Source organism: Calypte anna, chromosome 6 (genome assembly GCF_003957555.1).
Source record: "Calypte anna isolate BGI_N300 chromosome 6, bCalAnn1_v1.p, whole genome shotgun sequence".
Classification (NCBI taxonomy): domain Eukaryota; kingdom Metazoa; phylum Chordata; class Aves; order Apodiformes; family Trochilidae; genus Calypte; species Calypte anna.
In genome coordinates, this window is record NC_044252.1 from 4,828,736 (window position 1) to 4,970,199 (window position 141,464).

At 42.0% G+C, this 141,464-nt stretch overlaps 5 protein-coding genes across 8 annotated transcripts; 3 read left to right on the forward strand and 2 right to left on the reverse strand.

The window, feature by feature from the left end:
• The first annotated feature begins 453 nt into the window (after nt 1-453).
• ANXA11 (annexin A11) lies at nt 454-26,293 on the forward strand. Its single transcript, XM_030453089.1, has 15 exons — nt 454-771; nt 11,819-11,879; nt 12,675-12,799; nt 14,164-14,541; nt 15,056-15,143; nt 15,984-16,078; nt 16,515-16,628; nt 17,745-17,835; nt 17,954-18,033; nt 18,139-18,195; nt 19,102-19,195; nt 19,877-19,972; nt 22,259-22,317; nt 23,031-23,153; nt 25,566-26,293. The coding sequence occupies exons 2-15, from the start codon at nt 11,828-11,830 to the stop codon at nt 25,623-25,625; spliced, it is 1,512 nt and encodes a 503-aa protein (XP_030308949.1). The 5' UTR covers nt 454-771; nt 11,819-11,827; the 3' UTR covers nt 25,626-26,293.
• Nucleotides 26,294-26,995: 702 nt separating this feature from the next.
• Nucleotides 26,996-38,231, reverse strand: PLAC9 (placenta associated 9). Its single transcript, XM_008505472.2, has 4 exons — nt 38,020-38,231; nt 29,654-29,754; nt 28,605-28,725; nt 26,996-27,183 (listed from the first exon to the last, which is right to left on the reverse strand). Exons 1-4 carry the CDS (start codon nt 38,075-38,077, stop codon nt 27,173-27,175), a joined length of 291 nt encoding a protein of 96 aa, XP_008503694.2. The 5' UTR covers nt 38,078-38,231; the 3' UTR covers nt 26,996-27,172.
• Nucleotides 38,232-51,888: 13,657 nt separating this feature from the next.
• On the forward strand, nt 51,889-81,643 carry LOC103539022 (putative threonine dehydratase). Of its 4 annotated transcripts, none has more exons than XM_030453229.1 (12): nt 51,889-52,118; nt 56,456-56,482; nt 59,530-59,872; nt 63,889-64,005; nt 64,904-65,145; nt 68,435-68,600; nt 69,220-69,316; nt 70,175-70,250; nt 70,773-70,898; nt 72,026-72,193; nt 72,503-72,560; nt 78,383-81,643. In XM_030453229.1, exons 1-12 carry the CDS (start codon nt 52,018-52,020, stop codon nt 78,479-78,481), a joined length of 1,620 nt encoding a protein of 539 aa, XP_030309089.1. In that variant the 5' UTR covers nt 51,889-52,017; the 3' UTR covers nt 78,482-81,643. The 4 variants fall into 4 exon arrangements, with proteins under 4 accessions (XP_030309089.1, XP_008503700.2, XP_030309087.1 ...); XM_030453227.1 differs by having other exon boundaries at nt 52,030-52,312; XM_008505478.2 differs by lacking the exon at nt 56,456-56,482.
• A 5,121-nt stretch (nt 81,644-86,764) lies between these two features.
• On the reverse strand, nt 86,765-92,668 carry TMEM254 (transmembrane protein 254). The gene is made up of 4 exons (XM_030453671.1): nt 92,371-92,668; nt 91,065-91,168; nt 89,808-89,867; nt 86,765-87,638 (listed from the first exon to the last, which is right to left on the reverse strand). The coding sequence occupies exons 1-4, from the start codon at nt 92,470-92,472 to the stop codon at nt 87,521-87,523; spliced, it is 384 nt and encodes a 127-aa protein (XP_030309531.1). The 5' UTR covers nt 92,473-92,668; the 3' UTR covers nt 86,765-87,520.
• A 15,633-nt stretch (nt 92,669-108,301) lies between these two features.
• BMS1 (BMS1 ribosome biogenesis factor) lies at nt 108,302-134,150 on the forward strand. Its single transcript, XM_030453408.1, has 23 exons — nt 108,302-108,368; nt 109,512-109,734; nt 110,189-110,379; nt 112,637-112,716; nt 114,351-114,539; nt 115,744-115,886; nt 117,216-117,337; nt 117,980-118,173; nt 118,816-118,952; nt 119,491-120,290; nt 121,149-121,250; nt 122,375-122,532; nt 122,958-123,039; nt 124,057-124,133; nt 125,151-125,336; nt 127,028-127,216; nt 127,781-127,961; nt 128,487-128,545; nt 129,529-129,651; nt 130,665-130,812; nt 132,041-132,216; nt 132,791-132,952; nt 133,646-134,150. Exons 2-23 carry the CDS (start codon nt 109,559-109,561, stop codon nt 133,880-133,882), a joined length of 3,912 nt encoding a protein of 1,303 aa, XP_030309268.1. The 5' UTR covers nt 108,302-108,368; nt 109,512-109,558; the 3' UTR covers nt 133,883-134,150.
• The last annotated feature ends 7,314 nt before the right edge of the window (nt 134,151-141,464 follow it).

The window sequence follows — 141,464 nt, forward strand, 5'->3', positions numbered from 1 at the left end:
GTACTGCTTGTACAGACTGAAAAAATACTTTTCTCTACAAATTCTGTGTTCTATTGAAGAAAATGTGCGTTACATACAACAAAATGGGGATTTCTGTCCCACCTTCTTGGGACAACACGTTGTCTGTAACGTCTTTATGAATTTCGGGGGAAAGCAATGGGTTTTGGGGGTTAAATCCGATGTTAGGGTGAGCTATTAGAACCTTGATTCGGCTTCGTTGTATCCCTATCAGCCGTGCCCCAGGGGAAACCCCCGCGGGCCGGGCTGGTGGGTGCGGTCACTTTCTTCCTGGTTGGTTTAGTTTTATGTCACGCACTTCCCTCTGGAAATCGTTTTTGTTTGTTTTTTTTGTTTTTGTCAAACCTGTTTTGTGGAACTCAACAACTTCTTCTCGCCCTTTGGCCGCCCAACCCCGGGCCTCCCCCATTCCCGATCCGCTCCCCGCAGGCACCGCCGAGGCGGTCACCGAGGAACGCGGTTTCCCTCACGGCCCCGAGCCCCGTCTGCCTTCCCTCTTGCCCGGGACAGCTGCTCCATAGGGCGGGACGGTTTCCCCGGCTGGGACGGCTTCCCCGGGCCCCGTCAGCTTTTCCACAGCCTGGGCTCGGCCGGTATTTCCCCGCCCCGGCCCTCCCTAGCGTTGAGGCGGGCGGAAGGAGCGGCGGCCGGAGCGGCTCCTCCTTCTCCTTCTCCTCCTCCCATCTTGCCACCCCTTCCTAGAGCGACCGAGCTGTCAGGAGGGGCGGCGGCTGCGGCTCCTGAGGATCCTCGGTAGGACGGGGCTGGGGGAGAAGGGGAAGGGGAGAGGGAATGTGGGCCGAGATGGTGTCCCCGGGAATCAGGCGGCTGCCGGGACGAGGCAGCAGCAGCAGCCGGGGCGTCCTCGGGGGTGTGGGGGGCGGGGAGAAGGCACCGTCCCTGGGTGACAGACGCGGTCCCGGGGTGACAGACACGATCCCAGGGTAACAGGCAGGGTCCTGGGGTGACAGACACGGTCCCGGGGTGACAGGCATCGTACCAGCCCCGGTCCCTGGGGCTGTTTCCAGGGGAGATGTTGTCCCGCGGTAGCTCCGCAGTTGACCATGAGCCGCGTCTCTTTCTGAGGTGGTTTCTGAGGAAAATGAGTGTTTTGTTCTTCCAGTTGCCCTTGGGTGTTGCGCCTCTGCCCGCAGTTTCTTCTGAACTTGTACTTTTGGTGTGTGTGGTTAACGAGAGAAAGCCGAAAACGACAGTCTCGTCAGAGCTGTCGCACGACGCTTTTTTATTACCAAACTTGGCCTTCCTTCAAGCTGCTTATAGTGTATTTTACTTCTGCTTATGCTACGCGTACTTTAAAGTGTTTTAAACCCGGCAGTTTTAAAATTCTTGCTATGCTTTTGCCACAAAAGACAGAAAACAGCAAACCCTTCAGTGTTCAGCAAGGCGAAGCCCTTCCCTGTAACCAGCCTCTTCCTGGGGAAGCACTGGGGAGTATTTTCTTAGAAGAGTTTTTCCTCGACGATCAGATAAACAGCAGTTCCTGCAAGCTTCTGACTGACAGGGAGGAGTGGTTGAGGGAGAAATCTTCTGAAGGGAGAGGCAGAAGCTCGACCAAAAATTGAAGCAGATGCACTGAGGCTGGAAGACTGAGGTGAAGATGTGGAAGCAGGCTGCCAGGAAGGAAAAGTGCTGGTGTTCTGATTAAGGAGTTGATAATAGGGTTTTATGCATCTAAAGGGCTGGCTGCTGTGGGATCTGGGGGGGGTTTATTCCCTGATACCCCCCCAGCACACAGTGTTTTCTGCTGAGTGAGTCTACTGGAGCAGGTAGAGGAACAACAGCAGCAGTGTATGGCTGCTGTACAGCTGGAGCTCAGGAAAGGTTTCCCTAAGCTTGGCTATTTCTATAATTTCCTGTTTTTAGAGCTGCTGTAAGAGTCACGCGGACCACTTCTCCTCCCACTGATGCAGCAGATAGGTTGTACTGCTTTCAGCTCTGCCTGGGGCCTGGTCCCTGCTGTATTTCTGCTGAATATTGTCATCCTAGAGTTCTTCCCCCCTCCCCTCCAGCTTCCAAAGTACCATATTATAATATGGTGTGCTATATATAACAAAAATTGAGCAGGATTTTTTTAAGGGCCTGATGATTTTATGTCTATGTCAAATGTCGTACTTACATAGCTTCCTCTTGCCTGACCTCAGCATGAAGTTGGAAGCCAAAAAATCTCTCTGAATCTGGGGAATAGTTTCTGGGGTAGTCATCATGTTCATATGCTGCATGACTTCTTTTGCTTGTCCTTTATATTTGTGTTGTCAGACTGGAAATTCTGTGAAATGGCAGAAGTCACTAAAAGATATAATGAAACCGCAGTAGCCTGGAGATCTTTCCTGGAGATATGTGTTCAATATAGTATACTAAAGGAAAAAAAATATAGACTGTAGTGTTAGATAAAAGCTTAAAATACATAATCTGATCTACTACAAAAAGTTAAGTCAAGAAGTCTGCCTGGTTTGAAGGCTACAGGAAATGCTGTTTCGTAGACTTCTAGAAAGTTTCATAAGATGGAGCATCCAGAGGGTCTGTTCAATAACATTACATTAATCAGGAGTAAGATAGAAACTATCTTAGTTCTGTGATAGTGATGTAGGGTTAAAAAAGGCTATAATTAAAGCAGGGATGTAATAAAAATAAGCCAGGTCGTTTAATGATGGCTACAGAAATCGCAGGGTTCTTTGCAAACCAAAAATTTCCTTTATTTTTAGCCAAGGCTCTATTTAGTCATCCATGGAAACTTCTCTGTCAGCCTCAAATCGCAGTTAGTGGCTTACCCTGAATTAAGTATACAACAGAGTAACAGCACTAATCTAATTTATTGTGTTTATTTTGTAGGTTTATGTCTGCTACCTCAAAGCATGCGTTTCTTCTTGGGGTATATTTTAAATTGTAAACTGTTGGAATAAAAGGAGGGATTCTTGTTTTTGTTTTGAGTTGCTTTTGAAAAAGGTAGCAAAAGCTTTGAGGCTGCATGATTATGGTCCTGTGATGGCAACACAGAAGCTGAGGTGGTCCCTTTGCTTTTGCTGTTGGAAGTTCATTTGAAAGCAGCTGTGTTTAATGTAAATGCTGAGTTTCCTCAAGCAGGGAAGAGTGCCAGGCAGTGCAATGCAGCAATAAATATTCAGAGTGTATTACCTCTATTGTTGCACCATGTTTATTCCAGATTTTTATCAGCCCTCACTACAAAATCTTGATAGGAAGTTACCTCCCAGATGGGGCAAGCCTGGAGGGCAGTTACAGGTCAGAGTGAGGGCTTGATGATGTGCCTCCAAGAGACTGTAACCAGTGTTTTGAAAATACACAGTTTTCCATTAGCTAGGAGATTAAATGTCTTTTACAAATGTTAGGACTCAAGGGGGAAAATATTTCTGTTTCAGTAATAAGCTTCAAGGGCACAAGTTTGCTGGTCCCACATGAAGACTAAATGTGAAGGTCATAGTTTTGCTTTCATTTAACTTCGCTTTTTTCCAGTTCTCACGGAATACCTGGCTCTCTGGTTTACTGGGTTAAATTGGTTCTGTCTTGAATAAGTCAATTCCTGTAAAGAATTAATTAACCCACTGAAAAGCAGTGTATCTTTATGCAGTCAGGAATGAACAAAGCACCCTTTGCTCACTGACAAGTAACAACCTCCCCAGTGTTGTTGGGCAGCTGTGTGGGGGTCTAGCAAGCCTCAAAGCTCTCAGCTTTAAGAGAAAGTTACCATCACTTGCAAGCTCACACTTTCAACCTGTTTTCCAGCAGGGGAATCCCAAAGCTGTCAGCCTGGTGTAGGGCACAGTGGGTTTGTGCACAACGTAGGGAGGTCTGGACAGTTTTTAACTACAGTCCCATGGAGGTGCCACCAGTGTGCTTGTCTTTGTGGAGCTGTCACTGTGACAGCCTGGTGTTATTTGGCTCCAAACAGTGCAGATGTAGCAGGCAGAGGACCTCATGGAAAACCTTTGTTGTCCTTTTATTCTCCTTGCCTCCCAGGGCTGGGCAATGCTGGAGCCTTCCTGCAGGGCTGCTCCCTGGCTCTGCCCTTCAGGCACAGCCTGATTACAGCTTGATGGTGTGAAATGAACAATTAGGTATTTTTCTAGTAACTGTTTTTGAGTACTGAACGTGTCAGTGCTGCTTTAATCCTATAGGATTTCCCACACAGAGTGCCCTTGGTGAAATGGGGTAATTAGTATCTGCTTCCCCTGACTTGTACTGATAATGTCAAAATTTGTTCTTGCATGGTAGAACTTAAAATAGATGAGTATAAATTCCTTGAAGCATTACTCAGTTGAGAGCATAATTCAGACTATTTATAACATGACTGTTTTTTGCAACAAATTATGTGACAAATCATGAGTTTGAAATAGAACAACCTCATTCCACTATTATTTCTTCAAACATTTTCAAGTTTTTCTTGTTTGCTGTGTTGTTAGGAAAGTATTTATCTGTTTTTGCCGTACATGTTTTGACTCTTTGTATTGTAAATATCCTGAAGAGAACATTACAGGAGTGTGTGCTACAAAAAGAAACACTTGAACCAGAGCAGAGTCAAAGTGAAACTGACCTCTGGGAATTAACCCGTGGTTTTGCTGCACATGGATCTCAAGAGCCCAAGCAATTCTTTGGGGTTTTCTGCCTTGAGACACCAATATGTAAACCCAAAGAGATCTGTGATCTTCCCAGAAAAGTCACTGATGTTGAATGAGACTGAATGCTCTCCCCCAGCTGCTGTTTGGACTCCTAAGACAAAGGGCCATAAAACCAAGTACAGAAATATATTTATTTCTCTCTGTTCAGCCACTGGTTGGTTATTGGAGCTTTTGGTCCCAGTTTGCTCCTGTGGCATGGCAGGTGCTGGTTACTGTTACTAGGTGTTAAAAGAACCTTTGTCATCCTTTTTGTCATCCCTCAGAATTACCTCTGCTGGCTTCCCAGGTCTCAGCTGAATGTGGTGTCATTTTTGGTTTGTTCTCTCACTAATCAGTAAAAGCAACAGAAGGCAGTAGTTGTAGATCAGAGGGGGTCATCTGGGAAATTTCTTGTGAACGAGATGATCTAAGGGATCCATTATAACCAAAATTATTCTATGAAATGCCAAACCTGAGCTAGTGCAGGTGCCATCAAAGCAATTGTTTCACCATCTTGGAGAATGTCACCTTGCTCATATACTCTCACACATTTCTGGAGTGTTTCTAATGCTGTTCAAACAACACTTTAAGTAGTGTTCAACAGCATAAAATATTTGAAGTGGGCTAATATTCCATGTAATTTAAATTGTGGGGGTTTAAATTTTAACTTTGCATTGCTTAAAGTCTGCAGATTGCAGTGTGATTATTTGCCCTTTTGTCTAGAACCCACGACACGATCACCTCGTGTTAGCATCTCCTTCAAGGTGTGGCTTTAAAATTGTGGTTTATGCTTCTGTCATGGAAAATTATCAATTATATGAATGTTCTAATTTAACAGTCATACAGCTGGGTTGTGGCTCATGAGTCCATCTTCTCTTTCAGCCATTCTCTGTTGGACGTAGCATCTCTCTTATACTCTGCTTTTTTTTTTTTTTTTACTGAGGCTTGTCAGTGCTACCTTGCTGATGTTCTCCCCACAACCCCCCAGTCTGGTTAAACAAAACAACTAAAAAGCTGAATTATCTTTCAATAAAATATTTAAGTATTAATAATAATAATTATTATATTATCAAATTACAAGGATCATAAAAAAGGGCAGTGTCCTGAATTATAATGCTAGCAAGCAGTTGAAGTTGATAGTTTTGTATAAAAAAAAGAACCCAAACATTTTTGCTCTCTGTTATGAATTGTGGATATTTTTTCATTTATTTTGTTTAGAGTAAACATCTTTTGGTAGGAAATGGATGTTTTACTGCTCTTAAAATACGCATTTTGGATGAAGGTGAGAAAAGGTTCCTAAAGGCAAATTATGAGTGAGAAGTTCAGTGTAAAAGAGGCTTCCTGAATTTTGGCTGATACAAACTCAGCTACTTGAAGCCTTGTTGAAAACGGAATCTACTAATCCATTCTATTAAATGAGGTGGTTTTGTTTTTTTTTGTAGTGAAAGGAAGGCTAGGCAGGGAGTTATGTGCACAGAAAGCTTAATGCAAAGCCAAACTTCAGGGCTTTTTTTCTGTCAGAATTAAAAATATATGTGTGTATATGGTACATATATATATATATGTATATGGTACAGAGCAGAACAACTTCTGTGCTGCCATGCATAAGTCAAAGCTAAATCTGGCTCAGGCAGGTAAAATACCAGTTAGCTGGTGTGCTGCTGGCTGTGGCTCATCCTTGTCTTTCATGGAGATGATGTCCCAATTAACTCCTGCAAACTTTACAGTGATAGATTCTATTCTGCTGGTTTCATCATCAGGGATCAGTCTTGGAGCAGGTTTTACAATTTATAGCTTTAGGCTGCCTTTTGTACTACATCCTGGTAATTAACCTGAAGGAAGAGTGCAGGCCAAGGGTTTAACTTTCCTCGGTGTTCCCTGGGCATAATTAAACAAATGATTTTGAACAAGTACAGGTCATGGTGTTTTCCTATTTTTTTGCCCTCGAGTTATTGGACCTTGGCTTGAACAGAAGCCACTAAATAAATTCCAGGAATGGGTGTGAATGCAGTTGCTGGATTATTTCTATTGCACCTTGAAACACAAGTTTTTTAGCAGGCTTAAAACGTTGCCCTTTACTTCTGCTGTAATTTCTATTTTTGTTTTAAATATCTCCAGCTCTGGTGCTTTTGTGTTATGCTGTGGCTTAGAGGAATGTTTTCAATTCCTGTTGAATTTATGTCATGGATTTAATCTCTTATGAACAGCTCTCTTCACTCTTAGCTTGTCCAGAGCAATGGGAAATTGCTCCAGAGCCTGAGCAGTTCATGGCTTGCACTGCTCAGCGAGATAGCAGTGTCCATTGCACGAGGAAAACCTTAGATATTTATTTAGAGTTTTGAGGTCGACCTCCAGGGTGAACGTTGAGAATGGGGAGAGGATCTTAACAGCATTTGCTCTGTGGTTTTTCCAAGGCACTCCTTTTTTTCCATGTGTGGTTTTGTTGCCCTTTTTTTTTTTTTTCCTCCTTTTACACGCTTCTTTGATGAGCAAACACAGACTTTGCTGTTCCTGTATCCTCCCACACGGTGTTTGCACAGCAGGGTGGACTTCTGTTCCCTCCTCTGTGTCACCTGTGTCACCATTTTATTGTCAGCAGGTGTCAGGCAGCAGGTGCCGGGCACTGGCCCGGCAATTAAACTGAGTAACAGGTGCTCTCTATTAATCTCTCTCTCCTCCTTGATAAAGAAAGGAGAGAGAATAAGGGAGAGAGACTGATGGGTTGGAAACTAAACTACACAACTTTAATGAAACAGTAATGATAAATAGGAAAAATTACTAAATATATACAAATATACAGGAAAATGGAAACCACATTCCTCCCTCCTTTCCCCCAATAACTCTCACGTCACCACCGAGGCTGCAGGGCAGCCCTGGGAAAGTCCAGGCTGGACTCCTGGAGTCAGCAGCAGTCGGGAACCGGAGGCAGGAACACACAGATATGGGCTGGCACGGATCAGGAGCACAGGCAGAGGAAAGGATGGAATCCTTCCAGGATGCCAGGTGAAGGAAGAGAACCAGGAAGGGCAGGCAGCTGGAAGCTGGAAGCATGGCTTGGCCCTTGTGTTCCCTCAAATTTATACTGAGTATGAGGTGTATGGGATGGAATCCTCTGTTTGGTCAATTCTGGCATCTGTCTTGTCCATTCCTCCCCAAAGCAGGGCTGCAGGTGGGACCTCTTTATTCCTTCTGGAGGGTAAAAGTTTTCCTCAGAGCTGAGCAGTGTCCTTGGCTCTGCACACCAGTCTCTAGCAGTAACTATAAACATCAAGTGTTATCAATCCTAGAAGCACACACTGTCTGAGAAACTTGCTGTTAATTTCAGCAAGTGCAACTACTTACAAGAGACTGAGCTAAAAGCGAAAGTACAAGACATAAAATCACCTTTATCCTGGCCCAAACCAGGACAGCAGGCAAGTGCCTTTCATCAGTCACAATTTTAGTAAGGTGTTGTAGATGGAGCAGGAGAGATTTGGGAAGAAGGTGAAGACGAAGTTGGGAGAATAGTTGGGAAAGTTAACTTAAACATATTTGCCAAGATAGAGAAATGGCAAACAGAGACTTGGTTGAAGTGTGGAAAAGATGGTAATCAGGGAAGTATTTGGTCGTGTGGATCTAGTTTTCCTGGAATCTAACCACTATGGGAAAAATTCCCTTTGGACAAGCCCTGTGGAAATGCAGTGTTTGAAAGAACCAAGTAGAACATTTTTATATGTATAGTAATATATTTTTTTTGTGAGATTGGTGATGAAGTTAGCCATTATTCTCAAATTTAGCTTTAATTGCCAGAAAGCTCACTTAATTAATTTTTTTTTTTAATTTGAAAGGAACACTCTACATAAGATTAAAAGCAAGCAAACAGCTCCACTAAGAAAAATGCCTGTCCTACTGGTCCCCATCCTCCAGCACAAAATACTCCCCCCCAAACCTTTGTGCCTTGAAGCTTTGTTGAAAAATGCATCTTAAGTTTTTTTTTTAGCAATTCCTCTCAGTATTGCATTTACACATAAAGCTAAAATAAAATCTATAAAGAAATAAAAAGTATTATGGTTGGACATGAAGAAGAAAATAATTCCTGTGCTGGAACAATTTGTATGTAAAAATGTCCATTTTGACTAATAAGTATTATCCATGCTAAGAATCTGACTTGTGGTGGTTTCATTGGCTTATTTAGTGATGAGTAATTTGGTTTTGTTTAGTTTGCTTCTTGGTTATTGTTGTTTTTTGGTTTTTTTTTTTAATACCATGGCTATGTTTTATTAGGGAAAGCCAATTACTTGTTAGCAATGTTTTAAAGTACCAGGCTGCTTTCTCTTGATTTTTTTCTGGCAACTTTCCCCTCCCCTGCACCCGTACCTGCCTGGAGGTGCCAGTGGAGCTGGCAGCCTGGGCATGAGCTCTGCCACTTGTATCCCTTCCCAGATTGGAGCCAGGACCTGGCACCTCCTTTCAGCAAACCAGCATCCCCGTGTGCCCACTGCTAGGAGCATGGAAAGGGCCAGGGAAGGAGGGAGCTGCCTGGTCCTTTTCTAGCAGGGGAGAAGGATCTGTGTTTTGCTTTCAGCTCTCATCAAAAATGTTAAGTTTGGGCTTTTTGGTCTCATGAGCCTCGGGTGTTAAGTTCTTGTTTGGTAACAGCAGGCAGTATCTTGCCAGTGCAATTTGGATGGGATTTATAACTTTAATTTGCATCTACTTTATTAGTGTGCTTGGCTCTTTTATATTCTGTAAAGTTGCAGTGAAGTCTGGTGGTTTATTCCTGCTGGGACATTGTATCTCTAGAGCACAGGGAAAGACCCCATCCATCTCCTGCCTTACCTTTATGCTCTATATGTTAGTACTTAGCATCAGTGAACAGTCAAAAGTAAAAATCCATTATTTTTCTAAACTGCAGGGATGACCATCTGAGACTTCTTCCCAAGATTTATCTTAGCATAGCAAAGGACCACAGATAAGAGGAAATCTTAACCTAAAATATGCATCGGGCATGCCCAGAAAAATACATTTGCTCTCTCTGGTGACTGCTGAGTGTAGAGTTTATGCTGCCTCATGTTTATTGCACAGGAATTTTCTTGTATGTTGGGTTTGGTGCTGAGGGTCTCAGGCACTGTGTTTGCATATGAAACAAAAAATTACAGAAAGCTCAATCACGTGGAAGGGTGCTTGTGTAACCCAAAACTGGTTGTTTCTGTAGCAGCTGGTCTGATACAGGGTGCTGTAAGAAGAGTCTTCTCTCTCCAGAAGGAGAATGAGTGTTAATAGTAGTGGTGTTGTCACAGTTGTTAATAGTGCTGTTGTTTAGAACTTCAGGGACCACTCTGGAACCTGTTTGAACATTTAGGTTTGTCTTAACGTGGTCCTGAATGCCATTTGATCTGTGTGGAGGTGGTAAAATAAATGCCATCAGCAGCCTTGATATTTAAGCTATTTTAAAACTCCTAGACAGCCCTGTGGAAGATCTCACTGGAAACCAAGGATAAACAAAAGGCAAAGGGAATGCAGTAAAAACATTTCCCATGTTATGGAAAGCATCTTGCAAGCATCTGGGACAAAATTTTCAGTGAGCCTCTGCCCTTCAGGTACAATGTGGTTATAAACAGACTGAGGTTAGCTAAACTATAGTCTGTTCTTACAATTAAATATGCACAGTTGGTCTGTGATGGTTGTGTTATTAATTTCATGCCTGATTCTGTTGAATTTTAGCAAGTTTCCCAGCTGAACATCAAGTGTGGAGCTGAGTGGATTGTGAACTCCATTAAAAAACAGAAGAGGAAAGGGAGAACCTCACACTTGTGTTTGTAGGGGAGGTAGGGAATGAACAAATGGTACAAAAGGAAAGATTGTACTTAAATTTGCTTGCATGGAAAAAGTATTCCAGTAAAAGGCACCTCTTACAGACTTATTGGTAAAGACACCTTTGCTAGTTCTGAAAAACTTTTTTCACTTAAATACTGGAGTGAAAGTAAGGTAGGGTTACAACATCTGATCTGCTCTGTTCATTGCACTTTGTTCAAATCTCCCTTTTTTAGATATAAATGCGTACTTTCAGCATGAATTCCAAACAATTTTTAAATAAAATGAAGATTTTATAATTGGGAGGTTTTTTTGTTTATTTTTTGGTGTTGTGGTTTGGTTTGGTTTGGTTTTCTTTGAGCGTTTTTCCATTCCACTGTTGCTATGCAAAAAGCCATGCAAACCAAAAAGGGAACTTAAGATGATTATGCAAAATGAAAACAATCATGTAAAAAGAGCTCTTCTCACCCCAAACCCAGCCCAAAACTCTGCAGCTGAAATCCAAAACAGCAAAACAAGCCAGGTGCAAAAGGCAGTGCTTGAGGGGAAAGAAAGGAAAGGGATACTGTTTGTTCAGCAGTTTAAAAATAGACTGGGAATTGTCACTAAAAATAACCTTGAAAAAGTTAAGGCTGATAGTGGATGGCTTCTTCATCTAGAACAAGCTCCTTAAATTACCTTTACCATTCTTCCTGAGAGTTGTTCTGTGTAAAATGAGGCTTTCTGTATTCTGGAACCTAAGTTTTGGGTTGTCATTCATTTAGTTGTCCTTCCTTTCCATCCTCCACTTCTATTTTTGACAGCTGATGACTTTGTGCACTTCTGTGCTGACAGAGGAACTACCAGCTGTGAGAGATCTGGTTTGGTTTTTTATAAACCCTTCCTATTTTATGGTGCTGCTGTAAGCATGAAGTGCATCCCTTTCACTGCTTACTCTGACCTTGTACTTGTGCAAGGTGTGCATTAAATGCCTCCTAGCACATCTCCTGGGATTATTCACTTCAAGGTGGGGCTTGTCTGTCAGATATTTTTCTACTTGTGATTAATAAGACTTCTGTGTAGGTTGTGAACTTCCTGAGACTTTAATAGAGCAATAAAGTGAGCATTTTCAAGTGATACATCCCTGACAACATAGTAGGCAAATTAAACAGTAACAGAAATGAATAATAGCCTGAGGAGTGACTACAACTTAGTTACCTTACCCTGTTTATTGGTTCAGCAAAAGGCAATGGGAAGAGGTTTTGCAAAGAGGAGGAGCCTTTGTAACTTGTGCAGTTCCTCTCCAAAATTTGGCTGCTGCCTGTTAATACCTGTTAATATTATGTGGTGTAATTAGTGAAACATTACAGGTAGTAACTGTCACACATCTTTTTCAGCTCTTTGCAATGAATTATCCTGGCTACCCCCCAGCAGGTGGATATCCCCCAGCAGCCCCAGGTAAGTTGTCTTGTAAACATTAAATTGCAGTGGTGGTGTTGTCTGGAGTGGAAAGATGGTGTGGACGAAGAACAAGACTGTGGAGGGTTTTCTTGACCCACTGAAGCTTTCTGTGCTCTCTTGTTAAGTCCTATTTTATCTTGTCTGGGGTTGCTGATCTGTATAATATGGGTGCTGTAGCATGTGCTCATATAAGGTCCATTTTCCTTCATCTCCAGTGAAGCACACAGTACTAGGAGATGGTCATAATTTGACCAAAATCAATAAATGTCAAGGAACAGTGTCCTGTCAGCACTGAGCCTTAAAGGCACCTGGTGAGAAAATGAGTGCAGGGAGAAATCAGTTACACAGTTTAAAAACATATCCCACAGAAGATTAGGGCTTTAATTATGACATAAACCCTAATAAGTGACATAAACTCAGCCGATTCTATGATTCTAATTCACTGTTCAAATGATATTTATTGATTATAATAGCAAAGCTGATAAAATATGTAACTGCTGCTTGTATTAGTGGGGTTGTTGGTAATGAACTTGATAGTTTTTAGTATTCATTGGCAGAAAAAAAGGTCTGGAGTGATAAGGGTTTGGTGAAGTGTGGAGGTAGGCAGGCAGGCTAACTTGGGAAATGAGAAATTTTAGAGTCTCTTTATATCATAATTGCACTGCTCCCAATTTATTTTCCTTCTCCCAAACAGCTAGTGCTGAACAGACATTACATTAGAAATGTAAGAAGTAAGGAATAAGTTTAAAAATGTTTAGTTCCTTGTTACAGCAGAGCTGTGTTTGATTTCAGGTGGCAATCCTTGGGGTGGTGCTGCCTATCCACCCTCAAATCCACCTTCAAATCCACCTCCAATTGGTCTGGAAAATGTGGCTGGCTATGCCAGTCAGTTCAATCCCAACCAGATGGCTGGAATGGTGAGTTTGCTTTCATTTAATGTGTTTCACTGTGACTTTCTGAAGTGCAAAGATATATTTCTGGCATTGCCACTGTGACATTTATCACTTGAGTTCTGTGCCCTTATGTCTTGTCTGGTTTTGTGTTGAGCTTTCAATATTACCTCTTGAAAAAAAAATGCTTACTGCAAGCTTTTCCTTCTTTTAAAAAAGCAGACCCCTAATTTAATATTGATTTAGGAGCCTAACTTCATGGACATAAAAGTAAGATAACTTGGATTTTCCTGTGCAGAAGAATAGAGCAACAGACAAGTAACACTGAGTATCCTGTGTTAATGTATTCAGGTTGACAAACACAGTGCAGATTTTGCCTTTTTCCTGGATTTTGGCTACTTTGAAAAAGGAAGCAGACTGTGTGGTATCAATGACTTGTCCCTGAAAAGAATATGGGTTCAGCTGTCACTTGTAAGGACAGGTGCTTAACACATGGAAGTAAAACCTTTTATACTGCATGAAGAAAATGCAGAGGTTTCCCATATTAATCTTTCTTTGCACAAGGTGGAAGTGAGTGACACTTCCTGAACAATTTAGCCTTCAGAACTCTGTTACACTGCATAATGAGTGCAGAGTTTGTAGGGAGACATTTACATTCCATCTGCCTTTCTGGGGCAACAATTAAAGGAAGTGATTTATTTGGCAGCCAGCAGTCAAAATGAGCCACAGATTATTCAGGTTGCACATAACAATACCCACAGCCAGGAGCTTCTGGGACATCAAATGTCAGCTCTGGCTTCTCTGCCTGAGTGTGTCCTGTGGGAAGATGATACTGCATGTGGAGCAGAGCATCTCTCTGGCACTTTCTGCAGATGTCTTCCCAAATGTTGTCCAGGAACTCCCACTAGTTCTTAACTACCAGTGCTTCATAGAACAGCCAGGTGCTCCTCATAGTTAATTCCCTGCCCTCAGATGATGCTGTGGCCATGTAAAGGCAGCCGTGGATGGAGAAAGGATAAAGCAGAGTTTTATGTTGCTGCCATGAAGTGGCATAAGATTTGTGAATAAGAGATGTGTGGCTCTTGGCACTCTTGACATGAGTGGTGTGTACTGCTGGATGCAGGGGATGGATGTGTGTCTTGGTTCTGCTTCTTGATGAGTGGCAGCTGATTATTATAGTAAAGCAAGAGTCAAGTGGATAAATTCATATTTTTCTTTTTCCCATCTTGCTCACTAGTAATACATGTTATCACCAAGTTCTTTTGCAAAAAACACTTATCTGGGTTGGTAGGGAGGGAGGTTGTATCATGTTAAACACATGATTAAAGCATTGAAATTCACAGTATTCAAACCATTTGTCCTCTCTCTTGTTTTATTGGCTGTCCTTGCAGGCATCCAACCTGGCAGGGACCTTTGGAGGGACAAATGCACCACAAGGCATGTATCCTTCAACACCTGGGGGTTATCCTCCAATCCCTCCAGGTGGCTTTGGGCAACCTCCACCAGGACAACAGCCCTCTTATGGAGGATATCTTCCACCTGGAGGAAATCCACCATCAGGAATGCCAGCTTACTCAGGATATGGAGGCAGCCCTGTGCCAGGCCAGCCCACCCCACTGCCTGGTCAGCAGCCTATGGGCTATGCAGGACAACCACCAGCACCTTTCCCAGGGCAGCAGCCTCTGCCAAGTTTTCCACCAGGCCCAGCTGTGAATCCATCTGTGCCCCCTTACTCAGGACCTACAGGGCCTACAGTCCCTCCTGTAACAGTAAGAGCATTCAGTGCTTTGATTTAGAGGTGTGACCATGTGTGTGTTTCTCTGAAGTTTTCGTTGTGCATATTAAAAATGAAAAGGAATTAATGAGAAGAAGCTTAACTGAAGGGAGGGATGGATCCTTTCCAGATGCAAGCAATGTTGTCTCTAGTGACAGGGAGCAAATGCTGTTTTACTGCATTATCCAAGAAGAAAGATCTGATGTGAGCTCAGATTTAATGAAGTTGCTTTTCCTAACTTAACATTTTAGCAGTTGTGTATGCAATTTCCTCAAACCTCAACTAATTAGACAACAGTCTTAATATCAATGAACCTTACTGACCTTGCATTTTCTCATAATTTAAGTCTAGAAAAGAACAAATTGTTTAAGATGGAGGTTTTTTGAGTTCTCTCTGATAATTTAATAGCAAAAAAAGAAAAATGGTGACAGTGGTAATCTTTCTTAAGAAGTAAAAGAGTCTTCTACTGACTAACACTACTATGCAACTCAACTTGGTCTGATTTTTAGCATGGCAACCGAGGCACAATCACAGATGCACCAGGATTTGACCCTCTGAAGGATGCAGAAGTCTTAAGGAAGGCCATGAAGGGATTTGGTGAGCAGTCTGTGGGTTTACACTGCAGATAAAAGTAGAATTGCAGCTTTTAATCACTGCCTTGCTCCACTGTGACACATGGGCTGAGTTCACATGCAGTTGTCCTTGGTTATCAGAATAATGATTGGAAATGCACATGGGCATAAAAAGTGGGATGGGTTTGGTATTTGGTTTTGGGGTTATTTGGGGCTTTTTAGTGTTCTTGTGATAGGAAATAGTGCCTTAAATTGTGGTCAGATACAAGAGGAGACACCATAGGTGAATTTAAGGCATACCTGTCGTGTTGCTTGGGTTTGGAAGAGTCAAGATCAAATTACTGCATCCAGTTCTGGGCTCCACAGTTCAAGAAAGACAGGGAGGGGACTACTGGAGAGAGTCCAGCAGAGGGCAACAGAGGTGATGAGCAGATTGGAGCATCCCTTTTATGAGGAATTGCTGAGAGAGCTGGGGACAGGGCTGAGGGGAGACCTTGTTAATGGCTACAAGTATCCAAAGGGTGGGTGCAAGGAAGATGGAGCTGGCCTCTTCTCAGTAGTTCCCAGTGACAGGATGAAGGGCAGCAGGCACAAGCTGGAACATGAGAAGTTCCATTTAAACATCAGAAAAAAACTTCTTTACTCTGAGGGTGACAGAACACTGGCCCAGGCTGCCCAGGGAGGCTGTGGAGTCTCCTTCTCCAGAGATATTCCAAACCCTCCTGTTTGTAATGATCCTGTTTAAGTGGGAGAATTGGTGATCTCCAGAGGTCCCTTCCAACCCTGATGGTTTTGTGAAATGGAAAGAGGAAGCTGAGTCCTGCTGCTGTGCCTGTTCACCCTCTGCTCTCTGTCTGCTTCTCAGGAACTGACGAGCAGGCGATTATCGACTGCCTGGGGAGCCGCTCAAACAAACAAAGGCAACAGATCCTCCTCTCCTTCAAAACAGCTTATGGAAAGGTAAAATACCTGATGAGAACAGAAGGAAGAAGAATTATGAGCCAGCATTTCTTCACTGGAAGTCAGTGTTTGGGGAAAAAAAGATAGGAAGTTACTCAAGGGGAAGATGGTTCACAAGGCGTTGCCTGGTCAGGGCTCTGCTTTGGTGCTCCCTGGGGTTCTTCATGCAGTGGTTCAGATGAAATGTAAAAAGCTGTTTCTCTGCTCAGTGGTTACAGTGACTCTGGTCTGTGCAGTCAGTATTTAATTGGACCTTAATTACCTAGATACACTACATTATGCAGGTTTTAGTGTTTAGTGGAATAACTTTACTTGAAGATACAATATTGATGCTTGCCCATAAAGAATTCTAATTAAATTCACCAATTTTGGTGCTTACATTTGTCAGCTTTAAATGGTATGCATTTTTTTTTTCCTTTTTTTTACTTCTCATTAGGATTTGATCAAGGATCTCAAGTCTGAGCTGTCAGGTAACTTTGAGAAGACTATCTTAGCAATGATGAAGACACCTGTCATGTTTGATGCTTATGAAATCAAGGAAGCTATAAAGGTTTGTGTAGGAGATAAAAATATGTAAGATAGAGAAAATATTTGAGCTGATGGATTTTTTTATAGTAATTTAAAAGTAATTTAGAAGTATAGTAATTTAAAAGCTTGATCTTAGATTTCCTGCTCTCTGTCCAGATATTCAACCCACTGATCTGTACCCCATCTCTTGGAGATATAGGGTAGTGAAGTTGAGAAATGTTGTTCCATAGGTTAAAAACTCATGAATAGGTTTGTGTTGTAATAGAAGTATATTAATAAATGCACACAAAAAGGTGGAAACTGAGTTCTAACTGTCTCTGCAGTTCATGTATGACATAGTCTTTGGTAAGCCACTGAGACAGCTCTCTGCTAAGGCAGCCACTGCATGGGGCATCTTTGTTGCTGGGTTTTTGCTTTGATGGAACTGATCATAGAACATCTCAGCTTAGAGCTTCCAGTGACTTTAACACTCAGTGCTAAATAATAGTTCAGAAAATAAGATTCATAAAGATTTTGGGCAGAGTGTACCTTTGTATCTTTCCCCCCATCTCAAAAGTGTATTTTCTAGCCCATGTTGAACGTTTTCTAAAATGCTATAGAAATATTGTCTGCTTTCTCTTTAAGCAAACTCTATAAACATGTGGGTATTTAGAGTAAAAACAGGTCAGACATTTGCATTTCAAGGCAATGTTTAAATGAAGGTGAAATAAATGTTTCCATTAGTGAATCAGTATGTTCATTTACACATTCTTTGGCTACAATTTGAAAGTAGATGGGAAGATGAAATTATATTAGCTGTATTGTAATTGCAGCTGCCATCTATTAAATAGTGAAAGTTCCCTAAAAGAATTAATACGTTCATCTTTTGTGGTAGAAAAAAAAATAGATTATTAAAATGCCTTTAATCTGGGGTGAAGTATGACATTTTAAAATTAAATGTTATCTTCATAAGTGATCTGTTCCATTTCTATCTTTAATATATATCTGTGTCTTGGAAATGTGTCATAAGTAGCATTTAAACTATTGACTTTGCTATATTCTGAATTTTATTCTGTGGTATTATTTTGTTATATTTCTTCCAGGTTGTAGAATTAGGATAAGAATCTGAAATGTGTTTTCTTCTTGTGCTTTATTTTAGGGCATTGGAACTGATGAAAATTGCCTCATTGAAATCTTAGCTTCTCGCAGTAATGAGCATATTCAGGAACTCAACAGGGTCTATAAAACAGGTTGGATTTGTTACAGTTCCATCAAACTTTTCATTCTTCTTTTAACCCCTGATTGGCAATATGAATTTCTGAAGTGAGCAGGTGTGTATGATGATTCATGACTCTGTTTCTCTTCCAGAATTTAAGAAAACTCTGGAGGAAGCAATAAAAAGTGACACATCTGGACACTTCCAGAGGCTTTTAATTTCACTTGCTCAGGTACTTAACGTGTCAAAGTTTTGGGTGTGTGTGGTTTTAATAATAAAGCAAAATTAATTTTATAAGGCTCCCCAGTAACACTTTTGTATCTTCAAATTCTTTCAGGGCAACAGAGATGAAAGTAATAATGTTGACATGGCTCTTGTCCAAAAAGATGTGCAGGTCAGTAGAAGTTCTTCATCACTTCTAGATGTGGCAACTCAATATACTGAAATTTGACTCTGCAAATTCTGCTTACTCCTACTTTTGATCACATTGTACCTTCACCTGATACAATGTGATATTTCACTGGATGAATTGATATGAAAAGCCCTAACAAAGTCTTAGAGCCATGTAGCTCCATGACAGAGATGAAGCTTTTGGGAGCAGAATCCATAAGCTTGGGTTTTTTTTAAAAATCTCATTCTGTCAGCTGTCTGGCTTTTCCAGGTGTTGGATGACTCCATTATGCTGCTTCTTAGGGGAATGGTCCAAATTAATTTGAGGTGTTATTTATGTAAACTGAATTATACTTATTCAAAAGCTGCATTAACCTGTGTATTTTATAAGGAACTCTAAATTTTTGCAGGAAACAAGGCACTAGGACCTTGCAACTCTTGCCCCAAGAGTTTTTTTGTGTGTGTGTTCTATTTTACCACATAGCAAAGAGAAAACCCTGGATTGTTTGGACACGTTCCTGTCACATCAAAAGCTGTGTAATTAGCTTTCTATGTAGTATGTGGTAGCTGGAAGACAAGAATGTCCTAGAATATACCTAGAGGCACAGAAAAAAAGCTAGATGTAAGCCCTGTTGGAAAGAACAGTTTTCAGGTACTTTAAAAAGCTTTTTTTCCCTTCTTTAGTCAGCTAGAACTCTTGTATTTGAGCACTTATACATCAGTAAGCATAGCACGTTGTAGGAAGGCCAGAACTAGTTGCTATTTATTGCTTGCTCCTCTTTCCCAGCAGTAAATAGACTAAAAAATAAGTGCAAGAGGAGGAGAGACTGTAAGGAAGCAGGTTTGTAACTCAGTTCTTCATCTCAACTGCTTTTCTGAGTAATGAGATGTGGATTCCCTCTGTTTTCAGGACCTTTATGCAGCTGGAGAGAACCGTTTGGGAACTGATGAATCCAAATTCAATGCCATTCTGTGTGCAAGGAGCAGGGCTCACCTCACAGCAGGTAATGGCATCCTCTGCCTAAACAGAACCTTGCTTCTGGTGCATGTGATGATAAAAATGTGCAACACCACTCTCTGCCTGGATTGCCTTTGTCTGCAAAATGTCTGTGATGATACCTCAAAGAAAAGCTGGGTGAATTCTGCTGAGGGAAAGGGGACACAAGAGCTGCATGTTATGAGAATCTTTCTTGATTATCAGAACAGATAGAGGTCAAATGTTCAAATATTTCTCTGATAAAAGAAATGAGAACCTGAAATTGTTTCAGTTGGAGTTCTTTCCTTCCCCTTTTTACTCATTAGGGGTTACATCAGTGGAAACGTGGAAATGTTTTAGGAACTGCATAGAACTAATGGAGAGGAAAGGGGGATGGGTGTGTGGGGGAATGTGAATGTTTTTTTTCTTAATTTTATTGACACTGAAATCTTTCCTAGAAGACTTTTCAGTATTTCCCTTACAGTGGTTTCTAGGTTTTTAATAGTAAGGACAGACTTGGGCAAGCTGGAAGGAGTGTGGTGCCATGTAAACGGAATAAAAAGGTCGATAACACAGGACAAAAAACTTGCCTGAATGTCCTGTAGTGTCAAGTTGAGAAGTGAGATTGAAGTGAAGCCATCCAGTGTGCACCAGTGCCACCTCTTTTTGTGAGGCTGACTCCTGAAATCTCTCTCTCTCCCCCTCACAGTCTTCAGTGAGTACCAGAGGATGTGCAACCGGGACATAGAGAAAAGCATTTGCCGGGAAATGTCTGGAGACCTGGAAAAGGGCATGCTGGCAGTGGGTATGTTGTTGTCTTAGCACCTTCATTCCTAGTTTTCCAGTCCCAAGTGGCTGAGGTGGTGACATCTCTGACTCCAGCTAAGGGTGTTATTAGCAATAATTCCAGTTTTTCTGCTTTTTGTGTTGAGCTTTCTGTGGTAACTCGTGGTTAGGAATGCAGGGCACTTGATTCACCTCAAAATGACAGATGAGGCTTTTACTTCAGGTGCTGCAAAGTTTCAATTTTACAAGTTCAAGTGGGAAGAGAATTATTACCTGCTTTTGGCATTGTTGAAGAAGTGATGAAAACTTGTTCAAACTTGCAGAGTGAGTGAGAATATGGAATTTTTGGGACAGCTTTGGAAATCAAGCAAAAAGCAGCATTAACTCTCTAATTAATTACCTCTGCCTCTTTTGAGGAGAAAGAAAACTTAAATTTATTGCAACGGGGTTATTTTTTCCACATTTCCTGTTGTCACAGCTTTATTAAATCTCTGAGTGCCCTCAGTACTTCCAGAAAGTAAAGACTCTCACCTCAACTCTGATCCTTGGGACATAGCCATAATTTTCCATGAGATTGGCACAAGGCCTCAAGTTGTGAAGTAGTTCTACTTGGGATGTTGTATTCTAGATGAATTTGTGGATTTCTTTATAGCTCTTTTGGCTCTCAACTATTAGATAAGAGTGCTTTTTTACACCTCCATTTCATTTTCTGTTTATTACACAGAATTTCTTCACTCCTGTCTTGTGCATCTGTGAACTCTGTAACTATTGTTGTTGCTCCACTTGGCCAAGCTGTACCATAGTGGTATTTTAATGACCCAAACTACATCCAGCTCTGTTGCAGACTTTTTTTTTTTTAGGATTCAGAATTTTTCACCCCAAAAAGTGTTGTTAGAAAACAAAACTTAATGAAGTATTTCCCACTGTGGGCTTTGCAGTCACTTGACAGGACCCATGTAGATACAGGTTCAGAATTGGGACCTTAGCTTGAAAACAGGTCAGCAGCCTTTTGAGAATTATTAATGTTCACAGAGTAACTCCTATATTGAATTTGGTTTGGGTTTTTTGCTTTTGATTTGATTTTTTTTTTAATTTTTCTGTATATGGCAATATATTCACCAGTATATTGAGTATATTGGTGTATATTCACCAGTCAATGAACATCATTTGTTCTGTGAACCTTGTTTTCAGGATAAAAGAAAAGGTTTTCTAATGGAAAATATTTCATTTTGCTTTCTTTAAAGCTTTCTGGATTGTACAACTGGTAACTTACAATAACATCTTCAAACATCCAAAAGTGCAAGTGTGTTGTTTTAGCTGAAGTGAGTGATAAGGCAACAAACATTTCATTTGCCATTTGTTTTTGAAGTGTATGATTTGCATCAATGACAACTGTGTGTGGTGAACTCCTCTTTCATCTGCATTTTCCTGTGCAGAAAAGTACTTTTTCCAGTAGAGAAACTTGTGTTGCCTTGAAATCCCTATTTAGGTTTACTTCTTTTGTTCTGTGTTGATTTGCCTTTTTTGTGCTATGCTATATGTCAGGTGTGGTTTGTTTTCTCTGTAGTTTGCCATAGACTGCATGATTTTTTACTTGGGACATTCAGTGTAGGATTGATGTATATATTTTAATTCTGATGAGTGTTGGAGCATTCTTTCACTATCATAATTAACATGACCATAATTTGATTTAGATTTTTGTCTTCCAGATTGCTAATGAATAAAATAAATAAAAAGTGCAGTCATTATCAAATAGACATGTCAAGAATTTTTTAAGAGTCCTGGTAGACTTTGTGACTAAAAAAACCCAGAATTAACTTTAAAGTCAGGGTGAGTTTTCTATCACAGGGAGTTTCCCAGCTTCTGTTAGGGCAGGACTTGAATTTTTCATACCTTGCAGATGCATGGCCAAACAGTTCTTAAATCAGGAGAATTCCAGGAGCACCACTGTGTGTTCCCCCAAGCCTTCTGCCTCTTCCCCATCCTCTCTTCTGCCTTTTTAAGCAAATCTGGTCATTAGACTTTAAAGATTCCTGAGGAGTGCTTCATGCTGAATGGTTTCTAGTGATGGTAATGTTTGTTTTGAGCTGCAAAGTGAAGTAAATTCTTTAATTTTATTGCAGCTACTTTTCGGATTAAAACCAATTTCAGTGACTAACTGAAGGAGCGGAAGCTGCATTGTATCAAGTGTTTGTTTATGTAAAATTAGAGCATGTTACTGTCTAGGGTAAGCTCAAAAAAACCTGACTGTGAGCTGTAATTGAGGGTGAATATCTGATTTCTGTAACACTGTTTCTTTTTGCAGTTAAGTGCCTCAAGAATACACCGGCCTTTTTTGCAGAGAGATTGCAGAAGGCAATGAAGGTATGGCCTATGAGAAAATGCATAAATTTATACTGTAGTTTGTCTCTTTTTTTTTTTTTTTTTTTGTGGGGTTTGTTTTGTTTTATTTTTTTAAATGCCTTTACAGAGACTTGGAATGAAGTAATCAGCTGAAGGGATTACATTTTACAGTGGGCAGATGACTGACAGGATTCAGTCATTATTACAAAAGGCTGGGAAAACCTAGGTAATTTGAATCACTAAACAAATAGTTGTATACAGCCATAGGTTAAAGGAAGGTCTCCACTTGGTAAAAAAATAAATATGCTTAAGTCTCATTGAAATTGATATCTTTTTAAGTATGGAGGTCTAGCTGAAATAAATAAAGAAATAGGCCATTAAACTCACCAAACTTGCCTGTCCCTCTGGCAGTTCCCCTGTATTTTTTTCAGACTTTTCTTCTGCAGAGAACTCACTGTTAGTGTCCTACCAGTAAATTTAATTTATTTAACCACAATAGCCCAAACTCTGTCCAAATTTACTGGAATCAGTGGGGTTATGCTAGTAAAGAGTTGGTCATTTCTGGGGTGATGGTTGATTTGATTTTGTTTCTTTCCTCGTGCCGTATCATCCAGCATTTCCACACATTATTAACATATTAATATTATACTATATTTATATTAACATTAATTATTATTATTATATTGTTGTAGTATATTGTTGTATATATTATATTGCTGTTTTGTTTGTTCCAGGGGGCAGGAACAAAAGACAGAACTCTGATCAGAATCATGGTGTCCCGCAGTGAGGTTGACCTCCTGGACATACGTGCAGAGTACAAGAGGATGTATGGCAGATCCCTCTACTCAGATATCACTGTAAGGCACTCAGAGTTTACCTTCCCTGCCATGGCATCCTTCCTGCTGGGAGAACATGGAGCCTGAAGCTGGATAGCTCTTAAGTGCATTGGGGATATCTGGCTGTGCTTGCTTTGCTGCAGTTCAGCAGGAGGGTGGAGGCTGAAAAGCCTAAGAACAGGCAGCACTGGCTTTTGTGGGAGGGCTGGATGAGCTAGGGATGAGAACAAAGACAACCAACCAACTTTATATTTATGTTTAATTTATATTTAATTTATATTTAATGTATATTTATTTTTATTTTTTATTTTTATACTTATATTTATACTTTATATTTATACTTACATTTATATTGATACTTACATTTCTATTTCTATTTCTATTTATACTTACATTTATATTTATATTGATACTTACATTTATACTTACATATATAAAGTGCCTATCACCATATTGATAACCATTCTTTGGAACCACTCTGACAGCAGAGGTAAGAACAGGAGTCAGCCTGTTAGTACCTCAGCACTTCTGTTCCCAACCAGTTTTAAAAAAAAAAACAACAAAACCACAAGACTTTGCTGCCAGCCTGCCTGGCTGGTGTTTAATATTGCTACTCCATCAGGGTTGGAGTAGCCCAGTGGGAAACTGGGCCAGAGAGGCTTCAGAGAGCTTGGTTTTAAGTTTGGTCTCTGCCCCAGTCTCTGCAGATGATTTTGTAGGAAACACTTCAGCCCTCCAAATGGGTAACCATGGTGCTCTGCCTCATGTGTGCTGAGAGTTTAAAGCTCCTAATACACTTTTAAGAGATGGCCTCCTCTTTGTCTTGAAAAAACAAGATTTTAGACCCATTCTGTAGCATGGATCCATCCTACTACTGCTGTGAGCAGCTGTAGCAATGGTCAAGAGGGTGCCAGGCCCATGAGAAGGGCAGTAAGAGCTGGAGGAGGGTGAGTGGTGCCATCTGATGAAGGTGCCATCTCTTAAGTCCCTATTTATTTATTCCTTCTGCTGTTGACACTGAGGGGCTGCCACTTGTCGATGTTTGGAAGGGATCCTGCAAAGGTAGTAAAGGGTGGTGTGTGCCAAAAGGTCTTGATGTGAGCCTTCCACCAGAAACTATATAATCCTTATGTTCTTTCTGCCACAGAGGATCACCAAGCAGAATCTTTTTGAGGTTGTAACTCTGGAGTGAAGATGTGCTTCTGCCACAGTAGTTACAGAGTTACATGGCCTGTGATCACCAGTGTGTTAGTAAAACACAATGACACCTTGGTGGAAAGCTGCATTGTGTCACTATTACTCTTTTTTTCTTGTTTTTGTTTTTGATCTGGCATTAAAGTAATTTTACTGTTTAAAAGCAGGCCATTTAATGGGCTGAACTTACTCAAAACTTGGTTTAAATAAATATGAGGCATGCATGTGCACAGTTATGTGCACAGTTATGTGCACAGTTATGTGTACAGTTATGTGCACAGAGTGCATGTACACTCTACTTCTGTAAAAGTAGGGTAAAAAATATCTTCAGACTTTGGAAAGAAAGTTCTTAATTTTCTTCTCCTTCCCCTTCCCCCTTTTTTTTTCCCTCCATGGACAGCAGTTCTTTCCTTTCAGTATAAACTGGAGTATGTTTTCCACTTGTCCACCTACACAGGAATTACCCTGATCTTTCAGGAGTGTCACTTTGTCACTATTGTAATAATTTTGATCTGGACAGAAGTTTTCAGTCATGCCTGAAGGTGAAGGATGGGATAAATGCACTGGCCAAACTTGTTCTGTGGGAAGGGTTTGCAAACCTTATCAACCAAAACTTGTTAATAATGAGCAATTAGTAGGGAATGGTTGTCATTCAGCTTTGTGATTTCATATTTATGAGATCTTTCAGTCATTTCAGTGCCTGTTTGTGTATGCACTGCCCACAGTGTGAAAGAAATGTTCTCTAAATTGTGGAAGTAAACACAGCTTAGAACTTTAGATATCAGGGCAATTTGAACATAATAAAGAGCAAACTTCCACTTGTTGCCCCTGGAAAATTATCCATGTTGACTGCAAGAAAGAGGAGTTCTGTATGAATTTTTCCATATTTCCATAGCTTTTGCTGGGAGACAGCTTTTCAGTGTGAGTTTTTTTACTGAAGTGTTCTCAGGTAGGTAGTTGAAGTGGTCTGTCAAATTCAGTTTCCCAGAAGACTCTCCAGAAACACTTCCAGTTCTGGTTATAGAAGGAGACATTTTTACTGTCTGTGTATTACAGTGGTTTCCAATCAGCAGACTTTTTAATTTTATAATTTTTTAAGAAGTTAACACCTGCTTTCTTTCAGCCCTGGCTTTATCTCTCAGGTTGTTAATACAGTGTGTAGGATGCTTAAGTGTTTTCTTCTTCTCTGTTTCCAAGCACAGGTCTTCATCTTGTCTTTTTTTCTGGGTTTCTTTCCAGGATGACACTTCAGGAGACTACAGGAAAATCCTACTCAAATTGTGTGGTGGAAATGACTAAATGGAGCATTGAGCTTTTCTTTAGAAAGCTGCTATTTTCATGGTTTTTCTTTAAAGCTTCTTTTTATTTTTTATTTTTTCCTCCAAAAGTAAATACATAATGACCTGTTTCTCCTAAAGCAATTAAATTTTTTAAAGATAGTCTTGCATGTATCTTCCCTTCAGGTCAAAAATAGTAGGTAATAAATGCCCCAAAATTGGAAATGTCAAGCTCATGTGCCATCTGCTGAGGATTTTGTATTGTATTCTTAGAAATCCATGAATGACAGGTCATTATTTTTCTTCTGCTTATCTTATGCTGTTATAATATGTTTGGTTTATGGAACAAAAATCACAGTTGTTGATTAAAGGCTTTATTTTGTGTAAACATTATGGGCCATTTTAAATCAAGTTTTATGTATGTTGTGTGCAGAGTTGGTAGCAAACTCCATGGTATGTGGAGAGAAGAGCCCTGAGTTTTCATGTCTAGTTAAGACTGTTCTCAGGGAGCTTTGACAAGTTCTGTTTCCTTTCCTTGGTTGTTCTGAAGGAAGATAGGTTCCACATTTCATTCTCACCAGGGTGACTGTCACAAGGCAGTGCTTGAGTGAAGATTCTATAGTTATGGATTGTGCCTTAAATAGATGTATCTAAGAAGAAAGTATGAAATTAAAGCTGTTTATCTTGTAACTCTTTGCAAACTGTGCTTTTTGGTGTTCATGTTGATTTACATGTGAGTGATGACTCTTAATGTAACTTAGTTTTTCCATAAAAGCTCTCTTCTGGAACCCACAGGATTACACAGAAGTATTTGTGTTGACAAGAGTTTGGGATTTGTGTATTGATGAGAAGCTGTCTCTACATGATCTAGAATCTGTAGCTATTCTGCAGTATTTTCATGTTGCCTGTTGCAAGTTCTCTGACTCTTGGAGCTCTGAATTTTTATTCTCTGCTAACATGAATGACCTCTCTTCAGATGACAGTTCTCAAAATCAAAATATATAAAGACAAACTGTGCAAGAGGAGGGAAGAGTTTTGAGTTAGATCAGTAAAAATAGACGACTTGTTAATCAAGAATGTGCAAGCTCCTCTTGCTTCACACACGTGTGCTCTCTCCATCCTGTAAAGGTCAGGCAGATCCCTTTACCTAGAAATTGTGTTGCTTTTTTCATGAAATAAAATGGGGGTGTGGTGGAGATGGATGTTGGAATTAGTTCTGGTTTGCATCGTCACTTCTTCAAGGAAGAAATGTGTAAAGATATCAGAATAAGGGGGATGTGCATCCAAAGGACAAATGCTGACTTGTCCCACTTGGCTTACTGGAAGGGCTGTGTTTGAAATGCAGTTTTGATTGAGTAGGGCTGCTGAAAGATTTAAAAGCAAGCTTTGGAGTAGTGTCAGAAGGCAACACCTGTTTATTAGAAAGCATGGGAACACAGAAGGCAAAACTACAGGTGAGGGTTGTTCACCCCTGCTCAGACTGTGGCAACACAAGCTTAGTAAATGAACAAAGGTGCAATGGTTTATGACAACACTGGTGCATTCAGCTGTCTTCTGTCTTCACAGTGCTCAGCTGATGTCTGTACAGAGAAGAGATGATTTATTATTTATTTTTTTAATTATTATTTTATTATTTATTATTTTTGGTTATAAGATGAGGATCGATCTTTGTAGATAAACATTTTTTAAAATGTGAATCCTATCACTTTAAAGTGAGGAATTGTCTCTGATTTACTGAAACACAGAAAGAAGGTCCTGGAACTCTGTAATTCTTGAGCAGTTGATTCAAGCTCCATCTGAGAAGCACTTGCTATAGATGTGCTGCAAGTATGGCAAGGTTGTCATAGGATTTCCAGTTTAAATTCACTGTAACACTTTTCTAGAACACTTTTCTTTTTAAAAGAAATTATCATTGTAAGGGAATAACTTAATTGTTACCTATTAATTGCCTCTCACAGAAGAATGGAAATTCTGATGAGTAACACAGTTGGTGAGGACACATCACTCATGGCCAACTTCAAAAACTAAAATCCAACCTGAACTCTCCTGCTGCCTGCTTTGGGCCTGCCTGCTCTCATGGAAGTGTGCTACAGTCTGTATGTGTGTATGGACAAACAGAACACCCAACACAGACAAAACTTGCTCCATAAACATGTCTGTGGATGCTCATACCTTTCCATGAGAGGTTTATTTTCCACAGGAGTGTCTCTCCCCTTGTTAAGTGCACTATTGGTAGTTGGCACTGACTGAAGAGGACAGAGCATTCTAAGAACAGGTGTAGAATTGGTGGTCTCACACAAACAATTGCTGTTGTGTTTAAATTTATTGCAAAAAACATTGATCCAGGAGGTTGTTTCCTGTGAGTGTGTCAAAATTGGATTTAAGATACCAAAATAGTAATACTTATAATAATATATTTAATATTTTGTTGCCCTCCTTTGGTTTGTTTGTTACACATGAAACTAAAGAATCACAGGATTTTAAAACAGGGTCCATCCTGCTGTTCTAAGGTGTGATGCTTGTTCAACATTTCCAGTGCTGGGGAACATGCAGTCACTGTCCTTGTAAGAAAGCTTTGTGTTGTGTTTGAGTCATTCCAGATGCATTATTTCTTTTTTTTACTCATTTTTGCAATGAGAAAGAAAACAGTTTTCATCTTAGTGTCATGCTTTCTTGTTCTGGTGGCCTACTTAGAAATTCTTTTGGGACTAAACCCAACCCCCAATTGATCAACCTTTATGCATAGTTCATGTATGTAACTCCTTAGCTTGTTTTTGTTTATTTGGTGAGGTTTTTTTTTTCCTTTTCTTCCTCTGCTTTATTAAGTGGTTGTTGAAACCTGGTGTTCAAAACTGGATCCACCATTTCAGCTGAGGCCTTGGCTGCACTGAATTAAATGAAGGGATTACTGCATGGCTTGGAGGGAGAAAAGGTGGTGGACTTCAGTAATAACACATGCAGCACTGTTTTCAAGTGAGGCTTTATCCCACTTGATACTTACCATCAAAAATATCTGTCAGTGAGGTTCCAGGAGTGATGGGGATATTTGATGTGGTCTTATTGAGGATATTGAGGAGAGATTTGACTTCTGATTCTAGGTGCTCCACTGTTTTTATCACTGTCTAATAAAACAAGGGAGACAAATGGAGAAAAGGGGTTGTCAAAGTGTGAAGTGGAAGAAATTATACCAAATGTGCTATTAGAAGTGCAAATTTAATGTCCCATAATGCTGACACCTAATTAAATTTACATTGTGCAGTGCAGATTTAATTATTTCTTGTGTTGTGCTGGCCTCTAGTGGCAGGGAGTATTTAAAATGTCAGCATCTCTCTAGACTAAAATCACCCCGAATTTGACTTCTTGGAGGGAGTTTTGCATTAATTTGTTTTTAATTTTCTCTCGTTCCTGTGTCACCATCATATCCAAGAAAAGAACCTGCATGGGAGGTAAGAGGAGCTGATGGGGTGAAAACAAGAGGGCTGGGACTAGAGCAGGAGAGAGGTAAAGTTGCCATTTGAGAACTGACAGCATGCAGCTGTGTGGCAGCTGGGAATAGTTAGCACAGAACACATATTGTGGGAGTGCTTACACCCCCAGAGAAAAAAAAAATTAAAACTTTGCAGCTTTTCTAGGCTCCCAGAGCACATTTAGGTCTTGAGGGTCTGCAGGAGCAAGCAGAAGTTCCTCCTTCATCAGTCTTGAGTCAGCTGCAAAATTCACATCTAGCCATGAGCAGATGTGAAACTTTTAAAGTATCAGTCCTGAGACTGTTCTGAGAAAGGCAAAGTTCTAAGCATTTTAGAAAAGGCTGATTTGTAATATTCCCTGATTGATGAAGTTGTTGGGAATTCATCAGGATGTTATGTTTCCAGCAATGATGACTTGATGGAGAGTTACAAACCACTCCATCAGGAAAAATAGCCAGACTTTGACTGGAATAAACTCAAGAAGGGACAGTGTCTAGAAAAATCATTCTTTTTTCCTTTCTTTTGGTCCAAAGGATGGGCCAGAGGTCTGGTTAGGTCCAGGAGCCAGTGCAGCAGCTCTTACCTCTTCAATAATATCGAGGCGCTTGTGGATCGTTTCATGTTCATTACACCAGCTTCCTCCTCCCAGGCTTCCAGGAAACACCCTGACAGGGTCTGCAGCAGCTGCAAAACAGCCACAGTTAATTAACAGGAGCTTTTTAATAGCAGCCCTTACCTTTCTGACTGCTGAAGTGGTGTTTGGCATGCTGAACAGCTTTATGAACCCAAGTACAGGAGTCCCAGGTAGAATTGGAGCCTCTCTCAGCAACTACAGCTGAACCCCAGTGCTGGGAATGTCTCCTTGCCTGTACATCTTGTCACAGCTTATTGGAACAGTGTTTTCTCTTGCCACGGGTATTTTTTTGGTTTGTCTGTGTGTGTGTCTGTTTTACACAAGGTGTTTTTCCCTAGGGTAAGTTTACAGACTGTAGCTCTGTCTCTAGAAGTCTAAAATCTAAGCACTGGGGAGAGCTGCCTTCCACATCAGTTCCTTTTAGACTTTCTTCAGAAGCAGCTAGTATGGTAAAACTGAGAGTAGCTCAGTTTGTCCACTTCCACCCTGAGTGGATACAAGCTGGTGATTCCACTGTCCCAGAAACTCACCCATAGCAGCCTGATGTTGCAGAGGGAAGGGAAATAATAAAATTGTGTGTTCATCTGATGCCATTTGCTGACCGTACATGGTCACATACAAGTCTCTTATCTCTGTCAGTTTACTGTGTTTACCTCTCAGTACTCTTTGAACATTGCATTCTGCTGGAATCTGTGCTTTAACCAGAGCCAATTTCCTTTTCCTAACTTTTGTGCAGCATTCAGTAACATTTAGATTTAAATACGTGTGCATAGTGAGTTTAAACCTCACCAAAGTGATAACATATCTTATTCCATGTGGGTAAAATTAGGTCTTGTTCTTGTTTGAGCCCTGATCAAGCTGTGGTGATGAGAAAGCAGCAGAATCTCCTCCTCCTGGTGTTTGTAACAAAGAGGAACCTGTGAGGCTGTGTTATAATAAACTGTGAGAAACACAAGAAGAGCAACCAGGTCTGTCTGCAGTGCAAGATTTGGAACTGGAGTGTAGGTATCCAGGTGATGCAAACATGTCAGTAAGGACTCAGTCTGGGTTTGTAGCCATTGCAGTTTGATGGTAGCAGAGTTTTGCACTCTGGTTTGGGATGGTATCCTTGAAATTAGATGGTGTAGGGTGGGGAGGAGGAGATGAATAAAACGTGATCTGGTGTACTAGATGGAATTTAGAAATTGGTTTGGCAGAGCTTAAGGGAGAATTGTTTATTTGTTAACAAGATTTTGATTTGGGGTTATTTTGCGCCTTCACCAGGAGGTGGTGCTGTTAGGACAGAATCCCAAAGATCGGTTCCTCCTGTTTCCTGAAGACTGCTGAAATCTGGCAGGTACTTTTTTCCCTCTTTGTTGCTGCTAGTGGTGTTTTGGGAGTGTTGTTACCTTAGTGGTCAAATGAAGTGTGCCAATTTTCAGTTTTTGCTTCTTTAAATTTATTTTTTTTTCCATCACGACTGGAACACTATGGAGATACTAAAATGATGATAGCAAGGTAAGCTCTGTTTTACTGTCAGAGGTGAATAAAATGTCCACCTTTCCAACATTCCCAGCTCTCAGCATCAAGCTGTCTGCTGAACTGCAACCCATCACCTTGGAGAGAAGATGAAGGGGAAGCAGAAGGCACAGTGGGGAGGTAACTGCAGATCTGTTGTCAACTACTGAGAACATTCCCAGATGTAACTACAACCAAACTGTAGAATGGCAGCAGAAATCATTACGTGGACTAAGAGCAAATGGAAGAATTTGAAAATCTCCCAGGAAGTTCTTTTTTATTTTAGTAATCTAGCTGAAGATGGCTGGACCACAAGGCTGGATGGAAAGTCTGGCTGAAAAGCAGCACCAGTTGTATGAGGTTGTTAAAGGAGCTTTTAGGTTGCTGTCAGGTGTGTGCCAGGCTTGTTTAGTTTTGTTCCTCCCCTAGAGATGGAAAATTGAAGGTGGTTAATGTTGGTTGGCTCAAATTTGGGTAGGCAACTTCTCTTTCATAGAATCATAGAATCATAGAATTGGCTGGGTTGGAAGGGACCTCAGAGATCATCAAGTCCAACCCTTGAACCACCGCTGCGGTTCCCAGCCCATGGCACTGAGTGCCACATCCAGGCTCTTTTGAAATATCTCCAGGGATGGAGAATCCACTACTTCCCTGGGCAGCCCATTCCAATGCCTGATCACCCTCTCCGTAAAGAAATTCTTTCTAATCTCCAACCTAAACCTCCCCTGGCACAACTTGAGACCCTGCCCTCTTGTCTTGCTGAGAGTTGCCTGGGAAAAGAGCCCAACCCCCCCCTGGCTCCTACAACAGGGAGTTGTAGAGAGTGATGAGGTCTCCCCTGAGCCTCCTCTTCTCCAGCCTCAACACCCCCAGCTCCCTCAGCCCTTCCTCACAGGACTTGTGCTGGATCCCTTCACAGCCTCCTTGCTCTTCTCTGGACCTGCTCCAGCACCTCAATCTCCTTCCTGAACTGAGCGGCCCAGAACTGGACACAGGACTCAAGCTGTGGCCTCACCAGGGCTGAGTACAGGGGCAGAATCCCTTCCCTGGACCTGCTGGCCACGCTGTTCCTGATCCAGGCCAGGATGCCATTGGCCTTCTTGGCCACCTGGGCACACTGCTGGCTCATGTTCAGCTTCCTTTCTTTCTCTGAAGATGCAGGAAGGACTGAGTTGGGTTCTTGGGTCTGAGTAATGGGGAAGGTCAAACTGAGCTACCATAATGTTCCCTTTTGCTTTTCAAGTCTATAAAATTCCTTTTGCATCATTCTGTGACCCGTGTGGTTTTGAAAGTTAACTGAGAGTTCATGTTGTGCTTGGGAGGAAGGGAGGGGTGAAACAAAGCAGGCCACAAGCCAAGTGAAAGACAAGTGAGATGGAAATAGGAACCAGATGGGGAATATGGAAGCCTGAAATCATGTGACTGACCAAGGGGAATAATGAAAAAAGAAAATCTCTTCAAGAAAACATGCTGTGCTGCATGTTCTTGTTTGCCCTGCCTTATCTTTACAATATCTTTTTATTCATGGAAAATATAGTATAAAGTGATCCAATGGCATTTACTAAGAATTATTGTTATATATTATTATTTATCAAGAATTATATTAATAAGAATTATATGATGATGATGATGAAGGGGGTAGTAATGGGTTTATGTTCCAACAGGAACAAGGTCATGAACTTGAGTATCAACCCCCTAACCAGTTTGGGGAGAATGCAGCAGACTTCCAAAGGCATTTGCTGTTCCTTAAATTATTCCTTGGCTAAATCTGTGTTGAACTCCTCTTCAGCATGCCTAGAACTTGGAAATCTTAGCCTAAGAAATTACATGGTTTGCAAAAGTGGTTGGTCAATTGTAGGCTCAATTGCTTTGAACCTGAACCAACACCAATACTATCACTCTTTGTGCTTTCAGACCTGAGACTGTGTTAAGCCAACACTGCCAGTCAGATCGAATTTGGGAAGCTGTTCTTCAAGTTCTGAGTTTCTCAGCTATATCAACCCTTAATTTTATTGGAATCCCTAGATATGGAAAAACTGGACTAACTTTGGATACTGCTACTGGTCTAATTACCACCAGTGTGCACCAATTAATTTTAAGCTGTATTATACATAACTTAATCCTTATCATATTTTATTGTTAGGACACCACAGATAATGGGTTTAAATAGAATGTGTTGTCTTGGAAGTGCTTTTTAATGAGCAGATTGTCTTCAAATCCTTATCTGCTCAGGAACATATCTTTAATTGGACATAGAGCATCTTCCAGGCCATAATCCATAAAAAAATTCTGAATGCTGTGATTTAGGCACCTCTGAACCTCTTTCTAGAGTTTAGAGTTGTGGGACTTTTGCTAAATCAGTCCAAGGAGTTACATTGTAAATCTTTAATGCCAGGTTAGGGATTAATCTGTGATCTGTATGTTCACTTTATACTTAAACTGGTACCTGAATGGCAAATCTTGGAAAGATTTTAAACAGGAAATAAAATTCAAGGAATTCATCTGGTATTCAAGAATCTCATGATAATAATGAAAACATCCCATAATATCTTTTTTCCATGGAATCAATTATTTTAAATATTCATTTTAGAAGTTAAAGAAAGTCAACTTCCAGCTTTGCAGACCTGCTTCATACTCTGTTCATCAAGATATAGAATATTATACTATGACTGATATTTCAGATCCATGATCAGTTAAGATTAAACTTACCTTAATTCTTTTTTCCCCCTGAAAGAAGAGGAAATCTCCTGCTTTGTGGGATGCATTGCATTAGTGAAAGGGGTCAGAATATCATGAACTGCCAGCTCTCACTTCCCTACCTTGTCTACACATCAGCTTACAGGTGAGTTGCCATGATGTGATCTGTTCTCTTCTTGTGAAATGTGGAAAATGGGACTTGGTACAAATGGCTCCCAACTAGGAGATGGCTGCCATGGATTTCAGAAGCAGAATGACCACTTGAAAAACACACTTTTCTTTTTCTGCTGTGATTGTAAGAAGCACTTAGGTTTGGCGTGTTTTTCAAAGGAAGGAAGATAACAAAATATTGTCTTAAGGCAGCTGTTGGCTTGAACCATGTTTCCAGCATGCTTCTGAAATAGTAGACAGGGAATCTCCTCTCAAGTTTGCTGCTGCAACAGGAAATGACTACAGGGAATTGGACTGATCTGAGGCATGAGCTGTCTAATTTGCAGGTAAGTTACTCTAATTTGCAGGTAAGTTATTCTAATTCATGTTGTAATGCTGTGGGATTTAAGCAGAATTTTCCCTTTGTTTTGTATTTATCTGTGCAAATCTGTATTTGCTTTGGAAACCTGGGTGAAGTGTTAGGAAGGCTGGAGCCAGCAGCTGAATGGGACTTGTGTGTGGGCAGAGGGATATATTTTAGGAATCTGTGTTGTAGGAGATCTAAAGAATGGAAGTTGTGCAGAACAAGTGAGGTTAAGGCTGGTTTGAGAATGGGGGAGGTGAGATACGTGAGCGTTTGATGCCACCACCAATCTGAGGGTGACCACTGGTAGCTGTGAGGACAAAGAGTTTTTCCATGTTATGAGGACATAACTTTTGGTCTGTGTTTAGCAACAGGAGCTTTGGTCATGGGGTGAGGTGAGTCTGTGACTTGTTTGTCAGCTCTTGTGTAGTATGCACATGAGCAAGTGATGGCAGTAGAAAGAAATAAGATAGAACAAAGAAAGAATATCCTTGTAGTTGTTTTTTTTTTCCTTAACACTTGAACTTTAAGGATTTTCTTGATGATCTGTTTTCCTCTGGCAGACAGTTCATATGTTCTGCAACAACTCCAGAAGTAGAATAGCAAGGTTTACATGTGCACAGACACAGATACTGGATGTGTGCACTCACAACTGCTTCACCTGGGGCACATCAGCTGCTCTTAGAAATAGTTGCACCCTGCAGATGAACAGCAGGAGTCTTCTATTTCTAAACCCCTGATTTCTTTGGAGTTTGGGGCTAACCTTTGCTTTACACATGGAGATTACAAACTCCACAGAACTTAATGAATTCCTTTTAAACTACATAACAAAACACAGGGTTTTACAGGTGCATAAAAGCTGTAAGAAGGCTCACTACAGAACCCCTATCTTGAGATTGCCTTAAGAAACATTCCTGCACCTGGATACACTGTGTTGGGACAAGCTTTCTTCTTTCTTGTTGCATCTCAGAAGTATTTGCAAAGACTGAAATCCTTGCACTGGAGACAATAATGCCAGCAGTTTTCTGCAAGGACACAAAATACCTCTGACAAATGGGGTGTGGGTTAAGCCACTGCTAGTTCATTGGGAGAGAAATATCAGTCCAAGTCTGGGTTAGGATGGGATATCTCTCATCAGCTTTTATTGTGGATTTAATTCTAAATTGCAATAGTTTTATCTCCCAGAGGCAAAATGCTGTTCTGTGAGAATGCAAGTGGTCAGTTTGGGGCATAAGTAGGCTGTTTTGAAGGGATTTTTTTTTTTTTCTCTCTAGTTTCCAGACAATGGTCTAGCTAACAGTTCTCAGCTTTGATATTGCATGTGGAGATCAGAGAATCCAAAATCTTCTGAGAAGTCATAATAAGTTAGCTGACTGAAGCAAAACATTCTTACACTTGGCTTACTCTAACTTGTCATTAAAACCCAAAAAAACTTGTGCTGTTTAAAAACAAAACCATGCCACAGAGTGGAGTATTGAGCATCAATGCTTCTACTGGAGCTCTCCCTAGTGGCATGCTCAGTATTTGGTTTTCTCAGCCAAACAGAGCATCTCATTGGTTCTGTGAATGTGAAATTGTTCATATTAATGTCTAAAGTTCATATTAATGTCTTAATGTACTCGAGCGCTGGTTAGGCCACACCTCGAGTACTGTGTCCAGTTCTGGGCCCCTCAGTTTAAGAAGGATGTAGAGGTCCTGGAGCAGGTCCAAAGGAGGGCAACCAGGCTGGTGAAGGGACTCGAGCACAGACCCTATGAGGAGAGGCTGAGAGAGCTGGGGCTGTTCAGCCTGAAGAAGAGGAGGCTCAGGGGAGACCTCATTGCTGTCTACCTGAAAGGAGGCTGTAGCGAGGTGGGAACTGGACTCTTTTCACAGACGACCTTCAACAAGACAAGAGGGCATGGTCTTAAGTTGTGCCAGGGGAGGTTTAGGTTGGATATTAGAAAGAATTTCTTCACGGAGAGGGTGATTAGGCTATGGAATGGACTGCCCGGTGAGGTGGTAGATTCTCCGTCCCTGGAGACATTTAAAAAAAGACTGGATGTGGCACTCAGTGCCATGGTCTAGCAACTGCTCCGGTGGGTCAAGGGTTGGACTAGATGATCTCTGAGGTCCCTTCCAACCCGGCTAATTCTATGATTCTATGATTCTAAATTAAAAAAAATTCTACTTTGGCCAACCACAACCATTTTTAAGAGGAACCCATGGGAATCAGGAGGGAAAATAAGCAAAGAAATCAAAATTGAGATTCCCTGACTCAAGGTAGCAAAGTGGGAAAATAGGGATGACTTTTTTAAGCCTGTCAGCCAGCCAGGACACATAATATCTCATCTTACATAAAGTTACTCATTGAGACAGTGAAAATGATTCCTTGAGTAACAGGGAATTAGCTGAGAAGTTCCCAGCCAACTCCTGGCATGATAACGAGTTGTAGTCTCTGCTGCAGTTGCTATTCAAGTACTATTCTATTCAGCTGGACTTTATCTGAGTGCACTGATGATCTTAGTTTTACACCATACTTTTGGGGGACTAAAATAAAAAACCAAACCACCAGCATTCTTCCAGCCAATTTTTTTTTTCACTTTCACACAGTTTGCATGATGCTTGCAAAACTTGCAAGAAGGTTGTGAGTGCTGGTAGAGTTGAGAACAAGTTAGAGAGCCCTCGCTGAGGTATTGATATTTCTGTTCATCCCTGATAGACAGCACAAAGCCAGTTGTTTGGGAGGGATACAGGGCCAGGAAGGGTGACTGGGACTTGAGGGCAGAAGGGAGTAACAGTTTTTCAGGAAATGGTTGGGTTATAATGGCAACTTCTGACTCCACCATGAAATACAAACACTGTGTTGTTGTCAAGAAGTAAAAGCAAAAGGAAAATAAGGCTGGGCCTCAGAAAACACATAATAGAAACAGTCTGGGAAGCCAGGTTTGTGGTTACACAGGGACTATAAACCCTTCAGCTAGCCCAGCTGAATAGCTTTCAGTCACACCATCAGGTACAATGTGATTGCAGCTCATACCAGCACTAATATGTTGGTTATGAAAGCAAAATTCAGATGCAAGCTGATCAGAGGTTCTGTGTCTATTCTCTGTACTCCCAAGGCATTTGGAGAAGACATTGTGTGCCTTAAAATCTAAGGAATAAGTAATGCAAAGCAGAGGAGAAAAAAATGCTGTGCTGTTACCAGCAACTCTAACAAGAAGGGTTTGAATAGAATAAAACATTTTTCCCTTCACCTTAAACTTCTATCTCATTTCTGAGTGGATTAGTGTGCATGTAACTAAGACTGCCAGAACAGTAATTATGGAAATGAAGGGCAGTGGCTGCAGCACCTGAATGAGGTTCTTAATTTCTGAAAATCCAGTGGTAGTATCACCCATGAGAAGTGAAAAATCTCTACCAAAGCAATATGCCTGCAGCATGGACTTGAGCAGCACATAAATTGACTTTTTCCTATTAAAAACACCATTCCCACAGCCTTTGGGCACATATCTGTTTCACCTTCATAGAAACCCCACAGAGTAAGAAATCCTTTACCTCCCCCTCCCATCCTCTGCAAAGGCTTTAACCATGCTACGGGCGACCAGAGTTCCTCGGGATCACTTACCTGAGGGTTCTTGCTCCTGCAGGACTGATATAAACACCAGTGTCCAAAGGAAAAGCATGGTTCCAGCTTCTCCAGGCTCTGCTGCAGTCCTGGTAGAAAGCCCTGCAGCCTCTCTCCCCAGCTTTGCATCCACTGCTCCGTCCAGCCCCTCGTGCTGAGGTTTAGCCAGAGTTAGGAGGAAATATGCCCAGGCTGAGCCAAGATTCTTGAGCTGTTCTCTGCTGCTTCACTCCTTTTAAAAAACACCCTTCCAGCTCCACACAAAGTCCAGTTACCAGGGCAAGCTGGCATTGGTTCAAACTTCCCACAGGTTTTTTTTTTTTTGGGGGTTTTTTTTTTCCCTTCTATTTTTTTTCCTTTTTTTTTTTTCCTTCTATTTATTTACACAGATTACAACTGGAATGTGCTGAAGAGCTCTGAATCCTGCAGACAGGGCAAGTGGGGCAGGAAAATGAAGGGAGAGGATGAAGGGGTGCTGGGCATTTCTTTCCCTTTAGGGTTTCAACTCGGGCTGGGAAAGCAGGAGCACTGAACAACACAGTATTTTTAGATGTTGTCATTTTACAAGGTTTTTTTTCCATGACTTGTTCATTTTTAAGACTGCAGAAGAATGTTTTGGGGCAGGTTGAGGACAAGGCAGCTCTTTTCAGTTTGGAAGGTGTTTGGAACGGGTTGTTAGACTTGGTAACATCACGTATAAAAATAGCCCAGCTGATGGTATTCTCTGTGTGTGTTTTAGCAGGATCTTACATGTTAACTGTTTGTCTGCAGGGTTCATGAGTACTGATGGATAAATGTCAGTCTTTGACCCCACAAGACCAGTGTTCAAAGGCTTAAAATGTCTCCTTCCTGGTATTGTTCCTCCTCTCCATTTGAGTGGAGTTATCATTTTTTCAAACAAGGAAAAGATAAAAGGCCATTAAGATGTCCTACTAAATTCTTAAGGTTATTGTCCAGGATAAACAGTTTTCTAACTATGAAAATAAAAGCCTAGAGACAAGAGCAGATTTTCTTAGATTTTTCCCTCTCTCTAGAAGTCAGAAAATGGAGTTATTTGAATAAGATAACTGAAAGGAACCCTGTAGGGATGCTGTCATGGAGTTCAAAGTATAATCATCCTTAGTGACTTCCAGATCAAGTTGGGTTGTAAGCTCAATTACAAGGCAAATTATCCTCGGTAATAAAGATTCAGTATTTGGATAACTTTGAGCAAAACAGGGCACAGAGCAACCTTGGTGTGTATTGAGCCTTCAGGCCTGGTGCTAGTAAGCTAACATTTTTATACAATGAAAATTAAATTGGCTCTGAGAATTAGAGTGCTGGTGGGTTTCCTGGTGTTTTAGTCACAGTTACAGATTTTTGTTTTGAGAATAAACCTGATCATTCCTGCTGAAAAACTACATACCTTTAAATTTTGTTATAAAAAGGTCTTTGAAGATAAGCCACAGCTGGTAATGGTGAGTCCACTCTGTTTTATTCTGTGAGCATAGGAGATGCTGCCAGGGTAGGCTATGATTTTTGAAGTGAGAGATTCTCTCTGTGTTTTGTCTGAGCTTTAGAGAGAGGAGGCAGGGGCAGAGAAAAAATCTTTATGACTTGCTGGCTGCTGTCTTCTGGATGCGTTTGTCCTTTACCTTTGTCCTTTCTTCATCAGAATCACTCCATATTGCAAAGGGGGCCTCTCTGTGGATGTTTTTCTGCATGCTCTTTGCTGTTCTCTGCACTATACTATTTAAGAGTACTGCACATTCATTTCCCTTCCAACACACTATAAAAAATAACACAATTTCCATCCCAGACCACCTCTGCTGAGGTCCCCTTTACAGCATATTGCTTCAAGGTTCCTCCTTAGTTGCTCTGAAGGCTCCTGGAAGAGTTTAGTCCCTCCAAGGCACTTGTTTCTTAATTTTACATATTGTGAAGTACAAAACAATCCAGGAGGTGTGATAGAAATCCTTAAATTGCAAGGTAGATTTCTCAGTGCAAGACAAAAGATCGGAGAGGAGCAGAAAGGTTTGTGATACAAACCTATTTGTATTCTGATTCCCTTACTGATTACCATCAGAGAAAACATTCCTCAGCACACTCAACTTGGAAATGTCCATTTATGAGAATATAATGAGATCATATTAATATAGGTTTGCACAAAATCCAGCTGTTGAGATGTTCCCAAGATACAAGCAGCCAAAACAAGCATACCAGTGAACAGAGATGGGAATTTTTGCCAGCAAGCAGTCTGGTGAAAGGGAGAGCAAAAACAAGAATTAGGTCTATTTTGGGAGTGGGTTTCTTTTTTTTTTTTTTTTTTTTTGTACAGCCTTTCTGTATCTCTTTGTTAAATGCTTGGCAAAAGCAATATGTAACATTTGGGAGTTTTTTTGTAAATGCACAATGATCCCACTGAGTATATAGGGAGAAGCAATAGGATACTCAAAGGGCATGTGCTGGCAGGGGACATATGTCCCATATGAACAAAATCAAATTGTTCTGGGCATCAAATCCTATGGCATGTGCTGACAGGATACAGCTGAGCAGACACTCAGAAAACCAACAAACTCACAAAAAATGGAGTGCACTGTACTGCAGTCCCTTGGGACTTCAAGTGAGACGGAAAGAAAATTAAGTGGAGATTACTTCAGAGAGCAAAAATATGGTATAATATTCATCTTTGTAGGAAGAGGAAAGCAACTTACAGTAAAGAGAAGGAAATGAAAGAGAATAGTTACTCTCCTGGATTTAACACTGGTGGATTATGAACTCTGAAAGGCTGGTGTGTCCTCCCTACCCACACCTGGGAGAGCATTTGTGTCCAGTCAGGACTGTGGACATTCCCTGGGCTTTTGTCACAAGCTCAGTACCTGCCAGCTGCTCAGGACCAGAGGTTCTTGCTACTTGGAGGCTGATGAACGCCTTATGTAAAATGAACTTTCATTTGTGAGACTTTTAGAAAAGGAGAATTATTTTCAGACTCTTCATTTACTCAGATTCTGGCAGCTGGGTTGAAACAGTTGGATAGGTGTGGAAGCAGAATTTTATTACCTGGAAAGGTTGATTTCCACAGAGCAGGTATGCAGCTTGTGCACTGCTTCCGAGTGAAGCAGAAACTTGTTCTGCAACCAGTGCATCCGTGTGGTGAACAGAGGAAAAGCTTCTTGCTATGGGGTGTTAAAGCTTCTGATAGTGGTGACTGTTTGACACTGTCACCCACAGCATTCTCCTGGAAAAGTTGTCAGCCCATGGGTTAGCCAGGAGCACTCTGTGCTGAGTTAGGAACTGCTGGAGGCCACCAGAGAGTGGTGCTGAACGGGGTTGCATCAAAATGGTGGCCGCGGTGTCCCTCAGGGATCAGTGTTGGGCCCAGTGCTGTTCAATATCTTCACTGATGATTTAGATGAGGGGATTGAGTCCATAATTAGCAAATTCACACAGATGACACTAAGCTGGGGGGAGTGTGGATCAGCTGGAAGGCAGGAGGGCTCTGCAGAGGGACCTGGACAGACTGGAGAGTTGGGATGATTCCAACAGGATGAGGTTCAACACGGCCAAGTGCCGGGTCCTGCACTTTGGCCACAACAACCCCATGGGGAGCTCCAGGCTGGGCACAGAGTGGCAGAAAGGGGCCTGGGAGTCTGGATTGACAGGAAGCTGAACATGAGCCAGCAGTGTGCCCAGGTGGCCAAGAAGGCCAATGGCATCTTGGCCTGGCTCAGGAACAGTGTGGCCAGCAGGTCCAGGGAAGGGATTCTGCCCCTGTACTCAGCTCTGGTGAGGCCACAGCTTGAGTCCTGTGTCCAGTTCTGGGCCCCTCAGCTCAGGAAGGAGATTGAGGTGCTGGAGCAGGTCCAGAGAAGAGCAAGGAGGCTGTGAAGGGATCCAGCACAAGTCCTGTGAGGAAGGGCTGAGGGAGCTGGGGGTGTTCAGCCTGGAGAAGAGGAGGCTCAGAGGAGACCTCATCGCTCTCTAGAACTCCCTGAAAGGAGGTTGGAGCCAAGGGGGGTCGGGCTCTTCTCCCAGTAAGACAAGAGGCCATGGCCTTAAGCTCTGCCAGGGGAGGGTTAGGTTGGATATCAGGAAAAAATTCTTCAGGCACTGGAATGGGCTGCCCATGGAGGGGGTGGATTCTCCATCCCTGGAGGTTTTTAAGAAGAGACTGGATGTGGCACTCAGTGCCATGGGCTGGGAACCACAGGGGGAGTGGATCAAGGGTTGGACTTGATGATCTCAGAGGTCCCTTCCAACCCCAATGGTTCTCCGATTCTGTGACTCCACATGTGAGTCCACATCCCTTGAGTCTCCATTGAGCCTCCAGGTCCCTAATGTTCATGGATCAGCCACAGCTGCAGTTACAGATCTTGTGGGCTGCAGTCTTCAATGTGTGAATACCTCCAGAATCACTGCAATCCCCTCTCCAGTGTGTTATGTATCAAATCAGTGATTGTTACCTTGATTTTCAAAGTTCATAAACAGTGTTAAATTCTTCTACTATTGTCACTAAATTATAACCTTTGGCACTGTTAAAAAAACCCATATCACATGGTCAGTGGTGTGAGGTACTGTCAGAATCAGCTCTATCTCTAATTGTACCCTCCCTGGGGAAGTGAGCAAACCTGTGTGTCATGGAGCAGACAGCTCTGACCAAGCCTTCTTCAAAACAATTCATTTTGTGCTATGCCTAAAGCCAGCAGTGAGTCAACTACAGGAATTGCCTCTCTGGTGTCATCTTTTTGCCAGGACATGAGGCTGAATTCTGCTTGCCAGCATTAGGTAAGCATCCCGTGGCTTCAGGCTGCTTTGCATCTGTGGCTTCAGCCTCCTGGGTGATTATCTGGGAGGAAACTGAATCAGGAAGCTTGAAGGGAAAAATTGATCCCATGGAATACTGGTGAATGATGTTGTTTGTTTTGTATTTTTTTTACCAGTTCTTACATCAGAGATTTGAGAGATTCCATGTGTTTTATGAACACTGGCTGTGCCTCAGAACACCCTATGAAACATGGCATGTGGTGTCCCTGAAGAGAAAGGGAAACTTTGCCTTGTCAAAGTTGGATTAACTGTATTCCTAGCTAAAATAGTGACCCAGGAATAGTTTTGATTCCCAGTCTTGTCTTGCAGACTTGATCTGCTTCTATGTGTTGTGTTTTCTGTTCCAGAAGGCAACATCTCTTTGCTGTTGCAACTTCAAGGCCACCCACCTGAGTCACAGAAAAATGTCAGATGGATCTGTGAGTCCATGGCAGATAATATTCCAGAAAATAATATTCATGAGGGAGGTACTTGATTATTCCCAAATCAGAATTATTCAGCTAGTTGTCCTGAGCAGTTCAGGATTGCAAACCACACTGATTGAATGAGAGAATTACTTGAAACTGGCCCGACATTTTCATTCTGTGAAGGAGCAGCTAATATCTGAGAAGCTGTTCATCTGTTGAACAGAAACTTGCTGAACATGAGTCATAATGAGCAGCAGGAAAGGAGAGGTCTGTGGTCCTTAACATCTCTGTACCTTTCTCCCTTAGGCAATGCATCAGCCAGGTATATGAAGCCTTTGAATATAGGTAATATTTACCATCTGAGGGACTTGTGGAGATATCTAATGAAACCAGAAGCAGCTGGAAAGAAATTCCATTTTGGATTAGTAGTCAGCCTATTCTCCTTTCTTTTTAATTACCACAAGGTCACTGAGAGATGGAAAGGAAAGAAGGATTTGCTGGAGAGAGAAGCCAAGCTAATCACTCCACTGCCATTCCTCTGAAAACTTACAGTCCAGGTATTATTTTACAGCCTATGTAGTAAAAGTCCCAGGTTAAGACTCCTTTCAAAATATGTGTGTCAGAGGAAATACAATACTGCAGCAGGGTGGTAGGAGTTCCTCACATCTTTAGCTGCAATTTTGCTTCAAACATGCTTCTGACAGGGGCTGAACAAGAATATATGAATTTTTTCATCCTGCTCTCTGTGTAGTTAATCACAAGGTGGATCCTGTCCAACAAGATTCCCCAGCAGTACAGCTGGCTATTACTGTGTGGTACCAGCCTTTTACCTCTCATTCCAGCTGCAAAACTGTATTAAAAGACAACATAAATGCTTTCATAATGCCCCTATTTAATAGAATTTGTGGTACTTGCCATAGGGAAATTGTTTAATCATGAATGGGAAGAGAAGTTGCCCATGAACCTATTCCTATTAAAGGTTCATCCAAGACATGAAAAACCTTGTGAGAGTGTGAACAAATTAGTAGATTAACAAGGTTAGCATTCACCACAAGCTCTGGAGGCAGAGCTTTAATTCAGATTGTTTCAAACCAGATGGGGATTCTGGATTCTTGTCCTCCCCCCATTATTTTGAATTTTTTTCTAATGAAATCCTTGAAATGGGATCAGTTCCATGTGTGTGTAGGAGGGAGACTGCTGATGGCTACATCTAATGTTAGATTGCTGCATCTGCATGGATCTTCTAGTTAGTGTTATGGATGAAACAAACAAATAAGAGCAAGAATTATAGAATCATAGAATTGGCTGGGTTGGAAGGGACCTCAGAGATCATCAAGTCCAACCCTTGAACCACCGTTGCGGTTGCTAGACCATGGCACTGAGTGCCACATCCAGTCTCTTTTGAAATATCTCCAGGGAAGGAGAATCCACTACTTCCCTGGGCAGCCCATTCCAATGCTTGATCACTCTCTCTGTAAAGAAATTCTTTCTAATATCCAACCTAAACCTCCCCTGGCACAACTTAAGACCCTGCCCTCTTGTCTTGTTGAAATTCGTCTGGGAAAAGAGCCCAACCCCCCCCTGGCTCCAACCTCCTTTCAGGGAGTTGTAGAGAGTGATGAGGTCTCCCCTGAGCCTCCTCTTCTTCAGGCTGAACACCCCCAGCTCCCTCAGCCTCTCCTCATAGGGTCTGTGCTCGAGTCCCTTCACCAGCCTGGTTGCCCTCCTTTGGACCTGCTCCAGGACCTCAATCTCCTTCCTAAACTGAGGGGCCCAGAACTGGACACAGGACTCGAGGTGTGGCCTCACCAGGGCTGAGTACAGGGGCAGAATCACTTCCTGTCACAGAAGACAAAAAGTTCTTGCAGGAAATCAGGATAGCACAGGTGCTGTTTCTAATGCCAGATTTTAGGACTTACTTTGCTATAGAAGTCCATTAGGCTCTAAGTATATTAAAATATCCATTACAGGACTCTCTCCAGATGTAGTAAAATGCTTTAAATTATCTGTCCCTTCCATTCTTTAGTTCAGACCCATCCCTGGAAGTCATTGTGAGAAATACTGTTTCTTCATTCAGATGTTAATCTATGTGATTTTGTATTTTTATTTCTCGAAGTGTTTTCCTTTTATTCTTTCTTGGCTGCTGCTTTTCATCATCTACACAATAATGAAGGGATAATTTTCTCTTTCAGAGCAATGACTGTCTAAGCTCTCTACTAATTAACATTGAGAAAAGAGGGAATAGAAGGTGAGAGGATATAAAACATGAAAGAAGAACAGAGAGGGCTCACTGGATGTGCTCAAGGTGTCAGAAGCATTGGAAGTGAGGGGAGAGGAGCTGTGTGTATCATCAGGGTGCTATAAATAATTCTGGGGTGGTATCTTCTCTTTAAACTATTGTCAGGAAAGTGAATTGTCAGCTGGTGGGATGAGAGCCTCTTGTTTGAATTTAGAAGAAGAAATCAGAGCAGTTCTGGGTGCAGCAAGTGTTCTTGCTGGTGCTAGGTAATGAAATCAGAAAACTTGGTTGAGCAGCCTTGATGGAAAGAGAGTGGACAAAGGAGGGGGAAGGAGTCCAGAGAAGAGGGCAGGGAAGTGGTTAAAGCAGGTAAACATCACCTGGCAGTGAGGGAGCTGCCTCTCAGGTGGCGAGTGAGGTGATTTATTTCTGTCTGCATGGCCACCAGCAGCAGCTCCATCTCCCACCCAGTGTCTGGCTCAGGCACCTCCTTCATTTTGCTCTTCTGGCACTGGGCAGAGCCAAGGGAGAGGCTGGGGAGCTGAGCTGAGCTTCAGCCCAGCATGAACTGCAACTGAGAGTTCAGTGTTTTAATTAGACACAGCAGGAGGGGAGGGAAGAGGATTTAGATCAATGAGAGTCTAGTCCAAAGCAGCAGCAGCCCATGAACTGTTATGTACTTGACCTTGAGTGTGCTTAGGCTGGTGGGGAAGCAGAGGAGGTGACTGAAGAGCTGATGCTGAGAGGGGCTGGTGCTTATTTACATAGTTTATGTATTATGTACATAAATGTAAATTTATTATTTATAAACATTTATTTACATTCGGTAGAAACAATCATCTCTTCTTCACTGCGGTTGGATAGCTAAGCAGGGACATGTCAAACCTCTTTGAAGGCTTAAAAAGCCTCTGGAAGCATCATGAAGTAATCTACAGCCTGCAGCAAGTCAGAAGCTCTTTGAGACTCTGTTTAAAAAAAAAAAAAAAAAAAGAAAACCAACCAACCAAACCCCAAAAGAACCCACAAAACCCAACAAAGACCCAAAACCTAACTCATTGTTCCAGTTCATGTTCCCTTGCTATTTAAATGCTTGGTGATCTTTGTTAGTGAAACTAAAGTTAATTATTATATTAGTGGTTTGAAATGCTATGGTCTCCCTGTGATGTTCTAATGTCACTTGCAAGAGTGGGTGGTGAAGGTGCCAGTCCTGGTTGCTGGGCTCTGTGCAGACCTTCTCCCACGAGCTTTCAGGAATTCAATGTATGGGCTTCAAGCAGTGCACTTGTCCTCTGATGTGAGCACATGGCATGACCAAAGCTTTAAACTCAGAAGGACAAAAAGGTCAGAGTCAGTGAGAACAGAATGTCTGTCCTGTGTTAGCCAAAGATATCCAGGTTCAGTCTTGGCTCATTAGTGTAATTGTGAGACAAATTCAAATAGGTTATCCAATGCTTCCATGCATCTGCAGTGTTAAGTGGGTATTAAAAATATTATCCCACAACTTGAAATTGAGATGGGCAGGAACTAAAAATCCCAAAGAGCAATGCAAAGTGTTTTGCTGGTTCCCATCAGTTATTTAGTCTCAAGAGGGAGGGAGTGTGCATTTTTTTCTGTAGCAAGCTTTGTGCTGGAGTTCCCAGTTTTTGCTCAGCTGTAGAAATATTCTGGCTCAGCACCTTAGATATAAATTTATGGATATAAATACTACATTGAGAAGACAATTTTTGGACAAAATGAAAAATTTTGCCCTTTGTCTTTTAGAAGCATCTCATCCTTTTTGTAATATCTTTATTTGATAAGCAGATACAGCCTGTCCCACATAGGAACTTCACACAAAGCACACCCAGGCTTCCCTCTGGCCTTCTGTGCCAGCATCTCTGCTCTTGGAACTGATTCCTGTTCTTTTTCTCAGCCACTACAAAACATAGCTTGAGGAAGGTGGATCTGTTCTCGTTGATCTCATTCTACCATATCAGTCTCTTCTCTCTCCCTAATGATAACAAATGGGAACGTGGCATTTCCCTGCTGTGCTTCACCTGCTGTCTAACAACCAGAAACACTGGGGGCTGTAAATCAGGTCTACATTATTAATTTATGCTGAAACTGAGATGGAAATTAAATTAGTGTGCTAATTTAGAAGAAAATGTGAAACTTTTTGGTGTTTGTTCCCTGTATTTCTTTTTCTTCTTCTTTTTTTCAATGGTGATTCTGCTTGAATTATCCTGTATTTATTTATCCATACTGATCATTGCAGTGGTTTACCACCACATTTGCATTGATAAATTGCATAAGCCTATATTATAATTTTGGGGGTTTATATTGCTACACTCTGAACAACTTCTCCTGTTTTTCTTGGCTTAACTGCAGACCATCCCCACCCTCTTCACTTCTGCAACTCATCAAAATCTGCAAGGAATTCTTTTGGACAGACTATCATTTCCCACCCGTGCTGTTCTCACTGAGGTTGGATATGTTTCTAGTTTGATTTAGTGTGGGGAAAAACTTGGCTAACCCTTCAAAACCAGCTTTCAAGTCCTGTAATTCAATGAAGTTTTCATTTGCAGTGGTAATTACCTTTTTTCCCAGTGCTGTCCCTACCGAGTTCCCTCTGGTTGCAAGAGAATGAAGCAGGGTTTTCCGTTTTCTCAGCAAAATGGTCCTATTTTATTTATAAGTTTTGGGAAAAAGAGCCTAACCTTGTTTAGAAGATCTTCCAAAAAAAGAGAAAAAGCTGTTACTTTCTGCATTATGCTCTCCTGTAAGGGTTTGTGGGAACTGAGGGAGGGAGGAAGGCAGGCAGGCAGGCAGATATACAACCCCAGGAGTGTAAAACTGCTCTTCTGCAACTTGGATTTTCCACTTCTTTCTAGTCCTAATTTTTGATTCTTGCCTACTAGCACGTGAGCACTGAATTTCAATTCAGTTCCTTAATTAAAGTCTTTGGGTTTGTTTTGGTTTTTTTTTCCTTTGGAGTCAAATGACCGAAATACAAGATAATATTTTATGACATAGATAAAATCACTGCTGAAGACTTGCCATTTCAGAAGCCCCTGAGAGAGCCTGGTTTTACTGAGGCCTCAGGTAGACTTAAAACTGTCTAGATGTAAATGATGACCATGGAATCACAGAACCATAGAATGGTTTGGGTTGAAAGCGATCATCATCCAGTTCCATCCCCCTGCATGGGCAGGAACATCTCCCACCAGCCCAGGTTGCTCCAAGCCCCATCCAACCTGGCCTTGAACATTTCCAGAGTGTGGGCAGCCACAGCTTCCTTGGACAACCTGTGCCAGGGTCTCACCACCCTTGGTTTCCTTGCACAGACATAAAAATTGCAAGTTGCAGCAGTATGGAAGATATAAATGAAATAATTAAACATTTTAGAAGCTATACAGCACTGAGGCCCTGGCTTGCTTCCCTTAGGACCTGCCAAAAAGCTGCTGGGAGGAGGTAAGAAACTGTAGATTTAAAAAGAAATGTGATCTGGGGAAGATCTGAAACTTAGCATTGTCCTTGAGAGTTTCATGGCAATAGTGTTGGGTTTGACTTGGCCATACTGGAAATGTAATTACATCTGACCTATAACATCCCCTCCCCACCATATAAAAGAAGTAAAAGTCAAAGCCAAAAGGGAGTTTTTCCTTCCTGCACTACTTGAGGTGTTTTTCAAAGTACTGTGAAGAGGTTTGGAAGTGGTTAGACAAATTATTTGAGATCATGGCTTTCCAGAAGTTGAAAAATGGTTATTTCAAGAGTTTGGTTTATTTAGAAGTTGAGTAGTGTGTTCATTCTCCATATGTCTTGGTTTGCTGGTGATGACTGGCTTGATCCTCTAGAAAGTGAATAAATAAAATGAAATCAATGTATTTCAGTCCATTAGCTAAGAGGTATTTGACTTTTTCAAAGTGAAGGGCCAAGAGTGGGAGTATAAGTGAAAGGTTTGCAGAGCTGCTTACTAAAAGGTGATAGTAGAGAAGCTAGAGGGGTTCTGGTTGCTAAAAGATTATATTAGAGAAGTTCTTTGGTGAGTGAAGTGCAAAAGCAGAGAGAAATGAGGGCATCCTGGGATTTTCCAGGCCAGCAGACAACAACCCCTTGCTGCCAGTTGATTCAGAGGTGCACAGTCTGAAAAAGGAATTAACAGAAGACATCTAGTTCAGATGCATAAGGGGTCTACTCTGCTCTTTGATGGAAATGGAGGAGAAAGCACTGACAGCCTCCCCACACCTGATGAGGTGCTCTTGGTGGCAGTGTGACACCAAGCTGCTGTGCCTGGTGTTTGGTGGGTTAATGTAGTATTCAATCCTGCATGGACAAGCATAAAACACATGCTTAAGTTTCATCCCAAGCATATTTTGAGACATTTTCAGGTGAGACTGCCCCTAAAAAAAAAAAAAATAATTTATGGGGGGTATTGCCTTCTGCTGCAGAGCTCTGGTTCTTGGGCAGCAGGAGCAGATTTGCCAACTCCTCCTAATAATTGCATTAGTAAAGACAAAGGAGGTAAATTGGTATTTCCTGGAGAAGGATATTAGGAAGAAGTAGGAGAACAGATTAACTTCCCAGAGGAAGGGAGCAGGGTTATTTAAAGGATTCCATTAACAACAAAGGGAGATGTCTTAGAGAAGACACAAGGATACTAAAAAAACCCCAGTGCCTGTGAAAGGTGACAAAATCCAATTGCTGTAGCAGGGCTGCTGTGACCCCATCCTCTTTGTGCTCAGAGAGTGAAGGTGGCTCTGTGAAGTAGCAGACAAAGCATAAGAAGCTTGTAAGGACAATGAAGTTTGACAGGCAAGAATGAAAGGAAGACACATCTAATAATAGTGTGTGTTTAACTGTTTATCTCTCATTAAGGAAATAAGCAGCTCAGAAAATGGTCATGGTAAGTTTACAGCAATGAGCAGCGATGCAGTACCTTCTGCACAGTCAGCATTTCCAGCACACACCCAGGGAAAGGCTCTGAATGAATGGTTGATGTGGGCCAAAAACTACAGCAGAAATTTCCAAATATCTTTTTTTATTTATTTTTTTCCCTGGTGGGCTGCTTCTTTGGGGGGTGCTTTGGAAGGACAGCAATTCAATGCTCCGTCTGTTCCTGACACAGCTTGGGGGATTTTTTTTCCAACTGCTTGGCCCAGTGCTCCCAAAAATCCTTTTTCCTGGTTTTGCATGGTCTGCAAGTGCTGATCACAGCTTAGGGCCCCATTTTGTGGGGAGCTGGATTCATGCCAAGACTTGGATGCCTCAGCCTGGGCTCCCAGACCCCCGAAAGCTCAGCAGTGGAATTTTCAGTGCTTTTGAACTGCCTTTCCTGCCCAGTGTTGCATTTTTATGAGCAAATCACTCCACCCTCCTTCTCCCTCTGCTTTAAGGCACTGGTGAAGGTGGCCTGAACTTCAGCCTGACTTGGAGCTGCAAGTGCTGGCAGCAATCTGATGACTTTTTGTCTCTTCACTGCTGCTGGGATGTGGCCATGGGTACCACTTGTCATCATCCACCAACTGGAAGGGGGGAAGGTAAAGGGGTGAGGGGGGGAGAGAGACAGGAAAAACTGCTGAATTCAAAGCTTCATCTTCACTGATGAAGTTGAGGGAACATGGACCTGTTTGCCACACCAGTGGGAAGGCTCCACCAGCACAGCTCAGAGGTTCCTGGAGATCCCAGGAGTCTGCCTGGTCATTGATTTTGATTTTCCCATTGGAAGCAGTTTACAATATTGCTCACTGGGTAGGGCTAGGGTTAGGTTTGGTGACCTGCCTCTTCTCTGTCTTGGAGATGGAGATTTTGTGTGCTCTCATCAGAAAGCAGAGGGTACTGAGGGGCAGCCTGGAGCCTGTGCTCCATCAGGGCTGTGTGATAGAGGAGAGGAACCACAGAAGGAGCCCCTACTCCCACTCTCACTGCACAACCATCCTGCACCTGGAGAGCTGGCACTGCCCTTGCTAAACACTCTCTCAAGGCACTAAAGAGCAGATTTAGATGGGTATTTTTATATTTCTTGATGCAGTCTTTTCCCTGGATGATCTTTGCTGCCTGTATGATCTGATGATCTCTGCTTTTCTGCTTGTTCAAAGACCTGACCCAAGTCAGGAGTCTTCTCTCTCAGCATCTCCTGTCACAAAGATGTGTCCCTTGGAGATGTCATCTGTGGTCCTTGGAGATGCCTTGAAGGATCCAGGATCCCTCCAGCAGCATCCCTGTCCTGCTGCCTCTTCCTACCTGAGTGCCCACAGCAGGTCTACATGGTGCTCCCCAGCTCAGCAGTAACTAAAGCTCCCAGCATCCTGCCAGCAGAGCGTCACCCCAGCATAATCCAGGCCCTGACTCAAATTGACAAGGACAGGTTGGCCTCTGAAATAATCTCTTTAAATAGCAGTAGCCACCTCTCTCTAAGGCACTGCCCTCCCCCAAGCCAAGGGCTGGAGAGCTGCTTGCAGCACAGCTCCTTCTCTTTCCCACCCGGGCACTGCAAGGCTGGCACTGCTCACAGGCAATTGTCTCCCCTTGCCCACAGTCTCCCAGTTTGGGTTCCCAGCAGGACTTACAATGTATTTTGCAGCCCAGTTGCTCTACTTCAGGGTGTTAAAAAACAGAAGTCCCAGGAACCGCTCCAGGGAAGATGAAGACTACGATCCTTTCTGGCAAAGGTTGGAGAATATTGCTGTCTGACTTAGAGCTAGAGCACTCCTTCCTCCTCCTCAGGTGTCATGGTCAGCCCTGGGGGTCCACCCAGGGCCAGGACCACGGACATGACAACCCCTGGACCCCTCCTGCCTCCTTATGGTGTCGTAGTTGGAGTTTTGCTTCGCCTCGTTGTTTATTTAGTCACTGTGCTGTATAGGTAATGCTTTCTTTTTCCTTCCTTTGCTTTTCAAGAAAAAAAAAAAAAGTTTGTGATTTTCCCAATATCTCCCTGGGTTCTGTGGGTCTGAGTGGCACTTGAAGTCATCTATAAGAGACAGTGGAGATTTGAATACTTTAAACCCGTGGAGTTCAGCTTTTTTATTTCTTTCTGAGTACAATATTAGAAATAACCCTGGCCCAGTGAATCTGGGAATTTATTTTGGGGATAACCTGTCTCAGACTGTTATTACAAGTGTTCTGTGGTTGTCTTTCTTATGGTGCTTATTCTGGAATTCCTGTTTTCAGGCTTGGGTGCTGCAGAGGGAATCCAGGAGACATTTGGTGCCCTTGTGTAGCACCTGTTGGGGATTGAGCACCCATGTGGCACCCATAAGCCTCACTCTTAACTTTTTCCATAACTGTTTTTTCATCCACTTTTTTATTATCTGGACACCACTAGCAAAAGCATAACCTGGTATTGCCAGATGTTGTGTTAAGAAGGGGCAATTCACATTTCCCACCTGTAGTCACAGATGTCTCTAATATTTAAAACAGAAATTGCTTCAGAGGTCTTGATGCTGTTAAGAAGCCTTCTTGGATCACTAAAGTACAGGGCAGGATCCCAGTTCTGCACTGAAAAAATGCTGTCACCCATGATGTGACACATTCTGCATCAAACTGTGTGTCTTAAACTGGTCCTTTTGTCAGAGGATTCCTTCCCACTAGTTTAGCTTATGCTGTTTCTTCATTATTGCAAGTGAATTAAGGAGATGTGTTACTACCAGAGAAGCTCTAAATTCAGAATACATTTAATTTAAAGTAGAAAAAATGGTTTAGTTACTTGAATTAGCTTTAGTTACTTGAATTTTTAACTGCCAGACTGCAGTGTTTGATAGTGATCCTTTGACATTCCCAGCTGTGGGTGTCCTGCAAGAACTGGTTAGAGGGATGGGGCTGTTTAAGGGACACTTGGAAGGTGCTGAAGCAGAGGTAACCATGAGGGGTGACCTTCTGAGTTCTTGCTTTCAGATTGCTTTTTCTCATGTTATCTCTTTAGCAGCTGACACCCCGCTGCCACTGCCAGCAGTGAGGAATGGCATTTCAGTGCTGTGTACAGAGAGGACTGGCAGGAGATGATGACCACAGATGTAGTGCTAGAAAGTAAGGAGATATTTTATCAGAAGTGATCCTGCAGCTGGGTTGCTCCCTGCAGGAACCTGAGCTGGCATTGCACTTGTTGCTGGGGGAACATCAGCAGTTTTGGAGGTGATGTGCAGAGCTCAGGGTGCCTCCTCAGTCTCAAAACTTGATCATTATGTACCCATCTGTGCTGGGCTCTCACATCCCCTAACTTTTGTGGCATACTAAGCCCTGATCTCTTAGTCTCTAAGACACCCTGATAAGTAGTCCTGCTACGAACTTCCTGCTGAGTCTTAGGCAAGCAGCTCGATCTGTCTGTGCCCCAGTTTCCAGCAATACAGCTGGGCTAATGTTTACTAAATTTGTCTTCCTGTTTAGGGGAAGATGGTGCTGATTCCTGTGGGATTTAGGAACTCTTTGCCTCGGGGTTGGCTATGTCAGAGCCACATTTTAAATTTCCATCCCGCAGTTGCCACTGTTTGTAATGGGACAGTCTCAAAAAGAGAGTTCCTAAGCAGTAGTGTTGTACAAAATAATGATGGTTTGAGAAAGTGATATTTGAGCAATATTCTCTTTGATCTGTTTTAAATGTATTGTCAAAGAGAGATCTGGTGGGTTCCTTCCCCATGCCTGGGGGAGTTTCCTGTAGTCTTCCAAGGGTCTCCCAAGCCCTGGAATTGCTGCCAGTGAAGATGACATCTGTTGTGATGCTTCCTGACATTTGTATCTCAGAAAATGTCAATTTTTCTATCATTTCCTGCTCACACAACCTCCTGAGGCTCTGTAAAGAATTGCTGCTGTTGGGGGAGTAAAGGGGGGAAAAAAAAGTAGAAGAGGGATTTAACAAAAGCAAGGGAGCTCAGGGGGATTTATGCTTCCAAAAGCAGTTGGGCTGAAGCAGGAATGTTTAAGAGTTATTGGGAAAGGGGACTACAACAAATAGGAAAGGGGTTGGAGGGTGTGGAAGGCTCAGGCATTCAGAAGGGGCTGGGGACACGGAATAAGAAGGATTAATGGAGCTGGAAAGGTTCTGGGTAAAGGAAAGGTTTGGATGAGGGAAGGGGCCCTCTCTGTCATATCTTTGGATTACCTCTTTCTCATTCCTTTGGGAGGAGATGCCAGCCCTAGCTACATCTCCATCATAAACTGAGCTTCCCTCCATCTCATCCCTCCCAGGGCACAACCCATCTCTTCTCAACACTTTGAAATATGAGTTAGAAGTGACTTTAAAGGGGTCACTTTTTGTTGTAAGAAATGTTCTCAACTTGCTAGGGTTAAAAACGCAGAAGAAATCAGAGAAAGCAGATGAGCAACACCTAAAATTTTACCTTACCAATGTCTATTCCTCAGGGTGCTCCAGGAAGGTGTTCAGGGAGCCTGAAAATGATGGCAGCATATAAATGCTTAAGAACCCCTTAACCCCAAAGCATTAAAAAATGAAAGAAAGGAAAAAAATCCACGTGTAGAGTTTATGTACACATAAACATATATATCTATACATAGATACAGATATACCTGTGTAACGAGGGGTTAATTAAAGGCTTGCTCCAATTCAGTGGAATGATTTGAAGTGTTATTCAAGCTCAATGCTACTCAGGTTGCACTGTGCCTCTGAGCAGTTGGGATTGGAGTTTTTAGGATGTTAAAATGCAGTAGAGCACTTGCACACTCCTCTTGGTTCTTCTTCTGGTGAGTCTGTATCATGGTGAATGCAGATGACAAAGCCTGCTGGGGAAATGGCAAAGAAATGCTGAGATTTTCAGTCTTACTCTAAGATGGTTTGGTTTGCTTTTAGAAAGGCTGTCTCTGGAGCAGCACACTTTGAATTTTTCCACCTGATACACCCCTAACATTTATACTGGGAGAAATGGTGACTGATCCTTCCCAGCTGGCTATTTTCTAAACATCTGTGACTGTAGATTTTTTTTTTTTTGCTCCTTCAGTTTTAGAAGCTGAAGAGCTCCAGTGTATCAGTTTAATCTGTTTATTCTGTTGCCACATGGATGCTGAGGAAGCCAATCTACATCTGCTTCAGCTGACAGGGATGTGCAGGGATGTGCCCATCATGGCCCCTCAGTTCAGAAAGGATATCGAGGTCCTGGAGCAGGTCCAAAGGAGGGCAACCAGGCTGGTGAAGGGACTCGAGCACAGACCCTATGAGGAGAGGCTGAGGGAGCTGGGGGTGTTCAGCCTGGAGAAGAGGAGGCTCAGGGGAGACCTCATCACTCTCTACAACTCCCTGAAAGGAGATTGTAACCGGGTGGACGTTGGTCTCTTTTGCCAGATGACTTTCAACAAGACAAGAGGGCAGGGTCTCAAGTTGTGCCAGGGGAGGTTTAGGTTGGATATTAGAAAGAATTTCTTTACAGAGAGGATGATCAGGCATTGGAATGGGCTGCCCAGGGAAGTAGTGGATTCTCCGTGTCTGGAGCTATTTAAAAAGAGACTGGATGTGGCACTCAGTGCCATGGTCTAGCAACCGCAACGGTGGTTCAAGGGTTGGACTCGATGATCTCTGAGGTCCCTTCCAACCCAGCCAATTCTATGATTCTATGATTCTCTGATTGCAGGACACCTACATGGCCATTTCTTTCTCACTGTAACAAAGGCAAAAATAGTGGTCTCCAGGCATAGAATGTGTCACTACTGTATTTTACCTTCCCAAAATTATTTTTTCTTCATTTTATTAATTTATTTCCATAGCAATATTACCATTTTTTCCAAACTTCTTGCCCCTGATGCTGCTTAACTATATGGAAATGACCAGTCTATTCAAAAAAAACAGCAAATTAGCAACAGAAAAAATTAATCTTTCCAACCTGTTGCTTTTTATCATTCTGAGAGTACATTCCAGCACACACACTCTCTTTGCATTGACTTTAAGACTCCAATATATGTGAAGCAATCTGCTTAAACAAATGCTACTTTTCCCCAGTTCTTTAATTATTCATGGAATGTCTGCATACAGATCTTCTCTTTCTTTTTTTTTTTTTTTTTGCAGTTGTGCTGAGCAGCTGTTCTTGACAAAGTAGGTTTATAAGCTGTATTTTCATGTTTGCTTTCACTAATCACTTTAAAGGTAAAATGTCACCATTTATAACCACCTAACACAGCTTGCCAGCTGGGTATTTATTTTATGGCTGGAAATAAACAGACTTTTTTCAGGAATGCTTTCACAGACAAACTCCAAAAAAGGGAAAATGTTTTATAGTGCTGGGGTTTGCATTTATACTGGCTCAGTTTTATATCTGCTGGGCACAACCCCTGGAAAGGGTCCATGCTCTGTTACTCTGCATGAGAAGTCAGATGCTGTCTCCTTGTGAGCCCCTGCATGCTCTGCTGCCTGCTTTGACCCTACCTGCAAAAAAAAATTCACCCTGAGGTCATCCATGCCAAGAATTTGATGTGTTTGACAAGAGAAATGTCAGTAGTTAGTAGTTGCCTCTTTGGGATGGGTGTTTGAACCTAACCCCACTGTTTACTGCAGGAGTCTGAGAGCTCTCAGCAGCACCCTCAGAGGGATTCAGTATGGAACTATATAAATCACTAATGGAAACTGAAAATATCTATGGAGAAGGAGAATTAAAGTCCCTAAGAAGTTAATATGCACAACACATAAAAGAGCAGGATGATATTTCTTGGGTTGCTGATCATTCAAGTGCAAATGGGTGAAAGTTTTCATATTACATGTTGAGATAGCAATGGTTCAGATGTGCTTTAAACCAAGGTTGAAAATCCTACACATATTTTGCATCTGTTTCACTTCTGTTCTTTTTTTTTTTCCAGTGGTCATGACGTGTTATCTCCATCAGAACCCTGAACAAATAATCACTGCTCATGAGAGAAGTGCTTTAGGTCAAGGACTGAGAATCTGGTTTACTTCTCTCTTTTGTTCTGGGGATTAAAAACAAAACAAAACAAAAAATGGGGAAATCAAAGAGTAGAACCAAAAACCAGTATCCAATTTTGGGGTTTTTTTTATTTGCAGATAAGAAAATATATAATGACCCTAGTGTGCTGCCCTTTAGTTTGTACTTTCTAGCAAAACCCTGGGTCATCAGTGGACTTGCTGTGGTAGTTTTTGGCTGAAAATTAATGGATTTTTGTAGCTGCTTGCAATAGATGCAAAGAAAAAGTGTGAGTTTCTCTCACGTCTTAAATACCAGTCAGTTAAAACCAGAATTTGACCCAGAACAATCCCAAGTTTTTTATCTACTTATGTATTATCTTATATATACCCTTTTAATCCAGTGCTAGTTTCAGAAATACCATTCTAAGCATTATAGAGAATACATACAATGATAAGCTGCATATGTTGTTCCCTAGCTGTATATATTATTCTCTTTTTGTAGTAGTTATGGTGGTTACAGGCTACTGTGATGTGAAAAATGTGGTGGGTTGTTTTGAAAGGGGTATGTTGGGGACTGGGGAGAGGACAAGAGTAGGGAATGAACTCCTAACAGAGATGTGGCCTCTTAGATGGTCCCAGTTGCTGTTTGTTGTCAGAACCATGGGACAGGTTCATTGATCTGACTCTCATCTTTGCATTTAATTAATATGCATGAGAATTAACACTGGAAGCTTAACATCATGAAGTGTTCACAAGTGTCAACACAACTGTGTTACAAACATATAAATACTTTATTTATGTATCTCAGAAAATTAGTGTTGAACTCACTCATTTTGGAGAGAGAAGACCTTGCTACAAAAATGGTCCTTTTTTTTTCTTTTTGTCTCCTGTGAGGTTATACAGGATGGCTGATGCTGCTGGCACATCTCTTGAAGTCACAAAACCTTTTCTGCTGCCCACACTTTGATTTGAGTCCTCAGTGGAACCACTGGAGATGTAGTAGGAAGCAGAGCTATTGGCAGAGATGATGGGGCCACAAAGAGAATGGATGACAGTGCCAAGAGCAGCTCTTTCTGAATATTTTAAAAGTTTTTTTTTTAAGTGATCACAGTGGTGTAATCGCTGCTGTAATCAGCCAGCCTTGCTGATGAGTAACTGCATAACTTAAATCTCCAAAGTAGTTTGGGAAAATGGTAACTATTTTGTGTTGGAGATGCTGCTGAAATCTCTGATGTAACCCAACAGGAGTATTTAGTAGGAAACAGATTAATATTGAGTCCTTCCCATAGAGGGGTCCTTCCCATACCATCTGTGTGATCATAGCCACAGACTGGGGGTGGTATCAGCTCAAATTACTGGGCTCCTGCTTAATGCTTCTTTCCCCTCACATTAACTCTCCAAATTCCAGGAATTCCAAGAAGTTTTACTCTTTATTTGTTAGTAGGGCAGCAAAATCCTGCACTGTAGTATAGTGTAGAGCTCCTGAACATCATGGACCATAAAGTAAGAGAGCCTCAGGTAGGAATACCAGCAAATTTTTGTTGCCAGGTGTTGTCTCTCCAAGGTTGCTGTGGGAAGGAGGTTTGTGTGGCATCACATGGTTGTCTTAGCTTGAGATGTTTTTACCTCTGAAGTGCTAACTGGGAGATCAGGAGATCTTTAGTTCTGCAGTTGGATATGATTGTTATCCCTTAGGAAAGTGGGTTTTTTTCCTGTCACCAGGCAGCTGATGACACAGCTGTCAAGAGGATGCTCTGCAAAAGTGCAGAAGCAGAGCAGAAGACCTCTGTGTACAACACCATTTGTTACTGCTATGAATAGAATGAGGGAATGGGCTGAAGCAGCTATTTGCCTTTTTTTTTGGAAAATGTGGACTTGCTTCTAGCAAATATAATTCCAACTATCCCAAAATTTGTAGGACCACTGAACTGGGGGCATTGCTAAATACTGAAGGGGAGATCTGCCTGCCTTGGCAGCATGGATTTTGTCTGCCTTATTTTGTCTGCCTTTTATCCCAGATTCTCCACATGCCAGGTTATCTGTGGCTTTTCTAAAACCTGGCTGGTTATGGCAGCTTTCAATCCCACCTCCAAGACAGGCAGTAACTCAGTCTGCCTTGTAGAAGCTTGCAAAAAGTGCCTGAGATGTGCATGGTTTTCAGATGCTGAGTGTCAAGCCTTTAATCCTCCCAGCTTTTCTAACAAGTTTCCTCTATTTGTTTTTAGGGATGACAATAAAATAAAGAAACAAGATGCCCCAGCACTTTGTGGCCTTCACTGCTGTGAGGGTGGGCCCTTAAGAAATGGCCTTATTGGGCAGAAACCACCTTCTATCAGCCCTGAGAGACTGAAAGATTTTGGTGAGGAGGATTACCTGAACGGGGATGTGAAGACCTGGGAAATGAAGATACTTAGCCCTAACGAGGAGCTGCTTAGGGATGCCCTTTCCTGCATCCCTCAGTCAAGCAGCAGGACCAGCCTGTCAAGCTGTAACAAGCTGATTCGATTTGAAGATATCAGTGCAGCAGCCTTCAAAATCCAGTCTGGTGTTCAGAAAACCCCCTGCATGGTAAGGAGGCTTTATTGCCTTCAATCAATGTTCTTTTTCCTTTTTTTTTTTGGTAAAAGTTGGTCAGAAATGAAGGAAGAGAGTGTGTGTGTGTGTGTGTGTGTGTGTGTGTGTGTGAGCTGCAGCAGGTAGATCTGTGTAAGATCACTCATGTTGTTATTAATTATTGTTAACTGGCAATAATAATTTTCTTCTTGTGTGTTTACACTAACCAGAATCCTCAAAGATTTTAATGACTTCTAAACAAGGGATAAACCCTCTTTAGGCATGGATTTAATGCCCCATGGTGGAATGCTCCCTGTGAAAAACTCTGGCTCTGAGGAACCTGAGCTGGAGATGGACTAAGAGTGTTGAGCAGAATGGTCTTGTGGAAGGGTCTGGTTTGGAACCAGCTCTCATATTTTGAGATGTCTGCAGGTACAGATTTTCCTTCCTTGCCTGACCAGCCTGGCAAAGGCTGGATTTGTTCTGTAACAAGTGGTTGTGCCAAGTGTGTCCTCAACAAAATGACAGTCCTCCTGATGGTGCCTGCTGACCCAGAGACATCACTGATACTTTTTGTGGTGTGTTTTGCTTTTTTTCTTTTTTTTTTTTTTTTTAGATAAAGACATCCCTGTCTTGTGTGTCACACAAGAAGTGTGTCTTGGGACATGGGGCCACTAGAGGCTGTAAGATGGCACAAATACTTTGCAGGGTTGGAGTGCAGGGAGTGAAACTGGATGTGTTTTGCATTCATATATTGCCTGTTCAGAATGATTTGGGAGCAATCCATCCCTGCCAGCTGCACCTGGATTTCCTTTCAGAGTGGAAAATTTGGCTTGGTTGGGAAGGCAGCAGGGAGTGTGAGCAAACACTTGTGGTTGGGGGGCCAGGGCACACAGGGAGCCTGCCAAACCCTGCACAGTGCATGGGTTTTTTACCAAAAAATGAGAAATTATTTGTATCTGTGTTGCAGGTAGTGAGCACTGCACTTCCCTGTGTTTGATAGCTCTGGTCATGTTTGTTAGATGGGTTTAATCTTGTTGTTGTGCAAAGGTGCAAAAGTCTAAGGTCAAGGAGAGTGAGAGTGTGGAGAGTGAGAGTGTAGTGGCTGAATTTGAAAAGCAGAACTATCATAGAATCATAGAATCATAGAATTGGTTGGGTTGGAAGGGTCCTCAGAGATCATCAAGTCCAACCCTTGATCCACTCCCACTGCAGTTCCCAGCCCATGGCACTGAGTGCCACATCCAGTCTCTTTTTAAATATCTCCAGGGATGGAGAATCCACTACTTCCCTGGGCAGCCCATTCCAATGTCTGAGCTAGAACTATCTAGCTCTGTACCCTTTGACAGCCTGGAGCATCCCTTCCCTGCAGCTCCTGCCCAGTACTTGTAGGACACTGCTCCTGTACATCTGCCAGAGACTGTGGCAGCCTTGGCCATGTGGCTCATTGAAGGAACTTATTGAACTCTTCAGCTCAGATGAAGCAGAACAACAGCTGAAAACTGTTTTGAGGTCCACCTTGGCCCCATCCCCTGAGCCACCTACTTTGGCTTCCCCTCTGAAAATCCACCAGCCAACACATCCTACTGCAGGACAAAGTGATGCTGCACCCCTGGCTCAGTCCCTCTTGTGTTCCTGCTGTGTTACACAAACCTCTCCATAAACTCATCACATTCCTGCTCACAAGTAGCTAAGCTCTCCTTGGCCAGCTCACACCACTTCTTCTCAGGCAGCTTTACTCCTCCCCTTTCAATACTTCTTTCCTCTTGGGTGTCCCTGGCAGACTTATGCAACATGATTGTACCCCCTTTCTGCATTTACTGTGCCAAACTAAACAGGGTAACTTTCTGTAGTCTCTTTTTGTGAACTGTGGCTTTGGGATGATCAGAATAGTGGAAAACTTACACCCCCCACTTGTTCCAGTGTGAAAAGACCCCATGACTGCTGCTATTTATAGTAATATTCCCACACAAGTCGTGAGTATATTTTTCATGCACTGGTTCAAAAGAAAAAAACAACATTGAAAGCACAGACTGGTGTCAAGAAAATCACAACCTTTATTTTAACTCTTCCCTGGGCCTCTTTCAGGTAGATTTGTTTGGATTTTAAAGGCAAGTGTGACTATAAGACATTCAGCAGAAACACTTAATGGGGTGATTCATGATCTGCAGCTAAGGTGGAGTTTCCTCCATCCTTATTGCAGGAGTTTGTCTGGAGCTGAGATATGAACAGTGAATAATTGTAGCAGTTATCATGGAGGCAGCAATTATAATCAAAGAATTATATATATTTTATATATATAATCAAAGAATTAACTTTAAACTGAGCACATTTGGTTACTGGTGTAGGAACTTTAAGGGTTGTTTTGCATTGTGGATGCCAAATGGAAGCTGTGGAAGCTGTGCAAATGGAATGCTCTGTCATAACTAAGGCTCAGTATCTGTAGTCCTTAGATAAGATCATGGTGACAAAAGGGAAAATACACAGCCTGGTTCAAAGAGTCTTACAAGGTCATGCATCAGGTTGGTACAGCTGAAAATAGCCCTGACACCTCCTTTGTTAGATGTCATGGCTATATTTAGGCTGCGTGAAGAAAACCTTGGTTAAAGAAACTAGAAAAGGATAACCTAAAGGGTTAAAATATTAAATGTCAGGATGAAAGAAAAATAGTAATACCCTGAGGTACAACACTTCTGTAGCAGTGACTTAATGAAACATATCTTGAAACTTCATGAAGTCACAGGATTTGTCTCCTTTAAGCCTTCTTCTCATAGCTCACTCCACAGTCTAAGATTCTCTACAAACCCCAAAATGATAAAACTAGTACTGCATGTGAAGGACAAGTAAAGTAATAGTCCTTATCTAGGTGTTCTTGCTCTGTTTTGTGTAGGCATTCTCCATAGATGAGGCTGTTTAGGAAAAAGAGCTCTTATCCTATTAGTCTCCTAAGCACTTTCCATTTTTTTTACAGCAGTGGTAGCTGCTATTGCAGGATTTTTAGAAGCAAAATAGAGAATTTGGCCCCATCTATGGGTGAGGAATTTAATATATGCTTAGAAATCCACTAAAAAGCCTTGAGACATTAACCTGAAGCATTTAAGTTAATTGGGTACCTTGGCAAGCATCTGCTGCAGGTATATTTGGCTTATATAAATTCACTTTGAAATGCTGAAAAATAGGTCAATATGTAAACAACACACCACATGCATGATACTGCCAGGTGTATTTGATATAAATATTTATTAAATATATTGCCATGCTGTCTTTTTACAATTTATCATTGTGACTTATCACAAATGAGGGCTTGATCCCCTAAATCCCCAGGTCCTCATTTGCTTTGGCAGCCAGTGGAAGAAACAAAGCCAATTACAAAATAGAGCTGCTATAAACCTAGGGAAGCCACAGGCTTACTTCAGCTCTGTTTCATAAGTTATTTTGTTTAAAATGCATGATTAACTAATCAGATAATAGGTAATTAATACCATGATGCATGCTGTGAGTGTCTTACTATAAAAAATTATAAAGGTTTGCCAGGTATAAAAGAAAATTTAAAACCATGCACTCGGGCCCCCCATCACTCTGCTTGGTAATTCTCCTCAACTCAGGGATTCTTTCTGTTCCAAACACTGCATTTTCCAACACTCTGGGAAATATTTTTTTAATTATTTCCATAGTTTCTTGAATAAACATGTGCTAAAGTATCAGACCATAGGGTAATTTTTGAAAAATCATAAACATTTGTTTTGATATCTGTATTTGAACAGTAAGACCAGAACAAGTTTCACATTTCACTGCTTCAAGCTTGAAAATGACCTCCATAAATCAGAAGAATGGTAGGTGACCACACATTGTCTTGTCTTTCTAGAGAAATAGGTTATGAAATGATGAAATAATTATGAAATAGATTATGAAATTTAATTTAGAGAGCTCATACATAGCAGCTGAGTGCATGCCTCACCAGGGAGCTGATGGGGTGGGATCATTTTTCTTCATTTTTGATACCTTCCCACAATAATATTTCTATATTTCAGTATTCTAGGTTATCCAAGCAGTATGGGATGGACATCTACCTAAAGAAAGAGTTCCTTCAGTACACAGGATCTGTGAAGGAAAGAGGAGTACTTTACCTCCTGACATCATTGCCTCAGGTATAACAGAAGACTCAGAAAGAAATAGATTAATTCTGCTTGACCAAAATGGAGCAGAATGAAAGATTTAACCTGGAATGTTCATGGGATTGCTGTGTGTGTTGCCTTATGAGCCACTGTGCTGAACAACACAGTCTTTCCTACTTTATTCATGCTTGGCTGATCTGCTGGTGAGGGACTTGAAAATGTTCCAAAAAGCTTGCAAAATGTAAATGTCAGCATTTTTCTGTGGAACTTTGGTGAAAGTGGTTGTTGTGTGCTGGGTTATTGTGGTTCTGACATGTTGAAACCACCAAACCTGAAGTGATGATGAAACCAGGTCACAATGGGTGATGAAAAGGATCCAGATCACCAATTGATTTTGTAACAAATTGAAGTGTCATTACATAAATAGTTTGTTTATCATCTGTCATAGGAGGTTGCTGAGTCTCTGCAGGAAGAGTAATTACAATTGGTGTGATACAGCAGCCTGAGAAACAGTGGTTACTCCTGCACTTTTGTAATGATAAGAATTAATCCCCTCTGTTAAAGGGAAACCTGAAATGAAATAATTTCACACAGGCAGGGAAGAGGAACCAGGTATCAGCTCTTCTGGGATCAGACAGAACTTTGCAGATGATTCCAATGGAACACGAGTGGGACTCAGAGGGGTGCAGGAACAGGGAGTGCTCTTGTGCTGTGTCTTAACTCCTCTAAGTCCTGAGATCCCACCAGATATGCATATTCTGTGTCAAAATATCATCATATAATCAGCTAGTAGAGAAAAAGAAGGACATTGACCCATTAGAATGATCCAGGATCATACAGGACAACTTTGTGACACTCCAGAATGTTCAATAAGCATTCAATAATTAAAAAAAAATTCAATTTTTTTAATTTTATTTTTATTTTTTTTTAGGATCAGCAAAGGAAAGGGGTGATTGTTGCTTCAGACAGTAACTTTTCCATGGCTGTTGCTTACCAAGCCTCAGGACTCCGGATTCCTGTGTTTGTCATCATGTCCACCAGCACCTCCCCAGCCAGGGTGAAGATGTGCCGTGAGTACGGTGCCATGGTTATATCCTATGGCACTACAGCTAAGGATGCCCAGATGCATGCAAGAAGGTTGGCACAGGAGAATGGTTACCTCTACCTTGAAGAGTAAGTGGCAAGTCAGGCTGGTGAGAAACCCCAGATACTTGGGCAGCTCTGCAAAAGTGATCAGTTTTGTGAGAATCTCTATTGCAGGTCATCAAAACGTTCCCATTTCCCTGGGGTAGGGAAAGTGAGGTATTTGCAGGCACAAATCATGAATATTTAGGTAACAACTGGGAAGTTGATGTTCAAAGTTGTGCTCTTCACCTGCACTCTTAGCTCTGCCCCGGGCTGGCTGGTGTGCCTTGTCTGTCACCAAGTACACAACGTTCTCCCCAGACTGAGGCTTTTAAAGAGACCCAAGGGAATGAGATGCCCTAAATCTCACTGAATTTAAACCCTTTCAGAGTGTCTTTGAAAACCACAGCTTTCCATAACCTTGCAATTTCCATATTCCTGTCAGCCACTTTTCAGTGGATGTGTTACCTCACAGCTGAGTTGCCTCAGCTGTCATATTTGCATGCAAGAAGTAAATCTTTTTATTTAATTTCATGTTTAACCTTTCCCTTCTCCCCAAATAATTATTTATGTTACACAAGGCAGATATTCTCCAGGTTCCAGGGGCAACTCCTGTGAAGGATTTGAGCATTTAGCCTTGAGGAACTCAAAATGTACTCATTACCATCAGCAGTATGAAAGCACTCTGATTTAATTCGGGTTTAGTTAACAAGAAACAGAGTTATTCACTCTGTTCTTATGTTTAATTAAAAACTCACAGACATGATTTTTCACACTCTGGAGGAAAAAAACCAAAAAACCCACTACAGTTGTGAGCCTTTCCCTAGTGGGAAATGTATTTGTTAGGTGTAGACTGGGAGAGTTTTCCCAGAGAAATGTATAGATATATGGATAGCAAACTCCTCCAATGCATGTCTGACACACATTCATCATCATTTGCCAAAGCTGCAGGTAAAACATCACCTCCTGTGCATTAGGATGGAACTTCTGAAATGTCATTTCATTTCAGTTTAATTCTAGCTTGTGAGAAATCCACATCAAATTGGTCTCTGGATCTCCTTAGCCAACAATTCATTCTTTCCATCCTGTGACTGTCCTTGGGTTTACCTGGATGGGTAATGTCCTGTAAGCTGGGTGTGTCAGTTCTTCCCATTTCTGGAGTGCAATTAAAATTCTGTGTTATGAAAATAATCATGCAGAATTTAAATTAGAGGAAGGAAGCTTTTTATCCAACTGCAACTTCCTGTGAAGTGCCAGAAAGGAAACGTGATTTTTCAGCTTGGAATTCAATCATGAGGTCTGTGTAATAGCTGCTTGGGTAATAATACAGGATTTTTAATAACTATAGATGTTCAGGACCTTACTAGAAATGCCATGTGAATATTGCCAGTCAGTCACATGCTGCCTCTGGGATGATGGGAGAAAGATTAATTTGTGAATCAGTACTACAGATTGAATCTCTCACCTCCCTTCCTTCCTTGAGAGTCCAGTTTTATCTTGTGTAACTCCATATCCAACCCTGATCAGACCTGATGCTCTTCTTTTGTGGTAGGGTTAGTCTTAATCTAAGAAGAAAAGCAAATAGCTCTCAGGCCTGCAAGCTGGCATGGCAGAATTTCATTGAGAAACCAAAGCCTGACAGCCCATCTTTGCTGATGAATCCCACATTTCAGAAGGCAGATGACCAGTTTTCTAGCTCTGACTGAAAAATGCTTCTTTAAATCTCCACTCTCTAGATTTATCTGCCCTTTTCCTTCATTTTTCTCCAGTGCCACTCAGTGATATGTTTGCTTTCACAAAGCAAAAGCACAGTCACAGTGCTAATAAAATAACCCATTTTATTATAGAAAGCTGAAGGTTGAGCAGTGTTCTCACTGGTGTTCTAGCAGCTACTAGCAAGGAAAACATGATTCTCTGAAACATTAATTCAAGCTGCTAATGAGTCTCCATGCTCAGTGAAGTCTCCTTTGAACAGAATTTTCAGCTGTTAGAGAAGCTTTACTTGTAAATTGAATATCCCTGGTCCTCACTGAGTTTTGCAAGTTTCCCAGGTCCTCATTTATTTTTGCAGGTCCCCATGCTTTCCTATGTACTTTTGGCAGGGGAAACTCCCCCAGCTTGGGTCCAAATCTTGTTTTTGACTAAGGATCCAGAAGAATTCTTCAGACCAGTCACATATTTTGTCACTTGTAAGATGGAGGAGAGAGCTGCTTCTTGATAAAGACAATCAAGTCAAGGGTCCAGTTACCCATCCCACCATGATTTCTTGCCTTCGTCTTGAGATGTGCTACAGGAGTGAAAATTCCCTCCTCCCATCCTTTCTTGTGTGGTTTTATAGACTCTGACCCTGAGGAATCTGCTGGCTTGTGATATATATGTGAGGCAGCTCCTCAAGAGGCTCTTGGTGTCCACCTTGCAGACATTCTGTACTCCTATGCTGAGCTGACAGCACTAAAAATCAGCTTTCTACTACCCCACCCTCCTCAGTCAAGTAAACCAAGTGAAGTCATTTGAGCAATAATTCTCTTTTTGTCTCCATTTGCCAGAAAAAGCAGAACCTGCAGGCTTACAGAGGTCTCCTATTTTTCATCCATATACCAATCCCCATTTCCATCATTGCCAACATTTAAATAAAATGCAAAACAGCTTTGAGAAATAGATCCAAGTGAGTTGTGTGACTGACTAGCAGAATTTTTTTTCAGACTTTTTTGGTTCTGTTTGTCCCTAATCTGCTCCTTAAATTACCTCTGCCTGAAAGTGTTTTACCAGTGACTATTTTGGCATGACTAATGCTTCTCTTACCCTTCCCAGAGTACTGTGAAGGTATCAGATATTGGCCCTGGGTTGTGGAAAGACCTAACTCTGTAGCAATCTGTTTGCTATTTGTGAGGTGGAACGCAGTGCTTAAATCTCATGAAAATTCCCATTTATCACAAATACTGAATTCCACTTATAAACAGAGATCAGGAGATCTTCCAAGGCTTTCCTGCCACCTTTACAATTTATGAAGCTGAAGGGGGGGTGGTAATGGAAACCTGACTTCTGTCCTACCAGCTCTGTAAACAGAAGATACTGGTAAGACAGAGATACCTGCTCTGCACCCTGAAGGTTATTTTGGGGGATTTGCTGACAGCACAACTTTTCTGCCAGTAGATAAAGTCCCACTTGTGGTCTGGCTGGTGGCAGGGTCCTGCTGTCTCACCTCCTGCCTTCCTGTTGGTGATTTCCTCCTGCCTATCCCTTTTGCTGCTGAATGATGTCTTTAAAGTAGCAGATTGAGCTTCTTATGGTGTTGGGAAGTGTGAGGCCTGCTGAGCTGTGCTTTTCTTTCCTTCAGGGAGGACAGTGCTGTTTACCTGTCTGGCTTGGGAACCGTGGGGCTGGAGATGTATGAGCAGGTGCCAAAGCTGGATGCAGTGATTTTCCCTGCAGGAGGCCACTGTGGCTTGCTGGCAGGGTCAGCTGCTGCACTCAAACACCTCAACCCACGTATTTCTGTAATTGTAAGTATCCTTTCACCCCACTGGTGTTTTCAAAAGGCACTGCTATCTTGTGAGACACTGGCAGAGGTTGCAGATGCTGAGGCCTGGGACTGTCTGTGCCTCTGGGTCTCACCAAGGAGAAGAGGCACTGAGAGTCTGGGAAGCCTCCTGTCCATTGGATGTTCAAGAAAAAAATATGGGAAGCCTCTTCCAAAGTGAATGAAACCCAGTTCTCAAGTTTGAAATAATTTTTTTACTGGAGAAGTTTGGCCCTCATGAAGCCACAGGGTAAATTTTGTGGTAGCACAGTTATTCTGCAATTTGGTATGAACTGGTAATTCTAATAGGGAACTTTTGCAGCTTACACAACCCAAAATTCTTCTGAAATGGCTGCCAAAGGTGGCAACAGCTGCAGATTTTATTTCATACCTTGTTAGCAATACGAGTTAAACCCATCACATCCCCACTGGTTCCTGAAGGCACTGACTCCTCTATTTCTATGTTAAAATTTTAAAAATCTCCAGTAAAGAAATTCCCCATCCCAGTGCTGAAGATTTCTTTTTTTTTTTTGGTGTCCACTTTGGTGGTGAATTTATTATGGCTAGATCAATAAAAAAGTGACAACACCTCTCTTCCCCAGGGGGTTGAATCTGAAAGTTTTCCTGTGTTGCAACAATCCTTAAAGGCTGGCCACCCAACTGAAGAGCAGGCTTGCAACAATCATCACTTTTATGGAGGTAAGAGAATGGGGGATTCTTTTAGAGGTAAAAGAAAGGTTTTCATTGATTTCTCTAACTATATTCTTGCCTCATTAATTCAGTTCAAGCATACTTTAAATTAAACTTCTGAAGAGTCAGAATTTTATATATTCTGGGTGAGCAACTTCTGAAGCGTTTTCACCACCACCATCCTGGGGTGCAATACTGTTTCCAATGCATGTGAGATGCTCAGGTGAATACTTAGAAATATGAGAGCATTTATCTGACCATTGTGCTCCCAAGCAGCACCTTAACCACTGAAGTCAGTGGGAAAACTCCTGCACAAAATACTGATTTGTGAAAAGGCAAGGAAATGCAGTGCCTAAATATTTACTCACAAAACCAGTCTCAGAACAGCAGGGTTTATAAACAAGACAAAGCTGTTTCCATATAATTTACCTCACCAAAAGCCCCCAGATGTTGAGCATTTTAAGAATATCCTGTTTAAGAACATCAAATCAAAGTGTCTGTCTCTGCTCTCCTTTGCTGACTGTCCTGCTGCAGCTCACAACTGGGTTCTTCTCTTCTTTGGGCCTCTTTGTAGAGTGAAAAGTGCTGGGCTGCAGGGTCATTGTCACTGTGTGACTGTGAACAAGCACCATTTTTTTAAAGGAGTCCAAAAAATAATAAAAAAAAAAAGGCAAAATCTTCCTGGGAGTTTTGGTCTTTTGTTCCCAAATGCATTTTTGTCAATTAAAAAATCGAGCAACTTAAGAACAGATAACTGCAATGTGCTGCCCTCCTTAAGGGCAAAAAACCAGCAAAAAAAAGGACTCTAAAACTGTTGAAGTTGTCCAGAGCATCCATCTTCATATTTTTGTCTTTTGCAATCTGCAGATGTCAGCGGGCTCTGCTTTGGCAGCAATTCTTTGCAGCTGACCGGGAAACTTGTGGATAAAGTTGTGGCTGTGAGGTGGGTGAAGAAAAGCAGTGAAACAAACGGTACTGGGTGAGCATTGCTATGTAGGAAAAAAATGTGCTGGACCACCAGGGCATGGTTGGTTTTGATGTTACAGTGGAGAGCAAGCTGGCAGGAGCTGCCATCACGCAGGCAGTGGTGAGGACATGGTGGTGACAGGGTGCTTTTCCTGACCAGAGGAGCACTGAAGGTGTTGAACCCAAATCTAGTACCTGGTGATGACACCCTGGGTGTAAAACTCATCCTTGCTGCATTCTACAACACTTGAAGGAAGCTTTTTGGCAAAACTTCTAAACTTTTTACTGAAATCCCAAGTTGCCATTTGGATTTAGCTGGTACAATGGTTCTGGTAAAAAATGCCATCCTGTCTTTCCAGACTGAGGTGCACATTCACAGCCATCAGCAGAGCTTGGGGTTGTTGTGTGCCCAGGAGGAGAGAGGGAATCCCTTCATACATAAATAACTGTCTTCTGCTTTTGGTAGCTCTTGGTTTTGACATCACTCTTTTGCCTTCAGGGAGGAGGACATCCTCATTTCCATCCTGAGATTGCTGGAGTATGAGCGAGCCACAGTTGATGCAGAAGGGGCAATTGGACTTGCAGCCTTGGTTGCAGGGAAGCTGCCTGAGTTGAAGGGTAAAAGGTAAGGCAGCTCTGGCAAACAAAGAGCTGTGGCTAAAGCAGAGGGATCCCAGCAAATGGAGAGGAGAGAAGCTACTTATTCCATTAGGGGCAAGGTGGGGTCTGCCCTTGAGCTGGCTATGAGCCCATCTGTGGGGTCTGCTGGATCACAGGAGACCACTCAGAGATCAGAAGACCACTCTGAGCAAGGCAAACATCCTGGGGAGAGCAGGCAAATCTTGTCATTCCCCTGTGTTCTGAAATGGTTGGTGGTGAGGCAGCTGCACACAGCTCCATGAGGCATTGTCACCTCTCCAGATGTCAGCCTGCTCCAGATGGCCTCTTGCCTTCTCTCATTCTGCTCGTGTAAATCAGCCCTGTCTGTGGTGAGAGAGGAGCTAGGCTGCTTTCTGCAGTCACTGGGTGACACCTGCCTCCCTGCCCCAAGAACTTCAGCTCAGACTGTCAATGGGATTATCCTGCTGTGTGGATAAATCCTGCCCTGCAGCTGGGATGGAGTACTCAGTGCTGAAACAGACTGAGCCTTGACTTGGGATGTATCCCTGAATGTATTTAAAAATCCATGCACCTAAAACTTCCAGTTCACAGCACTGGATGCTGAATACTGAGCATTAAAAATAAAATAAAAAAGGAAAATGCAAAGCTTTTGGTATAAAGAGGTCAGGTTTGGTTCTGCAGGGAGAGATTATCACGGAGTAACGTGTGGCTCTTCACTTGCTCTCCAAATATTTCTGGACTCTTTTTGCAGGACTGAGGTGGATTTAATTAATGGGTACAGAAAGCCTTGAGCATAGGTGGTATCTAACCATTTAAGATGCTGAGACTCAGAACTTCCAGGGAAAAATATTGTTACATTTTTAAAATTTGAAACAGAACTAGAATTCTCCAGCTAATTATCTCTAGAAAAGAAAATCTCTAGGAAATGCAAAATGAAAACAAAGTGGCCAGCTTCCAGGCTTCCACTGCCCCCAGTTGATGCTGAGAGCCAGGAGCCCCTTGGACTTGTATTTATTGAAGGGCAGCCCTAGAGATCTTAAGTAAATATTGATTATACTGTCTGTAATTTTTGGTTCCTTTGCACAGACAAGAGCTAATAAAAAATCCTCTTTTTTCCCCCTCCGTTTTCAGAGTGGCAATTGTTCTATGTAGTGGGAACTTGGAGTTAAATTTGCTGCAGCAGTGCATAGCTCGTGCCCTGACCCTGGACAACAGAGTCTGCAGGTTTTCCCTTGTGCTTGCTGACAGCCCAGGAGAAATTTCAAAGCTACTGGAGATTTTGGCTCGGGAAGAAGTCAGGTAAATCAGACTAATAGTAGGGAAAGATAATCACGGAATAACCTAATGATTATTAAAGGTTTGGATGTGTTTCCAAATGTTCTGTGCAAGCAAGTTGGTAAGTGATTAATTCATCCATGGGTTTTTTTCTTTACATGTTTCAGAAAATCTATTATTTCCCTTACTTTTGTTCCAGTGTGAAAGCACCTTTGCAGCATAGACTGTGTCTAATACAGAAAGCAACAAAGCTGCTGTCCAAACACTGAGAGAAATTATTTTATAATGACAAATGATTTTCATGATCTCTAATTTATCCCTTCTTTGATCTAGAGTTTTGGATATTAAACAAGAATGCACGTTTGTGACATCTGAGCTCTTCACTGTTGAGGTAAGCAGAGACATCATCTCAGTTTTTCTAGAAGTCCTGAGCCCCCCTCTGTTGTGTTCTGTTTTCCAATATCTCTTTGTGACTGTGTAAAGAAGTCCAATAGAGCACTCACAGTGATTTGGGGAGCAGTGTGAGAGGAAATTCTTCTGTGTTATGCAGCATCTTGCCTCACCAAACCTTTACAAGGTGTGCAAATGCTACAGGACCTGTTTTACCTGCTCTTGCAACAGCTTGCATGAAATATTCCTGCTGTTACTATTGCAAACTCTCCTTCTGTGCTTGGTGGTGTGCCAGAGGTGATGAGCAAGCTCCAGAATCTCCCCAGAACCTGAAGAGCCAGCTGTGTAGGCTGGCTCCAATTATCCTCAAGCAATTTGCCTTGCAGGGATGTGGAGAACATCCTTACTCTGAAGGAACCTTCATTTGGAATTAGGGCCTCTCTTTGGTACCTTATCCACAAAGAGCAGAGAGCAAAATCATTTTTCTTTTGTTGAGTGCTGGATGCAGTAGCAGTGAGGAAGCCATCAGGTGATGACTTCTCTTTAAAGGATCATGTAAAGGATCACCAAGCATAGCTCATCTTTCAACTGGTTTGGCAAAGGTGTGGTTTGCACTGACTTGATGCTGCTCCTGTCTGAGTCCAGCCTGACTGAGTTGGTGAAATCAGAGGGGGAAATCAAATTAGGGATCTTTGCTTATAACTGGAATTCAGCAATGCTATTGAGTAAGCAAGTTCTTTCATTTCAACATTTAAATCTAATTTCTCACCCAGGTGCAAAAACTTGTTTGGTGTTTTCACTTGCAGATATAAAGAGTAAGTTCACTTAAAGATGGCTGTAGCAAACGAAGGTCATGAACATCTTATAGAAGATGATATTACCCATTTTCTCAAGTGTTTAGGACTAAAACTACATTGTCCCACAGTGTGCCATAATAATAGGCCAGCTTACTGGTCTGGGTCACTTGGAGATAATGTGACACTGCTCAGGGTAGAAAATACCTCTGACTGAGGGACTAAGAGCTCTGAAAAAAGTTCTCTTCCAAAGTTTTCAACGTGATTTTTAGGAAGATTTGTCACTTTTATTAATGCTACTAAGTAAATGAAACAAAATCCCCACTCTCATTTTTTGATTGAGAATGTGAGAGCAATTTTCCATGGCTCCTGAAGCCTGTCCCAATGAGACAATTTTCACAGTAAATACAGTCCCTGAATGATCAAGTGCTACGTGGTGTTGTCTGCTCTTTAAACACAAGGTATTTCCACTGACTGCACACTTGAAGAATTCAACAGTGCTGCATGAGAAGAGGGCTGAAGGGAGGAATTTACATCCCAGAATGATTTAATTGGATGCTGGATTTGCATGACAGCTTCTAATCAGTCGGGGAGAGGCTGGGGGATAATTAGATATGAAGTCCAAAGTAGTGATCCAGATTTATAGGCCTCAGTGGCTTTGGAGGCAGCTCTATCTGGTGACACCCAGCAAAGCTTTTCTTTCAAAACTACAAGGGTAATAGAAAAAAGGTAGAATAGGGAATTTGTCTTAAGCATCAAGATGAATTTGCTCTAACCACACGTAGAAAAACATGCATATTTTCATAGGGAAGCTAATACATGGCAGGGAACTTTTGCTTTTTTTTAATTTTTTGCAAAGCATTTCAAGCATTTGCTCCTAAAGCAGCCCCGTGAGGAACTTTCTGTCCCCTCCATCTGTATAAATCACAGCACATGACATAAATCAGGCATTTCAGTCTGGATCAAGGGCCAAATTTATTGTGTGTTGAACTGGTGGTAACAAAAAGCAAGACATTACAGCCATAGCCCTTCCTCTTTAACATGCTTTTGGCTGTGGATATAGATGGAGTGTTTGACAGAGCAGGGCAGCAAGCTCTGGTAGCTTATTTTTGAAACACTAAATCAGCCCTGTCAGGATTGTCATCACAGTATTTCATCATCCTTTTAGATTTACCCTTTCCTTTCTAAAGGAGAAAAACTTGGCTTCTAGTCAGTGCTTATCAGAAAGACAGAGCATTTTTTTATTTTTTCTTTTCTCTGGTGAAATGCCTGGATGGGTAAGTGTTTGTTCATCTGGTGCAGGCTTGGAATGATCTGTGGGAAGATCCTTGCTGATAGTCTGATTGCATCAAGTGTAGCAAGGACTTTCTAAAAGGAAGCTTGATGTTCAAGCTACACTTGTGGAAAAATCATTTTCAGAACATTTTACTGGCAAAAATAGGAGATATTTTTCTTTTTTTTTTTCATTTTTCTTTTTCTTTTTTCTTTTTTTTTTTTTTTTAATAAAGGGTTCTGGCTGCATGAGATGCAGCTGATTCTTCATGACTTCTGGCTGGTCATGTTCTTTGGAACAACAGAGGAGTTTCTTTTGGACACTGCCTGCTAAGACCACCAGTTTAGATTTTCTGTACTTGTGGCTCATCCTGGATTTCTATCTTACAGAAAACTCTGATTCACTCCTCCAGTTAGGAAATGGCTTCCAAAGTCCCAGTATTGAAATAGGTAACTCATAGCAAAGCATCCAAATAATCAGGCTTCACGTTTTACAGCTATTGAAGCAGGGTGGATGACCAGGGGTATCTAGACAGGAAAAAAAGATCAGAGTGAAGGAAATAATCATCTAGTGCCACCAGTTATCTGGGTACAGAGACCTAAAGGATTACAGAGTTCATGGGATGAAGTTACAACTTGTTTCTGTCAGCTTTCCCTGCTCTTTATCAGGAAGATCCCTCAGATCTGTGGGACTATTTTATCATTTAAATTTTTTCCATCTGTAAACCTCTTTATAAACATTTAGATCCCAATAATTGTCTGTGTTTGTTGACTCAAAGAGAAGTCTGTGAGCAAAATCAGTGAGTGACTTAATAAGGTAAGAGCTGCTTTTTCTAGCAAGCCATGCAAGGCTCTGCTATAGAGCAGCAGTTTGCCTGATGAATGGGTCTCGTAGTTGGACTCAGGCAACTCAGCTGGAAAAAAAATAAATAAAAAAAAAGAACTTTGAACTCACCAAGTTTCTAGAAGTCTTCTCACCACAGAAACTGCAGCATAAGCAGACAGGAAGGTAGAGGAGGGTCCTGCAACAGGGGTTGCAAGGTCTTGAGGGGCTCCAGCAGCTTTGCAGAGAAGCAGCTGGGGAGGCCTTTTTTCCTCTGGCATCTGCCCTGTGTGAAGTTATGGGGTTGTCTGCCTGTTCCCTTCAAGCCTCTTGGGAGTTTAGTTCTGCTGAGGTTTTAAATAACTCAGAAGGGATCTGCTGTTAGGAGGACACCCATCACATTACTTTTCCCCCTGACTGTGCAACAAAATGCTAACTAATAAATCAAACATTGCTTTTTCTTTATGCTAACATTACACAGTGTCCCAGGGGTGCTGGCTTTCACTTCATGTTGTGTCACACCTGTTTTTTCAATACAATTTATTCACCTCAGGCCAGAACTCATTTAATTATCTTCCTCTGCTCTGGACAATTGGAGAAAATTCTCTTGGGCCAACTCGCATTTTGTAATAAGCCAGAGGAGTATATTTGGGATTACAGTCCCCTGTTGCCAACACGTTCCATGTTGTTGTCCTGTGAAGGGAATGTGTAGGAGCAGCAGGCAGCTGGGCAGCTATCAGGAGGATGCTATCACTCCCAAAGCATTTCCTGCATGAGCTGGGCAAGGAACTATTTGCCTGCTTTGGTTCCCCAGCTGCAAAACAGAGATGTTTGGAGTGGGAGGCTCAACAACACAGCTCTTTCTTTGATTTTTTTCTGAGGCTCTCCCAGATGATTGACTCCTTTTCCATACTGGCATTCCCCAGCAGGTGGACTGGGAGCAGAACAGCCTGCCCCAGTTCCTGACTTGGGGGAGGCCAAGAGTAAACCTGCTGGATGATTATCTGATTGGGGTGATGAATGTGACTTGTTGGTGCTCACTGACCTGGATGCTGAAGATAAGGGCTGAGCTTGCACAACCAAGTGGCAGCCCTGCCAGCACTGCTCCTCTTGCTCAAGCATTTGCCTGGCACCAGCCTTGGGGGCAATACGCCAAACCATACACTCACAAGTCCTGTTGCCAAATAGTCTGTAATGTGCAGCAACCCATGCTGGGTGTTATCTGAGTCCAGAGATTTGCCCTGTTGATTTTTTTTTTAATAGAAATTAAATTAGGATGAGGGGCAATGGATGGATCACAGGAAGCTCCACCTCAACGTGAGGAAGAATTTCTTTACTGTAAGGGTTACAAAGCCCTGGGAGAGGCTCCTCAGAGTGGTTGTGGGGTTTCCTTCTCTGGAGACTTTCAAGACCCATCTGGATGCTTTTCTGAGTGACCTGCCCTTGGTTTGGTCCTGCTCTGGCAGGGGGGGTTGGACCTGATGATCTTCAGAGGTCCCTTCCAACCCCTGACATTCTGTGATTCTGCAGTGCCTTGCTTTATCCACAGAACTGGACCCAGTGTTTATAAAGAACATTTTCATTTCTAACTCTAGTGATTTTTGTGCAAACAAACCTCTACTGTTGCTGAGCATTGGGGTATCAGGAATATTATGTGGATCCTCCGAGTCCAAAAGCTTGGAAGAAGATGGAAAACGTGGTTTCTGTGATTAAAGAAGTGGGATAGGTGGGTTCAGTCAGGAACAGAAGGAATTGCACTGACTTGTTGGGATCTGTCTTCACATGGAACCTGGAAAAAAGCACAAAAGACTGGGATCTTTGAACTGAGCAATGCTGCTCACATTTCCTCTGCTCTCTAGTGTTGGCTCAGCACGTCCACCCTTTGTCCCTATGTGCACACACAGCTTGTAGGTATCAGGCATTATGGAGCTGAGAGGTATCAGCCAAATTGCTTGTAGTATCTAGGAAAACAGGATCTAAAAGCTCAGTGCCCACATGTGAGATTTGCAGCTAAAAGTGATGTGATGAGCAAACAAAAAAAAAAATCAGAATAAAAAGAATGTGTGTGAAAAGATGAAACCAGCCAGGATACTGCAGAGATGATCAAGAACTGGGGGGTGACTCCATGAGAGAGAAGAGGGGGAGAATATAAAAAGCTTGGAGAATGAAACAAAACCTGCCCAGAAATACAGGGTGAGAGTCAGAGATGGATGAGGTGGCAGCATCTCCATGGAAATACCCCAGGGAATGGGATGGAGCAGCTGTGGGTGGGTGGCTTCAGGGAGGCCAACAGTACAGGTACTTGCCCAGGTGCCAGTAGAAGATCAGTCAGTCTTCTTCAGGCTTTTAAGGCAATAAAAAGGCTGCTGGAAGGTTTGAAAACCCTTCAGAAGGGGCTGGAAGAACCCCAGATGTCTGCAGTGACACTTTTCTTCTCTACTTGGCCAGGGGATGCTGCAGAGATGATCAAGAACTGGGGAGTGACTCCATGAGAGAGAAGAGGGGGAGAATATAAAAAGCTTGGAGGATGAAACAAAACCTGCCCAGAAACACAGGGAATGGGGTGAGAGTCAGAGATGAGTGAGGTGGCAGCATCTCCATGGACATAGCCCAGGGAATGGGACAGAGCAGCTGTGGGTGGGTGGCTTCAGGGAGGCCAAGAGTACAGGTACTTGCCAGCAGAAGATCAGCCTCCCTTCTTCAGGCTTTTAAGGGCTGCTGGAAGGTTTGAAAACCCTTCAGAAGGGGCTGGAAGAACCCCAGATATGTGCAGTGACACTTTTCTTATCTGCTTGGCCAGGGGATGCGAGGCGCAGGGTTTTTACATCGAACCAAGAGTTTTGTTTTCACCAGCATGCTTGAGGATTTTGTTGGGAATGCTTTTGTCTGAAACTGCTGCCATGCCTTCAGGAATGTTCCTAATTCTTTTCCCAGGTCACCTGCACTGTGGAGACCAGAGACAAGATCCACACAGCCCAGCTGAGGAACACGCTGCTGGAACGCTACCCCACAGCCACTTGGGTGGAGCGGTGATGGGCACAGCACCAGGGAAGGGGCTGAGGTCCTCTGACAAGTATTTTACAGAGCCCTGATCTTGAGGCAACTCAGAACAATATTATCCTTCCAAGCTGAACAGTTAGCTAATAGCTTCAGGATATTTATTTCCTGCTCAAACAGTAGTGAATGCCCCCGGGAGTCAAGTTAAACTCGAAGCGTTAGCTTAGCTAAGGGAAACTTTTAGTCTCTGCTGGTATTGGAATTCAGTAATCCATTTTCAGATGGCTGCCTGGATTTTGGCTAGTGTGTAGGATCCAGTGGCATTCCATAAATAAACAGGGAGAGAAGGTATTTTTCTTTACATCTGAATGTAGACCTCTTGTTGTTTTGATGCCTGAAAAGTAACGCCGCCCCTTCTGCTGGATTTTGCCATGCTGCTGATAGAGTTATTTTCCATTTCCAGGCCAAAAGTTCTCCACTTGCTGAATCTATGTTGGGAGATCTCTACGTGTATGTGAATGTAGGTTTGGACACATTTCTGTCCTGAAATCTTTGCTGACATGTGAGGAAAACTTAAGCTGATAAAATGCGATTTAAACAAGAACAAAACCACACCACCTTCAAAGATAAAAACCAGTATTGTGTTGTTACTTTTTTCCCAAGCAAAATGATCCTATTTATGAAGTTCCAAAAGTTTCAGCAATTAAAAAAAAAAAAAAAAAAAACCACCCTATTCTTTATGTAATTAGACCTCATATGCAGAACACAAATTTATTTCTTCCCTCTGCTTCTGGGGACTCAGTATAAAAAGCAGGATCTCAAGTGGCTTGTGTGTCTTTAGAAAAAGGGGTCTCTCCATCCCTGTGGATTTTGTAATTAGCATTCCACTGATCATCTTACTCTACTTAAACCAGACTCTATCCATCTCACCTGACAGATTAAGTTAAGAGTGAATTATATTTAAAGAGCACATGTTAAGAGCCAAAGGCAGTGCTGGAAGAGGATGCCTAAATAAATCTTAGGCACATGGTTAATGCAATTAACAAAGAACACATTGACCCAAATACCACTGATATCACTTCAGGCAGACACCAACTAATAAGGGAACAGAGTGCCAGGGCAGGAGGTGTGAGAGGCCCAACACTGAGGGGGAGCACACAACAGTTTTCCTTCCACTTGGACAAAAAGTTGGATGTAAGGCCAGCTGCAAGAGAGCTGGTTTATATCATTCCACTTGGATAAATTTCACCAGGATTGACTGAAATTTGGGGTGTAGGCGTTTTCATGAGAGGTCTTAATCCTGCCACTCACATATCAAGTTGATAATTAAGTATATAAAATAAATATTGTGTGTTTAGCAGTGTCCTGCTGAAAGTCCAGCAAGGTCAGAGCAAGTGACTCCCCGGGCTGCTTGGGATCAAATCATTCCGGTGTCCAGCAGCAGAACTGGTTGAGCTGTTGCTAAGTATCCATGAAAACCAACTTCTGCTGTAGCCTTTTGGGGAGAAAGATGTTGCAAGCCCCCAGTGACACTCCTTTATTGGCATATCACAATTTTTAAAGCAAGAGCTTCCATCTTTAGTCCTCCTCAGCAGCTGGGAATGGGCTTCCCAGGACATTTTCTTTCCTGGTTCTGCAACAGGAATTTTTTGTCTCTAAAGTAAAATTAGGACGTGACTTGTAGAAGATGAGATACCCTGGGATGGACTAAAGCTTCCTCTACCCTCAATTCCAGTCCATCATCCAGAGAGTTAGAGCAACCTGAACAGAGGGTCCCTGTGGAATAAAAAGAAGGAGCTGCATATCCCTCTTATGCAGATCCTGTGAATTGTATCTGCTGCTTCTGGGTACCCAGCTGCATCTACAACTTCACTTGTGCCTGCAGAAGAAATGGGAAGCACTCTGGCTGTCTCTGCAGTATTTTTTTCAGTGAAATAGTCTGCTCATTCCTTCTTATTGTGGCTTATGAAGGAGCAGTACTGGAGACTCTCACGGTGGATAAATAATAGAAGTTCTTTGCTTTGGTCTGGTTTTGGAAGGGCTGTGCTGGTTTGCACATGTAACAAAAAATGAATGATGCCCCAGTGGTTGGTTTCTTTCTCTTCTTTCCACCCAGAATGATTGGTATGGGGACTGGTCTTCAGAACATGTCCTGTAAATCACAGCCTGTCAGACACAACTTCTTTCTCTGTGGTCAGAAAAGTTTCAGAACTCGGGACAGAAATATGTGATGAAGGAAATATGTGTGTGTGCTACTTCCATGTCAATGGGCAATGAACCACATCATCAGAGAGCAGATCTGGGCAGGTAAAGCCACTATAAAGAAGGGTCCAGTTTAGGCAAAACTCTTGGGAAATTTTGAGGATATTCCAGGAAAAGAAAATGAGACTCCATAACCAGTTCTCAGTAGTGGCCAACAGCTCCTGCTCTCTGAGCCCTTGGTTTCTTGTGCTGAATTGTCCTGGACTTTATTTTTTAGAAGTTCAGACCATCAATAACTTCTTTTCTAATTAGCAGGGAACTTCTTTTCTAATTAGCAAGTCTTCACAAAACAGGCAAGAGAGGTAGTAGATAGAGCAATCAAAAATCAACCAGCTCAGAACCACTGGTTTTAAAAATTTTGGAAATGTGTTTTGGGGGAGAAAAAAGAAAAAAAGAAAGGAAGAAAAGAAGGGAAGTGGTATCTAGAAGATACTTCAGATGTTGAACATGATACATGCAGTTTAGTTTTATTTTTATTGTATTAAGTATAAGCATAAATTGGATATTACTTTCAGTGTTGAACACTTTGCATGCAAATATGATACCAGAGTTGATTTCCATTCTATATTGCTTTTTATCTGAGTCCATTGGCTGTAAAGCTAAGACTGAATACTTCCAAGGGAAAAAAATACATGAAAAAATGAACCATTCAAATGAATGCATGCAATTGGGAGGAATACTGAAATACCTGTGCTGCTAACCTTGTTGCATTATGAAATCTAACTGTGGCATTTCAAAGATCTAATAATGTATTTTAAAACATTTCATTTAAAGACATATTTTTATAGAGAGTGTTCCTATGTGCTTTGAAAAAAAAAAAAGGACAACTTCAGTGATTTTGCAAAAACATCACAGATTGTTATATCACCAAAATGTACATCTGAGCATTGTATTTATTTGCAAAATGATTAAAATCATACTATGCCACCTCAGTAATGAAGGACCTGTCATTCCCTCAGATGGTACTGGTAGCAGCCTTGCATGAAAAAAATTAATTCTTTTTTTTTTTTCTTTTCTCTGTCATTGACACTGACACAGAATTCCTGTCATTCATGGCTGGGGAGCTCCAGGGAGGGGATGCTGCTCCTCTCAGCATCAATCCTTACTGGAAAGAGATTTTCTGACATGCTGGGCCAGGTGCTAGCACTGCCCTGCTTGGCCCTGGCTGGTTTCCTGGGCACTCTGCAGAATCTGGGCTGGGCTTGTGTGGCTGAATCAAGCCCACAAAGTCTGGTGAGTGGGATCTTGGAAGTACTCCTGACAAATATCACTGATTTTGGTAAACCAGTCCTTCAGCTCCAGGTGCAGCACACCAGCCACTTGTCTCCAGGGTTCCTGTCTGTCTCCAGGATGCTCTGACCCAGGTGGTTTTGCTGGAGCTGAGCTCCTTAGCTTTGGGAGCACTCCTTTATCAGAGACACAGCACAACTTCTTCCAAATACTGCCTTTAATTGAAAGAAAATCCCATCCCTCATTGATTCCTTCATTTCTCAAGGTTTCTTAGGTGTTTAGATTAACACCTAAAGCTCTGCCAGGAGGTGCTGATGCAGGGTAAGTTCACCTCCCCATGTAGGTGGGGTGTCCTTGCCATGGAGCCCACCACTTCTGGAAGAGTTGGAAAGATGTTCCTCCTTCCCATCCCCAAATGCAGTGTTGGACATGCTCTGTCAGACCTCTGCTAGACCCAGACCTAGGTTTAGTGGTCAGAAAGGGAAACTGCAAGAGTCCAGAGCTGGTTTGTAATTGCTGCCAATCATTTATTTGAGGCCTTGGTCCTCCTGTCACCTTCTTTGCTGTTTGTTTAGGTGTCTGCCATGCACAGGGTACTGAAGTTTGCAGACTTTCTATCACTAACCTCTGGTTTTTACCATCTCCCAACTTTCTGCCCCATCCCAAAGGAGGGGGAATCCTGCTGAATGTGGTGCCCCTCTTAAGCTGGATGATTTCCCGTGGTTCAAAAGCACTTTATTTCTTTATTTTAAATAAGGCTGCAGCAAAAATTGATGGTTTAAGAACGTTCTAATAAAATATTAACGTTTTGCAGTAGTTCCATCCTGATCCTACATACCAACAGGGCTCCTAAACCCATACAGCTTCTCTCTCTGATAAAAGGCAGAGCCCTCAAGGACTTGGAAGGAAGAAAAGAAAGTCCTTAAGGGGCAGAGCCAGATCAGCAACACCTGAGGGCATCCCCAGAAAGGATATGAGGGGCTTGCCCTGCCCCTGGGGGGCAAGGAGCTGGTGGTGAGAGGTTTCAGCTGTGCTGATGGGGTCTGCAAGATCATCTACATGCAGGTACCATGATTTGCCTTCTTTTTTAAAACTTTAAACATTTAAATCTTCCAGGCTGCAAAAATGTGTGGAGACGGGTGGTGTTTGCCTGTGGTTTTTTTCTTTTGATAGAAGTCTGGCTTAACTTTAGAGGGATATTGCAGCTTGTATGGTTTCTAAACTCAGACAATTGGTCTCCCTTTGTATTCCCTTTAGGGACACATGAAAGTTTTTTTCTGTGAGAGAAGAGTCTCAAAGAATGGGGCTAAATGAATGATCCAGTGGTGTTCCTCATGCTCCTCACCCCTCTCCTCCTTTGCAGCCATGCATTTGCTGTAGTTATGTTTGGAGTTGCCAGGGGCTTTGTAAGGTTTAGTGAACAACCTCCTCCTCCTAGAAGGAGCCATGACCAAGGAACTGTTGAAGGGTTTTGTTTATTTCCTTTGCTCTCAACAAACATGACAAGGCCTTGAGCTGGTCAGGCAAGCCTTGCATGGAGGCCCCAGCCTGAAAAACCAGGGTGCTGGAGAGATAAGCTGAATGTATAGCTTATATAAGTATATGTATAGGCTGCTGGCCACGTGCCAGAAGTTTTCATCAAGTCCTAATTTTTAAAAAAAAAAAGGCTCTAGAAATTTATTTTTGCATGTGGAGAAAATCTGAGGGGCAGGGGAATAGAAATGTATGAGCTTGTAATTAACAACCACAAAAAGAAACAAAAAAAAAAGGGGATTTTTTTTCTTTTTAAACTGCATAGTCTTATAAATAGAGAGGTGAGACCAACAGCCTCATTAAGGAGGGCTTGTAAACAACAGTGCTGCAATTAAAAAATGGAAATTGATGTTGGACTCTTTATTCCAACATGAGGTATAAACATAAGGAGCATGTAAGTCACATCTCATAAGTCATTCATGGAAACATTACTGCATTCCTTTTTTTCCTTGCAAAGGTGGTTTGCCTGGAAAACTTAAAACCCATGAGCCAAGAGTTGCTTCCCACAAGATCTCCCTCTAAAATCTACTCTATTTTAGTGGAAGTTCTGCAGTTTCTGTCCCTTCACCCCAAGGATGCTGAGAAGGAGCAGACTGGAAAACTTCAAAGACCTTGGGTGTATTGGTCAAACTTCTTGCAGACTCTGTGCCAGGGGAAGATGAGCCCAGCTTTGCCTGGGCTCTGTTGCCTTTCAGGACAAGCAGCTGCCTGACCCGGGGCAAATTAAATCTCCTTAATGAACCAGCACTTGGGTATTTCCCAGGGCTGGCCCAGTTGACTCCTGTGGTGTTGAGAAAAATCTGGGTCAGCACAAAAGGGAGGCAAAGCAAGCCAAGAGGTTTTTCCTCTTGCAAAAAAATAAGCTACAGCCCCTAAGGCTTTGGAAATAGCTCTTGGAAACTGATGGGAGACCTCTCAGTGCCTCTGTTCAGACTCAAAGTTTCTGAGCTGATGCTGCATTTCCTGCCCCAGGTTCTCATCAGCTGAGTGAGTGCAGCAGTGATTTGCCAAACAGGCTCCTTTGGGTTCATCAGCTTATTTGAAGAAGTACCTTACACTCTGTTTCCACCCTGAATTAAAATGGCTCTGCGAAGTTTCTGGTTTTTTTTTTTCCTACAACAAAGTTACCAAGCAATGACAGCATAAAAGCACTGTTCCCAAGCAGTGTGGTTACTTGTGACTTGCATGAAGTTGCTTCTTTTGATCCCTGGTGCAGGTCAAATGAAAAACTATTTATTTTTGCATATGCTTAGAAAAAACAGGCACTGTTGCTTTGAATGTTTGGGATTTGTACTTCACATGATTAGCAGAAAGCTGCCTGGGTCTGCACACAAGTTGTCCCAGAGAAGTTGGTTGTTTTTTTTGTTTGTTTGTTTGTTTCAATTTCAAATGCATGGGTAAACAGTATTTATTTATCTTCAGTGCTGTCAGCAGCCTCCTTGGCAGAAATATCCACCCTGAAAAACCTTTCTTCATGCAATTTAGCTCTCTTGGTGATTTACCTTCTTATTCAGTGGTGTTAACTCTAAAACCCCTTCTGTAAGTTCCATTTGCTTTTCCTTTCAGTAGGAAATAATCTTTTTAAACATTCCAGCAAAGTGCTAAAATTTGCAAGTGTTTTCTTTTGGCACAGGTGGGTTTGGGTGTTCATGTGGGAGATGGTCTGATGTGTATCCCAACCTTTGAGCTGCTCTAAGAATTCAAGGTGAACTCCTCCTTTTTGTTGTGGAAAGGCTGTTTTGATGGCAGTGGAAAGAAGTGCTCTGTGTGATTAAGAGAAACCTTTTATTGTCACTATCAGGACAGCCTGGAAAAATGCTTCTGGCTGCTGGGACCAGGGTGGTTTCCATACTAGCCATGAATGTTGTGTCTCTTCATGGGCTTAGGGAGGTGCTGACCTGGATTCATGCTTCTGCTGCCTTTTGGGAATAATGTCATTGATTATTATGGCCTCTTGATCTTGCTGCAGTGCTGGGGACAGTACAAACAAACATTAAGGACTGGGATCTCAATATTCATTTGAAATGAGTCTCATTTCCAACTGCATTCTGCATTAAGAGCTGGTCAGCATTCCTTATCCCTTCTCAGGTTGTGAGTTGAGGATCTCATAGGCCTCAAAAAATATTAGAAACCAGGTACCTGTGCTGCTTGCTGAGGCTGAGAGCCTGTAATCCTTTTAAACTGCTGCCAAGCAAGGGTAAGGAAGAGAAAATACTTGAATACAACATAGTTGCAGGTCTAAAAAGTTTGATAAGCAATGCCCCACAGTCTCTAAACTGAGAGCTGATGAGATCTCTCAAGCTGGAAAAAAAAAAAAGCCCCCAAAAGCAAACAAAAATAACCCAGAGAGGTGTCATAAAATTCTGCTGAGGCCACTGCCTGGCTCAAACTTGTTCTAACTTGGAAATACTTTTATTCACATCAGTAGTTTGGCCTCTCAGAAATACTAAACTTCTTTGGTTCTTTATCTGGAAAGCACACAGTCAGCCAATCCTATACATTCCAGGTGGGAATATTAATATTGGTGTAGAGATGATGCCTGTGTAACTGGTATAGACATCTACTTCCAGAGTAAGTTAAAAACAATTTTATTTTTTTTTTAAATCTTTATTTCAGGGTCACAGACTAAGGTAAAAGGTTACACAGTAAAACATAACTCAGGCTCTTTATATTCCTGATGGATTTCTAGCCCTTAAACAGTTCTACATATCTACAAAATACTAAATTCTCAGTTTGCCATTAGATAAAAAACCCCAGAACAACTGAAAAACCAAAAAACCACACAACCAACCACCTCAACAAACCACTGTTTCAAACCCTTCCGTGCTCTGTGCTTTTAGCACCCACAGAAAAGCAAAAACTTGATGTGTTTCAATAAGATTTCTCCTGAAGTGTCACAGTCTGTGGGTACTGCACAAGGCAGTTTATTTGTTTCTGCCTTGTGGAGCTCAAGGAAGAACAACCTTCTCTTGCTTGTTCTTCTAAACCAGTGATGCCACCAGTGGCATGGTAAAACTTCTCCCCACACCATAATTAGTATTTTAAATAGTAGTTTAAAAGTGCTATTACAAGACTGGCTAAACTTATTCAAATATTCAAAAGTAAAAAGAGATGATAAAAGGCTCCCTACACATACAGGAAGGACTCTGAGGGGTCCTGAAGATGGTTTCTCACCCATAGGTTTCAGGACATCAGAAACAGTGGTGTATCTTCCCTGTGTTGACTCACAACCTCCAATTTCACTCAGAATATACAAATACAGAACATTTGGCTAGGTTTTGGAATGCCAATTGATTTTTTTTTTCCCTTGGATAATAAATAACCTTTTGAGAAAGCTGCCAGGATTACTAATTTCTACTCTGCTAAATCAAAGGTTAAAATCTCCATTCAAAAGATGAGTTCATGCTGCAGGAAATTCAGGTGTATTCATGTGTATTAAACCAAGTTAAAGTGCTTCATGTATCCAAACTCATCACTGCACCTCAACCTGAACTGAGACTTGGTCTTTTTAATGTGCCTGCAGCCATACAGTGCTCTCTGTCCTTTGTGGAAGAAAATAAGTTGACAAAAAAAGCACAGAGACCAGGTTCTGAGAACAACAAAGCCAGTCCTGTAGAAAAAATACAGATAAATTTAAATCCCAAAATGGGTACCAAGCTGCTTTGTGGCTGTAAATAACCCTGTTACCAAAGATTATTCCTCTGCATGAGAAGGTGATTTATAAACAGCTACTAACAGCTGTCAGGGACTTTAAGGACTATCAGAGTATCCAGCCCATGTCAAAAACTTCAGGGGATCAAATTTTAGCTTCTTACAGAATAAATGGGATTAAATTTTGGCAGTGCCAAGACTTAAGGGCTGATTTTTCTACTGAGTATGAACTACACTTGTCTTTTTTAGTTAAAAGGAGAGTTACTTGAGTAGAAGGCTCCTGCATCATGTGGCAGGAATGTAATTCAGCTAATTACAGCACCCAGACATGTAAGTGAGGATATCTTCTGGAAAATAGGGATGAAGAATGTGAGAAGTGACTTCTTTCACTGTCTTCTCCTACTGCTTCTTGACTGAAGGTTTGTAAGACACCAGAAGACCAAAGGAAGCATATCCAAATAAAAGTGTCTGAAGGAACCAGTGAAACTGAACTGCTGGGTCAGTGATGCCTTTGGATCTGTAACATGAACAAAAGCAGACAACTTAGGGTCTTGCAGACTCTGCTGTGACACAAAGTGAGGTATTTCTACCCATCTTCAATACATCAGACTTGATTAGTACACAGCAACTTGACTGAACTCAGAACATCAATTTCAACCTACTTGAGACTTAGCTCCTGTACCAACTTAACACAGCAATTCTTGTGATTTTAGTGGCTTTTAAGCTACCTGCAGAACAAAGGTCCTTTCAGAGGTTTCATGTATATAATTTCCTTAATTCCATATAAACTGCAATCTCAGTCTAAGCTATTTGACATGATGGTCCTAGAGATTTATGTCCAAAGAACCAAGAAATTAGCTTAATATTAACATGAATGCATGTCTGTGTGTAACTTCTGGTTGATTACAGTCACTGAAGGCAGACTGTGCACCAGCAGCTTAAGAGATGATTACAGTGCAATGCAGGATAGAGAAGCACTGAATTTTTGCCTAGAAAAATACAGGTATAGGGGGATGAAGACACCTGACTTAATGTACAAAGCAGAGACCTTTCTATGTTGGTAAGTTTAAACTTGGCATAGGTGAATTTTTCTGGTCAATACAGAAAATGTCTCCTTTTTCCCTCCATTTCACTGTTGCTGAGAAATACTACTGAATATTCAGAGAAAAGGATGAATATAACCATGATAGCAAACCCAAGAGATTCTGTATTTCCAGTAAACAATCCTGTGCTCCAGATCTTTAGTTTATGAGGTAGCTCCCTCTACTGACACTTGCCAGAACACTTCAGATGTTAATTGTTCCTTTGCCCTCCACATGCATAAAATAATTGTGGGGCAAGTGTCTTTTAACACATTTCTTAATGCTCAGATGTTGGTTTTTTTGTTTTTTTTAATCATAATCTCACTGCAGTGGAGAAACTGGAAAACCAGAGCACAAGGAATTTACCTGTCTGTATAAAGCAAGCTTACTTGAACAGAACATATTCAGAAATTCAGGCCAGCAGCCAAAGAGAGCACTGCTACTGATTAACAAATTTATATCTGCTTCCTCTCCAGCTCTTCCTCATCTCATGCATCCTTTGGGATAGTCATAAGTCAACATTGTTTTTACATCAGTAAAAAGTAGATGGTGCTCATAGTGAAGTACAACCTCCACAGGTATGCCTGAGAGCTGATGATGATGAGCTGGCAATCTGTGTGGTCTCTTTTTCTTAGAGGTTTTGACACTAGGCTGTAAAATGTCATTACTCAACTTGATCACAATACATCCCTGGTCATCAAGTTCCCTCTTGCTTAAGCCCAAATACCTCTCTGCCTGATGAATCAGTTGAAAGTTTGAACTTTAAAGCCACATAATTTAAAACTGATAAAAGAAACTACTACCAGCTCCCATTCTGAAGGCAGAAAATGTTCTGCCTTCAATGTCCCATATTCTGGTATCTTGAGAATGACTCCAAAGAGCTTTCCATGGAACAAAATCCCTTTGCCTTCAAGAGCTGCTACCTGAGAAGCCTGTGGCAGGCAGCTGGGAACTGAGCTAACTGGAGTGGAAAACCAGCAGGCAGCCCATCTACTCTATAGAGCATGAAAAACAACTCCTACATTCTTCTGAATTGCAACAAAGCTCAAATGAACAGAAGGAGTGGGTGTTTGGCCAGTCCATTCCCAAATTATTCTTTAACTTAGTTGGCCTTGCTTTTTAGAGTGTGATTAGTCCAAGTGTTTCATTCCACAAACCTGCAGATACAAGGAGATCTCAAATTCTCACACTATAAGTGCAATAATTTCAGCAGGCAATCAGCAGTCTCAGCATTCTGATGAGGTAAGACAGGATGAAGTCTTTAACACCTCAAGTTCTCAGACTCTTTCCACATTTTCTATTTTTCCCTCTGCTTCCCAGGGAAGAGTGAGGCAGCTGGACAAGCCCTAGCAAACCTTGCTGCTGCCAGTTCTGCAAGTTCCTTGCCACCTTGTTCAGCAGTGGCCACAGACAGAATCTGCAGTAGCCTCTTGTGGAGAACACCACTCACTGCAGCAAGAGTTTTATTTCTATCCTCTCAGTACATTGCTCTAATAATATTGCTGCTGAGAACCACCCAAACCAGTCTGCAGCTTCTCTCTCTTGGATCAGAAATCCTCCTTTTCAGAGGAGCTAAGTTGGGATGAGGGGAGGGAACAACTTACTGGCACAACTTGACACCATAGAAGGCTTCTACTACGTGAATCAACCAGGAAACCCAGAACCTAATAAAAAGAAAACATTTTTGTTTAAAATTAGGGGTAAGACTCTTGTATCCAACATGCATTATGCAGAGAATATAAAACTGGAAGCAAAGGAGTGGAGGCTCACTTTAACCTAGAAAGTGAGGTGTGTTTCTTAGGAAAAAAAAAATGTAGTCTTGAACTTAAGTCCATGTAGGTAGTAAGAGGAACTGGAACTCCTGGAACTGCCATTTCAAGTATCCACTGCACGTTTCCAAAACCTTCAGTGCTTAGATTAAGCCAAAAATCCAAATGCTTAGCTAAAGCACTACAAGTTAATCTTAGTTAAGCAGACAAAACTCTATTCTTTTACTTAGACATGTATTTTTAGTGGTCATAAGGAGATACTGAAGTTTTGATTTCACTTCTATGAAAAAAAAACTGTGTACAGACTCAGAATATACAATATACTTGATTAGCCAAACTTAAGTCTACAAATTTTTATATAGAATCTTTTTTAAAAAAATGTTTTAATTACACAGAATATACAGTGAGGATTAATTCCATCTTGCTAAAGCAAATGATGCTCTGAGCAAAGATGAAGGCTTATTTTCTACATGATGCAGAGTAAAATAAACAAGACAGTCTTGGTGTCATCCTGTCTTTGCAGGAAGCCAGCAAGGAAGAGATCTGGTTACAGGGAAGGGTTTTCCAGCTCTTGTGTTAATTAAAATAACAAATACTCAGTTTTGTAACCAAGCAAAACTTAGCACAAGGCAGTTTCTTTAGCAGGTGGGATGAAGACAAGTGAGTAGCAGGGTAGAAAATGTTCTTTATTGGGAGCTGGGGGAGGGGAGAAGGCTCCTAAGAGAGAATTAGACTACTCAAGTAAAAATCTGACAAAAACATCACTTTTAGGAGGTGTTACAAATAGAAGTTTCTGTATGGATTGACTACCTGTCTCCAAAAGTAGTATTTTAATTTTTACCTTTCTCATAATAACAACACAGATGCTAAATTCTAAGCTGAACTTTTAACTTTCATACTGGTGTAAGCCTGTCCTGTCTGTTTCATACTTAGTACCCCACACCCTTGGTTGTAATGAGCTTGAGCAGAGAGCTCTTCAAATGTGATTAACAACTGGGTTAGAGGAAAGCTTGTAAACACAGATTAAGCAGCAGAGTCTGAGAGAGTCAACAGAAGAGATGCAAAATAACTATATAGGAAAATAAGACTTACCCATAGCACACCCATTTGTGGTGGTTTTTGACTAAATAATTAAGGAAGGTACCAAATACTCCCAAATAACTATAGGGTATAGTTGAAGGCCAAAGTGTTACCCACTTAAAGAGAAGGAAAAAAAAAAAAGTTAGCTTTCTTCAAGGTAACAATTTAACCTTAAAATCAGCTTTCTATTCACACCCCCTACCCCCCAAATCTGTCAAACAAGGCTTAGGGCTCATCTGTTCATAGTATTTCAACTCTTTTTCCATTAACCTTGGCCAAGCCCCATTTTCTTCAACAAGACCACAACACTTCTCAATCACACTTCCTTCCAAGCCTATGAAATTTCTTTTCCTTGACATGCAGGAGACCTAAGTGATTAGTTTAAGGCTGTTATCTGTGTACTAAGAGTGTGCCTGCACATTAAGTGGCATTTAAGTTGTAAGCTCATTACCTATTACACACGGTAGCAGTAAAAAAAAATAAATTCTCTCTCCTGAAGAAGTGAATCTGATGCAACTGACCTAAGGAATTCAAACTGAGGAGGAGTAGCAACTATTTCTCTATAACCAGAGGATGCAACTTGGTTTGTTTCTCCCTTAAAAAAGAAAATTTAGTATTTTATTCTGCTTTGAGCAGGACATGGGAGGTAGCTGACCCCAAGACCAAGGCTGTAGGTTGTGTTTGGGTATCTTTCTTGTCACTGGGTGGTCTCCTGGGCTTGTCACTCTCTGCTTTTATTTTAACAAGGTGGAAGGGACAAGCAGAGAGTCGGTGAGCTGAGAACTCTGAGATCCAGGGGATGTCAGGTAAACACTAACCTGGGCCACAGCTCCCAGGGGCTTTATCTCTCCTCTGCTATCAGTGCTGTCAGTTGTATAGGTAACTATATAACTAACTAGATGCAACTATGCCAAGGATGTGGATGGCTTTAAGCAGGGAATCTCCTTAAATCTTAATTTGTTTTTTGAAACAGCCCAGAGGCTGCTTCGTGAGCTGTCATTTTATTTTATTTTTTTTTCAGTGGTGGTTTCTTGTATGTAGAAAATCCATACAAATAGAAGGGGAAAAAAACCCCAAGAAACCCAAAACAAAACAGAAAAACCCAAAACCGCCGTCAACACCCAGGCAGGAACCGGCACTTTCCTTTTTCCTCCCAGTTTCTTTCAGTTTCCACGTTCTCTGGGACGTTTCAAACCCGGGGTCGGTCCCTGCGCTCGGGAGCAGCCGCGGACCCACGGGTCTCGCCCGGTACCACCCCTTCAGCCCCCCCCTTAAACCTTCCCCGGGGATCCTCCCTCGCCCACCCGCCGCTCCTTACGCCGAGGAGAATCATTCCAAAGGCGATGGCGATCATCCAGATGAGCCGGGAGCGCTGGAAGTGGCAGCTGCCATCGCGGGCCCGCTCCGTCACCGCCGTCATCCCCGCCCCTCGGTCACCGCCGCTCTGCACCCCGAGCCCGGCGCCGCCGCTAAGGCCGCCGCGGAAGGGGCGGGACCGGGGCGGGGAAAGGCAGAGGGGACACTGGGTGTGGCCTTGTCCCCACCCTGGGAGGGGTGAGGAGGCGGTGCTGCCATCTCCCCGAGCCGCTGACACACGGCCGGGAATGCGGCGGAGCCTCTCTGGGAACGGCCCCCGGGAAGCGCTGGGGGCGGGCGGGGGCGGAGGTGAGAGGGACCGGAGCGAGAGCGCTCTCTTGTGGCGCCAGTGGGAAACACGGAATCCCACGGAATCCCACGGAATCCCAGAATCGTTGGGATTTGAAAGGACATCTGGGATCATCAAGTCCAACCCTTGATCCACTCCCGCCGTGGCTCCCAGCCCATGGCACTGAGTGCCACATTCAGTCTCTTCTGAATCCACCCCCTCCCTGGGCAGCCCGTTCCAGTGCCTGAAGAATTTTTTCCTGATATCCAACCTAAACCTCCCCAGGCAGAGCTTAAGCCCATGGCCTCTTGTCTTATTGGGAGAAGAGCCCGACCCTCCCCTGGCTCCAACTTCCTTTCAGTGAGTTCATAGAATCATAGAATTGGCTGGGTTAGAAGGGACCTCAGAGATGATCGAGTCCAACCCTTGAACCACCATTGCGGTTCCCAGCCCATGGCACTGAGTGCCACATCCAGTCTCTTTTTAAATATCTCCAGGGACGGAGAATCCACTACTTCCCTGGGCAGCCCATTCCAATGTCTGATCACTCTCTCCATAAAGAAATTCTTTCTAATCTCCAACCTAAACTTCCCCTGGCACAACTTGAGACCCTGCCCTCTTGTCTTGTTGAAATTCGTCTGGCAAAAGAGCCCAACCCCCCCCTGGCTCCAACCTCCTTTCAGGGAGTTGTAGAGAGTGATGAGGTCTCCCCTGAGCCGCCTCTTCTCCAGGCTGAACACCCCCAGCTCCCTCAGCCTCTCCTCATAGGATCTGTGCTCGAGTCTCTTCACCAGCCTGGTTGCCCTCCTTTGGACCTGCTCCAGGACCTCGATATCCTTCCTGAGCTGAGGGGCCCAGAACTGGACACAGGACTCAAGCTGTGGCCTCACCAAGGCTGAGTACAGGGGCAGAATCCCTTCCCTGGACCTGCTGGCGACGCTGTTCCTGATCCAGGCCAGGATGCCATTGGCTTTCTTGGCCACCTGGGCACACTGCTGGCTCATGTTCAGCTTCCTGTCAATCCAGACTCCCAGGTCCCTTTCTGCCACTCTGTGCCCAGCCTGGAGCTCCCCATGGGGTTGTTGTGGCCAAAGTGCAGGACCCGGCACTTGGCCGTGTTGAACCTCATCCCGTTGGAATCAGCTCAGCTCTCCTTCCAGCTGATCCACGCTAATTCCCGAGGCTTGGATGGATGTGCTGCTGCGCGGAGCTGGCTGGAGAGGGCAGCCAAGCACAGGGGAGAGGAAGGACCCGGCAGAAAAGGGGTTGGGGAGGGGGCCATGGGGTTGGGTGACAGGCAGCTGGCAAGGGGGATTCCCACTCTTCCCCTTCCCACCGCCCCTTGGTCGGCGGGGATGCAAAAATCTCTGGTGCTGATGCAGGGCCTTGCTCTGCTGGGCTGTTTCTTGGTGACCAAAAGCAGGCAGGTGAGGGCAGAGCTGATGATGCCATCCCTGGTGGTGGTGAAAGCTGCCCACAGTGTCACCCGGGGCAGTGGGAGGGCTCTTTCACCAACAATAATTGAGTTTTCTTTTTTTAGTTGCATTAAGTGACGTTCTTCCTCGCCCTGGTAGATCAGGGGCACAAAAGGAGCCAGCCCACCACATGAGCCACCCAAAGGGGTCATTTTTCACGTGTGACAGGAGCCCACACTTGATAGCAGCCCTGAGCATCTCCATGGCCTCAGGACTTGAAAGTGAAACAGTAAATGAAGGCAACTCTGCTCAGAGTAAATTGGTTCTGTATTTAGGTTTGTTTGTTTGATTGATTGGTTTTAGGGTTTTTTGTTTTGTTGTGGGTTTTTTTTTGTTTGTTTGTTTTTTGTTTGTTTTTTTTTTTCATTAATTCACATAACATGGTTTGGGATTTGTACTTTGTCATTCAGATTCACTGACAACTAACCTTTCCAGTGCTAAAGCCACAAAGGTAGCTCACTTCTTGGTCCAAAATATGAAGTCATTAATGCAAACATCTTGCAAAATATGACAGAGCAGCTTTTCAGCCAGAATGTGGACAATTACTCCCTTGAAATTAGGGGTGGGTACATACTAACAACACCTAAGTAAGAAAAAAAATTAATCTTTGAAAGCAGTGGATTATTTGTAAGCTAAAAACCCCCCTGAAAAGTTACTGAGCTCAGTTCAGAGAAAACCCATAATGGCCTGCACTGGCCAGGCCAGGTGATGCCATAGGACTTTTGGCTTTAAATTATGAAAACTGAAATGATATTCAGCTTCTTAAGGACTCATTTCTGTCCAAAGAAACAGCCTTTTTTTTAAAAAAAAAAGTCAGTTCAAAGACACTGCCCTGGGTTAGGAACCTAAGAGCTGAAAGTCCCCCCATGGCCCCCTCCCCTACCCCTTTTCTGCCAGGTCCTTCCTCTCCCCTGTGCTTGGCTGCCCTCTCCAGCCAGCTCTGCGCAGCAGCACATCCATCCAAGTAAATTGGCAAAGTAAATTGGTTCTGTATTTGGGTTTGTTACCAATTTACTTTGCCAGATTTACGGGAAATTAAACTCTTTTTGCATGGTTTACTTCACCGAAACTTCTGATTTCTAATTTTTTCCTTTCCTTTTCTCTTTATCAGTGCCACAAAGTGACTGATTTAAGACCTGGCGTGGAGTCAGGAGTTGGCAGCTCTCACTAGCACACTGCACACCAAAACATCAGCGAGGCTGAGGGCTGACAGGCAGCTCAGACAGCTCTGGCCATGCTTTCTAGAAGCCAGAATGAGATTTATGGTTTGGAACCCTGTTGTGACAGGGTTAACACAGTTCCATTTTCTTTCTGAGGCCATAGGAAAGAGAAGGAAAGGATAAACTTAAAAACAAGTGAGATGAAAAACAAAGAGCCTATTTGCTCATAGTTGCATACAAACCTTTTTTCTTCCACTTCTGTCACTTGGTTTATTTTGCAAATCAGGCTAGTATTTAATTTAAATACCTTTTAAGAATCTAATACCAAAAGAGATGTTCATTACCAGATCAACAGGTAATGTTGAGCAGACACTAACACCAATATGGGACATGTGATCCTCCTGAAGATTTCAAAGACAATTGCATTAGGTTTTTTTAGATGTTTTTTCACTGTAGTTGTCTCTCTAGGGTCCTGAGGTCTCCACAGTGACTGGGAATGCAGACTGAGATGGGGTAATGAAAGCAATAAAAAGGACCTGTGCATTCTTCCTGCCTAACATAGCTGGCTCATTTCACACCCTGCTTATATCCCTATGCAACACAGAGTTTCTTCAAATCCCAACACTTCTGTTGTGCCTTGTAGTGGGGAAAAATTGTTCCCCCTTCAGTTCAGAAACATTGGCTATCTCTAACTTAGAGATATTGACTATCTCACTTTCATGGGAAGTACAAAGGGTATTTGCCAGGTAGTCTGCCTCTTTTGTTTGGTGTTCTTGGTAGATAGAGCCATGTTAGCTCTTCTGGGTCTTTTTAAATTCTTTTAAAAAAAAAAAGAAAAAAGAAAAAAAAAAGGTGTGGGAAGGGGACTGGTCTAATTCTTACCAACCTTTCTGCTGTGACTCATCCTGCTGGAGTCAGTGGTGTGACTTGTGTAAACAGCAACTTTCTGTAGAAGTAAAGATTAAGGGATTGCATTTCTTTTAAGAATTTAGTTGGAAATGAAGTTCAGCCAACTTTAAAGGAGATTCGAAGTTGGTACAAAAGAGATGGGATGCGTTCAGTGAAAGTTGCCAAAGGAAATGGAATTATCAATATTTTTTTTTTAAATCAGGGTTAAATGTCACAATGTAATAAAGAAACTACTTCATGAGATGTCTTGATTTCTAATGTAATTAACATGTGACCATTCTGGTGGCATTTTTAATTGAGAATTAAAAATTATTTCACTTTAATCTTTCGGTTCAAAGACTGGAGAAGCTGTGGAAAAGTATGCTCTTTAAAAAGGTCTCCTCTTTCATGTTGCAGTTTGACAAGCATTATGGTTTTGAGGTTAACAGTCCAGGTTTTTAGCAGATTCCCATATTTACAAAAAAATTAAAAGATTAAAGAGATGTGTGTAAGAAGAAACAATGGGGTATAGTTATTCTGCTTGTTGTTAAATATCCTTTGTGACTTGGGATTAAACACACTTCTGCACAGAGCTCTGCTCTACCCTTCTCATAGGTAAATGGGTTCCTTGGATGTTTGATAAAACTTATTTCTCTTGTACCAGATTTCTAATACATTTGGGTGCATAATTCAACTCTTGGACATTGGCAGCTGTTAAGGTCCCAGCCAAATACTTCATTCTTTGCAAAGTCTGAGAAATTAAGAATATCTATAAGCTAAAAATGTGCTAATTTCTTGTTGATTTTAATACAAATTCAATTTGTTTGGTTTAGAGGTGAATTTATGTCAGTCCTGCATGTTCCTCCTAACACTGTAACAGTGGAGTTTTTTCTGTTATTAAAAAGGAACAGAAAGGTGAAGCAGACTTTTTTTTTCCTGATGTGCTTCAGCCAACCCAGCATTAAGAAGCCCTCAGAATAAGCAGCCAACACTCACCAGTCTGAAGTGCAAGTTGCACAGGGTGCTTTAGTTTCGAGCAGAGTTGTGCATTTTACAGTTCTGTATTTGGGTTTGGTTTGGGTTTTTTGGTTGTTTGGTTGGTTTTTTTGCTGTCATATTGGTCATGCTGGGGAAACCTGAGTAGTTTAGACAAATCAAAAGTAGATAAGGGGCAGGCAGTGAGCAGCATCCTACATTTTATTACATTTATTACTCAGCATTACAGACTGAGGGGTGAGAACAGGCTGAAGGAGTAAGCTTCCAGCAAACCATTAACCTGGTGATGCCTTGTTCTGTCCCTTAACCACCTGACGACAGTGCATGTGTGTTTTAATACTTAGTATTTGGTATCACTTCTTGTTTCTCTCTGAAGACATCCCTAGCTCTTTATTTCTGCTTCCTAATTTGGGAGACACTGCCTTAGCTTGCCAAATTCTTCACGTGCATGGTGGTAAACACAGGAGTGCAGGGCTGGGGAAAAAACACAAGTTTTCCAATTAGTTCACTCTTTTTCAGGGTCTGTTAGGACCAGCTGATGCATTTTTATCATGTTTCTCAGTTAATGAACAAGTTACATCAGTTGGCACAGGTTTATAGCTCTGAGTATTTTTTTCCTGTGTGTCTGAAATAAGAATTTTGTGTCAGAAAAGCAAACTGGAGTCCTGAAAAGCCACTGCAGCTTTAGCAAAGAAGTGGGGATGCCAGCAGATGGATGAGATGGGTGGGAAGCACATTTCCTTGCAGCCCCATGGGTGGGGATGTTATTTGGCAGATGAGAAGGAATAGGACTGACAAGTTAGAGAGATAGCTCTTGGAACAGGGAGGAGAAGACTCCAGACAACTTGTCTCCAGTCCCAGCAGACGAGCCTTAAGGCCAATTCACTCATCTTTAGGCAACCAGTTGTCCTAATCAAGTTTGGCAGACTATGATGTTGGGGTTTGTTGTATTTCTGTAGTATCACCTGGGTGGGTTTGTGTTCTGCCAGCTCAAGAAAAAGATCCAGTCCTTGCCCCAAAACATCTTGTAGGATCAGAGGTCTGATCCTCTCAGGTGCTAAGAGCCCACAAGTGTTTCTGGAGCCAAGAGTCAGAGGGCATCTGGCAGTCAGACAGGGAGCACCAGGTGAGGATGGTGACTGAGACTTTCTTACAAAGGTGAGGAGACAGGGAAGGAGACAGAAGGAAGGATGAGGGGAAAGATTATCAGAAAGTACTCCAGACTGAACCTGACTGTAATGGGAGTAAAATACTGCTGCATTGAAATGAAATGGTGTTTATCTCAGTGGAGCTGGAGCATGCCAGGGCTTGCCAGGCTGAACAGCACCCAGTAATCCTCTGGAGGCCCAGGTTTCATACAGGAGAATATTGCATAGACAATTTTTGGATGTTTCTTGCTGTAGGATTTTGGGGAATGCAGCTGCATGGGCTCCTGTGTGGCTTTTCTATTAGGGAATCAAGAATACTGATAATCTATGCTTATTAAAAGTAGAAATCCAACTCCAACACAGCCCTGCTATGGTGTGGACGCTGCTCTGCTGATTTGCCCTTCCTTGTGGCTTATCCTAACTCTTGACAGACTCTGGCTCAGCCTATCCAAACTCCAGAGCAGTGTTCTGTGTGCCTGTGGGAGGCAGTTCTGCCCCACAGAAAAGCCATTTCCCTCCCCCAGAAGACATTTTATTTCATGTGAGTGGGAGCACTAATCACTACCTTCCCAGCTAATCTGTACTAACTTACATCTATCTCTTGAAATTTCTTTTCTACTGCCCAGAAGAAAAATGAAAGGTGTTTGGCATCACCAGGCTACTCCTTAATAAAAGACATAAAGTTTGCAAATACTTCAGCTTCAGTTTTTCCTGGGGTTTTACTTCCTATAAAGATCAAAGCAGTCTTCTCTTTGAAAGGGAAGACAGTTCCTTTCAAGATTGTCACAGGCCTCAAAACCTCACTGGTAGGCAGAATGATAGTACAAGTAAGGGATAATTTTCAGGTTCAGACATAAAATTGCCATTCAACATGGGACATTTAATAGATTTGGTTAGACAGGGTGCTGAGCTGTCTTAGATGGTGCTTTTGCAAAAAAATGTTGGACCAGATAATCCCTGTGGTCCCTTCCAACATGGGGTTCTATGATTATAACTCAGAAATTAGATCTTGAGTATGATGGTCAGAAAAAAAGCAAAGTAAATGTTAGGAGCTATCAGGAAAGCAATAGAGAAAAAAAAAATAGTACTTAAAAATACCATGATTCCTCTACATCTTAAATTCTGAGGGTCATCCCACTGTTTCTATTTCAGGAAGGATACAGTAGAACTGGAAAAATCTTTGGAAAGGGCTTTATGTGAATTTTGAGTGATTAAGGAAGGGCATGGAGCAGTTACTATGAGTAAGATGGGAGTCTTCAGTCTGGAAAAGAGGTGGCTGAAGGGAGGTGTGATAGAATTTGATGAAAAAATGGGCAGCAAATGTCAAGCCAGCAAAGGTCATTCCATATTCTTGTGTGGGATGCAGTGAGCACTAAATGACTTAAGGAACACATAAAAGCAAGTATTGTTTCAGGTAACACGTGGTTAAGTCCTAGTCAGAGGATGCTTTGGAAGCTAAAATTATACATAGGTTCAGAAAAAGACTGAATTAACAAATTAACAAAATAGAAACTTTGTATTTTCTGTATACTTAGAAACTCTCATCCAGATCAAAGTCTCTATGCTGAAAATGACTGGGATCATCATCATCATCATCCTCTTTACTAGGTAAAACTACCAGTATGTCACTGACTGAGCTGTTATAGATCCCTCTGTTCCATAGAGAGGTTCCCATTTTTGGCCATTGCTGGGGAATTAAATACCAGGCTGGACACACATTTGGTCATGGCAGGTCCAACCCTTTCCTTACAGTAACCCCAGATTCCAGATAATTACAATCAGTGCCATGAGTTGTTGCACAGGTTTAATATAAGAAAAAAATAAAGTGTGAGATTATTCAAAAGTTATGTGAAAGTGGCCTAATGCCTTTTTCTCCTTGAAATCCATCATTTTAATGGGAACTGAGTCAGAGCAAGACTAGTAAGTCTCAAAAGTGCAATATTGTTTTCCTCCACCTTCAAGTGTTACAAAGAACATTCATTTCAGGTAGGAGGAGAAGGCTGGAGCAAAGCTTTGGCACAAGAAAGGCATTTACTGTAAAGGAAAACTCAGAGGTGCAGGTGACAGCCCTTGCAAGGGCCAGTTCTGAACTGGGGAATGAAGTCAGGATTAGGATAAATGTTGCCCTCTTTTCACTCAAGGTGCAAAATATGCCTCCATCCTGCTTGCCCTGACACATCATGGGAGTGTGATGGAATTATATTCCATGTCTGGCCATGGAATTATTTTCACAGCAAGACAAACTGCTGTAAATACCCCTTTCCCTGAAGGGCAGGTGAGAGCACAACCACCACTTGGCTGCTGTGTTCTTTGGAGAGTTCCTGGGAGCATCTGCACCCAGTGAAGAGGAAAAGAATCCCTCTTGCTTTGCTGAATTCCAGAGTTTTACCTTTGAACATGAAATCTCCCTGCAGTTCTGCAGGCTTGCTTTGTAGCATTTTTATTTCAGTGATGTAAGAGCTGCCTTTTACAGCCAAGCCCCTAATTAAAGCAGTGTTGACTGGTAAGTGATGGGCTGCAAAAGGTGTACCAAAAGATAATTAAAGGTGCCCTCTAGATAAGCAGGGCATGAGCAGCCTTTTTATGAGGTGTTAATGTCTGAAGACCAACTAGTGAAATTGATCTTATGTCCTTCAGGATGAAAGTTCTGCTTAAACATCAATAGCATTGTAATGCCCAAGAAAATGTTTGATGTAGGGATTTCTGGAGGGATATGCTTGTCCTGAGACTCCCCTGGCTGGCGCCTGGTGACAGAGCATGATTTGGGGACCACCTTTGCAGCTCCTAACACTGGAATTGTTTTGGAGGGAGAGAGAAGAGAGGGGCTCCTGATGGCTTGGTCCAGACTAGGATAGATGGAAACTTTTTTTTTTTGAGAAGCATTTTAAAGAGCAGTGTGGCTAATCCTTGTCTTACAGCTGTGTTGCCTCTCCTAAATGTTCCTTAAATACACATTGGGGTTTTTTTGTGGTGCTGTTGTATATATAATTTGGATTCTTCTGTAGATGCATTTATACCAGAACTTGGGCATGAAGGAACAATGGCAACAAAACACAGTGTGTTTCCACGTTTGGATTCTACTGAAATCTATAGTAAAATTCCACTTGGATTTTGGTGGGAGCCTGAATACAATCTGTGAAGCAAGGAGATGCTGGTTTTGTTCAGCATGCCTGCCTCTTTCCCCATGCTCTTACCACTCCCTTACTTGTGAAATGGAACAAAAATACAGGGCAAGGAACACAATTTTCCCCATAGAGTGTAGAGAAGAGATGAGGAAGCTCACAGTTATTTTGAACCTGACTGACATGATGCTGCTAAGGGAAGAGGAGCAGTGTAGCTGCCTGGATTAGGGTATGGTCAAACAGTAATTGGAGCAGAAATCAGCTTTTCTGTAAGTCCATATGTCTCAGCAGAAGATGGGGAAGAGGAGGGGGAGGCAAGATTGCCATCTTTCCTGGAATCTCCTTTAAAACCAAGCCGGCAATCTAAGTCTCTATCAATTAGCATTGCAAAGAAAATCTCTGAAAATGAAGGGTGTAAAGAGGCTGCCTGGCAGAGTGCCTGAAACAATAACTCCGGGAAGTGTGAACTGCTCTCTCTCCATAGCCAGAGGATGTTAACAAAAGCCTGGACTATTTGACCAGGCTACTAGTGATGGACACTCGCTATCAGGAGCAGTGCAAGCCTCTGCAAGCCTCCTCCTTATCTCTTCTGCCCTGGCTGTGGCTGTAAGGGGTGGATGTGTGTGTTGGAGGGGGAGGCTTCCCTTTCCTTTTGGGATCAATACTGCGGGCTGCCTCCACGCTCAGCTTGGCGCTGTACTCAGTTCTAGGACACGGTGTTTTCTGCCTTGACAAGCTGAAACCTGTAAGGAAAAAATGACAGCATTTGTTCTGGCCCTCCCTGTGGCCAGGCTGAAGGTGGCAGCCCTCCTTGTAGCCTACAAACATCCTTGGTTTTCTTGAGCCACTTTATTATGCATCCTAAGATGAGTTGTATAGGAATTTCAGAGAGATGGAAAGAGTTTGGCAATTCCATATGCAATTCCATACTTTTTAATGCCTGTTTAAATCGAGGCTCCCCAACTCTCTCCTGCCTTCTGCTCTTGTGCATCCCCGTCCCATGCTGGTTCTTGCACTAAGATCACCCAAAACTAACCTGGCAAAAAAAAAAAAAAATAATTAATTTTTGGCAGGAGTTGGCTCACATTCTAGCCAAGTTTGCACTGGCAGTGGCATGCACAGGGCTGTGTACAAAGCCAAAGGTGAGCAGAACTGCTCCCTGCATGCTTACAACAAGGAGTAGCTGAAGGTGGATTTGCTGAAATGAAGGCTGTCAATAAAGCTGTAACATCAAGCTTTCTATGTCTGCTCACTGTCTGAGCCTTCATCTATCCCTCCTTACATATGTATCTATGAGTATTAAAAGTGAATTAGCCAAAAGGACTGGTAGCACACCTTGAACTTGAACCAGGACTGCTGAGCCACTTGTCACCTGGCTGCTTTTTTTTCTTCTCCCACATGCAAGCTCTTGCTTCAATACAGATTTCATTCCTAACATGGAAAGGGAAATTTCCAAACTGTCCTGGAGCTCTGGGGTAGAAAAGAAATCTTGTGGGAAATATCTGTGGTATGACAGGCCAGGCTTTTGGATATGATATGGTGGAAGAAAGGGTAGGAGTGCTCATAAAATGTTTCAAGCTGTTGTTTTGAAATACAGGCTATAGTTATCCCTCTGAAATCTGCACTGCCTTCCTATAAACTTCTGCTTGAAAACATCATTAAGGTAAAGTGGTTTCTGAGGGCATTCTCCATGCCTTACGGACAGAACTGCTAAAGGAATCCAGTCCTTGGAGTACCAGTCCCACAGGGGCTGTCACCCCTGTCTGGGAGGGCATTTATTTTTGTTGTAAAGCCCCTTGGTGGGTAATGTTAAACCCCTCACCAAGCTCAACCCAAAAGTGGTTTGTTTGAATGAAAATGGTCCCTACAGAGTGCAATTGGTATGCATCAGCTTGCAGACTTTGTCCCTGTGCCCTTTAGGTTCAGAGCAAACTGGAGCTGGTCCCAAGGCTGAGAGATGAATGGGGACACTTTGAGACAAAAAACACATGAAGTAATGATGCATTTGTTCTTGAACACCTTCGGTGATAGCCACTAATGCTCTCATTTGACAAATTATTACATTAACTAATTGATTTGCTACTGTTCTAATCCTGTTCTGAGGTCTAATCCTTTTCAGCATTGCAGCTGTTGTTCCCTCTAGGTCGTCATGTCACTCTTGGCTCTCTTAAATAATATTTCTGGCCTCTCTTTTGGATTAGTAAATTGGTCATGATTTCACCTTGGGCTGAAAGCACAGACCTTGCTTGTTCTTTACATGATTTGGATGAGTTGTATGCAGGGAACAAAAGAAAAAAAAAAAAAAAAAAGGGAAAAAAAAGCAGCTTGAGGAAAGGAAAAGGTTGTGCTGAGCTCTTCAGCAGCAGGCACTCAGCACAGAGACTGCTCCATCTCTGCCAGGTGACCTCAGAGGGCTGGGGGAGGCTTTGTCCTTCACTGGGAACAGTGGGGTTTGATGCAATGTCTGGCAAAGCCACCGGCGTTTTATTTACTCCAGTGAAGTCTTGGAGAAAGACTTGGAGCGGGGGTGACCAAAAGGGGAAGATGAAGAACTAAGAACTTGTCACTGGTGGGGTAGCCAGAGCTGGGATGGTTTTCCTCTAAGAGAAGGGTGATGTGGAGACCTCCCGGTGTCCGGGGGAGCTCCGGATTCCCAAGAGAACCCCAAGGTGTGAAGGGGGAGCCTTCTCCTCAGAGGGCCGCACCGAAGGTGAAAGATAACTTCATTAAATTATCCCCCCGTCCACCTGAATTAATTGGGTGGGTTTGTGGCGGCGGCGGGGACTTCGCTGGGAGACGCTTTGGCTCGGTGGACGGGGCGAGCCCTCATTGTGTGTATTTTGGTGATGGGATGACAATAGAGGTGTGGGAGACGGCTCTGAGTCACCCTCGGTGGCCACGGCCCCATTGGTGGGGCCGGTCGGGGCGGGTGGGGGTCGCTAAGGGCCGGGGCGGAGGGCTCATAAGGCGAGGAGCGACCTGTGCCTCCCCATCGCCCGCAGCCCTCGGCCCGCATGGAGCTCGCCACACTCCCGCAGAGCCCCGGCCAGACGGCTGATCCTCCCCGGGGTGCCGGGACAGGAGAATCGGGGTTCGGCGCTGACCGCCTCTGCCCCCTCTCCGTGCTCCCTTCAGGCGAAGCGCGGCCGCGTCCCCCGGTGTCCGGCGGCGGGCGGGAGGGCGGGAGGCGCAAGCGAACCACGTTCAGCAAGGCCCAGCTGGAGCTGCTGGTCCGCGCCTTCGAGAAGGAGCCATACCCCGGCATCGCCCTGCGGGAGCAGCTCTCCAGCCTCACCGACATCCCCGAGTCCAGGATCCAGGTGAGAAAGGCGGGAGGGGCGGTGGCGGCTTCCCCCGGGCCGGGCTGCGGCTTCCCCCGGTGGGGCGGGCGCTGAGTCGGTCTCCTCGTTGGCCTCGCAGGTTTGGTTCCAGAACAGGAGAGCCCGGCAGCTGAACCACAAGAAGAGCGAAGCCGCCGCTTATCCCAAGCCCTCCTGTGGCAAGCAGAAGCCGAGCCGCTGCGGTGGAGGCTGCCAGGAGAGGTCCCGGACCACGGATGGAGCCCTCCACCTCCAGCCCGGCCTGCCCGGAGGAAGCCAGAGTTACTGCAGCCAAGCACCGGCATGCCCGGAGCAGCCGTACTCGAGGCTCGATGCTCATTTCAGAGGCTTGGATGCTGGTTGTGGAGCCCCGGGTCAGACCCCGGCTCACTTCGGTTTGGACTGTGCGGGAAAAGGGGTCCCTCTGGGGGTGGGGGGCATGGGGACAGCTCCCCAGCTGCACGCCCAGGAGTATCCCTACCCGAAAAAAACTTTCTCTGAAGGCTGCTACTCAGAGGCAGATGTTTTCCAGCTGTGCGTTGAAGACCACCAGTACCTGGCAGCTAAAGAGAACGTGTACACGAGGCCTGCCTTCAGCTGCTTCAGTGCCAGCCAGGGCCTGGGTGAGGAGAACTGTCTGTATCTCAAACCAAACGCCTCTCCTTTTGGGAAGGGTTCCACTTTTGGTTATGGTGAAGTGGGGGGATCTAAGTGTGAGCTCGAGCAGATGAGGCACAGCCCCCCTCAGGCTGCAGGTACCCATAGTAGTTCTCCTTTGGTACTCCCAAAACAGGAAGGGGAATACCAAGGGACACTTGGTGCTTCTGCCCCATCCTATGGGCAGCAGCTGCTGGAGGCAGTGAACAGCTATGAGCCTCAGTGGCTGGCTGTGAGAAACGAGATTTTGGGGACTGGGTTAGATTTGCTGTTTGAAAATGAGCAAAACGGGGAGCAAGGTGGGCCAAAAAGCTACCTTTTTGGTTGTTTTGGTGGCCAGAGCTCGACTTGTCACTTGGGTCACACGTGAAATTCTGGCGGTGGCCCTGAGTGCCTGATTAAAAAAAAAAAAAGAAAATACAAACATGGTTTTTTTTGGCTTGATTTGCAGCACTAGCCAAAGTCTTGACCTCTTAAGAGTGGGGTGCTCTGAGCTCTGTATGCTGTCTGGAAAGGAAAGGCAGATAGTTAGAAAGGGGCACAGGAGAGTAGCCTGCTGCATGCCTGCTGCCTCCCCACCCCAAGTGACAGACACTGTCACCAAGCTGCCTGCAGAATCCCTGCGTGGGTTTGGTGATCAGCTGCCTTGTGCAGAATGATCTTCAGAGATGCATCAGTCCTGAAGATTTAGATCCACGTTCAGACTGTGGATTAATTCTGCATTGGTTTTGTGGCCTTAACACACTGGGTTTTGTTTCTGTCCCGGTCAGGTTCCACCTTTTTTATTTTTTAAATTAAGAAGTCTGTAGAAAACAGATTTATTTATAGCTTTTAGTGGAGAAAGCAGGAAAGGGATAGAAGCATGGGAAAAGCCACCTTGGTGGTGGCAGGGGATGACTCACTGGGTGTGTCTGTGTTGTAGGTGTGTTCCTCAGAAAGAGCACTGCCTACTGAATGTATAATGTTTTAATTTTAAAATGACCCGATTTGTAGCCTTTTAAAAGGTAATATTTTTGTGATTTCCTTTTGTATAATGCTTTTCAAAATTGTCTTTATTTTCAATTGGTAGCTTTTTGTTTTGTGGGTTTTTTTTTTTTTTAAGTATTGACCAAAGGAAGGTTTTTATACCTGTGATAATGAACTTGTAGGACTGCACTCACAGGAAAATGTAATTGTGTTCCATCTTTGCACTTTGCACACTGAGCCTGTTTGTAGACTTTTTAAGATCTGTGGCTGTTTGGAAGAGCCCTGTAATCATCAAGGTGTTCTTCTCATGTTGTCTCTAGTGAGATGCCATGGCTGTGTATTAAAGCTGTATCAGGATGCTGGAACCTATGTATGCAAATTCTTCTTTGTGTTTTAACATGTGCCTAGAATTTAATACATATGTTATTAACTTAATTACTTTGTTTAGAGAATAAACCCAATAAAAATAAAACTTAAAACACAGACCATTGTTTTATTACCCAAGTTGATATCTCTGTGAAGCAGCTGTCTACCGAGACGTGTGCACAGTATTTTTTCTCTAAGTTACTGGTTTTCTTAATTTTGTTACAAGTTGCTTTTAACCTAGCACATATTTCACAAATAAAAAAAAATAAATCTGTGGGGAGATGGTAGATACAACACTGCAGTTTCTGTTCCCTGCTATGAGAGTGCCAGAGCACAAATCAAATCAAGCAGGAGGTACTTTCACAGTGATGGTTATTGACAGCTTCTGGACTTAGATGCCAAAATGTGAGTAGGTGATGCAGGGAAAGGAGTGAGGCAGGAACCAAATGTTCATTTTTGGACTATTCTTTTAAAATGCTCCTGTTTAGAGGAAGATTTTGCACGGAGACCATTGAAAACCTGTATTCTTGAAAGAGAGGAAGGACCCAAATTTACCAGTGGGGTTTATGGTCAGTGTGAACCTCCTCTGTTTCTAAGCACTTTTAGTTCCTCATTGGTCTGCAAAGCCCATTCCTTTCTTTCCAGCCAGCTCTTCCAGCAGCAGGAGCAGAGTTCCAGCCACAGCCCCTGTAGAGTCCAGGGCGTCCATCCTCAGCAGTTCATGACCCAGACACCTCTTTAGCATCTCTGACCCAAATTTACCAGTGGGGTTTATTGTCAGTGTGAGCGTCCTTCACTGCAAAGTACCTTGAGTTCCTCATTGGTGTGTAAAGCCCATTCCTTGCTTCCCAGCCAGCTCTTCCAGCATCAGGAGCAGAGTTCCAGCCACAGCCCCTGTAGAGTTCTGGGCATCCATCCTCAGCAGTTCATGACCCGGACACCTCTTTAGCAGCTCTGCTCCTTGGCGTGAGGCAAATTACCCCGGAGCAGAGGCTTCTCTGCTTCATTAAGCAGGGCCTGAACCTATAAATAACTTCAGGAGGAGTCGCCTCAAGGTGCAGGGACAGGTTTGAGATAAAAACTCCTCCTTCCTCACTTCTCACCCCTGCTCCGGGGCGGCCTCACCTCCTCATGGGACAGCAGGGATGCTGAGGAAAAACCCATTAACTGCTTTTCCTCCGACTTCACAGAACTCCAGAGGTTTCTACCCTCTGCCCTGTTTGCACCCACGTACTCCTCGAGGAGGATTTTCTATATTTTTTATTTTTTTAATGTTTTTTCCCCACTGGTTTTTGGGCCCACAGCAGCCCCCCCGTACGGGGTGAGCGGGCGGGAACCCGTCTGTGGGGTGCCGCCGTCTGTGGGGCACCCCCCCGATGCCACAACGGGTCTTTACGGACCGGTTCGCCAGTTCTAGAACCGCCGGTACCGACTCCCGACGGAACCGGGCTGCTGCCGTGTGTGCCAGCAATAAGGCTCCGCCGCAACCTCTCGTTCCGGAACTGCGGGCGTAGCCGCTGTTTCCGGGTGGGGCGGCATTGCGGGAGGGACGGTGCGGACACACGTGGAGGAGGTGAGGGGTTCGGGGGTTCGGCGGGACCGCGGCCCGGTTTGGGGGGGATTGGATCGGCCCTGGGGTCTCCCCCCCTGCGGGAGTGGATGCTCGCTACGCCGTGGGGCTGGGATTCGGCTTTTCCAGGAGAAAAACAGCGGCTTTGCCTCAGCGCCGAGACCCGCGGCCTGCGGGGCATGGAGTGCGGCCTGGGCAGAGCCCTGAGGTCTGGGGTCTGGGGTCAGTCCCGGGTGCTGCGGGGACTTTCCGGGCAGGGTATAAATTATTAGTTCTGTTGTTCTGTCAGGGTTTAACACTGGCCCGGCAATTAAACCGAGTAACAGACGCTCTCTGTTAATCTCTCTCTCTCCTTCTTGATAAAGAAAGGAGAGAGAATAAGGGAGAGAGACTGATGGGTTGGAAACTAAACTACACAACTTTAACGGAACAGTAATGATAAACAGGAAAAAATACTAAATATATACAGATATACAGGAAAATGGAAACTGTGTTCCTCCCCCCTTTTCCCCAATAACTCTCACATCACCCCCGAGGCTGCAGGGCAGCTCTGGGAAAGTCCAGGCTGGAATCCTGGAGTCGGCAGCAGTTGGGAACTGGAGGCAGGAACACACAGATATGGGCTGGCACGGATCAGGAGCACAGGCAGAGGAAAGGATGGAATCTTTCCAGGATGCCAGGTGAAGGAAGGGAAGCAGGAAAGGCAGGAAGGGCAGGCAGCTGGAAATCATGGCTTTGCCCTCGTGATGCCTCAGATTTATACTGAGTATGAGGTGTATGGGATGGAATCCTCTGTTTGGTCAATTCTGGCATCTATCTTGTCCATTCCTCCCCAAAGGAGGGCTCAGGTGGGACCTCTTTCTTCCTTCTGGAGGGTAAAAGTTTTCCTCAGAGCTGAGCAGTGTCCTTGGCTCTGCACACCAGCCTCTAGCAGTAACTATAAACATCAAGTGTTATCAGTCCTAGAAGCACACACTGAGAAACTTGCTGTTAATTTCAGCAGGTGCAACTACTTACAAGAGACTTAGCTAAAAGCAAAAGTACAAGACAGAAAATCACCTTTATCCTGGCCCAAACCAGGACATGTTCTTTCCCCCATGTATGTTCATGCTTTGTCTGTTAACTTACTTTTCCTCCCTGTGCCAGCTGTGTGGGGTGTTGCACAGAAGCCACCAGCAAGCAGTGGTTGAAAGATGGAGGAGAAAGAGAAGAAGAAGCATCGCTCAAAGCACAGTGGGCCAAAGGCAGAGAAGAAAAGGAAACGTTACCTCAACGAGCTGGGAATAGGAGATGAGGAGAATGCACGTAAAAGAAACCCCAAAGCCTTTACAGTCCAGTCTGCTGTGAGGATGGCCAGGACTTTCCATAGGTGAGAAGCAGGAATTTGTCACAGAGCTGCAGTGGCAGCTGGGGGAGGAGGTGTTGTGTTGGCTGGGGTTTGTTTGTTAGAAGCAAACCTAGGGCAGTTTTCACTGGTGTGCTCACATAGGTTTCATCATTCCCCAGGCTGTGGTGTAGTTTATGTGGTATAAATATATGTATATATATATTTATATATGTATATATACATATATAAATACATAAACTACATATATAAATACATAAACCCTAACCCTAACCATATATATATATATATGTATAAATATATATGTAGTTTACAGTGTGATGTAGACACCTTAGACTTGGTGTGGTTCCTCACACACCTTGGTGTCTGTGCTCTTGGTCAACCTTTGAGGTTTTGCATCTACTGAAGACTTCCAGAGAATAAATGCTACTGTTTTTTTTCAAGTTCTTCTCCTTATTTATTGCAAATTTCTTCTTAGAACTCAGGATTTGAAGACCAAAAAACATCACATTCCTGTGGTTGACCGGACCCCCTTGGAGCCCCCTCCTGTGGTGGTTGTTGTAGTTGGTCCTCCCAAGGTTGGGAAGAGCACCTTGATAAAGTGTCTCATTAAGAACTTCACCAGGCAAAAACTTGTTGAAATCCGGGGTCCTGTTACAATTGTTTCAGGTGAGAACAAAGCTCTGGGAAGATGGAAGTGGTGATTTGCACTCCTGATTTATTTGTCTCCCTTTTAGAGTGAGGAAGGGCTCTTCTTCTCATGACTTACCAGCTGCTTGTGTTCCTGGGCAGACTTAAAACCAACCAAAGAATAATGAGATTAAGGCTTCTGGGGGTCTTGTCCCTCTGACCCTATTTCCCACCCTGCTGTGCTAATAATCCTGGTTTGCTTTTGGTGGGTTTTACTGTTTTTGGTTTTTTTTCCCCCTTTCAGGCTTTTTTCCCCTGTTTCTTCCATCTCCCAACCTCTTCCCAAGTTTTCCTTTTCCCCTAGGTACTGTTTTCCTCTGGCTTCATCCTCTCCTCCACACATACCCCATTCTTTCATGTTGCCAGCACAATAATGTCATCTTTATTCCCCTTTTTTTCTTAAATCAAGAATTAATTTGCCTGTCCATGCCTGGATACTTTTCTCCCCTACCATCCCCTGGTCAGTTCCTTTTCCTTTATGTTCAGTTTTCAATCCCAGTTTCTCCTTATCTTGTTTTTTTTCCCTTCACACTTTTCCCTGAATGTTACCAGAGAACTCTTTTGAGGTTTTTTGGGGGGCAGCACATCCCATGGCAGCTCCAGGAACCAATTTGTAGGGGAGATCTTGCATGGACACAGAGAGCTGGATGTTTGGTGCAGGTGGACTCTTCAGAAACTTTAACTGATAATTCCCCTTTGTGCAGAGAATAATTGACAAGGATGGGAAAGAAAAAGTAGAAGGGAAAATTGTGTTAAATTGGATTTCTTAGTTGGTCTGCTGGGATGAATTTACATTTGATAACCTGAAGGAAAAAAAAAAACCCCATGTGATGGCATTTTGCTGTGTGGCTGTCAGGGTTTAACACTGGCCCGGCAATTAAACCGAGTACCAGATGCTCTCTATTAATCTCTCTCTCCTCCTTGATAAAGAAAGGAGAGAGAATAAGGGAGAGAGACTGATGGGTTGGAAACTAAACTACACAACTTTAATGAAACAGTAATGATAAACAGGAAAAATTACTACATATATACAAATATACAGGAAAATGGATACCACATTCCTCCCCCCTTTTCCCCAATAACTCTCACGTCACCACCGAGGCTGCAGGGCAGCCCTGGGAAAGTCCAGGCTGGAATCCTGGAGTTGGCAGCAGTTGGGAGCTGGAGGCAGGAACACACAGATATGGGCTGGGATGGATCAGGAGCACAGGCAGAGGAAAGGATGGAATCCTTCCAGGATGCCAGGTGAAGGAAGGGAAGCAGGAAATCCAGAAATCCGGCTTAGCCCTCGTGATCCCTCAAATTTATACTGAGTATGAGGTGTATGGGATGGAATACTCTGTTTGGTCAATTCTGGCATCTGTCTTGTCCATTCCTCCCCAAAGCAGGGCTGCAGGTGGGATCTCTTTCTTCCTTCTGGAGGGTAAAAGTTTTCCTCAGAGCTGAGCAGTGTCCTTGGCTCTGCACACCAGTCTCTAGCAGTAACTATAAACATCAAGTGTTATCAGTCCTAGAAGCACACACTGTCTGAGAAACTTGCTGTTAATTTCAGCAAGTGCAACTACTTAAGGAGACTTAGCTAAAAGCAAAAAGTACAAGACAGAAAATCACCTTTATCCTGGCCCAAACCAGGACAGTAACTCTTTAAAGTTCACATTCCTGTTGTCTGAAATTCTTTTATCAAACCCAAACCAAGTTAACAGTGGGTACTTTTTTTGGATGCATACTAAAATTTTTTTTATTTGTAAAGGTTAGAACAGGATGGATTTTTCATCATAATGGAAACAGAACAAAATCCACAGCTCTGACTTCAGGGCACTTGAGAAGGATTTCCTATGTTTAAAAAAAAATAACATGTTTTTTTCCCCACTGGTGTTTGTGCCAGTGGGGAATTCATAAGACAGGAGATGCAGAGATTTTTATTTTTTTTGTTATTTTCCAAAATGAAACAAATCAACCCCATTTTTTCACTCTTAGCATTGTTTGGGAAGAGGCCAAACAACTCTTTTGAAAACCTTGAGAATTTAAGATGAAAAAGTTCAAATTTAGCAGAACTAAAAGGTTTGGAAAGGGGCACTTCTACAGTGGTGCATGTTGGACAATCTTTATGCTACAAGAGGAGCTTGAGTCCCAGGTCCTCTTCAGGAACTTGAAGGAATGCAACCTGAAAAGAAAACAGTGGGCTTGGTAGTTTGCTCCCTCTGTTTCAGTTTTTGATTTTTAATTCTGTTTCCAGGTAAAAAACGCAGGCTCACTGTTATTGAGTGTGGCTGTGACATTAACACAATGATTGACCTGGCTAAAGTTGCTGACTTGGTGAGTTGACAATGGCACAAGATTTTTGCTGTGGTTTATACTGAAAATACTCTTTCTCAGGGGACTGCACCAGTGTCTGATTCCTCCACCCCTTGCTATCAAAGGCAAAACTGGCCTTGGTTTCGGAGGGAATTGGACTAAACTGGACAGTAAAGCAAATATTCTGGAGCAGCCTTTCCTTATCCTGGGGTTGGAAGGAAATAGTGGGTGTGGTGGAGGGCAGAATGTAAAAAAAGAAGGGAAATGCAGCTGAGCTAAATCCCTAACACAGCTGGTGAACTTGTGAGGGAAGAGCTTACAAGAAGCCAAAAGTGACGAAGTGACTTTTCATTAAGGGATTTGGTCAAACCATTTAAAATCTGAAAATGGTTTTTTAGTCAAGGAGTTTTCAACTAATGTATAAGGTAGGAATGTGTGTAAGTTTATGAGCTGGTTTTATTTGATGCCTTCTGCTGTCTCCATCTTTGAAGGTGGCTGTGTAGTGATGTGGTTGGTACCAGTGGGCTGTGGTCACCCTTGTAATGTACTTGTAACTTTTGGGTCAGTTTTGGCTCATCAGCTGATCTTGGGAACCCAGTGTACCACCCATTTGTTTATTTAGAATTTTACTTTTGGATTTGGGGTATATTATTCATACTAATTAAGGTTTGGGATCCTTTTTTAAATATTAACTATCTAAATACACATGTGCACTAATCCAGATACTGTTCTACTTGCATGTTTTCTACTTGAGGAAGAGAGATGTATTAAAAATACAAAATAATTTCAGCTAGGAGCTTTGGGAGATGCTGGAGGTGATGTATACACATGTTGGAATGTCACAGTTTTCCATGGGTTTTAAGGTCTTTGTTGCTGAGACCCTAACCTGACTTTGCTTCCATTTTTAATGGGAATGTTGGGTTCTGTTTTCTGGTGTCAGTGGTTTGAATGATTCCTAACAGCAATTGCAGAGTGTGAAGTAAATTTGTCTTATTTTAGCAGAAGATTTGGCCTTAGAGGCATTCGTGCACCTAATGCACAGGTATAAAAATTGTATTAATCTCAGAAATTCCTGCAAATACTGGAAGATGTTAAATTTTGCATGTTTTAAATCCCCCAGGTAAACACTTGTTCAAACCTTATTATGGTAACTGTGTTGGTGCACTCAAAGATCAGAGTTAGTTTTCTGTAGTTTTTTTTCTGTAGTTTTTTTTCTGTAGTTTTTTTCTGTAGTTTTTTTTCTGTAGTTTTTTTTCTGTAGTTTTTTTTCTGTAGTTTTTTTTCTGTAGTTTTTTTTCTGTAGTTTTTTTCTGTAGTTTTTTTTCTGTAGTTTTTTTTCTGTAGTTTTTTTCTGTAGTTTTTTTCTGTAGTTTTTTTTCTGTAGTTTTCTCAGATCAAATCAAATCTAGAGAGATTTGGTTGACTGGAAAAAGGGATTTTATTTCCCAAGTCCCACAAATTTCTAAAGCAGCTACGATAGAAATTTTAATTAAAATGCCAAAGTTGGCTTTCTGTTTAAATGAAAATGAAGAATGAAGCTTTTTGCAAGGTTTTGGTGCACAAAAGGCTTCTGGGTTTTAAGGTGAAATCTTTGAAATGAGCTGGTGTGGGCACCATGGTGCTGTTACAGTGAAATGCTGGTGGTATTTTTTCAGGTCCTGATGCTTATTGATGCCAGCTTTGGATTTGAGATGGAAACGTTTGAATTCCTGAACATTTGCCAGGTGCATGGCTTTCCAAAAATTATGGGAGTTCTTACCCATTTGGATACATTCAAGAACAACAAACAATTAAAGAAGACTAAAAAGAAGTTAAAGCACAGGTTCTGGACTGAGGTGTACCCGGTATGGCATTCAGCAGTCATTTTTCCATGTACTTTGCATCATGGGAGATAAGTATTGCTCCAATTTTTTTTTTTTTTGTCTTCTTACATCCTTCAAATAACACTAAAAATGGGCAATGCTGATGTGGTTTTACCTTTTTTATTCTCTTTTCTGAAATACTTGTGTAATAATTCTCTCTGCCAGTGTGACTAGCTGCTAGTCACACTGCTGGAGAGCAGCCAGGCAGAAAGGGACCTGGGAGTCTGGATCGACAAGAAACTGAACATGAGCCAGCAGTGTGCCCAGGCGGCCAAGAAGGCCAATGGCATCCTGGCCTGTATCAAAAACAGCGTCACCAGCAGGTCCAGGGAGGTGATTCTTCCCCTGTACTCAGCGCTGGTTAGGCCACACCTTCAGTACTGTGTCCAGTTCTGGGCCCCTCAGTTTAAGAAGGATGTAGAGGTCCTGGAACAGGTCCAAAGGAGGGCAACCAGGCTGGTGAAGGGACTCGAGCACAGGCCCTATGAGGAGAGGCTGAGAGAGCTGGGGCTGTTCAGCCTGAAGAAGAGGAGGCTCAGGGGAGACCTCATTGCTGTCTGCAACTACCTGAAAGGAGGCTGTAGCGAGGTGGGAACTGGACTCTTTTCACAGACGACCTTCAACAAGACAAGAGGACACAGTCTTAAGTTGTGCCAGGGGAGGTTTAGGTTGGATATTAGAAAGAATTTCTTCATGGAGAGGGTGATTAGGCTATGGAATGGACTGCCCGGTGAGGTGGTAGATTCTCTGTCCCTGGAGACATTTAAAAAAAGACTGGATGTGGCACTCAGTGCCATGGTCTAGCAACTGCTCCGGTGGGTCAAGGGTTGGACTAGATGATCTCTGAGGTCCCTTCCAACCCGGCTAATTCTATGATTCTGTGATTCTAAATGTGATCCCAATAAGTCTGTTACAGAGGTGCTGTGCAAGGAGGATTTGCTTGTAGGTCAGAGACAAATTAACCTTTGTTCAGGGTGTTTATAATGTGAATTTTTTTTCCCCTAAGATTTAGGGAGCAGTTTTCATGTTGAAGTAAACCACTCAGTCTGATCTCGTGGAACCAGTGGTAACCTGAAACTTCTAGTGATGACTTCCAAATCAGAATTGCATTACTTTTTTTTTTTTCTAAGATTTGCTGGAATTCAGTTGCTGTTTCAATGTTTTTATGTCTTTTCAACATGTTTAGGGTGCAAAGCTGTTTTATCTCTCTGGGATGGTTCATGGAGAGTATCAAAAGCAGGAAATCCACAATTTGGGGCGTTTTATCTCCGTTATGAAATTCCGACCTCTCACTTGGCAAACTTCTCATCCTTATATTCTGGCAGACAGGTGTGTATTTTTTACTCTGTGTTCTTCAATCTCAGCACAGGTAGCACCTTGCTGTTTTTCTTTTAAAAAAACTCTACCATTAGAAGCAGTCAGCTCTTTGAATGGGTATTTAGTGTTACCCTAGATGGCTGTGGGGAAATAAAAGGAAACCCTTCAGGTTTGTGCCAATAATTTATTGATTCAGTTTTCAGTTGCATCAGATCATACAGATAGGCCCTTGGTGTATTGTAAAGACTTTTGAAACATAGAAAAAAAATATCTGCTTGTTGATGATTATATTTAATTTCTCTGGAAAAGAAACAGAATTCCAGCACTTTAAAAACAGCTGGGAAATTAATCCTCAGAGTTCCCTGGAACATCTCTTCTGCTCCATCTCCTCACATAGCATTGGATTTACAGTCTCTTTGGAACATGAAAGTAATCTTGATGGTGGTTGTACCTACCTGAGAAATTTAACACATCTTTCATGGTTTTTGCCAGAATGTTTACAGTTATCACTAAACCTCCCACAAGTATCCAAGGTACCCAGAACATATCTCTTTCAGCTCTCCAATTAATTAAAAAAATTGTCAGAGAAGCAGAGAAGCATCACGCAGAGTCCTACAAAATACACAAAGCAAAGAGGGAAAAAACCCCTTTTGGTGATACTGCTTTAAACTACTATTAATGTTAGAGTTATTGGGGTTGTTTGGTTAGTTTTAGGCTGATCTGCAGCCAGAATGTGTGTCTTGTTCCTTCTGTGGCCAAGTGCTTGTGTTCCTCTTCTTGTGCAGTGTAGAAAGGAGCTCTGGAAGGAGATCCCCCTCATCAGCCTGAAAACAGGCAATCTTTCCCTCTCCCCTTTCCTGTGGATGTTTTTTTGTTGCTCACAACCATTATTAGGGAAAAGAAGATACTGTGTGGCTCCAGGGAAGGAGTCCTTTAGCTTTCTTAGGGTGTTGTTCTGTTTGCCCTCTGATGGCAAAATGGATTGGAAGGGGGGTCTGTGTGGAAGGCACATAAACAGTAATTAAAATGTGCAAAGAAAGCAGTACATGTGTAGTGAAATGTCAGCAAGCCTTCTGGAAATATATTCTTGAGTGTGATGATAAAAGTCTTTAAGTACAACTTAAAAATACTTCTGAAATGTCTTTTCTTCCATGGATGTTTTTTTCTTTATGATCATTCTGTTTTGATTATTAGACTCTGTAGAGCATGCAGCAGTAGTGGTGATGCCACCATTCCCTTCTCTTAAATTATCTTTTGAAAAAAAGTTAGTATGAGGACTGCTGCATATTCTTTCTAACTTATTTTCTTTTTTTTTCCTTTTTTTTTTTTTAATTTGGGTAGAATGGAGGAGTTGACAAACCCAGAAGATGTTCGAATCAATCCCAAATGTGACAGGAAGATCTCTCTTTATGGATATGTGAGAGGAGCACACCTAAAAAACAAAAGCCAAATTCATATGCCAGGTAATTTATCAGCTTGTTAAAGCTGTTTTTTTACTGATATCTGAGTGACAATGCAACTGTTGTGATTTTTATTGTGGAATGATTCCTGTCTTTAACCTGTACGTTGTAACACACGCTGTTCACCTTTCAGAATACATGTTGTGCAAATACAAAGTAGTTTTGCTTTTACCTCTGCAACAAAACAGCACAGTTAAACGCAATATTGACAATGAGTTTTTTTAAAGGTGTTTTGCTTTAAAACATGCTGGAAGTGCAAAACATACTAGGTCTAAAAAAATAAATTTGATTTAGTTAAAATGCTTCATATTCATTGAATAACTTTAATAATTTAAGTGAATGATTTCAAAGTTTAAATTCAGAAATATTTTAATAATAAATTTGCAGACCTACTAAAAAAGTGAGTTGCTTTTTCTTACTTAGAAACAAGCAAACAAACCCAAAGCTTTGCAGTATTCTGGTGAACTTGCTGATATTTCTCTAAGCTCAGTGGTAAGGCAGAAGAACTGGATGTTTGATACAGAGCTCACTGCTGATGAATCATTAAATGCTTTGATGTTTATTTTCCAGTCTTTTCATGTTGAATTGCACAAATTTCAGAATCAAAACTTTGTGAAATCATAATTACTTCCCTTGTCCCCCCAGGTGTAGGAGATTTTACTGTGAGTGATGTGAGTTTCCTACCAGACCCCTGTGCTCTACCCGAGCAGCAGAAGAAGCGTTCCTTAAATGAGAAAGAGAAACTGGTCTATGCCCCTTTCTCAGGAGTTGGGGGCATTGTGTATGATAAAGATGCTGTTTATATTGATCTTGGTGGAAGCCATGCTCATGAAAAAGTGGTAAGGGGATTCTGTTGCTAATTTGAATTCTCTTCAAAACGTAGCTTTTACCCTTAGACTCAAAATAAATGTTTTAAAATAAGCTTTTTGAAAACAATCAGTTCTATATATGTAGTGGGTAATTTCTTTTTCTTTGGTGATTTCAGAGGAGGGATATTTTTATTACCTCTGTGTAAAACACTGCAAAATAGTTGAAGAAACTAGAAACAGAAAAAAACACAACTGCTGGGATATAACTCTGATTTTGCATGGCAGAGTGACTGTGGAAGAACACTTAAAGGATCTGACTGGTCAAAGGCAGAGCTGGAAAACATCTGTGTACAAAAAGATTGAATTAATCTCTTTTCCCCTGTATTATTCTAAAAGCTAAATGTGTTTGGGTTTGTGATGATGTGTGATTGCTGCTATTTACTGTAGTGGTTGCATAATGTGAAGGAGGCCCTCTGCAGTTTTTATTGGCTTAATATTGTATGCATTCTTCAAACATGAGGAGGGGAAGGGAGACCTTCCTATTTTGAGGAAATGTTTATTTGAAATGATGGGGAATTTTTCCTTGGAAATGCTTATTTCTATTTGTTTTTGTTAATCAGAGATTTGTTTATTCATTGTTTTGGAAAAGTAAAAGAAATCTTTGCTTTCCAGGTGGAAGTGAGACCAAACCATGAACTCGTTCAGAGCCTCATCTCCACACACTCAGCCATTGATGTTAAGATGGCATCAAGCAAAGTCTCTCTCTTCATGGACTCGAGACCCTTGGGCTCAGAAGATGTAGGGCAAGAGTAAGTTTTGAATGCTGAGCAGTGCTTGAGCATGACTGCAGCTCTAATTTCAGGTTCTAATTTAGGAAAATTCTCAGTAGAGCACAGTTAGTAGAATAGCTTTTTGGATAATTCTCTCTCTTCTGAGACTCCTCATAAGCTATTTGTGTTTTGAGACAGGAATAACTGATATTAGAAATGTTTTTCAAGCAGTATATTCCTGCCTTCCAGGAATTACTTGCTGTTTCAGCCCTAAGTAACTTGTTTCTATTTTTCTTCAGAATTCTTGAGAGCAGCAGTCATAATCTTCAGTAAAATTAATTGCATAACTTGCCTTGATTCCATGGAAAATCTCTTGGAGTTATTTATGGCTATAACATAGGGTGTGCTCTTGATTTTAGAGGTGTTCTGTACTAAAAGAACTCCATTGCCTTTTTAGTATTGTCCATAACCTTGCTGTGGCTTTGAAAAAGACTTAAAAATTTAAAATATGAAGATGAAGATGCATTGTTTAATTAAAATGTCTTTGTTTAGCCTAAAAGTGTTCTTTGGGAAACAGGTTTGTGATGCCAAAAGAAGAGAGAGAGATGGATTCCAAGAGTGGGAGAGTTCGTCGGAAGGCAGTGTTTGAGGAAGAGAAGGAAAATGATGATGCAGTGAGTGATGAAGAAGATGATGAAGAAGAAGGAGAAGCAATGTCTGAGAATGGAAGCGATGGTGATGATGAAGATGAGGGTGAGGAAGAAAGTGACAGAGAGTTATTAGGGGAGGAGATGGCTCTGGGGAGAGTCAAACGTTTGAAAACAGAGGTGGCCAAGGAAGAAGCTGTGAGTGAGGTGCCAGCGTTTGCAGACAGTGATGATGATCTTGAGGTGAGTTCTGAGGGAGAAGAAGGAAAAGCTGCCCCTGAAGAGAGTGAAATGGAGGAAGATGAGGAGGAGGAGCTGGAGGATGAGCAAAATGAAAGCTCAGACAGTGAACTTGAGGCTGCAGGCAAGAGAGCAGCTGAGTCTGAGCAGGAAGAAATAAACAGTGGAGACCCAGAAATGAGATCAGGGGTCTCAGAGCGTGGTCTGAAAAGAAAAGCAATGCTCACTACAGACTCAGGAAACTGCACAGCAGAAGAAGCTTCAGAATCTGAGACTGAAAACTCTTCCCTTGCTGAAAGTGATGATGAAGGATCACATGATGAATTGCAAGCCCAGGAGTCAGATGGGAAGGGATCTAAACACACACAAGCAAGGAAAGCTGATAGTGTCAATCAGAGTAAGCATAAAGCTGCAGATGATGATGTGGAGAATCTGCTGAGGGATGAAGATGAGTATGAAGAACAAATAGGTTTTTCTGCTGAAACAACAGGTAGGTTATAAATGTAAAATTTTACTGTCCATTTTTAATTGTGTTCAGTGTAAAAGGATATTATAATTAGTACATACTATATAAAGTTGCCCCTCCAACACCTGTGTAGTCTAATGGCACACTTGAAGTTAGGAAACTTGGGAGTATGTGCTATTAAGCCTTTGATTTGTAATGTAGTATGCAGGTCTTGGGTTGTGCTTCATCTTGTAAACCTCATTGATTTTTCATACATTTCTCTTTAGTCTTTATGACTATGTGTGTAAAACAAGTTACAATGCTCTGTTGCATTTAGAAAGAATAAAACATCCTTGGGGGAATATTACTAAAATTTATTAACTACTCACTGAGCTTTGGTACAGGTTGCCCAGAGAAACTGTGGAATCTCCACCCTTAGAGATACTCAAAAGCTTTCTGGATATAAACCATGTGGACATGGTGTTGGGCATCCTGCTCTGTCTGACATTGCTTAACCTGGGAGGCTTGGAAGTCCCTTCCAACCTCAACCATTATGTCAGTTTGAGGAAGATGTTTATCATCCTGAAAATAACTCAATCTATTCCTTTCAGTGATATCTTAAAATTGTATTCTAAAGTTAGGGCTCATTAGAAAAAAACAAATCAGTGGTACAAGTAGTTGGCCACAATTTGTGTTTGAGAACATACATGAAGTATGAAAAAAGAAGAAATTGTGGTTTGTGTCTACACTTGTTAAGTCTGTTGTGGTCATGTCCTTAATTACATTAATTAAATTATTAAATTATTATTAAATTATTAAATTAATTAAATTATTTGTGTAGCTCCTAATTGTTGTCCTTTCTTAGTGGCAGAATGCAATTTATTTTTTTTTCTCTCTTTTCAGGGGCACTTAAGTGGAAAGAGGACCTTACAGAGAAGGCAGCTCAGGCCTTCCTAAGACAGCAACGTTCAACTCCCCATCTTCGTAAACTTGTGTATGGAACAGGTACAAAGCTCTCTGGAAACTTGTACTGCCTTGCTACCTGGTAGCTTTTTAGCTGTTACCATGTTTGCAAGTCTGAATTTTTGAGCACTGTCTTTTGGTGAGAGGCTTAAGGAAAGTTAACTGACTAATTTTCATTAATAATTGTAATAAAGACAGTTTTTACTTTTCCAACAAAAAGCATTTTGGGCTCATTTTCCAAATTACTTGATTTTTACTCATGTTTTTTTTGTAGAATATCCCCCCAAACATTTAAAGGTTGGTCATTTATATTTAGCTGGTAAATATCAGGCAAAAAGGTTGGTCATTGGTATAATCAGCTGGTAAATATCAGGCAAATCTGTCATGGTAATTGTTATGTTTCAGAAAGGGATTTCATTTGTTGGCTGTTTTCAGGAATTCCTGTCTCAGAGTGACTGAATTTAGAATATTTGCTTAGCCTTGATTCAGTATCATGTCTGTAATAAGGGTGTTTGTGAAGAAAAGAAAAAACTACCTGGTTTAAAAGTGAGAGAAAATTGCTTTGTATGTAATTTGTGCTCTTGAATTCACATTTTTTTCCAGTAGTTGGGTGTACAAACCTCATCATGCAGAACCTCTGTAAACCTTCTGCAGAGCAGAGATCTGGTGTTACTGATTTACACACTGCCTTAATGTTTGTTTCTCTTCACAGATTGTTTTGGTATTGTCAATGCTTATAACATTGAATGAACATCCTGTGTTTGCTTAGGGCATGGTATTTTTTCAGATTACTCCAGTTACACAAATAGAATCTGATTTCAGGTTGTTCAAAGAAATTTTGAGTTGTTTGGAATTTGTGAAATGTCTTAGATGTTTCCATATGGAACAGCAATACAGCTGAAGTTTGCTGTAAAACAGAGTATAGTGTCTCCCTGCTTGCTGCCCACCTTATTTTGTCCTTTTGAGGGCATTAATTTAACTCTTAAACCAGATCTGTTCACCTTTTTCTTCAGTCTTTCATTTTTAAAACTATTTAGTTTAACTCTTTTTTTTTTCCCCCCCAACTAGAGCAGACATTGTGAAGCAAGGCAGAAGAGAGGTTGTGAATGAAGGTGATACTTGTACTGTGATGGAAATAATAATCATAATTCTTATGTTTCATGTAGCTGCTGAGGATGAGGACCCGGAGAGTGAAGATGCAGGTGATGAACTTGGAGGTTTGTTCCATGTCAGCCGTCCAGACAAAGCATCCAAGCAGAAGGCTAATGCTCTTGACTGCTCCAAATTTCTGGTAGAAAAGCCACAAGATTGGGCTTTAGAAGAGGTAAGAATATTGGATAATTGCTTCTACATGTCCTGTGCAGTGCTCCTGGGTTGTCATTGGAGCACACCTGTGGCAGCTTTGGCCACAGTGTCACCTCTTCTGCTTGCTGTCATTAGAACTGTTTAGTAGTGACAAGATTGGAAGATCTGTCCTTACAGGAGTGGAAAGTTAGAATCTAAATCCATTGAATGATTGGCTCTTTTGGTTATTTGGTGGATCATCATTTACTGAGTGAAAGTAAAAAGCAGTAGAGTCTTCTTGCTTTTGCCAAGGCCTTGTGTAGTTTTGGTGCTGATGTGGAGCTGTGCATGAGAATGTCACGTTACCTCTGAGGGTGTAAGATGCTGGAGGGGTTGGGAATGTGTTGGAGGATGTTTCTGTTGATGACCACCTGTAACTACAAGGCAGTGGTGCTTGTTTTGCAGGTTATGAGCAGTATTCGGGACTGCTTTGTTACTGGGAAGTGGGAAGATGATAAAGATGCAGCCAAGTTGTTGGAGGAAGATGGTGAGTATAAGACTTCTAAAAATGTAAACAGGATTGTTCAGAAAAGGATGGCTTTGTATTTGACTGTGTAGTTTGGCTTTGGTGATATATTTGCAAGGTTTTTTAAAGCATAATATATACATAAAGTATCTTTGGGATACTTATTATTATTATATTATACATAATATAATACATAAAGTATTATACAGGTCCTTATATAATTAAACATGGTGTAAATGTCTGTACAAACAGTGGGCACCTGGCACATTCTGAATACACTCTAAAAAATAGGGTACATACTGTAAATTAGGAAATGGAGTCCATAGTCAGTACTTGGCCATGCCAGCTTTGACTGACATGTCCTAGTTTAGCTATTCATCCCTTGTCTATGATTTATTCTTTTAGATAGTCTCAGGAGAAATAAACAGAAATTCTTTAGTGGGACCACAAACTGGTCATTCAGATCTGACTAAAAGTGAGGTCATTCTTGAGATGTTTTGAAGATGGTGTTTTTGTGAATTTTTTTGCTCTGTTTTGGTTTTAGTAGGAAATACTTAAAACAGTTTGATAATATCACTGTATCTTATATGCAAAATGATTGTGGTTTGACAGCTTCTATAAGCCTTCAATATTAACTTGAAACAGTTGTCTGCTATATTTACATTTTTTCTTAATTTTATTTCTTTAAATTAAGTAGCTCAGTTGCTGTGCCTGGTGCCTTGGGTCATTCGAGTGCTAATTAGTGTGCTGTTTGGAATGATCTAAACTTTATTTAGATTATTAAAATCACAGAGTCACTAAAAGGGAAAAAGAGGAGTCACTGGAGAGAATTTTCCACCTAAACTATAGAGATAGCAAAACATTTTTACAAAACTGTTGATGGGGAAAAAAATAGTTGGACTGAAAGTAGTCTACACAGCAGTACTGTGAAATACACAGTACTGGGAGCATGATAAATTGTATGGAACAATGGAACAGGATGGTTAAACAGTCTGACAGGATGGTTAAAGGTCAGATCTTGGGTTTTTATTGTTGCAGAAGAACTGTACGGGGATTTTGAAGATCTGGAAACTGGTGTTGTGCACAAAGGAAAGCCTGCTTCTGAAGAAGATGAGGTCTGACCTGTATTTTTATGTTCTTTAGCTACATACATATATAGGAGTTTCTGATCAAGTGTTAGGCATCCTGTGTAAGAAATACAGTGTTCATGAATCAATAGGAAAAAGATCAGTGGGAACAAGGAGGAAAAGATGTTTGTACTACAGACTTTAGAACCTACAGATATCTGGGATGGCATGGCATTAAGTCTGAAACTGAATTCATTAATTATGCAGGAGAAATCACCTCACTTACTTAACAGTAGGTGTCAGGCTTAATCAAGAGCTGGAGGGTGTGGAGGTATGAGAGAAGTATTTTTAAAACCAAATGTGATCATAACTGTTTGTACTATGTAATTTCATCGGATGCAGAGGACAACAGAGCTCTGTTTAAACACAACAAATTTTGTGGTGATTCCTCACATCTGGTTAAAAGAGGCTGTTGGAAGCAATTTTATTCTGTGACTTGGAGATCTTAGAAGAAGGAAGCTGTAGTTGTGACACTGCAGATTGGAAAACCAGTTTTTTTCTTTTTTTTTAAGACCATGCGACACGACAGCTTTGCATTTAATTTTAAAATTGAGGGTAATTGCATCATTTTGGCAGTTTTGAAAGGGTCTGTGAACAAACTTTAGGAAGTTGTTGAGGAAGGAGCAGAGTGAGATGCCTTCTGGTGCAGTATTAATGCTCTCAGCAATGACTTTTTTCCTCTTCTGTTTTGTGTATGTATTTTAGCTGTAGGATAACAGGTCAATCTAGGCTCTGTTTCCTGATATTAAAATAACATTTTATTTTAGTCAAGAAGCTGTCTCAGTGGAAGGGTATATGGTTAAATCATTAAATGTTTTTTGTCATTTCTGAAGTGTTTTTGTATGAATCATGTACTGATTTCTGTCAGAAATCAAACTATTTTTAAAGTATCTAATGATCTGCATGAAGACAAAATGTTACTTAATATAATATGTTTTAAACTGTTAATCAGAACAGTTATTTTCAGGGAAGTGTTTTACATGTTGATAACTTACTGTTGATTAGTCTGGAAGTGAAGAAGAGGAGGAAGCTGGAAAAACACCCAAACCAGAGCCTGAGGAGGAGGAGGAAAAGAAAAAGGAGCGCATGGACAAGAAACGGAAACTGAAAGAAATGTTTGATGCAGAGTATGATGAAGGGGATGCCACGTACTTTGATGACCTTAAGGAGGAAATGCATAGACAAGCACAGGTACAAGCTGTTAACTTGCCAATTGATCTATCTGTACATCTTCAAATGTACCTCAGTGAGGTTGCCCAAAGGTTTTTTTTTTTTCCTGGAAACACACAAGACATTCAGGAGCTACTTCAGCAGTTACACACAAAGAAATAGGTGCTTGCAGTTTTTTTATGGTTGGACTTTCTGATTCCAGTAGCTGGAAAGAAAAACAAGCAAAGATACCAAACACATGAAAGCTCAAGTCAATTTAAGTATTTAACCATATTCTAAATCACTGAACAAATCAGGATGTCTCTTCTAAACTTTAGGTAATTAAAAGTTTTTAGCAGTTACCCATTGTTCCCTTAGTGGTGGACCTAGCATGACAGGTCTAAAAAAAAGCAAAACATGAGAGAGAAGGTTTCCTCTCCTGGAAGAGGAGGGGTGGGCATAAGCATCCTTTTATTTGCAGGAAGGTGACAATCTTTTTCATACTAATCTGTGTTATATATGTTCCTGGTATTATTTTTAATGCAATTTTTTTCAATGTTTTTAATGTCTGAGTGTGATCTGTGCAGCACTCTTCTCATTGGGCTGTCGTATTATTTTGAGAAAAAAAAAATCAATTATGTCCTTGCTGTATATGTGTTGGGTGTCTTCAGGGCAGCTGTATGTAGACCTGGGGATGTTGTGGTTCCAGGCCTTAATTTTTTAGGTCAAGTCCTGTAAGCTTAAAAGTAGCTTCTTTCTTTGGCTGACTCAGAAGAGCATTGCCTTATGCTGCTAATAACTTCACTGTCTTCTGAGGAAACCTTGCTCTAAATAGTCATTAATCATTTCCTTCTTATATTGGCTTCTGTTGTAAGTGATCATATGAGCTTTTATATGCAGATGTACCTACTAAGAGCATGTAAAGCACAGGGAAGAGCATTCTAGTAGAAGAATGAGAGGCAATTCACAACCTTTTAGCTCAAGAAAAACTTTCTTTCTGTTAAAGAAACATGTATCTGTGATAATCCTACTGCAGGATAGAAGGGCAAGGATCTCAAAATGGGGATGTGTGAAGGCTTTTAGAGAGATTACCTGGGACCACAAGATTTATTCCATATCTCAGTACCTTGAGAAATTAAATGAATAATTGGTTTGTTCAAACATGGTGTCTTATAGGTATCAGGAGCTAAAACAGGAGAGTGAGGCTTCTGTTACTCATCTTGTTAAATATTTGCACAATATCTGCATTCATATGGTACAGAAGAGCTTTAAAAAGACACTTTTGATGATGTATAGTGTGAGGATGCACAGAAATATTTTTAAGCTGATCAGTAAGATAGGAGCCCAGCTTCCTTATAAAGTGACACCTTCAAGATCAGGATGTTAACTCTAAAAGGCATTTGGGCTCCTAAATCAAAAACACAGTTTTGACAGTAGTATTTTTAAGTCCCACAGTCACTGTTCTGAAAGGTGTATCAGAACTGACTCAGTCATTTGCTTCTCTTAGGTACAATCTTTCAAGCAGACTAACAGGCCCACCAGGGATTTCAGATGGGAAGGAATTCATGGTGGCAAAGACCTCGCTCTGAATAAAAAGTCACAAAACCTGTTAGATCTTTCCTGGGAGATTTATAGAAATGTTAGCATGTTTTAAATAGAACGGGCAATGCATGAATGAGTTGCTAATACCTGAAGTTTGTGAAACATGTGGTGGCTTTCTCTTTGGCACATAGCTTAATCGAGCTGAATTTGAAGATCAAGATGATGAAACCAGAGTGCAGTACGAGGGCTTCCGGCCGGGCATGTACGTTCGGATAGAGGTTGAGAATGTCCCGTGTGAATTTGTCCTGAATTTTGACCCTCATTATCCCATTATCCTGGGTGGTTTAGGCAACAGCGAAGGAAATGTTGGATATGTACAGGTATGTAGCCAAAGCTGTGAGTGCACTTTGTATCAATACAGGTGTGCTTCAGAGTCACTGGAGTTATTTATTTTCTGATTGTTAAAGGTGCAGTGAACACAGAAGCCTCAGTCTTTGGCTTTTTAATAGGGCTTTTGACACAGTTAACTGTACTCTAGCAGATACTAGGTGACCCCTGAAGTTGTGATAATCTTAAGAAGTTGTTGTTGAAAGTTCATCTACAGAGATGTCTCAGACTAAGGTCTGATAATTGTGATTGCTAAATTGCACGGATTGAAGTTCACGGCCTACGGACAAATAACTAGAAAAGTTTTAATATTTTAATACAATATTTGCTTCTTTCGATGCAAACTTGACTTGAAAGTGACTGACATACTGATTAGCTTTATCTTTCTGGTCAGCTTAGAGTTAATGAGGATGTTAAAAGACCCAAAACTCCCTGAATGGAAAAAAACCGTAGCGTAGCTGGAAGTTGCTTTCAATCATTCCTGCAAATGAAGGCTTGAATGTCAGAGTTAATGTTATTACCCTGCAACAGCATTGCTCATCTTTTCTTCTCATTAGCTGCGCCTGAAAAAGCACCGGTGGTATAAGAAGATCCTGAAGACACGTGATCCTTTAATCCTCTCATTAGGGTGGAGGAGATTCCAGACGATCCCAATGTTCTACATCGAGGATCACAACGGGCGCCATAGGCTGCTGAAGTACACCCCCCAGCATATGCACTGTGGGGCAACATTTTGGGGTGAGGGCATTCTGGAATTGCTATTTTGCATCATACCATCTCACTGAAGGTCTCAGGCTTTACAGGATGTGTCAGAAAAAGCCAGCAGCTTTTGGGATGAGAGGTCTTAAAAACATTGGGTTGCCCCATCAGTAGAAAATAACACCAAGTAGTATGGGAAAAGAGGCAGTTTCCTATTATCAGTGAATTATGTGAATGATTTGTGAATTATTTCACTTTAAATCAACTGCTGAGTCTTCTGCTAGGTTGTGCCATGTCAAAAAGGAACCTGATTTATTGGCTCTGTGCAGAGAGACACATTATGGGCCCAGCTCTGCAAATGTACACCAGTAACTTGTTAACCACTCCTTTAGCTTCTGTGGGGCTGTGTGTGTGAGCAGTGTGTCAGATGCTTTAAAAATGTTTCTTTGGTTTTATTAATTGAGAAGATTTGGCACGTTATTTCTAAGCTTTCTGACTTTGAGTAGAGGCTATGTGTTGTGAAGTAAAGCTTTTCATACATTTTAAAATTTAATTGTCTTGTAGGGCCCATTACTCCTCAGGGGACAGGATTTTTGGCAGTTCAGTCTGTCAGTGGAGCAACGGTAGGTTTGTTAGCACAAAATGGTGAATACTGCTTTCCATGGGACTTTGGATAAAATATGCAGAATTGGGGTAGAAGGTTTATATGTGGTAAAGCAGTGATACTGTAGGAATTGAGAAACCAGGTGAACTCAAGCTTTTAAAAGGGGATGGGATAGGAAACAGGGTGGAGGCTTTTTTTAAAAACAATTTTCATCTGCTACACTGAACAAGACAATTCCTTTATTGTTTTCTGTGGAAGGAATCAGAACTACTTGATTTTCAGGTGTTCAGCATTTAGATAACTTTTAAAACCTTTTAACAAGAGGAGATATTGATGTTTCCTGCTAAAAAGAAGTTCACCCTCAGTGTGGGTTTTTTTTCTGCACCTGGTTAGAATGTTTATGGATTTCTGAATTATATTTAAATAGTGTTAAAGCAGTATTTTATCAAATGTGATCTATGTTGCATATGTATCACCCAAAGGTAGATTTATGTTTACATACAATGTATAACAGAAGCTTTGTATGGCTTTGTAATGAGCATGACAGTAATTATTCTCCTCCTAAAATATGCCTTGGTTTAATCCTATTGCACAGTCATGTTATATGCATTAAGAGGCAGTTTTAATCATGTGTCCCTAGCATATTAGAGTGACTTAGAGCAGTGCACAAAGCACTTCTCCTTTGAGACTCTCTGTCTGAGTAAGGTTCTTTTTCATAAAGAGAAGACGGTGAGGTAGATAACAAGGACTCTCAGATTGCTTCCAATGTAATTAGAGTGGCAGTTCTGAAAATCTCATTAGTGAATGGTAGGAATGTTGTCAGCAGCACCTCAACTAGACTGTGCAAAGTCAATGTGCATTTGTCATGCTGCTCTAGTCCTGTAAAGGTTATAAATTCTGAACTCAGCCTCTAAAAAGCAAAGGAATTGTGTCAGGGAAGGGATTTCTTCCCTTTTTGTTAAATGTACCCTCAGCAGTCTCTCTCATCTCTGTGTGTTCCAGCCTGATTTCCGGATTGCTGCGACAGGAGTTGTGCTTGATTTAGATAAATCCATAACCATTGTAAAGAAATTAAAGCTAACTGGTTTTCCATTCAAAATTTTTAAGAACACTTCTTTTATTAAGGTAGGTATATATACTGTAAAACCATATGTACTGATGCTAGGAAGGAATGAAAGCTGTGACTCCCATCTGCCTTTCCTGAGGCAGAACTTACCTGTAACTGCTGCATAGTCTTCTGGATCTCTGTGGCTGCTTGGGTTTTTTTGAGCTCTCTTCAGTGTGTCTCTCTAGAGGTACTGATATTTAGCCAATGAATATGAATTATTGTTATCCAAACCTAAATTTTGGAACAGTCTCCTGAGATTTGTTGAGATTTGTTTGTTGGGTCTGTTTTGTTTTCCTCCCATTCCTTCCTCAAGCTCATTGATGAGCTTCCCACACTGGCAGACACCTCTGGAGGATGTGAACCTTTCCCTGATGTCATTCAGGCAGTTTGATCCCACTGAATTTCAGCTCTGGGATCAAAGATGACTTCTAGGAGTGCTTAGCAGTTCACAGTGATCATTACAAAAGTAAAAGCTGTCTTTAGATGGGCTCTACCTCAGGTAGAAGTTAGGTTATTCTGCATTTAGGACAGTAAGTAACTAAGCACCAGTCCTAACAGTGAAACACCCAAGAAGTTACACTAGGAATACACAGAATTTCTCCAGACTCCAATGTCATTTATAAAGGGACAAGCCTTGGAGAGCTATGCAGGATTAGAGTCACAGCTAGCAACTTAAGGCAACTTGCTTTTAAGCTATGCTGTGTTCCTGCAAATGACTTCAAGAGAGAACGGGGCAGATTTCCTTAGGTTTGTTCTGGTTTAGAATTGGAAATATATATATTTAATGCTAAGAAGAATGTATGTATTTAATGCTGGTGGCATATGACTCTTAAGTAGATTACTTTTAGTAGCTTTATGCAAGTCAGCTCAGTGAGGTTTTAGTATGATAGCTCTCGGTATAAAGACAACGTTGTGTTCTTTCTGTCTTTTTCCAAGATATGCTTGTAGGAATTACTTATATTTTTGTGGCCTACACAGGTCACAGAGAGAGTTTGCATCTTGAATGATGGTGGGTAATTCACACTTTCAGGGCATGTTTAACTCTCAGTTGGAAGTGGCTAAATTTGAAGGTGCAGCGATTCGTACTGTGAGCGGTATCCGAGGACAGATCAAAAAGGCCCTCAGAGCTCCTGCAGGTGCTTTCAGAGCAACATTTGAAGACAAGTTGCTGATGAGTGGTAAGTTGCACTTGCCATGAAGTTATCACACAACTTTCATCCTGCTTCACAGACTGAAAAGCTGTGTCTCAGAATCTTTGGAATCTGATAATTGAGATGTGAATTCAAAGAGCATGAAATATCTGGCGAGGTGCAGAATGAAATTAAAACTGAAGTACAGTTTGTGTGTTGGATAATATGACTCAAAAGTCATATGATATGCTTTCAAAAAGGTTTGTATTGGAGACCTGTTTCTTTGAGTGTTTTTAACTGTTCTACACAGCATGGTATTCTTTGCTTGAACATGAAGGTGAATTCTATTTAGTGGTGCTAGAATTGTTGGAAAGATATTTTTCTGAGAAATCCAGAGTAGCTCTGTAATTCTAGTTAACTTTTTTCTCTAGTCTTTTGTGTAAATTATGAGGTGCATGGGGGTAAGTAATCTACTTTGTTTGCTGAGTGTCACTATGATGGGAGAACACAAGTTTGTGCTTCTCTGGGTTTATGTGTCCTCTGTTTTTCTAAACCTGTACAAGTTATGGGTGGTGTAAAATAAAAGCAAGTTAGTTCTTTTATGAAAATAGTCAGAGGAAAACCAAATTGGTTTTGTCAGTAATAGTACAAGTACAGATACAGATATATATGATGAAATAGTATGAATAATGATAAGGGAAGTATTCAGCTGGATGCTCTTCAGGAGCATGTGCTCAATGACTTTATTGGGTTTTGTGCAGAATCCAAATTCACAAACAGTTAAATTGCTTTATTCTAATGTTGAAGAGATTTGGTCTATCTACAACTACCTGAAAGGAGGGTGTAGCCAGGTGGGGGTTGGGCTCTTTTGCCAGATGACTTTCAACAAGACAAGAGGGCAGGGTCTCAAGTTGTGCCAGGGGAGGTTTAGGTTGGATATTAGAAAGAATTTCTTTACGGAGAGGGTGATCAGCCATTGGAATGGGCTGCCCAGGGAAGTAGTGGATTCTCCGTGTCTGGAGATATTTAGAAAGAGACTGGATGTGGCACTCAGTGCCATGGGCTGGGAACTGCAACGGTGTTTCAAGGGTTGGACTTGATGATCTCTGAGGTCCCTTCCAACCCAGCCAATTCTATGATTCTATGATTCTATGATTCTACAAGACACAATACTAGCATGTGGTTTACATATTAGTTACCTATCATGTTCAGGCCATCTTTGCTCAGAGCATGGATCGTGTTGTTATGAGCCAAGTGATGTTTCCTTTTCTTTCAGATATTGTCTTTGTGAGGACTTGGTATCCTGTTTCTATTCCAACATTCTATAACCCTGTAACATCCTTACTGAAGCCAGCAGGGGAGAAAGATAGTTGGAGTGGAATGAAGACCACAGGCCAGCTGAGACATGAGCAAGGCATCAAAGTGAAACAAAACAAAGATTCTCTTTATAAGGTATACTTGATATGGGTGTTTTTTGTTTTTTTTTTTTTTTTTTTTTTGGGGGGGGGGTTTGTTTGTTTGTTTTGGGTTTTTTTCTATTAAAAAGCACCAAAACAAACAAACAAAAAACCCCACAAAATCCCCCAGTGATCACAGACAAATTTGTACTCTGCCTCAAACCTGTGCACATTGAGAGCAGTGTAAATACACATTCAAACATGTGCATGTGAAACTTTGTATTTTTATCCGCAAGGCTCAGCCTTTCCTGGCATGAGAGGTGAATAAAGCAGTGGAAAGCAGATGGTTGTGAGTCAGTGGAAGTTTATAAAGTAGTATTAAGGGTAGAAGTCTTCTCCAAAAGTTTCCTGAGACTTCTTTCCTAGTGAAATTGGGGTGAATATACCATTCATGTTTAAGTGTAAGGATGTCAGAGAATGTTTTTATGGGGGTTTTTTGGGTGGTGGTGTGTTTTGGGTCTTTTTCCCTTTTTTGGTTTGTGTTGTTCTTTTTTCTTGAAAGATAAAAAATAAAATAAAAGCTTTTCAAGACTGTAATCTTAAAAAATGTTCTAAATCCATCCTTTTAGCCTATTGTGAGGGAGAAGAGGCATTTCAACAAGCTTCACATTCCTAAAGCACTGCAGAAGGCACTGCCTTTTAAGAACAAGCCTAAAACTGTTGAGAAGAAAGGCAAGACTCCAAGAGACCAGTGGAGACCAGCTGTTATCAGAGAGCCTCATGAAAAGAAGGTATTTATCACTTACTCAGAAACTAGAACTGAAGGGCAAATGTGTTGCTTAGACCATTCCTAACTAGTGTTTTAGCATTTGAATCCACTGCTAGTGCAAAAAACATGTATGCTCCTTGTGAAAAATTGTCACCTGCAGTTTGGTTTGGTCCTGATGGCACAGGGTATGAATATGGAACTGTTGCTGAGTGGATGACATCTATTTCTTAAACCAGTAGTAGGTCACCTGAAGCCTAAATATGATTTTTTCCTTGCACGTGCAAGTTATTTCAGTTGGATGTGGTGGTCTCATGTTAACAGTGATGTAAATTGGCAGCTGCAGTCTTCTATTTGCCTTGTCATTGCTATCCATTATTAACAAAGACAGGACTTGCAGCAAATCCTTTGAAAATCAAGGATTACTGAGTGCTTGCAAAGGCAGGAAGATCCAAACTGTAGTTTGAGTATTCTATAATAGCAATTAACTGTGGCCTTTTAAACAGTATCTCATCAAAATCAAGACTTGAGGAAAATTAAACCTTTGATTAACTTTCTGACCAAATAAATAATTAATCCATTTTAGAAACTGATTAACAGATGCAGAAATAATTAGGAGGTTGCATTGAATCTCTGAGTCATTATATGGCTCTCTGCTGAGGTTTCTTGTCACCAAAACAAAACTTTTTGCATATTGATTCTCTGTTTTCTGTTTTAGATATCGGCCCTACTCAGTGCTTTGAGTACTGTGAATAATTACAAGGTAAGGAAAGCCAAAATGAAACATAAGGAGCAGCTTAAAGAGTATCTCAAAGTTAAGCAGAAGGAGGATGAGCAGAAATTCAAGCGGGAGAAGGAAGCTAAGAAAAAAATCTATCGGATCCTGGGACAGAGGGAGAAAAAGATGCAAAAATCAAGCTTGAAAGGATCTAGTAAAGGAGAGAAGAGTTGGTAAAATTTCATCATATTTCAAGCCAAATGAGGAAATAGGGGAAGCTGTGCAATTTTCTGCTGAAGGAAAAAAAAGGCATTGGACTTTATTAGGTGTGCATTTAAGAGAAGAAAAAAAACACTCGTGAATCCATTTGGCAATGTATATAAATAAGATGTGGAAGTATGAATTGCTTTTCTACATTATATTTTGGAGGACTTTGTATTTCAGTATATTTCTATCCATACTGCACGTTCTAACTAGGCAATAAAGTATTTTATTGTAAATTACAGAATATTTTTTGTACGTGTTTTGTTTCGGTCTGTGAGGGAAAGAACTCTTCTGGATGTCTCCAGCTGGGTTGGTGTGTTGGGAGTATTTTGAGCCTGGTCTATATTTTTGCCCTTTGCAAATCTTCCATAAAAATATGTGGAGAAAGCTGTTACTGGGCAGGAGTCTTGAATTCTGTAGCTTTGATGTGGTGCTACTCACTCCTGTGCTTAGATCATCTCATCCTGCATGCAAGCATCTCTGGTTTGCCACTTCTCAATAGCTGCTACACAGATCTTCAAAATAATATTTCATCCAGATATTCTGCTACTTGACCAGTTTTGGCAAAATGAGACTCTCAGGAGAGCTGTCAATAACTCCAGCTTTTTGGCAAGCAGTATCAGACCCTACCCAAATATATGGAACTACTTGGTGATTTTCTGTGGTTAACTTAACATCCCTTGGGCTTCCCTCTTAAATTAGCTGAGAGTTAATTTTTTTAATAACTCTTTTTCTGCAGAACAAGAGGATTTGAAGAGGCTTCTGTTGGAAGAGCAGGGGAGTTTATTTTTTTATGCTGTATAAAACATCAAATAGTTACTGTGATGTGTGTATTTTCAATACTCATTCTCAAACAGGCAGTGGAGCAGATAACAGCAGTAATTTCTTGGTCTCCTTCCTGAATGAGTTCATTCTTTATCATCAAGCCCAAATTCATTATTATTAGTACTACAGTGAAGTCATCTTTGCTATCTCAGATGGGAGATCCTGTGTGGGATCAGGCTGCCTCACACAAAAACTTTCTATTGAATGGGTCTGTAGACTTTTTTTGGTGAACATGTAGCATTTCAGGATCTTCATTAATCTCAATATTCTGTGTGCTGATACTGAAATTCTAATGCATCCATCTTTGCTTATATGACATTAGGCTGAAGCCTGACTCAAATTAATTTGGCAATGATTTTTTTTTCCCCTGTGAGATTCAGCTGTGGTCACGTGTACATAAAAACATGATTAGTAATTAAATAATTCCCTGCTGAATAGACAACTGCTCAGAGATCTACAACAAAGCTCTTGACTCTTTTTACCCTACCAAGTGGCACAGGATGGTCTACCATGACTTTGTTCTGCAGGGCTGTTTCCTTTTCTGTCATTCTCTAGGTCAGGTCTAATCTAAACCATCATGGAAAGATATCCAATTAATCCTGCTTTTATTTTGTTGTGAGGAAGCTTCCATTTTATGTGCTGATGGTTGCATCTTGGGTGTATTCACGTGACAAGATGTTGCATTGTTTTTTGAACACCTGAGAAGCTACCACTGCAACACTTGACTTTAGGTTTCACATCTGCCATTTCTGTGTCCTGTGAAAAAGAATTTTGATCGAGTTTGTCCATAGTAGCTCTGCCAAAGATGGAAATGGGAAAATGGCGGAGTTCAGTCCTTTTCTCTTGGAGAACCACTCAGAGAGCCGTGACAATGTTTCAGCTGTGAAGACTAGTTCTGGATTATACTTTTTTTTTTTTTTTTTCTCCAGGTGTATAGCTAGCCCCCTTCAAAAGGAGAGAAAATCTTGTAAATAGAACTGATTTTTTTTGTTTGTTTTTAATATGGAAACTTGTGTTGTGCACTGGCTCGTAGATAGGAGCCAGCGTGTGTTGTGAGCCCTGCCCAGAAGAAGGGCAGAGGTTTAGCAGTCTCTTGCAGTGCTGACTTTATTTTGGAAACTGATGAGATGGTCCCAGCAGAGCCTGGTTCTCCTTGGCCCAAGGAAGCCTAAGGCCACCTGAGTGTCAAGGTGGGTCCTCAGGCTGGGGCTCCTGAACCCACTCCTCGTTATAGGCCATGATTCACAGCACTAGGGGGAAGGCCGCCATAGATCCTCTGCTCCGGCACTGAGGGGTGCACTGCACAACATGGAGGCTGAGATGGTTGCTGTGGTTGAGAAGGACGAGGGTGTTAGAGAAGGACAAGGGGGTTGCGAGAAGGGTGTTTTGAGAAGAAAGGTGATTGAGAAGGAGAAGGGTGATTGAGAAGAAGGGTGTTGTGAGAAGAAGGGTGTTTTGAGAAAGTGTTTGAGGAGAAGGGTGTTTGAGGAGAAGGGTGTTTTGAGAAGGAAAAGGGTGTTTTGAGGAGAATGGTGCTTTGAGAAGGAGAAGGGTGTTTGAAGAGAAGGGTGTTTTGAGAAGAAAAAGGGTGCTTTGAGAAGGAGAAGGGTGTTTTGAGAAGAATGGTGTTTGAGGAGAAGAAGAATGGTGTTTGAGGAGAAGGATGTTTTGAGGAGAAGGGTGTTTGAGGAGAAGGGTGTTTGAGGAGAAGGGTGTTTTGAGGAGAAGGGTGTTTTGAGGAGAAGAAGGGTGTTCGAGGAGAAGAAGGGTGTTTGAGAAGAAGAAGGGTGTTTGAAAAGGACAAAGGTGTGAGAAGCAGGGTGTTTGTTTGAGAAGGGCAAGGCTTCTCGCCCTTCACAAAAGCTGACACACAGCTGTTGCATCGTTGGGAGAGGCTGTGGGTGAGAAGCCCTCTGAGAGTTCTGCTAGCAAAGGTATTTGGTTTTTGACCAGGCTATATAAAACCTTGGTTTTAGTGGTATCTGTGACATCTAGTATGACATTCAGCGGTATCAATGAGATCTAATATGACATTTAGTAGTATCAATGACAAAAAAATAGCACTTTTGGCCTGCTTTTGTCACTGCCTGTGTTAGTTTTGCCCACAGGGTTAGTGCTGGGCGCAGCTCTCCACGTACCCCGGATGCTGCTCTGGCACTCCGAGCCCCGGCTGAGGAGGTTTTGCTCTGGAAAGCCCCTGTGTGCTGGGAAAAGCTGCTGGCCTTGGAGCAATCAAGAGCCCTACACCCCACTAAGTAAGCCCCAAAGTTATTTAAACCCCCAAATACCTCTCCCCTTTCCCAGAGGCTTGTGCTCCCTTCTTGGGTGGAAAGGAGGCCAACATTTGCGTCCTTCATGACAGCAGAAGAAAGGAGACAGGAGAAGAAAACCAGTATCTGCTCCTCTTCTTCTTCAAAAAAAAGACCAGAACAAAATAAGGAGTTACAGGAGGGAATTGCTGGCAAGAGTCTTGTGCTGGCAGGTGGTGGAACAAGGGGCTGAACTTTTCTTATCTTGGGTAAACCCAGCCAGCGCGGCGGGAGGTACCAATAATGAGCAGTCCTGGTCTGATTAAGCCCTAGGCAAACATGACAACCAGTAACAAAAGCAAAGTCTTTTGTACAGTAGTTTTCATCTTAAAGGGAAAGAAAGAAAAAAAAGAAAGTAATATGTAGGTAGAAGGTGCCATACAGGTCTTCTAGGAGGGGTAATGTGAAATTACTGTGTCCAGTTCTGGGCCCCTCAGCTCAGGAAGGATATTGAGGTGCTGGAGCAGGTCCAAAGGAGGGCAACCAGGCTGGTGAAGGGACTCGAGCACAGATCCTATGAGGAGAGGCTGAGGGAGCTGAGGTTGTTCAGCCTGAAGAAGAGGAGGCTCAGGGGAGACCTCATCACTCTCTACAACTCCCTGAAAGGAGGTTGGAGCCAGGGGGGGTTGGGCTCTTTTCCCAGGCAACTCTCAGCAAGACAAGAGGGCATGGTCTTAAGTTGTGCCAGGGGAGGTTTAGGTTGGATATTAGAAAGAATTTCTTTACAGAGAGGGTGATCAGACATTGGAATGGGCTGCCCAGGGAAGTAGTGGATTCTCCATCCCTGGAGATATTTAAAAAGAGACTGGATGTGGCACTCAGTGCCATGGTTTATTAACCGCAACCGTGGTTCAAGGGTTGGACTTGATGATCTCTGAGGTCCCTTCCAACCCAGCCAATTCTATGATTCTATAAATGAACTGCATACAGAATTGTTTCATTGCCCATGAGAAAGGGGATTTCACAATCTTCAGCCCACAAGGCTGCAGAAACATGTAGCTTGGAAGAGAAACTGAGGTTGCAAAGGGACATCCCAGATGCAGATTTCAAATGGAATTAAAAATAGAGATGTGAGGGGGTGATGGGGTACATCAAGAAGGCAGTACTGCTGCTGACAGGGGTCTCTTACCCTCTGTGCTATCTGTGCAAATGTTTGGGAAATTTTAGTGCTAGGTGAAGAGAAGCTGGAAGATAACTCTAATGAAAATCTTTTCATCTAACTTTCTGATTCCTGGAAAAGATTTGCTATTTTTTTATTAACCACCTGGAATATTTTTACAAGGGTTAGACTTCCTTCCTTCTAATTCTTAGTGTCTCTTCAGTGTGATTTCAAGCAGGAATTGGTGAGACACATATTGGAGCAGGTGTGGTCTCCTGCCCTGTCCTAGGGTTTGGGCTGTGGGGTGAGTATCTGGGAAACACCAGTGGCAGCTGGCCAGTACTCATCCACCCCCTAGCTCCAGTTGCTCACCTTGTGCCCTGGATTTCATCCCATATGTTGTCAGGTTACCTTGTTCTTCACTTGTGATGGAAAACTCCTCTTTAACTGACCTAAGAGGTGCTATAAAATGCATGTGAAGGTAGCTGGCTGTGGGGGAGGAATTATACCAGGGCTAACTAGCTTTTGGAGACTTATTTTGTATCATTTGCTGTTTTAAAAATGGAATTAAATCTTCGTAATGATTTGGAAACAAAACCTCCATTCACATGGTTTGAAACACAAAGTTAATGTGATACTGCACCATAGTGATTGGATTCAATTCATATAATTAAAATAACTATGTTAGGCTCTCAAAATACTTCTGTGCTGTTTGTAATGCTCTGTGTTGCTTAAATACACAAAGCTATGGCCAGTCTTGTGGTCATTACTCAAACCAAGCTGTGTCTGTGGTGCTAGGAGATGCAGGTAAGCAGAGAGGTAATTTTATTTTATTTTATTTTATTTTATTTTATTTTATTTTATTTTATTTTATTTTATTTTATTTTATTTTATTTTATTTTATTTTATTTTATTTTATTTTATTTTATTTTATTTATTTTATTTTATTTTCATTTACAGACCCACAGCTCTAAGTACATTCACTGACATCTGTACATGTCCATTGCTGCTTCACAACAGGATTGTAAAAAAAGTCTCAGGGTGTTGTAGCACTGACAGAAATTAATGCAATTAGACATCCTGGACACTGGTCTCTCTGCAACCAATTTTAAACAGCATCCTTGCTGTAGCTTTAAAGGTCACTGTTGATGGAGTCTCATGTTCACAAACAGGAAGCTTAATTTGTTGTCTGTTTTAATGTATTGTCCTGAAGTTACTGGGTTTTGAGAGCATGGAGTCTATTAAGAAGCTTAATAGAGCAGCTCATTCCAATTATAAGAAATATATTGGTGGAGAAAATGGAAATGCATGGAAGATCAATGTATTAAGCAGCTGCCTCAACAGAGGAAATAGATTAAAATGAGTTCTTCTTAGTACAAAAAAGAGATTTGCTTCCATATAGTACTACAAATGTTAGGTCACTTATGCTGTAGGAGATGCTAAAGCATTTCTGTGCTGACTGTGTAAAATCAGATAAAGAGCTAGCCACAACTTTTTTCTTCATCCGTTTCTTTTCCCCTCAAGATATTTCTGGATATAATTGGGTTTGCTTTGTCTTTTCTTTTGTTTGTTTGTTTACTATTTTCCTCTGGGTTATGTTCTCCTATTCTGGAGGTTCTTAAATTCCTACACAAGAAGACTGTTAGAAAACTTACTTGGCAGGAAGATAACAGTGAACCCAAGACAGGGTCATCTGTGAAGATGCAATCTGGAGCAACTGGGTCTTTGGCTTTCAATTTCTTTTGCTGAATGCCAGCTCTCCTAAGAGCAGATTCAGGGTTTTAGGCTATGGCCTAAGGACATGGGAATTTGTAAAGTAATCCCAAGGGAGCACTGCTAAGGAAAAAAACCCCAGGAGATGTACTCTTACCTGGGAGCAGTTCTCTGCTCCAGTTTGCTGGGACAACTTTGTGTGCTGGCAAAAATTCATGGGGGGGGGGGGGGATAGAGAAGGGGACAAAATGCACTGCACCAGTTTTTGTTTTCCCTGCCTCATTAAACAGTGCAATCACTGCTTCAGCAGATGTTTGAAGAATGCCATTGTAATTATTTTTTTTACTTACCATTAAGGGCAGTTTTCACAGGGACCATGAATCAAACTTGTGATCCGTAGAAATTAAATATTAAAAAGCCAGCTGAATGATTTACACTCTTACCCCTTTACTAATTTCACCTTTTGTGGTATAAACAGGTTGCCATTTAAGCCTCATTTTAAATCATCTGTGTATAATACCTGTGAAGCAGTCCCCAGATTTTTTTCAGGTAAGAGATGATTATAGCCTGAATGTAAGCAAACCAAGGTGCAGACTGGCTAACTGAAAGGGTAACTCAAACACAAATTATGTATTTGCAGGAGGTTTTTGCTCTGAATCATTTCTTTTTTAGGTTTTTGCTTTGAACACCTTCTTTTATTTTTGTTTCCCCCTGAGAAGAGCTCTTGGGACAGCATTCCTGCCACCATGATGGGGAAAAGAGCTCAGCAAGTGATCCTGAGCCTGGAATTCCTTCCACATGGATGGGGGGAAAGGGTGAATCCACTCTGCCTGAGATGAAGCAAGCCAAGAAGTGGATATATTATCATTGGGACTGACCTGAAACATGGTCTTATTTTCCTTCTGGGCTTTGCACTTGAGTGCCTGAGGGAAAATGTGGCTTTTTGTGCCACACCAGGACTAAGTGATTCAAAGAAAGATTGGTTAAAGTAACATTACCTGTAATTGAAATTCACTTCTGTCTCACCAGGCCTGCTAAGGTTGCCTCAGGTGATCTTCATCTCTGGTTTGGCTGCAAGTTTCTCAATTTGGTTTTATTTTTATTTTTTGTTTGGTTGGATTTTTTTGTGTGTTTGGTTTTTTCTTTTACTTTATTTTAATAAAAAAAACCCAACATATATCTGATGCCAGGCAAACCTCATAACTATGTTATAGGGATTCTTCTTAATGTGCAAGTTTTGAGCACATGTTTACAGCATTATATTCTCTTTCAAGAATTAGCAAAGGAGGCTGCAAACCTTACAGGGCTGCAGAGCACTAAAGATTCAGAGGTCTTCAACCCATGAAGTATTTTCTAGGGCACGTTGTTCCTTACAGACAGCAATCAGTGCAGGGGAAGAGATGGATTATTGAGGATCTTCAGAGATGATTCTGGGATCTGACATTGGGCATAGCTTGAAAAGAGAAATTGAGATCTTTATTTCTGAAATTATTAAAACCCTGACTTAATGGGATTTATTGTAGGATTTAAACTAGAAAACACTTTTTAAAGAAGATATTTAATTTCCAATCTGCTGTAACATGGAAATTTAAAAATAATTTTATTCCAA

Bases quoted from the DNA above. Each gene is read 5' to 3' on its own strand.
- BMS1 (XM_030453408.1), top strand. From the start codon at position 109,559: ATGGAGGAGAAAGAGAAGAAGAAGCATCGCTCAAAGCACAGTGGGCCA. The intron at 120,291-121,148 runs GTAGGTTATAAA...CTCTCTTTTCAG, and splicing joins TTTTTCTGCTGAAACAACAG to GGGCACTTAAGTGGAAAGAG. The intron at 124,134-125,150 runs GTCTGACCTGTA...ACTGTTGATTAG, and splicing joins CTGCTTCTGAAGAAGATGAG to TCTGGAAGTGAAGAAGAGGA.
- TMEM254 (XM_030453671.1), bottom strand. From the start codon at position 92,472: ATGACGGCGGTGACGGAGCGGGCCCGCGATGGCAGCTGCCACTTCCAG. The intron at 89,868-91,064 runs GTAAGTCTTATT...TCTTTTTATTAG, and splicing joins CACAAATGGGTGTGCTATGG to GTTCTGGGTTTCCTGGTTGA. The intron at 87,639-89,807 runs GTAAGTTGTTCC...TTCATGTTACAG, and splicing joins TATGGTGTCAAGTTGTGCCA to ATCCAAAGGCATCACTGACC.
- ANXA11 (XM_030453089.1), top strand. From the start codon at position 11,828: ATGAATTATCCTGGCTACCCCCCAGCAGGTGGATATCCCCCAGCAGCC. The intron at 16,629-17,744 runs GTTTGTGTAGGA...GCTTTATTTTAG, and splicing joins AAATCAAGGAAGCTATAAAG to GGCATTGGAACTGATGAAAA. The intron at 22,318-23,030 runs GTATGGCCTATG...TGTTTGTTCCAG, and splicing joins GATTGCAGAAGGCAATGAAG to GGGGCAGGAACAAAAGACAG.
- LOC103539022 (XM_030453227.1), top strand. From the start codon at position 52,179: ATGGTCAGCCCTGGGGGTCCACCCAGGGCCAGGACCACGGACATGACA. The intron at 70,899-72,025 runs GTAAGGCAGCTC...CTCCGTTTTCAG, and splicing joins CCTGAGTTGAAGGGTAAAAG to AGTGGCAATTGTTCTATGTA. The intron at 72,561-78,382 runs GTAAGCAGAGAC...TTCTTTTCCCAG, and splicing joins CTGAGCTCTTCACTGTTGAG to GTCACCTGCACTGTGGAGAC.
- PLAC9 (XM_008505472.2), bottom strand. From the start codon at position 38,077: ATGCTTTTCCTTTGGACACTGGTGTTTATATCAGTCCTGCAGGAGCAA. The intron at 29,755-38,019 runs GTAAGTGATCCC...GCTGTTTTGCAG, and splicing joins GCAGGAGCAAGAACCCTCAG to CTGCTGCAGACCCTGTCAGG. The intron at 28,726-29,653 runs GTAAGAGCTGCT...TTGTTTTATTAG, and splicing joins GCCTCGATATTATTGAAGAG to ACAGTGATAAAAACAGTGGA.